General features: G+C 43.2%; 2 protein-coding genes and 3 long non-coding RNA genes across 8 annotated transcripts; 2 read left to right on the forward strand and 3 right to left on the reverse strand.

Moving 5' to 3' along the window:
- The first annotated feature begins 3,743 nt into the window (after window positions 1–3,743).
- LOC128352294 (putative threonine dehydratase) lies at window positions 3,744–59,505 on the forward strand. Of its 4 annotated transcripts, none has more exons than XM_053312744.1 (12): window positions 3,744–3,975; window positions 8,794–8,820; window positions 10,104–10,434; window positions 24,537–24,653; window positions 26,142–26,383; window positions 29,746–29,911; window positions 33,058–33,154; window positions 35,033–35,108; window positions 39,847–39,972; window positions 42,269–42,436; window positions 52,761–52,818; window positions 58,137–59,505. In XM_053312744.1, the coding sequence occupies exons 1-12, from the start codon at window positions 3,875–3,877 to the stop codon at window positions 58,233–58,235; spliced, it is 1,608 nt and encodes a 535-aa protein (XP_053168719.1). In that variant the 5' UTR covers window positions 3,744–3,874; the 3' UTR covers window positions 58,236–59,505. The 4 variants fall into 4 exon arrangements, with proteins under 4 accessions (XP_053168719.1, XP_053168720.1, XP_053168717.1 ...); XM_053312742.1 differs by having other exon boundaries at window positions 3,854–4,169; XM_053312745.1 differs by lacking the exon at window positions 8,794–8,820.
- Window positions 59,506–63,680: 4,175 nt separating this feature from the next.
- LOC128352247 (uncharacterized) lies at window positions 63,681–71,842 on the reverse strand. The gene is made up of 2 exons (XR_008320285.1): window positions 66,373–71,842; window positions 63,681–65,655 (listed from the first exon to the last, which is right to left on the reverse strand). It is a non-coding gene; the product is annotated as an uncharacterized LOC128352247 (long non-coding RNA).
- Window positions 71,843–81,527: 9,685 nt separating this feature from the next.
- Window positions 81,528–90,046, reverse strand: TMEM254 (transmembrane protein 254). Its single transcript, XM_053309735.1, has 4 exons — window positions 89,768–90,046; window positions 86,175–86,278; window positions 84,773–84,832; window positions 81,528–83,659 (listed from the first exon to the last, which is right to left on the reverse strand). The coding sequence occupies exons 1-4, from the start codon at window positions 89,867–89,869 to the stop codon at window positions 83,545–83,547; spliced, it is 381 nt and encodes a 126-aa protein (XP_053165710.1). The 5' UTR covers window positions 89,870–90,046; the 3' UTR covers window positions 81,528–83,544.
- An 8-nt stretch (window positions 90,047–90,054) lies between these two features.
- Window positions 90,055–109,636, forward strand: LOC128350888 (uncharacterized). Its single transcript, XR_008319495.1, has 5 exons — window positions 90,055–90,402; window positions 99,324–99,430; window positions 104,505–104,579; window positions 107,453–107,625; window positions 108,664–109,636. It is a non-coding gene; the product is annotated as an uncharacterized LOC128350888 (long non-coding RNA).
- Window positions 109,637–112,291: 2,655 nt separating this feature from the next.
- LOC128350889 (uncharacterized) lies at window positions 112,292–114,952 on the reverse strand. The gene is made up of 2 exons (XR_008319496.1): window positions 114,907–114,952; window positions 112,292–114,801 (listed from the first exon to the last, which is right to left on the reverse strand). It is a non-coding gene; the product is annotated as an uncharacterized LOC128350889 (long non-coding RNA).
- Window positions 114,953–144,179: the final 29,227 nt, after the last annotated feature.

Consider the following 144,179-nt stretch of genomic DNA (forward strand, 5'->3'; position numbering starts at 1 on the left):
GGTGGCCCGAATGAGGCAACATCATGAGAAGTGCTGTGATGAAGATGACCAAAGAAACACATTTGAACAGGCAGGATCTTCAGGTTGGTAAACATTTTTATTGAATCATATAATATTTCTAAAGACTGCCTTGAACTGTCATGTTTGAGCAAAATTATATTTCTTATTATTACTGCATGTTACTGTCATTTGGTACAGTTATGAAGAAAAGCAAATATTCCTTTTGGGGCAGTGCTGTGTACAATAAGCAGAAATTGTATAAACAATAAAATAACAGCATTGACTTTTTTGTTTAGGGGAATTCATGGATTCTGGAAACTATCCACCTTCAAGATCACCATCCTCCTGTTCTACAGTTTCAGAGTTATCCATCCAGGATAGTGCTTCATTAGCATCATCATCAGACACCCACAGCCACATATCACTATCACCTAAAAGAAAGAAACAATCCTTCCCTCCTGGAACCACCATAGATAAGCTTGTGATAAAAACTAGCAGATTAGAAAAAGAGTTAATTGATGAAAAAATTGCCCAGTTTGTTTATGCAATGAACTCTTCTTTCCGTCTGACTGAGAACCCACATTTCATTAATATGGTTCAGTCACTGAGACCAGGATACAGTCCACCCAGCAGAGCAGATGTTGCAGGGAAACTGCAGGATAAAGTGTATGACAGAGAAATGGAGCAATGTGCAACAGCTCTGGAGGGTAGAATTGTTAACCTAAGTATTGATGGGTGGAGTAATGTCCACAATGATCCTATTGTATGTGCTTGTATAACAACAGAAGAAGGGAAAGTCTTCCTTGCACAAACAATTGATACGTCAGGAAATGCACACACAGCAGAATACTTACAAGAAGTGGCAGTAAAAGCTATAATAACATGTGAACAAAAATTCAAATGTCTAGTACACAGTTTGGTCACAGACAATGCTGCAAATGTATCCAAGATGAGAAGAAATTTAGAAGAGCAGGAAGGGAATACAAAGCTAATAACATATGGTTGCAGTGCTCATTTGCTGCACCTCTTAGCCAAAGACTTAAGTGTTCCAGAAATAAAGACTAATGTTGTTGAAATTGCTAAATACTTCCGTAACAATCACTTTGCTGCAGCAGCTCTGAAAAGGTTGGGTGGAACCAAGCTAACGCTCCCACAAGATGTTAGATGGAACTCTGTGGTGGACTGTTTTGAGCAGTATATCAAGAACTGGCCTATTCTGATGAGAGTTTGTGAACAAAATCGAGATAAAATAGATGGCACTGTCATGGCCAAAATCCTCAACATTGGGCTTAAGAGAAATGTTGAACATATGTTGAGCATCCTGAAACCCATCTCTGAATCTTTAAACAAAATACAGAAAAATGGCTGTTTTATTGCTGATGCTGTTGAAATTTGGAAGGAACTGAGTGAACACTTAAAAACAGAACTACACATGGACAGAATTAAATTACAAGCATTAAAAAAACGAATGGGACAAGTACTGTCTCCAGCTCATTTTTTGGCAAATATTGTCAATATCCAGTACCAGGGTCAAAACTTAAGGGCTGAGGAAGAGGAGTTAGCTATGACATGGGTATCCAGCAATCATCCATCTGTAATGCCAACTATAATAAACTTCAAAGCTAAGGGGGAACCATTCAAGAAATATGTTTGCTGAAGATATTTTAAAGAAAGTCACACCAGTGAACTGGTGGAAGTCACTTAAGCACTTGGATTTAGAGACTGTTCAAGTAATGATTTCACTTTTAACAGCAGTAGCTTCTTCTGCAGGCGCTGAAAGAATATTCTCTTCCTTTGGACTCATTCATTCTAAATTGAGAAATCGTTTGGGACCCGATAAAGCAGGAAAGCTTGTTTTTCTTTTCCAGATTATGAACAAAGAAGAAGATGAAGATGACGAGTGAGCTACAGAGGACAGTATTTAAGTTTTTCATGTGTAGGCTGGGCTGACAGTCTAAGTTTCTTAAAATATATATATTTTGTTTAGCCAAATTAGTTAACAAACATGGATGTTTGTTTAAGCAAATAACATATGCTGTAATGTTATTGTTTCAGTTGAATAAATCTATTTAAATTGTTATTATTAAGGTAATGATTATTTTTCTCCTTCCTAAGTACAACAGAAAAGTTGTCCAAATATGAATGATTAACCTATTAAACTGGGGATAAAAAAACCAATATGAAAAGTTGTTATTCTAAAAATCTTCATCTACTTGCATATTAAAGTTATACCAGCAAGAATTAGTCTTTATGTAGAAAACTATGATTTAAATCAAGCCTTACTGACTAGTGATTTAAATCGTGATTTAAATCGTGAATTAAATCAGTTTGATTTAAATCAAATCCACCCTGCCTGAAACCTTGGAGAACTGCTGCCAGTCAGTGTAGATAGTACTGAGCTGAATAGACCAATGGTCTGATTTGTTATAAGGTAGCTTCCTATATTCCTGTATGCTGTCTGTTGCAGGCTCCACCCACATTGCAAGCCAAAAGCACTGGGTCACACAAAGTGAGCATGGCTTGTTCTGAAAGAGGATATTTGCATCTCAGTTGTTCTATCCCTCATTTTTTAATAAAACACATTTCATGGTCTGTGTGGTTGGTTGTGGTAAAAGAAAGTGGTGGTCAAAAGCTAAAGCAGGAAAGAAGTTACTCATTCAAGGACTTTTCAATGAAAATCATGGGATGAGATCTGTATTCATTAAAAACAAATTCTAAAAGGCTTCCAAATGTTAAAATCTGAAATACTGAAGATTGGAGGATGCAAAAACAAACACACAACCCATTCTATTTCTAGTTACAGCAATTTGTCATGTGTAAAAAAAGCCCATGGCTCTGTCTAGGGATGTGCATCCCCATTCACATCCAAAGAGACATCCAGCCAGTTGAATGGAGCCCAGATGAGCCTCATTATGTAAGCTGGAGTATGCAACCAATTGCACATCAATTTTGATTACAGCCATGAAAGATGTATGAGTCTGTCTCACTCAAATGTATATGTATGTATACATTCCATTGTCCCAAGAGATTTTCAAGTTTTGCTAAGTTTAGTGTAGCAATGCATGCTCTACCATTAAGCTGCAGCATCTCCCCTTCCACTCTGCTGACAGAGACCTTAGCAAGTCAGTGCTTCTAACTCATTTCTGTACTATTGCCTAAATGGGCCCAGATCCCAAATCAACATATATCTTCTCGCCATTTAAGACTGCCTGACATCCTGATCAAATCGACTCAAGGAAATCCATTGAAATTAAAAAGACGTTAGGAGTCAAATATTCCTCTGATGCCCCCTGGTGCTGGCAATTTCAACCCTTGCCAGCCCCTTCCCCAGGCCTGGCAGCGCACACAACAGACAAGGACCATAGTTGGGTTGCCCCCGGGGCAGAACTCTTTCCTCCAACTCCCATTTCGGTGCAGTACTGTGAAAAGGCATCACACAGACATCATCTTAAATTTGATTCCTAAAGTAACAGTCAGCAGAACAATTTCTGCTTGAACCATTATTTCTGTCCATTTTTGCTTGTCTAGAAACAGATCCTAAGCAAGCTTTACAACAAATGGGGATAGTGTTTCTGGAGCTCAGCAGTAAGCGCCTAAAGCTTTAAACATTAGGCTAACTGAACACCAACTAAGTATAATCCAGGCCCTGACTCAAATTGACAGGGACAGGTTGGTCTATGTGAAATAATCTCTTTAAATAGCAGCAGCCAATCCTCAAAGTCATTTCTTTGTCCCATCTTGAGTGAGAGGACAGCTTCCAGCAGCCTGTCCACCAAGCAGACTTCCTTGCTGCCCTTCCTGGAAGCTTTTGGAAAGGCAAGTTTTGCCCATTGCCTGGGAATCTCGCAGTTTCAGTAACAACCAAGGAATAGCTATGAATTTTGCTGCACAATTTCTCTGCTCCAGGGCTTTTAAGAATCGAACTCCCAGGGAACGCTTCAGAGAAGAGGAAGAATATGATCCTTTCTGGCAAAGGTTGGAGAATATTGCCATGTGACGTAGACCTAGAGTGTTGGTTTCTCCCCCTTAGGAATTATGGACAGTTCTAGGATTGTACCTGGGCCCAGGCCACTTGCTGTCACCTCCCCTGGATCCTTCCTGCCTCCTTATGGTGCAGTAGTTGGAGTATTGCTTCACTTCTTTGTGTATTTCGTTGCTGTGCTTTATAGGTAATAAGAATGTGTTCTACTCTTTCTGCTCCTCATTCCCTTTAAATTACAATGAACATGTTTATGTTCAGAGAGTGGACAAAATTCATTCCTTCTTGAATAAATCTGATAGAATTCATGGCACTTTCTCAGAAGTGAATTTATTCTTAAAAGGAAAAACCATCTGTGCTATAGATTAGATTGTATGGATTTGCTTTAAATGTCTGCAATTTGGATCTTCTTACCTATCACTCTAATGGTTTTGCTGGAGACAAGCGAAATGTGGTCAGCAAACAGAAAATGGCAGCCATTTCATGGTTTGACTTCATTTTTACATGCATTCCTTGAATTTGTTATCACAAACATATAGTCTGACTGGTGATTATGGAATGTGCTTAAAGCTAATTGTATTACAGCAGTGTTCAGAGTCATCAGTGGAGATTAAAGGTCTGTTGCAGAAGGTTCAAGACCCTTCCTTGCCTCTCAGATCTCAAGTTCAAACTTTGAACTTCAAAGGTCTGATCCTGCAAATGATTAGAATAACATGTAAGTATTTGCAGGATTGGAGCCCTGAATCTCAGACTTCCTAGTAATGTGAATGTAGCTGGAAGCTGTGCAGTTGAGGATGCTCTCATGTAAACTCTTCAAAATAACATTATATATAATATCATTAGACTAGAGCCAAGACAACCACTTGGTAGTCTGCAGGCCAGATCCAGTAATATTACCTGACCCCGACATACAACCAATTTTTAGTGAATGTGTAATTAAAAAGAAATGTGCTCACAGTTCCACTCATAAGGAGATGCTCTCACAAATATAGATATTCTGTCCTTTAGTGTTAGTTCTCTTTCTTGGATTTTGCACGTGATGCCTCACAATGCCTGAGTGAATGTATGTCATAATTGTGGAGCCATGGCAGCTAGATGGCATCAACATTATTATACAGCTTGACCTCCTGTGAAGGGGGCAGTTTGTGCATCAGATGCACTCATGGCCTGTCAGGAGAACAAAAGGGTCCTTGAGAATACAGAGATTGGCTAACCCTGTATTAAAAGAATGTCAATCATACAAGTGTATGATACAGTCTTCAGAATCCTCTTTACACCTATGAGGCAGATATTTTGTTGCAGGGTGGTTTATGCAAAGACACAGGGACTGTTGCTCCAATGTCACTAGAGTCAGGCCTGAAAGGGGATAGCTGTGTACAACAGTAACACTGGCATATGCAAGCAGCTGGTCTTGTGGTAGCAAGCACGATTTGTCCCCTTAGCTAAGCAGGTCCACCCTGGTTGCATTTGAATGGGAGACTAGATGTGTGAGTATTGTAAGATATCCCCCTTAGGGGATAGATCCGCTCTGGGAAGAGCATCTCGGTTCCAAGTTCCCTCCCTGGCATCTCAAAGATAGGGCTGAGAGAGATTCCTGTCTGCAACTTTGGAGAAGCCACTGCCAGTTTGTGTAGACAATACTGAGCTAGATGGACCTATGGTCTGACTCAGTATATGGCAGCTTCCTATGTTCCTGTGTTCACATCACCTTGATTGCCTGGGCATTGACATCTAAAGGATACTTGCCCACCCAGAAATGAGGAGGGCCTCAGAGCCAATACCCCTTTTTAAGCATTCTTCTGTGTATAATGGACTTACATCAGAAGAGAGGGGTGGCATCACAGTGGCAGCAGCTTCTGCCTCTGACCTACATGAATTAATTAGAATACACAGAGGGTGCTCCGTGCAGGCATTCTGATAAACATGCATGACGGGGGTGGAGATGGAGCCTGCTGCCCTCCGCCCCCAAATATGCATTCAATGAACACAGATGGGGTTCATTTTAGCCATGCTTTGCATGTTAGGGACCTCCAGTGCCAACGTCCCATAAGCATTGTAATGCCTGGGCTTGGAGGTCTCCAGTCAAGCTCTTAAAAACTCTTTAATATTAATCATTGCCAGCAGACTAAGAAGTTCCAACCACTCCATAAAGATCAGGATAGTTACAGAAAATATGTGATTCCATGCTCTCCTTGTATAATTAACAAAGTTAATTTTATCAAAATATTGTAGTTAAATCTACTGCATGTGTTAAGAAGACTTTGAAGTCCATTTGTATCATATATAATGAATCAACTCCATATCAGTGTTGCTCGTAAAATATTGATTTAAATATTTTTAAAACAATGGAATGTATTTATATCCATTTATGATATCAAGGAGATTACTATTGCTGTAATCTATATAAACAAGTATGAAAATACTCAGTCTATATTTCCAACACATTAAAAGTAAAAGAAAGAAACTATTTTAAGTATAATTGAGTACACAAGCAGCAGTGATCCAGTAGCCAGTATATACCCAAACTTTCAGAGAAGAGTTAAGCAACGTCTTCATTAAACGTAGCATGAGATGATTACTCTAATGGACCAACAATTACTTAAAAAAGGAAGTAGAAAGTAGGAGCAAACAGCTTCCACAGTGGAAGTAAGTCATTGCTCCCCCCTGCCCCTGCAAAAATCTGTATTGGGCCTGGAGTTGTTTATATAATTCATACATTATCTGGTGTCAGGGTGGATGCCAAATGGCCAAACTTATTCAGGACATCAGTCCCAAGCAGGCTGTTGGATGTGTGTGAAACAGAGTGGGTAACGAAATGACAAGAGATACAAAAACAGGGACAAAACATCCTTATATATGAACTTATGGGGTCCAAACTAGTTATAACCACCCAGGAGAGAGTTCTTGTGCACCACTAAGTCTTTAAAAATAATAATAAGAAGAAGAGTATATTCTGACTCACTAGGTCCATTGTCGTATATTTTTGGTATATTTTTCATTGCAATCTTCCCAGAGGTTGCTGCTGTTAAAATATTGACAAGATCTAGTACTGTCTCAAGATTTTGGATTTACAGTGTTAAAACTTAGTGACTGACACTGAGACGAAAGAAATCACCAGTGCAGGTGCTGAAGGCGGTAAGCACTAGCCTCTGTCACCATGGCTGCCACCCCATGGGCCTCCCTGCCTCCCACTTCCAACCCCCTTCCTCATCCCCATGGAACATGCTGTCCATTTCCCCCTCCTTACACCATGGGAGCATTCCTTTCCTTCCCCCTCCCCCATATGAGCTAGGAATGCCCCTGACTTGGTGGCACAGTCCGAGCACAGCTGTATGCCACAGCCTCTGCCTGACCAGCATGACCTAAGAATGCTAGGAACCACCGCAGATGTAGAGTGGGGCATTATATTGTCCTTTGCCTTAGACACCCCTGAAACAAAGTGTAAAACTAGCACACTGGTGGGCCACTGTGCGAAACAGGATGCTGGACTAGATAGGCCTGGGGCCTGATCCAGCAGGGCTATTCTTATGTTCTAGCAACTCTGTTTGCTAGGTTTTTCCATTGTAGCACAATGCAGATGGCTTTAGATATATTCAGTTGTAAAACCTAAGGATTTTTGTTTGGGTTTTTTTGTAATAAAAATGAACCATGTCACCTAGAAATGAGTGAAATATCACATTCAGAGTTGCATTTTATGGTAGTATGACTGGTTTGGGGACAACCCCCCCCCCCACCAAACAAACAGTATGACTGAGCTAAGTGAAACAGTTCGATTACACACAGTTCTTTTACTCAAAACTAGCTAGAAGAGCATCCCTAGGTTTTGCCATTGCATGGGAGAGAAACCTTGGGATCATAGTGGAAATAAACTAAATGAGTATTCAATGGTATTTTCAATATCCACTCAGTGTGCTTTAGCAGTGAAAAAGGCAAATTTGGTGTTAAAAATGATCAGAAATTATTATTAAAAATACAGCTGAAAATATAAAGAAAAATAATAATCCTGTTATAGTAATCTATGGCAGATCCACACTTGGATACATTTTGGCTACCGTGCTTGGGACTGTCCACTTAGGACTGCCGTACGTAAAAGAGCACCGGTCTCCTGTACCTTTAATAGACGTAAAGGAGAGCAAATGCACAAAAGAGAGATGTGTAGTTTTTCTTTCCCCTGCATGACATGCTGCAATGAACTCCTCTGTGCTTTTATTAAAGGTCCAGGAGACCTGTCCTGTTCCTAAATCCATGAGAATCTAGCTCTCTTAAAATATGGTGACACCTTGGACCTCATTAGATGGCCTAGCACTTCTGAATTCTCATTCCATAGCTGAAGATAGGTAATAGGTTTGGGTCCCCCCACCACCCTGTAAGTTAAAAGTGGTATGAAACGGGCATCATTGACTGTTCTTCTGTATATACTAGAACTGTGCACATCAGGAAAAGTGGATTTCCAATGTAGGAAACTCATTTCCCCACCACCAGGAGGCATCAGAGCCTTGAGGAGTACACTGGTAGTGGGGGCCCTTCAACTGCCCACCCAGCACTGGCATGTGGTGTGTGTGTGTGTGTGTGTGTGTGTGTGTGTGTGTGTGTGTGTGACTGGGCAGTGCAGTGATATTCGGGAGCTTGTGGGGAGGGGCAGGGAGTGATGCAAGGCAGCCTGGGAAGCCTGCGTGGCTGATGTGAAGATGCTCTCAGAACCTGGAGAATTTGGGGAGAGGAAACATGTTAGTTTTCCATGAGTTTTAAAAAACATTTTACTCTTTTGTTACCTTTAGAATATATCCACATGACTTTTATGTTTTCCTCCCCAGCTGTGCAAAGAAGTTATTCACAGACAAGTAGGTTTTTAAATCACATTGCATGATTTACTAATCCACTGAAGCTGAAGAGGAAAAAAATATAGGCATCTGTTTAAGCCACAGTTAGATATTACATGTGTCTGAATTCTTATGCAGTTCTTGAAACCCTGAGGCATATTTTTTCTTAAAACCCGCATATGCAGAAAGCACGACCGAGTCCTTATTTTAGCGTATGAAATTACTATTAAATAAACTGAATATGTTAATAAAGGTGACCAGAACTTCTATGATGATGCAGGTAAATGCATCCACTCTGTTTTTCTATTGTGACAGTAAAATACAATACCTTCAGTTCATTTATTTCTTATCTTTGAACACAACCTGTGTCTGCAAGCAAGGCCTCAGGCAATAGCCTCACAGGGCTGTTGCTGTGCTTTTGTCAGCTTTCTCCAAAGGTGGGAGAGGGTAATTTAGTGGGGAGACTTTTCCAGGTAGAACTTTGCCCAGAAGATAGAAAACTCCTGCAGTACAATCTCTGGCTGTAGGGGCCCACATCTCTCCTTTTCTAATTCATTTGTGTTCCACTTAGAACTGTGATGACATGCCTACTGCTGCCTCTGGAATTGTCTTGCCTTTTAGTCCTGCTGTGTAAAACTGGGGTGATTTCACCACTCTGTGTGTGTGTGTGTGTGTGTCTGTCTGTCTGTCTGTATATACTATTGCTATTTTTGCTGCTACAGGCTAACTTGGCTACCCTTCTGGAATCCAATATGCTGCTTTGTTTGTTTGTTTGTGCAATGTGAACACAACAATCCCTCCTCCAGGAGCAGAGGCAATGCTGGGCTAGGGCCAAACTCCAGTACCAGAGGAGAAGTGCTTCGCTAGCTGCTCAGGGCCTCCTTTCTGTCACGCCAACTTAGGAGGAGGTGGAGGCAAGTTCAGGCACTTGTCTTGGTGCTGCTCTAAGTAATGCTCTTTGCTTGTGCTTTTAACTTGCCTGTTATAATGATTATGATGGTTGGCATCTCCACCACCATTTCACCCTGTGTGCCATTTTGAACTTGAGGACAAAGTTCATCCTTTTTTCTTTTTTTGGCTGCATAGCATTGATTCCTTAATTTGCTCCTGAGCTCAGCTGCCTTTTGCAAGCAAATGGACTCTGACTTCCTGATTGCATGTGTGTCTTGTGTTTTGTCACTGAGAGCACAGCTCAATGCAAGTGAAATATGGGCATGGGGTGAATGTCCCACTCAAAGCTTAGAGGCAAAGAGTTCGCTCAGTTGAGGTTTCGTAACACAGCCCTTTCTCTCTTTTCTCCTTAGGGACGAAAGTAAAGTGAGAAAACGGGATGCCCCCACACACTGTGAACTTCATTGCTGTAAGGATGGGCCAGTAAGAAATGGCCATATTGGGCAGCAGTCACCCTCCATCAATCCTGAGAGACTGAAAGATTTTGGAGAGGAAGACTACCTAAATGGGGGAGTGAAAACTTGGGAAATGAAGATAATTAGCCATAATGAGGAACTATTAAGAGACTCGGTCATCCACCCCGGTCGGAATAGCCCACCAGCTTTCAATAAATTTATTAGATTTGAAGATATCAGTGCAGCAGCTTTCAAAATCCAGTGTGGAGTCCAGAAAACACCCTGTATGGTATGTTATTTATTTTACAATGCTCATTAAGGCTGCAAAGGCATCACGGAAATCGCTTACTTATGAGACGCTTATTGCAGTAGAGAAACTCTTGTCTTCACAGTTGTGAGGCTTGTAGCTTTGTTCTGAGCTTCTGTACACAAGGAAAGGATTATCTAAGATAAAGTTAATTCAGACAAGGTTAATAGTTATCCCAGATGAAGCATCTGCCTTAGCTTTGTTTATTCAGGCTGGGTATTTTTTAGCCATGTGCCTTAATATCTTAGATTAGTTTCTGATCAGTGTGTGCTAGATGTGATCTATTAACTCTGCCTATCTACAGTGTTATCTACAATACCATATAATTGTTTATACATGAGGTAGGAAACTTTAGTCCTTTTCCGGTCAAATCTGAACCTACTTCTGGTTTATTCCTTTCATCTCCCTTCCCCCCACCTGCTCCTGTTATAGTGTTGCCAACCATTCATAGCTTGTATGGATATCATGACCAGGGATCCAGGACATCCCCCAATTGGGGAACAAAGCAGACAGTTCAGAGGATGAGACGGGGTGAGAAGACCCTACAAATCAGACCCAGGCAACTGCACATTGCCAGACACCCCACACCAGGAGAACCAAGGGTGGGTTCACACAACCCACCGAAAATCAGTAAGAAGCCCACAGGAGAGCGAAATGGAGGTTCCCTTGCACTTGTGCTCCTGTGCAGCATTTTGTTTGAACCCTGCCCAAGTCCAGTTGACAATCGGCCAACCTGACTTGTTACAGATGTTGTCAAGACAACTCCAGCCCTTGGTTACAAATCTTAGACGGAAGTCAGTAAGATGTTGGGTTAGCTCATTGCCAACTGGACTTGGGCAAATTTGGATGGTATGCCACATGGGAGCATGCACACCACAGGAAACTTCCATTCCCTCTCCCAGACTTCTTACCAACTTTCAGCAGATTATGTGAGCCTGTTATAGTAAGAACCAGAGCCAGCACCCCACCACAACTCAAGGACACAGCCCTGCTTTCATCCTCTGACTTCTACCAGCCCAAGCAGAAGTACCCCAGGGCCATCAGATGCAGAGCTTAACAAGTTGTTCTAGTAAGAACTAATCTGCCTACTTTCACTACTACTGGAATAAATTTGGTTCAAATCGAGGCCCATAAGTTAGATCTCTTGTGCCTCAAATATTCATGCATCTGCCATCTTGGATCTGGGTAGATGACATTATTACAAACTATACCATTGAAGGTGTCCCTGTGTGTCACTCACTACAACTGTACCAAATTTGGTTCAAATTGGTTAGACAGTCCTCAAGTTAGTGCACATGTGCCTCAAAAGTTCACATATCTGCCATCTTGGATTGGGGTGGATGACATCATCACAAACTACACCATTGGGGCATCCCTGTGTGTCTATACAGCTGTAGCAAATTTGGTTCAAATCGGTTAGGCAGTTCACAAGTTAGCCCACTTTCACCTCAAAGATTTATGTGTCCACCATCTTGAAATGGGCTGGATGACATTGTCACAAACTACGCCATTGAGGTGTCCCTGTGTGTCACTCACTACAACTGTATACCAAATTTGGTTCAAATCGGTTAGACAGTCCACAAGTTAGTCAATCATTTGACTAACTTGTCATCTATTATGGTACTTGACCAGATTTCAGTATTATAATACAAAGTTGACATTCAGTGCAGTTGGTACAGTCTGTCAGATATCACACTTGCATTTAGGTAGAGGAAGTTTACCCAGTCAGGGACATCCTTACCTAACTAATAGAGGGGGCCTTCGCCATTGCTTGACGGATCTTGTATACAAGGGCACAAAATCTAGTGACACAAGAAGTAGCAAATACAGTCTTATTTGCAAGAAGATTGATTGATTGATTGATTGATTGATTAAGTGCCTTCAAGATGGTGTCTAGTCTTAGCAACCACATAGAGAGATTCTCTCCCAGGTGATCTTTCTTCAGCTTGGCCTTTAAGGACTCTCAGTGGTGCATTCATTGCTGTCGTAATCAAGTCCATCCACCTTGCTGCTGGTCGTTCTCTTCTTCCCTTCTGCAAGAGGAATAGGTTCCCTGTCTGCAAGAAGACAGGTTGCATAAAAGTCCATTGGTCTTCCCTGAAGGTTCTCTAAAAGAGGAAAAATCAATTTGCTATGTGGAATGCTGTAAAATTTACAACCAAGTAAAATATGAGCCAAATTCTCAACTTCGTCTGATCCACAGGAACACTTGCCTAGGTGATAGGGTATCTTTTTATATCTCCCTATCCACAAGTTAGTGCACTTGCACCTCAAATGTTTACAGTCCGCCATCTTGAATTGGGGTGGATGACATCATCACAAACTATGCCATTGAGCTTTCCCCATGTACCCCGTGTGTGTTCACACACCGGTCAAACGTATTCCCAAAGTCCATTTGAGATCCTTGGAAGCACTCACACACAAATCGGGCTTTGTTTTCCGAATTCTAGCTTATCTTGATGTATTTCCAGGTTTTTAAAATGCTGGTTTCAAGAGAGTTTTTCTGAAAATGCCGATTCAAATAGGGAGAGGCACTGACATAGAATCATTAACATGATAAGAGGGAAACACTCTTTAGGAATGCAGATATAGCTCTTTAGAAATGCAAATTGAGCTGGCTTGCCTAGCTGCAGGAAGCAAACTCTTTAAGTTCTAGTTACAAAAGTAAAACCTCTGTGTTTGCTCAAGTTGACGGGGGGGGGGGTTTGACAGGTTTTTTTTTAACCATATTAGTCTGCTTGCTTAAGGTTTTCACTGGTTAAGACACCATGCATGCGTTGGAAAAAAGGGAAGAAATTTGTTCACATATACAAATGCTCCCAGTCTAGGACACAAGGTTTTGAAGGCAATGTTGTGTTCCTATCCAAGGGGTGCTCTCGCTCTCTCCCCTTCCCCATTGGCAAGAAGGAAAACAGGGAGGCATGCAATGTGAACCTGCACCAAAAGAAAACCCAAGAGCAGAGGGGAGGGGCTGCTTCCCTCATGCTGCAAATGTTGTTCGAAGAGCTACATTTGGGCTTTGCTCAACATTTACCCCAGAGCCAGGGGTGTAGCTATAATTGAGCAGTTGGGTTCAAAGCACCCAGGCCCCAAGCTCCTGAGGCCCCCCCCCCGCTCCACCACTCCTTATTTTCTTCATTATAACCTTCACTCCAAGGGGCCACCAGGGAGAGGGGCAAACACAGGCCCCTTCTCCCTCCAGCTACGCCTCTGCCCGGAGCTTTACCTGCTGTGTGCTCAAGCCCCTGGAGGATTATTTTTGTCACTTCCTGTTGAAGCTAATTTGGGTGTTCACAAGAGAGAAGAAAGAATATTAAATTATAACATGGAAAGGGAATATTACATTTTAGCATAAATTGGAATGTGGGTGGGATGATAATGTTGGTGAGAGGGAGTAGTCATATGTAGATGTGCTATGTCTTTTGTGCAGAAAGTGTAATCATACACCTATGTGTCAGAGAACACATGTATATTCAGTATGACTTGCTGGCCAACATAGCTTTGACAACATGGTCCCCAGAGCAAAATGGCTGCTATGGGTTTTGCTGCTTTTAATTTTCTTTAGTGGGAGCTGCACTTCCCAGCAGCAATGCGGTGGCAAGCCCTTTTAAGTAGCCCTCTACTTAACCCAGGCTTTGGGCACGAGTGTGCCCCAAAACTGGGTTAAGTGATTGTGTGTCTGCCGCTGCTGCTTACCACCCTGTTTCGGACACATACGGGGGGACGTGGAGCTCCCAGTAATGCACCATGCACTTGTTTGGTGCATTATTGGGGCTCCGGGGGGCGGGGCACCACACAGCGGCGCTTCCCTACACATGATTCCCAGAGCTGCCGGGCAAGCTGCAGGCACCCCACTGGAGAGCCACTGCTCATCTTTTTGGGCGATCCGCCCGGTCAGGGAACCGCTTCTTACCTGGGGAAGGTAAGTAAAACCCTCCTTCCCCACATATAGCCTGCTAGCTCTTCACATGGATCATGTGAAGAGCTTCATTATGGTAATGTTACATTAAGCCTACCATGAAGAGACTCACTTAAATAGGAAATATCTGCTTTTCACAAAAAGCTGATTGTGGTGGTGGGGAGTACAGATTAGACTATGAAGTGTGATGTGGGAGTGAACATTGCCCTGCTGCAAACCACACTGCACAGCATCTAGACCTTCCATGACAGAAGCTTCACTGACAGAAGCTCCTTTCATGAGCAGAAGGAGACTTGCTTTCCTGCAAGGAGCCCTTGTAGAAGCACATTTCTCCTTCTACTCTCATCTACCACCTATCTGAATTTCACCCTCAAGTTGCATTGTTGCTGCAGGAGTCAGTGTACACCTTCATGTACACCCTGCTCCCAATCCACCTCCACCCCCACTTCCAATGGCTGTGTTTTGGAAAAAAAGAAGAAGACATGTCCTGTTTAAAGCCCATATCTTAATATCAGGCTTAACATGTAGTTTGGCACAAGGCTACCTACAAGACAGGTTCTTTTATCACTACCAATTCTCCCTGAAATGTGCAGCCACAAGAACGCATTTTAATGTGCTTTAGGGCAGCATTTCCCAACCAGTGTGCCGTGGTATACTAGCAGGCCACGGGACACTGGCCAGTGTGCAATTGCAGATGGAACTCCCCGGATGATCTCAATAGGTGGCGGGGCTCATAATGAAGAAGGTGTTCTCTTAAATACCCTGGACCTAAGCTTTATAGGTTATAACCAGCACTTAATATTTTGCCTGGAAACATAATGGCAGCCAGTGCAGTTCTTTTAATATATGAGCAATATAGTCTCTTCGAGATGACCTGGGAGCTTTAAACACATGGCTTTGAGTTTGAATCTCCTCCAGAATGGAGTATGCCAGTCCACATATTAGCTGCATTTATCCTGAAGTTGCTGCGGGCTATCAGAGACCAGTACAGACACGACTCTGTTTTCCTCCAAATCATGGCTGCACATTCTGACTTAGCCTGAATGATGTGTGGCTTTAAAAAAATCCTCTATTTTCAGCGGCTTTAAAAAATAAAAACCCGAGCCTTCTGTTATGCCCCAAAGTTTCTCTGTGATGTGTGGAGGAGCCATTGCCGATAATCTGGATTCTTTTCAAACTTGCCCTTTCTTTCTTTCTTTCTTTCTTTCTTTCTTTCTTGTTTGCAACGTGGATTTTCGTAACACAGGTGTCAGCAAAGGATAGTTTGACAGCTCGGTCTGGTGTGCTCTTTGATTGTGATTTGCAATTGCAAGCACTGGGGGAGGGAGGGAGGGGTTGTGGCAGATTGATGCAATTCTGTGGAGGGAGTCCCGAAGGGAAGGGGGAGGGAGAAATTCCCAAGTTAAACGCAAGAACATGCAAAATGTGGGTTTTCCTATGCTTTCAAGTTTGGCTTCATCTTATTGAAGCCTGGTCACCACAGGAACACAGCTTTACATATGCAGTTGTTGTAGAAGCTTAACAATGGAGACTGCAGGTTAGATGTAACCTGAGCCCTTTGTGTCTGAGTTGATTTTTCTTCATCACGGAGAGAAAGCAATGATTTCACAAAGGCAAGTTCATTATAAAAACCAGCAAAGATTTGGGTCAGATTTGGCAGGTTGGGGTTAAGCATTCTGTTGTTTTGACTTGTCACTTTTGCAGAAATCTGGCTGGCTGTCAAACTAAAAAAAATTAATAATGAAGGGAGGCATCTCACGCCTCCTCCTGGGATGTGATTGGTGGGAGAAAAAACCTGGAGCAAGCAGTGGGAACACACACAGGAGAAAGATTGCAGGGAATACGGGGAGGAGCTGACGGCTATGTGGATGGTCCTTCTAATCCCCTGAATTAAACTGCCTTGAATCTGCTCTGGACACCCCACAGCATAAAGCCATGTGTGAATAACTCCCTGGAGACCAACCTGGCTGCCACATTTTGCACCAGTGGCAGTTTCCTTACTACATACAGAGACAGCTTACTGGGTGGTGATGGGCAGTAGGTGATGATGAGTAGATGCTTCTCCTTTGGCAATGCCATTTTAGTTTTCCATTGCACTGTTCCCCAATGTATGTTGGGGTGCCTGGGCATCTGAGAAACCTGAAATGATGCTGTCGCTCTGGCTTCAGGTGGTGCTGCTGAAGCATCCACTGTCTGGTACATTTTCTTGGGTGACAGGCACCATCACACATCATCTGGGATGTTAGAGTAGGACCCTTTGTGTGCCATTGAGGGGTAAAGCAGAGCCTATTGCACAACATTGGGGGAAAGATTGGGGCCCAATGTGCCATCTGGGGAAATGCATGGAGAAAGGAGAAAGGAGCCTAGAATAGACTTTGACCCAGGGCCCACTGTATCCTGGTTCCGGCCCTGTTCAGACTGCAGGGGTGCATTTGTGTATTATTTCTCATTGCTCTCTGTATGTTGTAAATTAGCACACACAAAGGGAGATCCTTTCTCCCTGGTACCCTAGGGTGGTGGTAGTTGTTGTTGGGTTTTTTAAATAGTAACCTAGGTTTTTTTTAGGGAGACTTTGAAGCTTTTCACACAATTGCTCAAAACCGGGCTGGGCTCCCTTAGCCCAGTTTCAAGCAATCGTGAGAACTCCTGGGCTTGTGGGTGAGCCCGGTGGTTCTCTGGCGGCTAGCCCACCTAACTACCCCTAAATGAGGTTCATGGAGCAAGCGCTCCATTAACCTTGTTTATTTGATTGTATGTCAGCCGTGGCTGCTTGTAGCTGTGGCTGACACACTGGGGTGGGGTGGGGAGGAGAGGGGAGGGGGGACCCCAGGAAGACACAGCACACTTGCACAGTGCCTTCCTGGGGTTCGGGGCACTGCATGGCAACACTCCCCTTTCCCCGATCCCTGGAGCTCCTAATGGAGCTGCAGCCGGGCACGGGAGTGCCCAACTGGAGCAGCCACTTGTCTGGGTGGCCGATCTGGCCGCCCAGCAACAAGCAACTGCTTGTGTGCAGGGAGAGTGGGCTAAGCCAGCTCTCCCCGCACAAACCTCATTCGGCGCTTCATACCAATCATGTGAAGTGCCTCATTTTGTTTTGAAAGTGAGGAAGTATGAAAAAATAACATCCTCCCACCTGCAGCCTGCAGTGGTACAGTCCAGAATGCTATCTGAGCCCCTCTTCTCATTACCTTCAGTGCACGATTGCTGCTACAGTGCAGCCTACCCTCCTCCATTACACAGTTGATGTGAAAACCCAGGGTCATGCGAGAGGAGCCTGATTTGACAGCTGGACCAGGCACCAGGAAAAAAGCGGGGTTGGGGTCATTTTTTCTCAGGCCACTTGGCAGATCTGTACCCTTTTGACACTGCTTTGCAACTCAGTGCAAACTAGAGTTGAAGGGATAATATGTTGGTCCCATCTTTAGGCACATGGACTGGCCCAACCATTTTGAGACAAACTATGCTGCTGCCTTAGATGCCAGAATTGCCTGCTTCTGCAAAGTGAACACCTTGGAGAAGGCGTGGTTGCCTGCATTTCTAGAGGGAAAGCACAGAGGCAGCTTAGGGGCAATATCGGCTAAATCCTGTCTCCTGCATTCCAGGAATACAGAGAGTTTTCTGATTAGTCCCAGAAGCTTGGGATGCATATGCACTGTTGTAAAGGGGAGGAAATAAATAAGTGAGAGAGATTAAAAATCAAGGAGGGGAAATCATGGTCAACCAAGAGCTGTAATCAGCTTAATCAAGAGTTGTGATCAAAGGGATCGGCATCATGCATTTGTTTATGCTGCTCAATGTCTAATAAGACATGGAAAGGTAAAATATTAATTTGCCTAGGTCAGTCAAAAAGGCATGGGCAAGCTCTGTTAGGCACTGCACTACAGTATGATGTCTGGTATGAACAGACTTCAGGCTTGTGGAATCTGCTTTGAGTTTTACTAGTCCAGAACCCAAACCAGGTCCAGGAGCAAAATAGCAGTTCAGATGGCAGACATGCTGAGAGTCAAACAACACAGTCATGATGTTAAACCCGTCATTAGAAAATGGCCTTAGCCTGGAAGTGAACCAGAAATGGTTCCTTACTCTTTAAAAAGAAGACACAGGGAAGCCCAGTAAGGACTGGGACTGTGGCACACATGGGAGCAGGGGCAACCATCTCTGTGCCATTTTGGCACTGGAAATCTCCCCCTCCTCCAAAGTGACTCTCGGAACCCAATTTGTGTTGGAATATGCACAATGGCCATCTTGTCTTCCTGCCACCCAGTGTACTAAGAGGTCTCTGCCATGCTGATAAGAGGCTGCTAATGTGCAGCATTTCTGTTGAGAAGAAGATTATCCTTGCACAATAATCTAACCATGCATCAGGGGTGCAGTTACAATTGAACAAGGGGGAGACAAATGTCCTTGGCTATGTGACAGCTTACTCTTTGTTCTCCCCTTTGTGCCACTCCGAAGAAGGTGGGGTGTGTGTGCATGTGTGTTCTTCACTTTTTGACCCAGGACCCATTCCAACCTTTCCACACCTCTGCCATGCACACTACTTGTGGAAATATCTGGGTAGTTAATGGTATGTGGAAAGTGCATCTAAAGTTGTCCCTAGCTTTAAACCTGGGGATAAAAGATTAACATGTTGCCCTTTATATATAAGACGAGGAACTTACTTGTTGTATTGTTTTATGCCTGTTTTTATATGTTTTTTATATTTTTTAGCTTGATGTTTTTATTGCCTTTTTATTGTATGTTTTAACTTTTGTAAACCGCCTTGGGGTTGTCTTTTAACGAAAGGCGGTATATAAATATAAAAATAAATAAATAGATAGATAGATAGATAGATAGATAGATAGATAGATAAAAATATATATAATATATGGCCCCAAAGAAGGCTTATTTCAATAAACAAATTAATGAATTAATTAAATGGTGAAATACTGAGAGTTCTAAATTATATGTACTGTGCATGATAAACCTCATGATTCCAGATACAGAGGCTGTTCTCATGAGCAGCCAAGACCAGGCTAAGGCAGCTAAGCCCAGGCTTGGTTGCCTGTGGGAACTGCTGGGAGCGGATCAGCTACCGGCGGCACCTCGGTGGCAAACCCATGTAGGGAGTCCACCTCTTAAACGAGGTCAAGGGAGTGAGCACTCCCTTAACCCCATTGAGCTGATCGTCTGTCAGCGCTGACTTTTTTCAGCCTGCTTTGAAACACTGACAGGCACCCATCATCCATCCCTGGGGGGATCCCCACAATGCACTGCACACATGCATTGTGGGATTTCCAGGGGCTGAGATGACAATCCCACACCTCTGCGCTTGCCTTTGGCAGCTATGGACTATCTGGGCACATGATCCACATGCCCAGCAACTCCCTGTTGCTTGTCTGTGTGGAAGGTGAGTGTCTGCTGCCTTCCCTGCCACCTGCTCTCAAGCCTTCTCACTCAATCGTGAGAATGGGCTCAGAGTGTTGTATGTCAGCCGCTGTTGTTTATGGCTGCAATTACTTGGCTTAGGAAAAGTAAACGAGACATAATGAATCTTTCCAGTACAAATTGTAATAATGGAGGTGTCTGAACTGATAATGCATCTTTTCGATGTTTCATTATGTTCAAGAGCTTGGATGATTTATTAACAGCTGGAGTACCTAATCGGGCAATGATGAAACAATGATGAATACAAGTCACACTTACTTCGTTTTTGGAAAGTAGACATTATTTTCTATTATTCCTATTTGGTTGTATCTGGGATATCTTTCAAACACATACTAAATTGCTGGATATTCAGTGCATTCTGAAAAGATCTGGCACCACATCAGGGTTCTGACACAAACAGTTGTATCATACGTCTAGTTTTAATAGAAGCCGAAATGCATTTCAGTAGAGAAATGAGAGCATCTTAGGAAACTGTAGACAAACTTATATCAAAATGTGCTATTAAATGGAAAGTGTTGCCACAATTTCAATGCAGAGTTAGACAAGTTTAAGCCTGTGCACTTAAACATGCTCAACTTTGTGTTAAATTATGGCCTGTGACTTTAACAGAGAATATTATTATAAATCTGATTAGTTGAACTCTCAGCAACATTGGTAAAAGTAAACTCGGTCTACTTGCTTTTTAAATCCACCCAGTGACTTGGCCAGTTCACAAATGACAATTTGCACCCAGGGAATGACTCTTGGAAGGATGGGTCATCTGAGCAACTTATCCAAAGATGATTTCCTAGGACCTGAGATGGGATTCCTGGATAGGTAATATTTATAGTATAATCAGTGGCAAATGGAATGCATATGCCATTTGGGTGAAACATCTACACATATATACACCTATGGAAATCATTCTAGGACTCATCCTGTGGATTCAAAATGTTGTCTCGCATCTTGCCTGTTTTATATCATCTGCTACTAGCCAACCTGCATTTTTAAAAATTCTACTATTAAACCAGCCTCTTTTTTCATCTCGGACTGTGTCCATCTTGTAGATGTAACAGTACTCCTTTTGGAATTGGGATGATATCACTGTTGCTGCTGGTACTCCGTATCAGACAGTAGTAGTAAAATTAGTCATGATTGTATGTATTCTGCACAAGCAGAGACAACAGTTTGGTATTGGCCATAGAATTCAGCATTCTGAGAATCTCAACTGAGAATCTTAACTTTTAAAAGCAAGTTCTAGCCCTTATAGTTTCTAAAATTAATATGAAAGCTTGTGGGCAGTATTTGGTAAAATGTAGGAAGCCAGAGAAGGACTCACTTGGATGTCTAGTGGACATTTGTGCCTAGTGTAGTTGCATGCTTCTCTGCATGACTAGTGGAAGCAGAGTATATCAGGCAAACAGTTCACATCCATTGATGGCCAATATGAGTGGACTGGTGGGGGCGGTAAATGAGCCGTGGATAAGGCTCCTTCTCAGTCCTCTTGCCTTGTCTCAGCTGCCATGCGCTCTCTCTCTCTCTCCACGCCCAGCCACGGCATTAACCCTTTGTGTGCAGGCTGTTCCTTTGCTGAGTTTCCCAACCTGGCAAATGACCAGCCTATGTGTAAGGGGTTGCTGCGGGTCAAGCATAGCGAGGAAGAGCAAGGCACCAGAACTGGGTGAAAGGAGAGAGCAGGCCTCACCTGAGTCTTGTTTACCGCTCCGCCCCCACAATCTACCTGTACTGGCCACCACAGTTAGCAACCATAACTGAAAGTGGCTTACATGTTGTTAGTGTTGTGTGCACTGATATTTGGGACTTTTGTGTAGGGTTGCCTACCCTGGGTGGGGCTTTTACTTTAGGTGGGGCACGGAGCTGATATTGGTGGATCAGGAGATAAAAGCTGTAAACATTAGATGAAAAAGTGCTGTTCATCTAAGGTATATAGTTATTGTATGTGCTAATGAGCCAGTGTGGTGTAGTGGTTAGAGTGCTGGACTAGGACCGGGGAGACCCAAGTTCAAATCCCCATTCAGCCATGATACTAGCTGGGCGACTCTGGGCCAGTCACTTCTCTCTCAGCCTAACCTACTTCACAGGGTTGTTGTGAAAGAGAAACTTAAGTATGTAGTACACCGCTCTGGGCTCCTTGGAGGAAGAGCGGGATATAAATGTAAAAATAAAATAATAATAATAATAATGAGTTACCTGCCACCTAGCAATACCATCCACACATTATCTTGCACCCACACACATTAACATGATCCAGACTACAATTGTGTCATAATAAGAAAACAAGAATTAAATAACCTGCATGCAGAGCAGATACCGCAAGAAACTGAACCAAGCCACACACTACAGAATAGGGCACTCATATATGTACTCTGACCAAGGAATTAAACATATAGTAAAGAGAGGCACAGAAGCACTTTCTCTCATTCAGTTCATATACAGAATGCCACATACAAGATCCAGGCTGAGACACAGATCCACCCCGCCCCCGCCCCCCCCCCCTGTCTCTCTCTCTCTCTCTCTCTCTCTCTCTCTCTCTCTCTCTCACACACACACACACACACACACACACACACACCAACCACCAAGCCTGACTAGACTTGTGGCTGCACCTACGTTGCACTGGCCAACTGCAGCATATTCCTTTACTGCTATGCCACCTTTCACACCTTTCCCCTTTGTGGGCCTGCCCTGTGTGAAGCAGGCAAGCAAAACAACAGTGGACCGTGGGCTGGCAGCGATGGTGAAGCAGGCTCAAGAGAGCAGTTTGTCTCTTCTTCACCTCCCCTTCTCCTCTGTTCCTTCACTGGCATGCCATCATCCTGCACCACTACCACCAGAGCAGGCAACCCCACTAATCAGTCCACCAGGGCCTATAGCTCAATGGCAAAGCATGCACTTTCCTGTTCCATCTCCAGCACTTCCATTTAAAAGGCTGTCAAGTAGCAGGGCTGGGAAAGGGAAAGTCTGTGCCTCTGACCCCGGAAAACTGCTGTCAGTCAGAACAGACAATGTGTATAACTAAAAACCTTGAACTGTGGCCACACTCCCGGCTCTTCTGATTGCAGAGGCGTAACTAGGGAAAACGGCACCCAGGGCAAGCACTGAAATTGCGCCCCCCCCCCGCCGTGCCCTCCCCCCGCCCGCCGCTCCCCCAACATACATCTGACTGACACACGTTTCAGAAAACTTTTATTTTAAAAATTTTAAAAATTACAAAAATTACAAAAAATTTCAAAATGCACTACATACTTAGGTTTTTCCTCACAACAACCCTGTGAAGTTGGCTTGTATCTCAAACATCAGAATTATGATGCAATGATGATTATTATGATTATGATGCCCCTCCCTCACACCCTGGTTCTGTTCCTGACTTTCCCTTGTGAGTGACTGTATTTTAACAAAATGAAAACCAAGGACTCCAAAGTAATTCGAGGGACTAGGGTGATACTGCTAAAGACTCCTTATTCTCCCGCTGTTAAAGAAAGACTCCCCTTTTCCAAAACCGTGCACTATTTACACCAGAAAAGGTTTCAAATGGAGGGGGAAGCATTTATGCATTTATGCTTTGTTTTATGTTACGATTTCAAAGTTAGAAAAACTATAAAAGGGCCATTTTAGAGAAGATATGCACTGCCTTAGTTGCAAATCCTGCTTTTTTGAGATTCCCTGCAATTGAATAAAGCGATAATATACACCTTTGCTATTTAAATTGGTTGGAGGGTATTTATGACAATAAAAAATGAAATGGCATTTCAGATGCAACATTGGTTGCCTAAGACCACTCAGATTTAACTAATCTTCATCACATTGACAAAAAGAGCAATTAAAATTAATGGGGGGGGCGCGCGCCGGGACCGGGGGAGGGGGACTGCTCTGCAAAAAAATAAAATAAAGAAATTTTCCCCCGGCAAATCGGCAGGGGCACTTTTTGGCGCCCCCTGCCAAGTGGAACCCGGGGCACGTGCCCCCCGTGCCCCCCTATAGTTGCGCCTATGTCTGATTGCATATAAGTATGCCATATTTTGCAAGTGGCTGACCTACAACTGAAAACAGTGAACTGTTTAGGACAAGCATGACTGAATGCAGCATGTTGGGAGAAATGACCTTGCGTGTAGGTACCTCGGTACCTATTCACACATAACTTCATGCTGTGGTGTAAATGTTGAGCGAAGGCACTTCGAATTACACTTGAGGCATCTGAGGGAAGCAGCCCCTCCCCTCTGCTCTTGGGTTTCTTTTGGAAACAGGTTCGCATTGCATACTTCCGTGTATTCCTCCTAGCCAATGAGGAGAGAGTGAGCGAGAGAGTGCTCCTTGAGTAGGAACACAATTATTCTATGTCAGTGCCTCTCCCTATCTGCTCCAGCGCTTTCAGAAAAATTATCTTGAAACCAGCATTTTAAAAACCCGGAAATACATCGAGATAAACTAGAATTCGGAAGACAAAGCTTGATTTGTGTGTGGAGTGCTTCCAAGGATCTTGAATTGACTTTGGGGTAAGCTTGGCTGGTGTGTGAATGCCCACACTCTCTTCCAGAGGAGATTCGGTTGAACAGCTCTGTCTGTAAAAACTCCTGGTCACTTAGGGCAAGTAAGAAACACAACAAGGTGATCAGAGCAAGTAGCTTTTGTGAATGAGAAAACACTTGGGTTCCCCCACCTCTTTCATGCTCTAATATAATGTAGATATGTGTGGTCTACTGCCCAAAGTAACTTAAGAATATTTCATTGCTTTTAGTATTCTAGACTTTCAAAACAGTATGGAATGGACATATATCTAAAGAAAGAGTTTCTTCAGTACACAGGATCTGTGAAGGAGCGGGGTGTGCTGCACCTTCTGATGTCTTTAAAACAGGTAATGGATCAAAATGTGAACATCAGACTTAAATGGCTTTTCCTTACATTTATTTAGTTATGGCTCTTGTATCCCACCCTTACTGTCAGGAATGCAGAGTGACAGTTTAGCCTCACAACAACCCTTTAGAGAGTGAGTATGTTACTTTTCAATATTTGCCAACTTTCCACAAAATTGCACAAGATGAGAGGTAACATTAATAAGCTTCACAGAAGTGGAGATTTGAGTTAGGGCTTCCACAGTTAAGCCCCACAATCTGCTACTGCACTGCCTTACAGGCCCAGACATATTTGACCAAGGCTCTTCAGTTCCCTGGCTCCACTTGACCTTCCTGTCTCCAGCCTTCTGCTATGCTAGCCCTGCTCCTGTGCCTTTAACAAAAGAGTGACTGCCAGAAGATAAGTGGATGATGAAGAAGCTTCACCTGCTAAATTTCTGTGAGTCTGGGCTGCTATTAAAGACATAGGAGCAGGAGGACCAGAAACAAAGTAGCAGCCCCTATTCCCATTGCCCTTCCTTTTCTGTGCTCTCTCCCTTTTCTGGTGGCACAGGGTAAAACATCTGAAAGAAGCCCAAGAAGAGGTATCTGTTGACCTACTGTTTTTGACACAATTGGGATGTTCTAATGGTACCGACCTGTTTGGATAAAATAGATTCCAAGGACACAAACAGAAGAGGGTTGGAGAACTCTCTGAGGTGCTTCACACAAGAAGTGTGTGCTGAAAGGGGGTCTGCAGGGAGAGCAGGTTTGACCCACTCTCCCCGCAGATGATCGCTTACCCTTCCTCGAGTGGGCAGATCGCCCACCCAGGTGAGCGGTGGCTTCCCTGCGGTGCTACTTCCCTTGCACAGGATCTCTGGGGGTCAGGTGGTGCATTGCTTGGAGCCCCCTCCCCCCAAGTGTATTTGATCACGCTCAAAACCTGGGTTAAGCGGTGGGTTACTTAAAAGGGCTCGCCGCCGGGAGCCATGCAGCTTCCGGCGGTTCTCACGAACAGTGAAAACCGGGCTGGGCTTCCCTACTACTACTACTACTACTACTTATATACTGCTTTTCAACAAAGTTTCCAAAAGCGGTTTACAAAGAAAAATAAAGAATAAATAAATAAGATGGTTTCCTGTCCCCAAAGGGCTCACAATCTAAAAAAGAAATCTAAGGTAAACACCAACTACAGCGACTGGAGGGGTGTTGTACTGGTGTTGGATAGAGCCAGTTGCTCTCCCCCTGCTAAATATAAGAGACTTAGCACTTTGAAAGGTGCTTCTTTGCTCAGTTTGCAGGGGTCAGTTAGATGCCAAATCTCACTGCTGGTCATGTTCCCATGCCTATCATTAAGCATCATGCACAAAAGTTAGTTATAAACAAGAAAGGTTGGGCAGGCTGCCTGATAACACCATCTTATTCTTAAAATGGCCTTCCAGTGAAACTAGTTGGTGACCATTGATGAATATCCCATGTAATATCACATATAATCCATTTTTCTGCAGGATCAGCAAAGGAAAGGTGTGATTGTTGCCTCGGACAGTAACTTCTCCATGGCAGTAGCATATCATGCCTCAGAGCACCGCATTCCTGTGTTTGTCATCATGTCCACCAGCACCTTACCTGCTAAAGTTAAAATGTGCCGGGAGTATGGTGCCATGGTCATCTCCTATGGCTCTACAGCCAGAGATTCTCAGTTGCATGCCAAGAGGCTGGCACAAGAAAATGGCTACTTGTATCTTGAAGAGTAAGTGTGTATTTTACAGATAATAGCGAAAGCCTCCCAACCATAAATTGGGCCTACCCATAAGTGTGTGACTTCACGTGAGTTTTGCTTTCCTTATGTTTTGATTCATGCAGTTTATTTGTGCTTACTCCAAACTAGTCAAAAGTAGTTCATTTCTGCACTTTTGCCTAAGTTTGGTTTTTTGATTCAGTGTATTCAAAGCAATTCTCCTTTTTGTTATGTTTTATCACATTTCTTTCTATTATGTTGAAGGAGTTGATAGACAATCCACATATTGGATTGACAGCAGTTGTCAAATCACCATATTTAGCCAGCTTAATTAAGGGAATAGCCCATTAAATGATGAAGAGAAATGTGACAAAGGTTTGTTCCTACGTTTTATCTCTGTTGCCATTTTTTGGATTGTCTTGGCAACTATTATTCAGAACCAGAGCTAGTGATCTAGTTAGATCCATAATATGCACATCATGGGGGAGGATGAGTGTTCAGCATGGTGTCCACCAGAAGGTGGCTGTGCTGAAGAGCTTCAGTGCTATAAGCAGTGGCACCAAAATTCTTATTTAAAAAGGGGGAAGAGACCAAATGAAATGAAAACAAAAATACAAGTAGATTCTGAACCAAGTGCTAGTAAAACTGAATGAATAATGTGGTTAATGAGTTTAAAAACGAAAATGATTGGGTTCCCATAATGCAGTTGTTTTCCTTGCATACCCCTAAAGACCGTATAGAGCTTGGATCATGTTTTTCCGTGTTCGATCTCTGATATGGTTTAGTAGGAGACCACAGATGTCTGACTCAGGGCAGATTTGGTTATCTGTGTGTCCATTATTTCCTATTATAAAAGGGGAAAGGTAATGTGTTTCTGTGATTCTCTGAATGGAAAATCTAACACATGTATTGGCCACAATAAGAGTCACAGTATCTACTGAGATGCTTTGGGATTAGGATAATATTTTCCTTCCTGCTAATCATGAACATAAAGTGAAGTGTCCTGGATCCTTGTTTGGTTTATCCATTTGATGGAGTAAATGGAATACACAGTTCTGAAACAGTATTTTGTTAAACATTTCCATTTCATCATCCTGCAGGTTAATAAACCCAGGAAAATTGCTTTTATAAATTATTCTCCTCAAAGTTTCCAGCTCTGGTAATAGCTATCCTCAATTTAAAGCTTGTTTCCTTGTGTTTATTTATAATCTCTTCACAAAAACAGTTTTACCAATTGAAATTAGATTGCCATAGATCCTCTTTGTAGCTTTCAGGGAGGTCCTCCAAGTTAGAAATTTAGATTTTGGCTCTGGATCACGGAAAGACTTATGTAGTCTTGGTCTGCTCGGCATTTGCACAACAGGCTAAATTGGAAGCTGTAATTTTCTGTAAATTCCTTACTATCCTGAATGCTAAGTTGACTATATCCTCATAATGGGGTAAAGGGTTGGTCTGAAACTGTTTCTGCTGCTTGCATTTGAGAGAAAGCAGGAAAGAGAGCCAAGAACAATAGCAACAGAACCCAGAGCTCCCTGCTAAAGTCACATCTGAAGTGACTTTGCTGGCCATATGCACATGGAGTTAACTTTATGAAAAACAACTTCCAAACTATCTAGACAATTTCCTGAGAGGAAAAATGTAGACAATGGGCTTATCTACACCATAAAATTAAATTTGTTTAATAGTGATTCCTTCTCCCCAGGGAACCCTGGGAATTTCAGTTCTACAAGGGGGCAAGGGATCGCCAACAAAAAATTCTCATCACCTTCATCAAACTACAATTCCCAGGATTCTTTGGGAAAAGCCGTGACAGCTAAAGCTAAACCGAATCTGAGAATGGAGATACAGCCTCCATCACTCTTTCTTTCAGCCCTGTCTGCCTCCTGGATGGGAATGGTGATGCCTTCCCGGTCAGATATTTCCATCTAGTGTGTCTATACCAGCACTCTTGTCAAGTTTTGTTTTGTCTTGTCTTCACAATGCCAGAACCAGTGGGGAAAACAAGTGAGTATCCATGAAGTACTGGAGTTACCTTAAGTGTCACAGTGGGGAAATGTTTGACTAACAAACAGAAGGAGGCCGGTTCAAATCCCTGCTGGCACTATATTGGGCAGCAGCTATATAAGAAGATGCTGAAAGTCATCATATCATACTGCATGGAAGGAGGCAATGGTAAACCCCTCTTGTAGTGGGTGCCAGGAGTCGAAATCGACTTGATGGCACACTTTACCTTTACTGGTACAAGGCTAAGCAGTAGAACAGAAGTACTACTATAAACTTTTTTTTTTAAATGGAATTTTCTCAGGATGTTATGAACTGAGGTTAATTTTTAAAGAAAGATGGCAGGCATCAACCCTAAGTAAGAGCTTTTCACTTGTCTACCCTAGAATGAAGACCTCTACCTAAATCTGTGTGTTGCTCATTGGTGAGGGAAAGATACTCTGTACATGTTCAGAGGTAATTTCATGTGCTCCCTCAAGGACATCTTCCTGGCAGCCAAACAGAACTCTTGCAGAGAGAGGAAAGCAACGGAAATCGCTTCCCTCTTCTCCTTCGTGCACATTTTGCTGTTCGGCAGTGCTCCGGGCTAAGCTCTGATACAGCTTCTTGTGAGGATTGTTGCACCCTACTAATGCTGGAGAACATGTCAGCCAATTTTCCATCTTTTTTGAGAGATGTCAACAGAGTGGTAAAAGGGAGAGGCTCAGCAGCCTAATATGCCCCCAGCACATATCTACTGCCCTGTGGAAGCAGTGATGCAATTCCACTTGCAACTCAGTGGCACTATAAGGAATCATCTACATAGGTAATGCACAGTGTGAGTAGGGGGAGAAAAGACAAACGGCTCTATTAAACCAACAGATCCATCTGTGCATCAGCACTGTGACCTAACACAGGGAAGGGCTGTGCCCTTAAAAACTATATTGGTTAAAGTGCAACAATAATTTTTGTTACATGGAAAGAAAGAAGAAAATCAAGTGTATGTATGATATAATAGCCCTGTTCAGGCATTCACAGACCACCCACTGAACACACGTACAGGGCTTGAAAGGGGTCAGTAGTCCCGCCCACTGCTTGTCACACTTACTGCAGCAATGGTCTGAAGAGACAAATGCTGGAAAGTGTTTGTGCACCTTCCCTTGATCAAGAGACAAAATATTTAAAAATAGAAAAAATACAAATATCTAGCACTAGAAGTATTAACTATTTACACTTACAAAATTTGTAAATTCACAAGTGATTAGCACTTTAATAGAATTTGCAACTGTTTTAACAACTTGTGAAGGTGAACATTTAATTATTTTCAAGTAGCAAATAATCAGAGAATTATTCCTGTTGATGAGCAGATATTTTATTTCTGTTTCCTTTTACAGAGAAGACAGTGCTGTCTATCTATCGGGGCTGGGGACCATGGGACTGGAAATCTATGAACAGGTGCCAAAACTGGACGCAGTGATCTTTCCAGCAGGGGCCCACTGTGGATTGTTGGCGGGCTCAGCTGCTGCATTGAAACATCTGAACCCACATATTTCTGTGATTGTAAGCATCTGTTGAACTTTAGATTGTGTGTGTGTGCATTTCAGAAGCTGTAATTTTGTTTTTGTGTGTGTCTCTTGTAGAATTAAAAGAATAAATTGAACAAAATAAACAAATAGAAAGGCACAGGACTTTAACAGTTTCTATAGAAAGGCAAATCAAAGTGGCTTTTGGTAAACACCAAGAGCCTCCACCTATTCCCCATGCAATTCAAATCATATTCTCTTACTCTAGTCACAATTTTAAAAATAAAATAAGATTATACACTATTCATTGTGCCAGAATGTAGATGCAGATGTGCATTCAAATATACATCTTAATGAAAGCCATGTAGTGAGAACAGGCAGTGCCTACAGTTGGATGTGGTTTTTAGGTTTCTATGCCTGTGGTCCTGACCCCACAAATGATATTTCCGGTGGGTGTCAGTTTTTTAAACTGTAATTGGTTTTAGTGCTTTAATCTGTGTGATTGTTAGCTGTGTTGGAAAAGAAAAGCAGGATAAATTTTTGTATGCACACACACACGCACACGTGTGAACACTTGTCTTGTGGTAGCAAGCATGACTTGTCCTCTTAAGCTAAGCAGGATCCACCCTGGTTGCATACGAAAGGCAGACTAGAAGTGTGAGCGCTGTAAGATATTCCCCTTCGGGGATGGAGCCGCTCTGGGAAGAGCATCTAGGCTCCAAGTTCCTTCCTTGGCATCTCCAAGATAGGGCTGAGAGAGATTCCTGCCTGCAACCTTGGAGAAGTTGCTGCCAGTCTGTGTAGACAATATTGAGCGAGATGGACCTATGGTCTGACTCAGTGTATGGCAGCTTCCTATGTTCCTGTTACCTTCTTCTGTGCTTGGATCTACTTAGCTAGATTGGTGAGAAACAATTTTTATCCTTTTAAAGAAAACGCTGAGGAAACTTCTGCTGTGAAGAACTTGCCTTTTTTGTGTGTTTTGAAAATATATTGTTTATGTTTGTATAAAAGGTTGAAGATTGCCTGGGAATAGGCCTAATGGATACAGTGTATTTATATAGACTTGGCAGCTGTTTTTAGCCTTTTTGGGAATGTTTACTGATGTTGCTAGGCAGCCATTTCTGTTTCTAAGGAAGCAAAGAAAGGCTGAGAGGCTTGAGCTTGCTGGTAGGGGTTTTGAAATCCCCAGAAGAGGATTGGTCAGCTGTCCAATGTTGTGGTCATTACCATTGGTCCGTAGTGTGGAGCCAATGGAATTTGGACAGCCACAGTCCTCTCAGGGATTGGATAGAAATCCTGTCCATGCTGTAGGAAGGGCTTTATAAAAAGCTGTAAGATGGCATGGTGGCAGATAATGTGAAAAACTTGGTGAGAGATTATGGCCTTACAAAGGAGACTGAAGCAGAGGTGCACCTTGGTAATTTTGGAGCCTGGACCAAAAGGCCTTTGGAGGCCTGTCCCCCTCCTCTGCGAATTAAGCATCACCGTGCTTGGCTGGGCAACCACACCACTAGGGACAGACTAAGGAGGATTTGGGGGTCCCCAAGGGGTGTAGAGAGGCCCTGGATGTTGGCCTGGAAGTCTAGGGCAAGAGTGACTGGGCTGAAGACCAAGCACAAGCTGAAGGAGGCAGGGTAGGTAGAAACTCCTGGTCACTGAGGAGACTGCAGTGGCTGTGGATTAATAGCACTTGGGGTTATCCTGGTAGTTGAGTCACCTGTGTCCTTCAGGAAGGCTACACAACTTGGAGGAAGAATCTTTTTCTGGCAGGGGTCCTGAAGCTTTAAAGAGGACCTGAGAAGGAATTTCTGGCACCCTTCAGTAGAAGAAACCAAGACTGAGCAGAATCTTCTAAGCCCTGAAATTCTCTTCCAAGAAACAAATTTGGCTTACAGCAGTAGATAAATCTGGAGGTCTTAAAGGGGCAGTGTACCTGTATTGTGGCAAGTGTGAGTTCCACTGGGGTGGAGCCAGGGAAATTGATGATAGCTTTGAATAGGGAATCTAACTAGTTGAGCTATTCTTCATTGTCACCTTAGTAAGCCAAGCTCCTCCCTAAATAAGCAACAAAGTGATCTTTATTGTATAACCTTTTATTTATGTGAGAAGTAATTACAACATGATATTTTATATTCTAATAAATCATAACTCTATTTCTGTTGACCTTTTACTGTGTCTCTGAATTTTGGTTCTACCATGCTTAAAGGATATAGCTGTTGTAAAAGGGATAAGGCATTGGAACAGAGACTGGTGGCAATGGGGCATGTTAGAAGTGATAACATTTAAGATATTCTCCTGATGTGGGAGTGAGGTCAGGCTCTTTGTAATTTTCTACACCCACATTCAGAGCTTCACTCACTCTCCATCAGGGCTAAACCAGGCAGTTGGGTCCATTGAAAATAAAGGGCATGACCAGTCAAAGTTCAACATTTTTTAAAGCCCCATTGATTTCAGTGGGAGAGATCTGAGTAGTACTTTCATCTCTCTAGTTATTTGCTCATTATATCCCTGTTAAAGGATTGCTTTCCCAAAGCAATTTACAGTTTAAACAACAATACATCCAGCTTTAAATCATGTCAGATAAAACTAGTCCAAAAATCACAACTGGATCAACAGGAAAGTGCTTAGCTTGCTGGATTGTGTCCCACATTTGTGAAGATGCAGAATTTGGGGTTTGAAATTATTTGGTGAAAATGTGTACTAGACTAGTTATGGTTAGAGTAAGAGTTGGAGTTGTCATCCAATCTAGGGAAAGAAAGTGGGAATAAGGACATATAGTTCCCTCCATCATATTCCCTTTGTATTACTTGCCTGTTTGAAGCCATGCCTCCGCATTGACTGCCTAGTGCAGATGAAAGACAATGGTAGTATGATCACCAGGCAACTATATCTCTGTGGCAATGATGATGTGGCTTAGATGGCTTTACAAGGGAATTAGACAAATTCCTGGTCTATCAGTGGCTGTTAACCATGATAGCATTATGGAACCTCCATGTCTGGAGGTGGTATATCTCTGAATGCAAGTTGCTAGGGAACAAGCAATGAGGAAAAACTATTACCTTCATGCCCTGCTTTTAGGCTTCCCAGAAGCACCTGGCTGGCCACTGTTGGAAACAGGGTGTTGGACTAGACCTTTGGTCTGATCCAGTCAGGCTCTTCTTATGTTTTACTCTTTCTCAGGGTGTGGAATCTGAGAGTTTCCCTGTATTGCAACAATCGTTAAAGATTGGACACCCTGTTGAAGATCAGACCCACAGCAACCATCAGTTTTACAGAGGTAAGAGACTTTGGCTGCTTTTGTACATTACACTACCTCATGGCAAAAGAAAGGCTTAAATCATTGCATTAGTGTTACCTCATTAATTATTATTATTATTATACATATTTTATAGCACCCAAAATGCACGTCTCTGGGTGGTAAGACATGATAGCTGTCACAGTTCCGTTTAATTTGGAGATGATATTTTGGGCGTTTGCCACTGGCAGATATTTTGCTTGTGTGACTCTTAAAGAGGAAGTAAAGTACAAATGGGATTGAAAACAGTACTTAGAATAAGTGATTCTAATGCCCTTTCAGGGAAATACCCCCCACCCCAAACAAATATGACAATGGGAGAGTAGACTAAAACATCACGGAAAAACTAACCCACTTATTGTAGGATAATGCATGGAATATGAAGAGTTAGGGGTTAGCGGGGAAAACTTTACATTTTTATATCCCCTTGGGAGTATGTTACAGCCCCAGATGCATAAGGGAGGATTTAAAAACTGTACTAACTCATAGAGATGATATTGCCCATGCTGGTAGCTTGAGAGTTTAAGCTAATTATAATAAAAATATTTAAAATACCTCCAGGGTTGCAGCCATTGGCATATATCTCCTGAAGCTTTCTCTCTCAACAGTAAAAACTGTGCTTGGGTATATGGTTAATGGCAGCTTTTGAGACAATGCAGCACTGAACTGCTGTATGGTACAAATCTGCATACCTGTCTCAAAGCTCATTTGAGCCCAGACTGGTTTTCTTTGCAGCAGATCTAAGGTTCAAACTATACATTATGTAGAATTCCATGTCTCTTTCTTAAGCCTTCCTTATCTCTGTCGCTTCTAGCCATCTGCACCTTGCTTCTCTGCACCAGGGCGCTTTCCAGACAAGACCCTACAACAGGGTCAGGGTGTAATTTGGAAATGTGCTTCCACACTTCCTGCGTCGTGACACTGTAGTCCCTACATGGACAGCAGGGTGCTGTTCACATTTCCAATGCCTTGTTTTGAATGTAATCGCTGCAATATAGAGCTAGGAAGCCGTATATCCGGCGTGAAAAAGTTCCTGGTTTGGGGGGGGTTGTTAGTTGCTGCGAGACTGCTCCCCCTGCTGTTTACGTTTCAAATGTAAGTTGTCCGAACAGAGGCATTTTGCTGCTGATGAGCAGCCAGTCTGGAAAGTGCCCTGGAAACTGATTCACTCTCCCAGTTTTCCTTCTCTTTCTCTCAAACTCTTCTCTGCTACCTACTTACTCCTGTCCTAGAACCACCCCCCTCCCCACTTTCGCTGGCCAGCTGACTTCTCAGGCCTCTGTCTTAAGCCTCTTCTGCTTGCCTTGTACCCCATTTTCGGTCCTTCTCCAGGATCTGCCGGTCAGTCAACAGTTGGAGATTCTTCCTTGCCTGCCTGACACGCTGTGTTAGTATGGCAGTTTATCCAATCATTCTGCTAGACTAGGATTCATGATCACCCTAAAAACTCTCTGCTTCATTACAAAATAGACTTTAAAATGGCAAAAATATTAATAATAATAATAATAATAATAATTTGATTTCTATACCGCCCTTCCAAAAATGGCTCAGGGGGGTTTACAAAGAGAAATAACAAATAAGATGGCTCCCTGTCCCCAAAGGGCTCACATTCTAAAAAGAAACATAAGACACACACCAGCAACAGTCACTGGAGGTACTGTGCTGGGGGTGGATAGGGCCAGTTACTCTCCCCCTGCTAAATAAAGAGAATCACCACGGTAAAAGGTGCCTCTTTGCCCAGTTAGCAGGGGCAAAAATATTGCATTATTTTATCTCCATTATTGCATTATTTTATATTTACCAGCAGGAAAAATAAATCGCTACTTATGCCTTACTTTTTTGTATCTCTTTAACCCATAGATGTGAGTGGACCTTGTTTTGGCACCAATTCTTTGCAGTTGACTGGGAAATTTGTTGATAAGGTTGTGACAGTGAGGTAGGTATGCATAATCCGATGAACTACTCAGTTCCGTGAGAAAAATTATATTGTGTGGTTACTTCTTTAGTCCCTTCCAGGTGCTTCTAAACCTTTTAAAACTTCAGCACAAAAAGCATCTGAGTTTAAAGTGCAAAATGCACACAGGCCACATTAATTGTGAATGGTGTGTGTTAGGCCCAAAGTAAAAAATATTGTGGTAGTAGGGAGGGGCTTAGGATTCACCTGAGGACCAGATCAGTCAATGTGGAGCAGCAATTTAGGGAAGGGGTCTGTCTAGTCTCCTTTTTGTAGCTATGACCCTATCCATACTTTTCAATGGCCAGATTTCCTCACAGTAGATGTAGAGATGGCACTCCTATCCTTTCTTAATTGCCACTCTCATATTTTTAGACCATGAGCCCTTTTGGACATTTCCTTTTTCTGTGTGTACCACTTTGTGAACTTTTGTGTTGAAAAGTGGTGTCTAAATATTCTTAATAGCAACAGGGACGTAGGGAGCTTGCTCGCAGCTGCAGGACAAGCTTGGCTGGCAGCCCCTTGCCCATGTGGTAATGTGTGTGTGTGTGCATTGGCCACAACCCCTGTCTATGATGTCATACACAAGGGGATGTGGTCACCTGCAGAAAGACAGGAGAGGTGCCCATCTGTCTGCTGCACTCGGCGCCTCCTTCATGCACCATTGCAATTGGAGTGGATGTGCTCTTTTTCTGTCGGACCAAATTCCAAAGGTGCATGAATTAAACCCAGGGCGACGCACCCAGTGTGGGGGACGGACGGGCAAAGAAGGATGAGTGGCTACAGCAGCCCTCTGAAGGTGTGGATGGAATGCCTTTGGTGGCCCCCAGAAGTGCTCAGGGCTGCGGTGGCCAGGGGATGCTTGTCCTTCCATTCTCAGTGGTGGCTTTCATAGTAAATGTTACGTATTTGGGCTGGTGGTGGCAACACACCCAAATAGGTAATGTTTACTATGGGGAAAGATGGCCAATTAAACATGTGAATGCCGTTCAGAATTTAAGGCATCAGTTGTGTATTTTGGCCTTTAATTTGAGTACTTTTTGTACTTGAGTTTAAAAAGTGATGTGTGCACCAGTGCTTATTGCAGTAGCTGGAAGCCCTTTTTCAGTGCTTCTGATCACTGCAAATCAGGCTTATAGGGCATGTCAGTTCATGCTAGTCCCTGTCAGGCCAGAGGAATGGCTTCCTGCTGTGAGCATTAGAGGTGTAGGTGTGTGAGTGTGTGTGTGTGTGTGTGTGTTAGTGTGTTATATAAAGATACTTGTATTTTTTTGAGACACATTGCATGCTTCCAGTTGGGTTTCAGTGCATTCTGGATGCACTCTTGGGGTACTTCTCACATATCTGTCAGGAAAGCATGGTCAGAAAAGCATATTCATGAGAAAAGAGATCCTTTTGGATCTTTTGGCAGCTTTTGATACTATCAACCATAGCATCCTTCTGGTCGTCTGAGGGGGTGGGAGTGGGAGGCACTGCTTTGCAGTGGTTCTGCTCTTGGGCAGATTCCAGATGGTGTCCCTCAGGGACTGTTGTTATTCAAAAAGTGAAATTTTATAAGGCGCCCCCCAGGCTCCATACTATATCTAATGCTTTTAAATATCTACATGGAACCACTGGGAGAGTTCATCAGGAGATTTGGTCCAGGGTGTTATCAGTATACTGATGACATCCTAATCTATTTTTCCATGTCAATATCATGAGGAGAAGGCATAACCTCCCTAAATGCCTGCCTGGAGGCAGTGATGGGCTGCATGAGAGCTAACAAACAGAGTCTGAATCCAAATAAGATGGTGGTACTTATTGTGTGGGGTCAGAACTCAGGAGTCAGTTTTGATTTGCCAGTTCTGGATGGGGTCACCTTCCCCAGGTGGAACAGTTATGCAGTCTGGGAGTGCTTTTGGACCTACACCTCTCCCTGGTGTCTCAGGTTGAGGCATTGGCCAGAGGTGCTTTCTATCAGCTTCGGCTGATACGCCAGCCAGCTGCATCCATTTCTTGAGATTAAACGACCTCAGAACAGTAGTACTTATACTGGTAACCTCCAGACTTGACTACTGCAACACACTCTATGTGGGGTTGCCTTTGTATGTAGTCCAGAAAATTCTGTTGGTCCAGAATGTGGCAGCCAGGTTGGTGTCTGGGTCATCTCAGAGACCATAACACTCCTATATTAAGAGCTACACAGGCTACCAAGTTTCTGGGCAAAATACAAGGTGTTGGTTATAACCTATAAAGCCCTATAAAAGCTTAGGCCCTAGCTATTGAAGAGAATGCCTTTTTCACCATGAGCCTCATCGCCCATTGAGATTATCCACAGAGGTTCATCTGTAGTTGCCACCAGCTCGTCTGGTGGCTACACAGGGATGGGCCTTATCTGTTAGCACCCCAAGACTCAGGAATGCGTTCTCTGCAGAAATAAGAGCCTCTCCATCACTGGCAACTTTTAAAAAGTCTTTAAAGACACATTTATTCCCCCAAGCTTTTTAACTAGACTTGTAGTTCTAAATTGTTTTAAGGTTTTAATTTCTGTTTTGATTTCCACCACTTCAATGGTGATATCCACCACTTCAATGTCTTCATTGTAAATTCTGAGGCCGGTTGCTGTCCCATATTTTCACTGTGCTCCTTGACTTTCATTATTAGAGCTTGCAAATCATCCGCATTCGCAGCTATCAGAGTGGTGTCTTCAGTGTAGCGCAGTTTATTGATGTTTCTTCTTCCAACTTTAAAACCATGCTCATCTTCTTCCAATCCAGCTTCTCTCAGTATACGTTCAGCATATAATTGAATAAAGAGGAAGAAAGTATACAGCTTGTCTTACTCCTTTGCTGATCTGGAGCCAGTCTGTTTCACCATGTTCTGTCTGGACTGTGGCTTCCTGTCCTGTGTGTAGGTTTCTCATGAGAACAATGAGATCTTCTGGGATGTCCATTTTCCTAAGGATATTCCACAACTTGGCATGGTTGATGCAATCAAAGGCTTTTCTGTAGTCAATAAAGCACATATAGACTTCTTTCTGGTATTCTTTGGCTTTCTCAATTATCCAGTGTGCATCAGCAATGATGTCTCTTGTTCCTCAGCCTTTTCTGAAACCAGCTTGAACATCCAGCATTTCCCTTTCTACGTAGGGCTCTAATCTGTGTTGGATTATCCTGAACATTATTTTGCTAGCATGTGAAATTAAGGATATTGTGTGATGGTTTGCGCAACCTGTTAAGTCTCCTTTCTTTGGTATGGGTATGTAGATTGACCTCTTCCAGTCTGTTGGCCACTGTGTCGTTCTTCAAATTTGCTGGCAGAGTTTGGTTAGAGCCTTGACTGTTTCTTCTTCTGTTTCCTGCCATATTTATGTAGCTATTTCATCAATTCCTGTAGCCTTCCAACTTGGTATGATGAGTGCTGATCTAACTTCATCTTCCCATACTAGAGGTTCTTGCAAATAGGTAATATCTTCTAGAGTATGTTGGATGTTGACATCCTTGCTGTACAGATTTTCAGTATACTCCTTTCATCTGCTTGATCTTCTCTGAATCAGTTACTGTCTGTCCTTTGGCATCCCTTAACATACCAATTCAAGGCTGGAACCGCCCTCTGAGTTCAGAGAACCTCCTAATATAAAGAAAGTACTGCCCTTCTTTTTCCTTGATAATTGCATCAAGTTAAAGGGATTTTAAAATTAAATTTCTCCTTACAGGTTTTTAAATTCTAACTTCTGATTCAACTGTGGGCTAGTTTGCATGTTCATATGAATCGCTTGATAAACTGTAGCATTAAATAGTGAGTAGTATGTGTGAATGGCCTACCATAGAACTAGCACAGCTGATTGAACTTTTATAGCACTGAGCTATAATCTTCTCCACTTGCAATAACTGCTTTGAAGGGAGCATATTTGTTGCAATAAAATAGATCGCTGGAAAATACTTTGCTGAACATTTGTGCTAATTGGATACTACTTGGCATCATTTTGCTGATGGCTGCTAACTGGGTGTCAATTTCCTTCTCCTCTTGCACTTATAATCCTCCATTTGCTCAAATTGTCATTGAATTTGATTGTGGCCTAACCTGAGTGATGTCACATAGGAAGATGCCATATACTGAGTCAGACCATTGGTCTATCTAGCTCAGTATTGTCTTCACAGACTGGCAGCAGCTTCTCCAAGGTTGCAGGCAGGAATCTCTCTCAGCCCTATCTTGGAGAAGCCAGGGAGGGAACTTGAAACATTCTGCCCTTCCCAGAGCAGCTCCATCCCCTGAGGGGAATATCTTACAGTGCTCACATGTGGTTTCCCATTCATATGCAACCAGGGTGGACTCTACTTAGCTAAGGGGACAAGTCATGCTTGCTACCACAAGACCAGCTCTCCTCTTCTTACAGGGACCCATGATGTCATACCAGATGTGTCCCAATATCATCAAAATAATCATATGTTTTACTGCAGCCAGTAGGTTCCCACCCTTCCTGTAAGGAGCTCAGGGCAGCATACAAGATTTGATCCATTCACATTTTATCCTCACAGCAACCCAGTGAGGCAGGTTGTGTGGAGATATAGTCCCAAGGTCATTCACAGGGTAGGAATTTGAAACTGGGTCACCCCAGTCCTAGTCCAGCACACTCTCAAAGCACTTCACCACACTGGCTTTCATATCAAATGAAGAGATGAAATGATGTATATGTATGTGTGCACCAGCCCTCTGCTTCCCAGTTCCTTTTATTTTTCAGAGAAGAGGATATTCTAATTTCCATGCTGAGGTTGCTGGAGTATGAGCGTGCCACTGTTGATGCAGAAGGCGCCATTGGAGTTGCTGCTTTGGTCGCTGGAAAATTGCCTGAATTAAAGGGCAAAAGGTACAAAAAATATGAAGCAGCTAGCAAAGTGAAAAGAGGGCTCTTAGACAAAAAAATAGGCTGCTATTCTCTCTCATTCAGTGTCTCAGATTATCCACTATTTTGGGGTGGAACTCATCCAGAACCAAGGGAATGTTTATTTCCAAGCTAATAAAAGCATATCCAAGGGTTCCTTCCATTATTGATTCTTCTCTTTAGAGTCAGTGGCACAATAGTAGCTGAAAGCAGGAGTTGATCTTGCTAGATGAACTTTTGGTTCAATGAAATAAAGTACATGAAGTGGCTAAAAACATCTGGGCATATGTCATTGGGGCTACTCATTGTGTTGTCAAGGGAGCTATGTATCAAAATGATTGTTTCTCCTTGGATCAGTGATCATCCACAGTTGGAAGACCATATGATAATTTGTCTTGGGTCCACTGTCCAAGCTGCCTTTTTGAGGGATGTTTGTGTGCTCTCAGGAGGTCCCCCCCCCAAGTTAACAATATGTTTTTAACTTCTCCCCCCCAGCCCAGGAGTTACATTCTCCAATTATCCCAGTGGTTAACTACTTTGCTTTAGTTAATTTCTTTGGCACTTCACTATCACTTAGCAGCATTCCTTACTTAGAGCGTGCAGACTAAATTGTCACTCCTGGGCTCCACCCGCTCGCAACCTGCTATGGACCGTGACCAGGCAAGAACAGACATCAAACAGAAGATAATAGACACTGAGCGCCAGGCTAACCTAGGCAGGGTTCCAACCTTCCTGTCCTCCAAGTCACAGATACTCTGCCTCCCCCACTGCGTACCTGTCACAACTAGAAATCTCAAGCCACAGAAGGGCCTTTATCCTCACCAGTTGTCATGCCCTTCCCTCTGCTGGAAGGCAAATACATAAAGATCTCAATTGTGGAGCAACTTTGTCCCTGTGACACTGGGGAGGTAGAAACCAAAAAGCATGTACTCCACTTCTGCCCCCTTTACAGAGACATTTGGGCCAAGTTTATATTTCACTACTTCACAAGTACCTTGGCTGCCCAAACCATGTCTATCCCTGGTTGCTGCTTTCGGATGAGGACGCAGCCTTCACATATAACACTGCCAAGTTCTGGGTGGCAGTGTCAGTGTGTAGGACCCGTCAGGCCGTGACTGCCAGGCCATACCCTTGCATCAGCTCTGCACAGCTTTAAACTGCTGACTACTTTATCTTTTTTAGTGTTCCCATTTAGATGTTTTATTTTACATACTCCATTTTAGCCACTGCTTTTTGCATTTTATCTGTCTCACATTTTATATGTTTATAATTTTTTTTAATAGAGCTGATTAATAATCTCACAGCTACCCCCTTTGCTAAGGTTAGCAGCTTTATAGTATTATAGCATTATAGTATTAGGGTAGTAATTTTATAGTAATATAGTTTTATGGTTCCATAATTTGTTTTTAGTATTATGAATCATGCTCTACTGTTCTGTCTTATGCTGGTCTTGGACCGTAATAAAGATGATTGATTGATATTTAGAGTGTGTTCCTGCCACTCACTCATTTTCTAAGAGAAGAAGACACAAATTCTTCTCATTCTGGAACATTCAGTTCAGATTTTTGCAAGTGTGCAGCTAACCCCATGATGACCACCACATGAATAACTTGTAAGCAAGCACCTCAGCTTGTCTTTGAAGCAGCAGGCTGTTGGGGAGAGTTCGAGCCTGTCATTAGAAACAGCTGACTGGAGCTCTTCCCAGCCAGTAAGGCCATTATCTGTTGCTGGAACCTTCCATGTTCAGAGAATTGTAGCATGATGGAGCTCTCCCTACCAGCAACAGGCCAGTAGGAAAAATCAGCTCTAAAAGCAATGGATTAGGAGTACCTGACCATCCTCTGTGCAAAAAAAAAAAAAGACGGGGGGGGGAAGGAAGGGAAGGCACCACACCCCAGGGATTTTACTCTCTTATGTGTTCTAAATTGTAGCCTAATTACCTTATCCTGTAGAACTTGCTAATAGTTATAGAAAAGAGAGCCTGCCCCATCCACAAAGTTTTGCCTCTTTATTTGCATAGCTCAACTCCAAGAGATGGATACCAGAAGCTGGCTTAGATAGATATGGAAGCAAATATCATCTGGATGTGCTTTCTGTTTCTAGTTTTTTTTAATTAAAAAAAAGTTCTAGCAAATGGCAAAAGGAGGTCCCCTACAGGGTATTTTAATAGTTTCTGAGGTAGATATATTATGCTAGTATTAAAAAAAAAACATGTTTGCTGAGCCACTTACTTTTGTGTGTGAAAATATATCTGGTATTCTGTTCATTTCTCCCCTTTCAGAGTGGCTGTTGCAGTGTGTAGTGGTAATCTGGAACTCCCCTTGATGCGGCAGTGCATGAATCGTGCCCTCACCCTTGACAACAGAGTGTGCAAATTTGCCATCCTGATCTCTGACTGTCCAGCAGATATTTCAAAGCTACTGGAGATCTTGGCTCGGGAGGAAGCAAGGTAGCCCAGAATGATAATCATGTAGCTGGAAACAGATAATGTTCTGAAAGTAAACTATTGGACCAGTAATGTCCTTAATCACTTCTCTGGCACCCTAGAATTCATGTTGGGGTGAATAGCATTTGAGGGTTTGTTTGTTTGTCTGTTTGTTTTGCCATGCCTCTGAGGGCAATGGTGGCTTCAGCAAGACTTGAAGCACTGGTAATTGGTAACAGTGGCTTGTTCGCTCTGGCACTATTTTTCAAAGAAACTCTCTGGAATTCACTTTCCTGGTGCGTACTAGATTTAAAAAATAATAGTTGTGGCCCACAGGAGTCGACTACTAGAAATGTAGTTTTCATTTCATCTCAAACATCACTGAAGCTGCTGCCACCTGCAGAGATGCAGCGAGAAAAAGAAAAAGAGAGAAAAAATAAATTATTAGCTTCGCTCAGTGTCCCCAAAACAGAGAGTACAAAAATCTGTGGACAAGTACATTATTGGGTGTTTATTATAAGGCTGCATTGGACTGATGAATATTATTTTAAATTTCATGCTTCTAGAGAATGTCACATCCAAAACTGCAAAACATGTTTTTGTTTTTTGTATTTCTCTGTCACCTTTCCTAAAAAGCTCAAGGTGACTTACACAAGTAGTGAATTATTCAGAACAATTAGTCAATTGTTTAAATCTTATACCCAGAGACATAAGTTTTGGGTGGTGTAAAAATATGATAGATAGATAGATAAACAAACCCCAGCACAGTACTTCCAGTGACTGTTGCTAGTGTCTATCTTATGTTGCTTTTTAGATTGTGAGCCCTTTGGGCACAGGGGTCCATCTTATTTATTTATTATTTCTCTGTGTAAACCGCCCTGAGCTATTTTTGGAAGGGTGGTATAGAAATCAAATTATTTCTTGTTTACACAGTCAGACAGGTGTTATTGACTAGTTTGTCTTATCCAGACATTGAGTCCTTCCCAAGGACCTGGGATGGCTGAATTTTATTGTCAATGTTGTTTTTGTTGTTATAGATATCGTCGCAGAATATAGGCTGTTCCCAGTAAAGCTGCTTTTTGTAATTGGCTGATGGTGATTTCTGTGGCCCCTATGGTGTTGAGGTGCTCTTCAAGGTCTTTTGGAACTGACTCAGGGCGCGAATTACCACTGGGATTATTTTGGTCTTTTTCTGCCACAGCCTTTCAATTTCAATTTGTAGATCTTTGTATTTTGTGATTTTTTTCTATTTCTTTTTCTTCTATTCTGCTATCCCCTGGTATTGCTATGTCGATTATTTTAACTTGTTCTTCTTTCTTCTCAACTACAGTTATATCTGGTGTATTGTGTGGCAGATGTTTGTCTGTTTGTAGTCAGAAGTCCCATAATATTTTTACATCTTCATTTTCTTCAACTTTTTCAATTTTATGTTCCCACCAATTTTTGGCTACAGGTGGCTTATATTTTTTGCAGATGTTCCAGTGTATCATCCCTGCTACCTTGACATGCCTTTGTTTGTAGTCAGTCTGTGCGATCTTTTGACAACAGCTGATTAGGTGGTCCACTGTTTCATCTGCTTCTTTACAAAGGCGGCACTTGCTGTTTGTTGTTGACTTTTCGACTTTTGCTCCTATTGCATTTGTTCTTAGTGCCTGTTCTTGTGCAGCCAGTATTAAACCCTCTCTTTCTTCAAGTTGCCATTCTTAAGCCATTGCCAGGTCTTGGTGATGTCTGATTTTCCACTTATATTGTGCAAATATTGACCATGCAGGGGCTTCTTTTTCCATTTTTCTGCTCAGTTTTTGACTTGTTCTTTCTTGTAGGCCTGCTTTGTTTGATTGGTGTTGAATAGTTTCTCATTATTGACCATTTTAAGTGCATCTTCTTCACTGTCCTTGATATATTCTTCAAGGCCTCTTTTCTCCTCCTCTACTGTTTGATGGACTTGCAGCATTCCTCTTCCACCTGAGCTGCGAGGGAGGTATAGCCTATCGACATCACTGCGGGGGTGCAGAGCATGATTGATGGTCATGATTTTCCTGGTCTTACGATCTAGCGTCTCTAGCTCTGCCTGGGTCCAGTCTATTATTCCTGCAGTGTATCTGATAACAGGTATAGCCCAGGTGTTTATGGCTTGTATGGTGTTTCCGTCATTGAGTTTGGACTTGAGGATTTTTCTAACTCTCCTGATGTATTCACTTCCAATTTTTCTTTAACTTCAGTGTGTGCAATGTTATCAGCCGGGAGAATGCCCAAGTATTTGTAATGTTCTCTTCCAGGTTCTTGATCTTGCTTCCATTGGGTAGTTCTATTCCTTCTGTTTTTGTTATTTTTTCTCTTTTCATTATTAATGCAGCACACTTGTCTAGTCCAAACTCCATTGCTATATTGCTACTGAATATACAGACAGTGTTTAGCAGTGATTCAATTTTTGACTGGGACTTTCCATACAACTTCAGATTGTCCATGTACAGCAGATGGTTTATTTTACTTGATGTTTCAGATGTTTGGTATCCGAGGCCTGTTTTGTTGAGTATTTGTGAAAGTGGGGTCATGGCGATTACAAACAACAGAGGGAATAGTGAGTCCCCTTGGAAAATGCCTCTTCTAATGCTAACCTGTCCAAGTGTCTCGCCATTGATTGTTAACTGTATACTCTACATGCTCATTGCTTTTTTAATATAAATATCTGAATGTTTTTGCTGACACCAGTTGTTTCTAAACATTTTAGTATCCATGTATGATGCAGTGAATCAAAGGCTTTCTTGTAGTCAATCCATGCAACACTTAGATTTGTTTTTCTTCTCTTGCAATTTTCTAAAATCATTTTGTCTATCAGCAGCTGGTCTTTTATGCCTCTGGTGTTCGGGCAATTTCCTTTCTGTTCAATTGGAAGCTGTTTGTTAGTTAATAAGTGTTGCATCACTTCATCTGCTATTATTCCAGTTAATAATTTGAACATGGTTGGCAGGCAGGTTATCGGTCTATAATTACTTGGGATTGCACCTTTTGCTGGGTCTTTCATGATGAGATGAGTTTTCCCAGTTGTTAGCCATTGTTCAATATCACCTCCTTGCAAAATTTGATTGAACTGTTTTGATGGTTGTTTATGAAGGCTTGTTAGGTGTTTAAGCCAAAAGCCATGCAGTTCATCGTGGCCTGGCGCAGTCCAATTTTTAATTTTCTTTGCTCTTTCACTTATTAATACTGGTGTTATTATTAGATCTTGCATTTGTTGGTTACATTTTTTGACCTCTTTCATCCAGCCTGCTTTTTTATTATAATCTATTGGATTGTCCCATAATTTCTCCCAGAATTGCACTGTTTCTTCTTTATTTAGTGGTTCTACGTTTCTTGCAGTTTCTCCTTCTATGCTTTGGTAGAAATGTCTCTGATTCGACTGGAATTGGAGATTCTGCCTGTGTTGTGTAGTTCTGGCTTCGTATCTGCTAATCTTCTTTGACACTGCTGTTATTTGCTTCTTGATTATTTCCAGGACTTCTCTAATTTTCCTTGAATCTAGGTGGTATTTTTGGATCAGATACTGTTTGGTGTTTTCATTCTTCAGCTTCTTGTCTTTCATATCTTTCAATTTGTTAGCATCTGATCTGAGCCTGGAGATTTTATTTTCTAATCTAATCTTCCATTTAGGTGATGTACTGCTTTCTTTTTTTACAGGTCCACTGATCTTATATCCGAGCTCTTGTGTTGTTGTTATTGTTGCTGCACTGTACATTAGTTGGTTTGTTTCTTGCAAATTATTGGTTGTTATTTCTGCAAGTGCAGCCTTGACATCTTTTAATACCTGAACAAGTTGTTTTTTTGGCAACTGTTTTTAGAGCTGTAAGTCGAACCCTGGTGGTTGTTTGGTTCATGTGCTCAGTTATTTTTTGCTTTAGTTCTTGTTGCTTTTCTGTTAAATGGCATTTGGATTTTTGAGGTGAAGGCAAAGTGGAGGTTGCCTAATTTTGATTTTGAGACAGTTCAGCAACAGTGGCATCCTCTATTTCCAACACCTCCACCTCCTGCGCCTAAGCAACTGCTTCAGTTGGTGGTAATTCTTCTTCCATATCTTGAGCCTGTGTTGCTCTTTGCAGTTCTTCCAGCTCAGCTCCTGTGAATACTTTATTTCTTATTATGAATCTTCTCTGGTCTGCTAGCCTTTGTTCTGTTATTTCTGTATCTGGATGCTTCTCTTTCCAAATTTGGTACATTCTTTTAAAATAACCTCTTCTAGTTGGACTAGACTTGTAATAGCAGATCATTATTTCCTTGTTGGCATTTTTTGTATATTTTTTCCGGTCAAGCGACGTTTCTTCCAGTAACCTTGCAGTCTCCAGCCCTGGTTGCTCAACTGAAGATCCTGAGTCCTGTTGCCCACTTGCCACCAGATGTCCAGGAACTCCAGCACCTGGCGCAGTCCTTGTTGACCCGGGTGACGACCGATCCGGTATAGATTTATTAAAGTTATGTCTCACCATATTGTTGATGGGAGAGGCACTCTTTGTCTGGCTCCTCTGGTGAGACTTATCCAGTATGGTTGGACCTCTGGCATAGCTCTCACCTTCCTCAGAGCACGCAAGCCCCACAACCACGCCAAGGTAGTGCCTCACTAGCTGCCCGTTACCACAGCAGAAGTTGCTGACCTAATACACCAACTGAAGTCTGGCAAGGCCCCAGGCGCTGACCTGGTTCTACCGGAGTTGGTTTTGTCCAATGTGGACTGGTGGGCGCCGGTGCTCGCATCGTTGTTTACTGCCATTGATAGCTCAGGGTGCATACCGAAAGATTGGGGCCTGTCTATCATTGTACCTATCTATAAGAAGGGGTGCAGAAGTTAGCCAGGCAACTATAGGCCGATCAGCCTTCTGAGTACAGTTAGCAAACTTTATGCTAAACACCTCTATGGGAAGCTGAGGGATTGGATGGATCAGGATAACATTCTTGCAGAAGAGCAAGCGGGGTTCAGAGAAGGGAGGTCTACTGTTGACCATTGTTTTGTTCTGCACCATTTAGCACAGAAATATGCTCAGTCCTTGCATGTTGCCTTTGTAGATCTTAGGTTTGCCTTTGACTCAATCCCACGGGATAGGCTCTGGGATAAATTGAGAGCTTCCTCCATTGATCGGCGACTCTTAGCTCTAATTAGAGGCTTACACATATCGCCAACCATGAGGGTTAGGTCCAGTCCAAAGGGAGGATTAACCAGAGCTATTCCAATTGGAAAAGGGGTCCGTCAAGGATGTGTGCTGGCACCCTTGCTGTTTAACTTTTTTGTTAATGATATGGTGACCCATCTAGATAGATGCAATTTCCATCCCCCCAAGCTAGCTGGAAGAAGTATCTCGGTGTTGCTGTATGCGGACGACGCGGCCATTCTGGCCAGAACCCCAGTCGGTCTAAGGAGGGCCTTGGGGGCACTGGCTGTTTATTGTAAGAGAGAACGGCTGAGTATTAACTACCAGAAAACAAAGGTGCTCTCCTTTGCTAGGAGACCCAAGAGACGGGTATGGAAAATTGATGGACAAAGGATAAAGCAGGTCCAAAATTTTGTATACTTCGGGGTAGCTGTTCACTCATCGGGATCAAGATGGGCCCACGCCTCTCATGTGGCCCAGGCTGCCCAAAACAGCGCCTGAGCTATTTTGCGGTTCTATAGAACCAGGGGAGGGTTTTTTTATCCCCGCAGCCTTAAAAAATTTTCAGGCGAAATCATTGGCACAGTTATTGTATGGTGCCCAATTGGGTCCTTACCCAGATCTGTCCCCCTTAGAAGTGGTGCAGTCTAAGTTCTTGAGAGCAGTATTTCAGACACCCAAGTGTACCTCTAATGCGAGGCTCAGATTGGAGGCGGGCCTCATCAAAGTTGAGGCCAGATGTTGGCAAATGGCGCTGTTTTACTTGAGAGTTTTTTCCTCAGACACAGGGCTGAGCCACTTAGTATTAGAGGATTCTTATCAGATGCCCTGGAAGCGCAATCTGAACCAAAAGATGACCACTTTAGGCCTCGATCAGTCTGCCCTGCTTACGCAAAGTTTGGAGACAGCTAGCAAGCTCATCAAACAGAGAATTGAGGATATCGAGAGACAAACAGATATAGCAAGGGTACCTGACTTTCAGAGCCAGGAATCAGTCAGATATAGCTTGGCCCCAGCATCCTACCTCACTGTCTTGGAGGTGCCCCCTCTTAGAAGAGTTCTTACCCTGGCAAGATGCAATGCCCTGCCTTCAGCCCTCTTAGAGGGCCAATATAGAGGGATTCCCTATGGGGAGAGGCTCTGTCCATGTGGTGAGGGTCAAGTGGAAACAGTCACCCATGTGCTATTGGAATGTTTGTTCTATAGAGACCTGCGCCGGGATCTTATTTACCCTTTGATAGCTAAATGCCCAGGTCTTGATTCTCCTCAGATGACTGACAGGCTGTTGGAAGGAAGCAATTCCTGCGCTACCAGACAGGTAGCTAAATTTTGCAGTGCAGCCCTTCACTTGCGGAAGAACTTAGTAATGGGAAAATAGGCGATGGATCTAAGGCCAGAGCAACTTGTAGCCATAATGTGGCTAGCTGCAGGTGGCCATGAAGGTACTGGTTTCACCTGTATATCAGCTGTAAATTTAATAACAATATTTCTCAGAGCTCCTGTATTGTTTAACCCCCCTCAGATTTAGGAGTTGAGAAGGCAACTGGCTGAGTTTTGATTTTGTGTAATAGCCTCATAAGTAGGAAATACTGCTGCCTCTTTTATTCCCAATTATTTTAGTAGTATTTTTAGTATGCTGAGGAGGACTTTTTAAAATTTATCTGGTGTTATTGTTTGCAACAGAAGTTTGATTGTCCTCTCTTTTACATTTGTTTTAATTTCATGCTGGTCATTGACCGAAATAAAGAGATTGATTGAATAATATTTATTTATTATTTCTGTGTAAACCACCCTGAGCCATTTTTGGAAGGGTGGTATAGAAATCAAATTATTAGTGGTATAGAAATCTAATAATAATAATAATAATTATTATTATTATTATTATTATTATTATTATTATTATTTTATTATCAACAACAACTTGAAATACAAAGATCTACAAATTGAAATTGAAAGGCCGTGGCAGGAGAAGACCAAAATAATCCCAGTGGTAATTGGCGCCCTGGGTGCAGTTCCAAAAGACCTTGAAGAGCACCTCAACACCATAGGGGCCACAGAAATCACCATCAGTCAATTACAAAAAGCAACTTTACCGAGAACAGCCTATATTCTATGACGATATCTATAATAATAACAATATTGACAATAAAATTCAGCCATCCCAGGTCCTTGGGAAGGACTCGATGTCTGGATAAAACAAACCAGTCAATAACACCTATCTGACTGTGTAAACCAGAAATAACAATACAGTTTTTTTTAAAAATCAAACACAACAAACATTTTAAAACATACACAATTGATAAAAATCACCAAAACCATGATTAAGCTTAGAATGCCTAATGAGAAAACAACCCCTTCTCCCTTGGACTGCTCTCACGAGAGTGTCAGGCCATTGGGGCTCTATATCGAGCCAGGTTGCTCTATGAAGAAAAGCCATGGGGACGGGTACCTTGGTGACTGCTCTCCCTGCCATGGTGACTGCTGCCAAGTAGCTGTCAAAGTGGGCCCCTGCCAGCCCATCTGCCATGTGAGCATGTGTATCCTTGCTTGTGCCCCGAAATGGCAACCCTGCTCTCCTGGAGTCAATGGAAATCAGGGCTCCCTACTGTGATTCCCGGCACTGGCAGATCTGCATAGGACTGAACCGGGGACTATTGAATTGGTTTAAAGTTCTGTCCATGCTGGTGTTCCCCCAACTGTGCACGCGGGCAGGGTATGACACATGGCTCCTTTAGGTGTATGCAAAGCTTCACGGGGAAGGGGGAGTTGTAGCACTTCTGTTCTATTTTTTCCATGGAGAGTTGAGGGCCCCACATAAGCAGGGCCCCCTCTGTTGGATTAGCTCAACTCATGAGTGTGCAGTCTAATGGGAGACCTAGGGCTTACAACCCCATGGTCCTCCCCAGTAAACCGGCCCTCCTACAGGAGGGATAACCCACCAGCAGCAAGCTGCCAGTGCAGCAGGAGTATAGTTTGATTTGCATGGACTGTTTTGATGGGGTGATCCCTCACAACACCATCCCAGGACATGCCATGTACTAGGTCAGTACAGACCCCCACCCCACACCCCCAGTGTACTTTGTCCTTCCTCAGTTAAAGGCCAGGATCAATTAAAGCCATTATCATTATTGCACTTGAAACACTTTTACAACTAGACAAGTATTTATTCTCCAGCAGAACTGAGATTCATGATCACAACTAGTTTGACCCTCATCCGTGTGTGTGTGTGTGTGTGTGTGTGTGTATGCACGCATGTGCGCGCATACACACACACAACAAAAAGATGACTGAAAACAGAGTTAGAGGAAACCAAATTTTCAGTTTACGTCTACATTTTTTTTAAACAGATGGTAAGTAAGTTCATTGTTGTAACCACAGATCATATTAAAGCATAATAAAACATAAAATATAATTGCTAATACATCATGCTTAAAGAAAAACAGATGACATAATACGACAGTAACAACCTAATAATAAAACCTAAGGTTTTAGGCCACAGTATAGCACTGAAACGGCATTGGTTGTCCTGTTGGATGACCTGTATCATAACCTTGATGTGGGAAACGCACCTCTTTTGGTCCTTCTTGATTTCTCAGTGGCCTTTGATACCATCGACCATGCTATCCTTCTGGAGTGCTTAAGTGGGCTGGGCCTTGGGGGCACTGTTCTTCAGTGGTTCCGATCCTCTCTCACTGGGAGATTCCAGTAGGTGTCGATTGGTGGTGAGTGTTCTGTGCCGTGGCTCCATTCTTGTGGGGTTCCACAGGGCTTGGTCCTTGCTCCCATTTTCTTTAACATCTACATGAAGCTGCTGGGCCTGGTCATCCTTTGGTTTGGGGTAAGTTTTTTGATCAATATGCTGATAATACTCAGCTTTATATCTCTACTGGCCAAACAGGTGATGCCTTCCATGTGCTGGCTCAGTGCCTAGAGGCTGTCAGGACCTGGATGGGCCAAAACAAGTTTAGGCTCAATCCCTCCAAGACCAAGTTGCTCTTGTTCAGTTTGCAATCTGGCCAATTGCTGTGAGTGAGTTTATCTCTTGACAGGGTTGTGCTTTCCTTGAGAGAGATGGTTCGTGATAACGGGGGGAGGGGGGTCCTTCTGGATTCGCAGCTCCTGCTTGAACAGCAGGTGGAGGCCATGGCCAGGGGTGCCTTTGCCCAGCTTCGGCTGGTTCACCAGTTACGGCCTTTTCTCAACTTGCAGGCCCTGGCAACAGTGACTTATGTCTTCGTTACCTCTTGTTTGGGTTACTGTAATGTGCTCTACTTAGGGTTGCCTTTGAAAATGATTTGGAAGCTTCAACTAGTCTAGAATGCAGTGGCCCATCTCCTTATGGGTGGCTGTAGATTAGATAGTGTAACACCTCTTTTATGGTCGCTGCACTGGTTGCCAGTTCGCTTCCGGGTCCAATTCAAAGGGCTGGTTTTCACCTCCAAACCCTTATGGGCTTAGCACCTGTATATCTCTGGGATCGCCTCTCTTGGCCAGTTGTATCCCGGCCTGTGAGGTCTTCTCAGCTGGCCCTCCTTAGTATCCCAGGCCCTGGTGTAGTGCGCGGTGCTTGAGCCCATAGGAGGACCTTCTCTGTGGCCGCCCCTCTTTTTTGGAACACTCTCCCCCACCCTTGGATTCATTCAGTCCCCTCCCTGGCTGCTTTTAAGGCCCTTCTTAAGACCCACCTGTTTCGTCAGGCATTTGCCCTTTAATAATTTATCATCATCATCTCATCATCATTAATTGTTATTGGTATTGTTGTTGTTCACCACCTAGAGTCTTTGCAGGAGGCGGTATATAAGTAAATTTAAATAAATAAATAACTAGACATCATACATGAAAATAAAAAGAGATATAATCCTAAATACCTAGCTCTAGTTACAACTCTGTGGGATACAACTGGAACCACAAATGCACCATCTTAACAAAGAGATTGGAACAACCTGTGGCAAGATGTCACATTTCAAGATTGGAGTCAGCCCTCAGGTCTCCAGTTGGCCATCCCTGAGACAGATAAAACAACCAGCAACAATTAGACTCTGATGCACACTTATCCCTAACCAAGCCCCTGATTTTTACCCTCCCTTCTTCTAACTGGCAGATGCTGGCTTATATAGGGACTGCCAAAAAAGCCATTACCGTCCACCAAAAGCAGATAGTGTGCAACTGACTGGATCTGTGTGATTTCACATAAATCTCCTTTGTTCCAGAGTATTGGACATCAAACAAGAACACATGTACAGGACATCTGATCTGTTCACCAGTGAGGTAAGGAGAAGCCATTCACATGCAAACTTAGCAGTGACTGCATGTTCCTTAGCAGTGATCCTCTAACCCAACACTGTCTGCTTTCACTGCCATTGGTCCCCGAAGACTTGGGCAGAGGTTTTCCCCCTCAATCCTGCAGGGACTGAACTTGAATTATAGGGTCACAGTTAAAGGTGAGACAGATAGTATTTTGCCATTATAAGCAGAAATTGGGGGATTATAATCAGGGGGTGCAGGAGGTACCACACCTATAATTAGAAAACAGCTCAGTGAATTGATTTTGAAACTTGGCAATATAACAGCCACAACTTCCTGGCATTTTAGCACTTAAGTGAACCTGGAAGGATCTTTACACAACATGTTAAACCAAAAGGTTTTTTTGTTAATAGAATCTAACCCTTATTAATGAATGATGTGGAGAAAGTGGATCATAACACTAAAACTTGGGGTCACCCAATGAAATTGATTGGCAGTAGATTTAGAACAGACAATTCCCTGCCAACTGAACAAAGAGGTGGCTTAAAGTGGTGATTCTCTTATATTTAGCAGGAGGAGGTTGGCCCAATTCAACCCAGGGGGCATCCTTCCAGTGGCTATTGCTGCTGCCCACTTCATGTTTCTTTTTTAGATGGTGAGCCTTTTGGGGACAGGGAACCAACATATTTATTTTTCTATGTAAACTGCTTTCAGACTTGAGTCTCAGATTATCCACTACTTTGAGGTGGAACTGATCCAGAACCAAGGGAATGTTTATTTCCAAGCCATTAGAGGCAAATCCAACTGTTCCATTGTTGATTCTTCTCTTGGAGTCAGTGGTGCAATACTGGCAAAAAGCAGGGGTTGATTTTGCTAGATGAACTTCTGGTTCAATATAATGAAGTAGCTTAAAACATCTGGGTGTATGTCCTTGAGGCTGCCCATTGTATCGTCAAGGATGATAGTGATGTCCCTGCGTTAGACAGCTTTCAATGGGGATTAGAGACATTCATGGAAAACAGGTCACTCAGTGGAACCTCCATGTTCAGAGTCAGTGTAACTAAATGACTGGTGCTGGAGAATCACAGTGTAGGAGGACTATTCCCTTCATGTCCACCATTGTGGGCTTCATGGAAATCATTTACCTCACCATATAGAAGTTTGTGGTTTAACATCTTTACCAGCCTTTAAAAAAATAAAAATAAAAATCACCCTTAACATACATTTTAGGCAAAATCTTCTGCATCCGTGTCCCATCTACCCACTCCAGCTTGTGGGTGGCTGTCACACGACTGCATCTGTCCCGTGTGCTGGATGCAATCTTTGGAGTCCTCTAATTGCTCCACCCACCCCAAGTAATGGGGCAATTGTAAAAAATGGAGGGCTCTCTTAGCATTAGCAGTTCCTGTTTGTCAAGCACCAGCAAATCCACGGTCCCTTATATGGACCTCTGTTGATTTTATTATTATTATTTTGAAGATTTTTCTAAGTTTGTTAGATGGAGACAAGGAGTTTATTTCTCAGTGCCACTGATTGGGGGGGGGGGGTTTCATCTATGATGACAGTAGGAAACTGGTAATATGGTACTGGATCAATAATTACCACCTTTAGATTGTGAGTCCTCCTTGGGACAGGAAACAAGGGTCTTCTCATTACTTTACTATGTAATAAAATCCTTTTGAGAACTTTTCTTTTTGTTGAAAACCAGTATGTAAGTATTCTAAATAAATTCCACATTTTTTTAGCCAGGCTTTTGGTGATCTTTGGATGTGTTAAGTAGTTTTTAACCATTTTGTTTTTGTTGTGTTTGTTTTTGTGAACCGCCTAGAGCCTTTGGAGTCAGGCAGTATATAAATAAAATAAATAATTAAGCTATTCACACGATTGATCAAAACTGGGCTACCGGATGCCAGCCCAGTTTTGATCAATCGTGGGAACCACTTGGTTCGCGGGCAAGTTTGGTGGTTTCCTGGTGGCTAGCCCACCTAACAATCTCTCCTTGTAGCCATGGCTGGCACACTCGGGTGAGTGGGAGAGGGGCTGGGTGACCCCCACTTGCGTGGTGCCGTTGGGGGGGAGTCGGGGCACTGCATGGCAGTGCTCCCCTTCCCCCAATCCCCAGAGCTCCTAATGGAGCTGTGGCCGGGCGTGGGAGCACCCGACTGGAGCAGCTGCTCATCTGGGTGGCTAATCCAGCTGCCCAGCAATGAGCGACTGCTCATGTGTGGGGAGAGTGGGCTAAAACTGGATAGTTTGGATAGTTGTCCAAAAATGCTTTCATTCACTGTGTTCAACTAAGAGCTGTTCCATGCTTTACACAGCAATTACATGTATAAAGTATGTCTACAGTGACATTTCTTGTAGTAAACCTGTTGTGTGAAAGGCAGACACATATTGCAGAATACACAGCTGAGATGTGTGGGGGAGCTGTGGTTACTGAGGGTACCATGGATCAAGTCCCTGTGTATTTAGGAAACTGTGGCTGTCTATCATACTTTACCAAGTGTAGCCATGACAAACGTGGTTGCTGCGTAAAGCGTGCCATGTTGAGACTAAGGCTACCATTCACCAAGCACTGTTATGGCTCCAGACTGCTGTGCAGTGATTGAAATGCATGAAGGTTAAGCATCAGCAGTGCTTGGTGGCTGATATTGGCTCCAAGTCTTTCTGGCTGTGCTGTAGAGTCTGAATTTGTAAGCCAACTGTTGCTTGAATATTACACATTCAGCCATGGGGATCTGTGTGTTTCCTGGCTCGTGTGGGTGGTTGGTGTAATACCTATGGGGTGGTTTTGTTTTCTTTTTACCTGGCATTTATTCAGGAGGCATTAAGTTGTTAAAAATTCTTCAGAGCTGGCCAGAATAATCCCCATAGGCCCAATTTCATTTTATTGGTTAAAATGCCATTCTGGAATATTTATAGTTGAAGTCCCCAATTGGTTCCAGACTTTTGGAGTGCACATAACTAGCAGGGATATATACAATACATTAAAACATACTTTGGAAATTTAACTTGGTTTGCTAAAGAATAGATGATCTTTGCAGGAAAGTACTCTGGGGTTCAAGGAAAATGGATGCTGTCGTGTGCTTTCTTTTTGCAGTGTATAACTTTGTGGGGGGAAAGGGAAATGCATGTTAAATTGAAATAAACAGATTATTGAAATAAAATTGTTTTCAGTAAATTATAAACCAGGATTTTGTGCACTTTGCTCCCAGTGAACCAAATTCACCAAGGGGGAAGAATAAAGGCAGAATCCTGTACAGTACCTTATATAGATTATTCACGTGGATTTCATGTTCAGCAGAAGGTAGAATTACACAATACCTTGGTGTACATGTGTTTCTCAAACACATTTCTACAGTAATGTGGGGGCATTTGCAGGGGAAGGTCAGTGGGTGGGAGTGGTGTTAACCCTTCTCCTGCCTGCCAGTCCTCTCCATAGGCCTTTTTCTCCCCCAGCCAGGCTGGCTTCCAGCCTCAGAGCTAGAAGAGAAAATGGGGAAAGAGGAGTTGCAGGGGACAGGGCACCTCATCCTTTTAATGTGTGGTTCTCTCCCAAGACTTCCTGGAATTATGTATGTGAGCTGTGCACATCAAGAGATCTTGCATTGTTTTGAATGTCTGGAGAGTTGAACTGTAAGTCTGAATAATGCAAATAGCAAATTGGGCTCTCAGGCAACAGAGAACAGATGAGTCCCACATGGATGGATGCGATGGCTCTTGCCAAATGGCTGGGAGCTCTAAAACGCCCTGCACGAAATGTTTTCCAGCCTTAATTTTTTTTTAATGGGTGGATTGTTGTTGCCTACACCATTGTTCAGCCTGACATTTCATAGTGCAAGTTGTGACAACTTTTTATATATATCCCCCACCCCCAATCCTTTCAGCTAGCCTGGCTTTTGAATTTAAGAATAACCTCAAATGTAACTAAAGTGTGTTCATCTCTGGTGATAGTGGTTGGCTCTTTTTACCCCTAAAAACCAACTATCTAGGCACATAGTGGGGCTTATAGTGGCAGGGTTAACCAGAACCTAGCCCCAGCCTCTGTGCCAAGGAACAGTTATGGTGATAATAAAGAACAGAGTACTTTCCCCTCACCACCAAGGAACAGAGACCTCATCCATCTTGACTAAAAGGGAAGAACATCCACCTCATTAAAGAGTATGTCTTTCTCAGCAGTCTTGTGCCCAAGTACCTCTGTTTCTAGAAATGCAACCGTGGCCACCAGGGGTGTGCATGAATTCTGCTATTCTATTTAAGGTCAAATCGTATCACAGAACCATCAAATTGATTCGTTGAGATGAGCTGGCTTGGCTAGCAGTTCTAGACTAACCACCCTTGAATCACCCAAATTGATTCAGATGATTTGAGCACCATTTTGAGGCCTGTTTTGCTTGGAAAAATTGGCTCAATGGCGCTTTTTTCTAGGGAGAGCTGGTATACTGGTTGGGATCAGTGGGTAGTCCAGCCCCGCACTTCTGATTTGATGCATCTGGTTGCCTTGGAGGACTGGTTTGGAGAAGTAGAAGTAGACCACCCACCAGCATCCCAAGATCAGCAGTGAGCCTGTGACAAGAGATATGTAACAATTTCACTAGCTGATGTAAGATCTGTCTGGTATCTTTGCTCATGATTGACCAGTTCACCTCACTCACGTTCAGTCCAGGTGGGTCGACAACAACAGAATGAAATAAAAGCCTCATGTCTAGTTACAGGAATGAGACCAACTGTGTAAGACATACATGCATGACATGAGAGCTTGTCCTCTGCTTATCTGTGGTGACAAGCCTCTACTCCTGACAGCTGGCCTAGAATGTAGCTGGTCTGACTCTTCCCACAAGAACTGGAGGAAGATATCTAGCTCTAGATATCTAGTAAAGTTGCATTTGCACACATTGTTACACAAAAGTAAACCCATTATTTCCAATGGGCCTACTCATGTAATTTGTGCAAATTAAACATTACTAGGCTGATGTACTCTTAATGCAGTATGTTTGTTTGCCCTTGAGTTTTAGAAGCAATACTGTTCCTGGAAGTTACTTACAGTTTTATTGAAGAATAGACAAGTTGTGCCAGTTTTAGTGAACCATGTTTTGTCATCATAGGGCTGCTCTACATTTTGATGAGAGAGGAGAAGGATTTATTATTCCATATGGGTATCCCTCGGGGTGCCAGCACTGCCCCACAGTAGATTGGATAGCACCTCAATAATAATAATAATTGGATAGCACCTCAATAGCACCTCAATAAAAAATAAAGTGGTGGCATAAGCTTTTGTAGACTAGAGCCCCGGAAATGTTGTAGCCAGTTTAAATTGAGTTTTTGTTTTTATTTTCCCCCAGGTCACTTGTATTGTAGAAACCAGAGACAAAATCCACACAGCTCAGCTAAGAAATGCCCTCATAGACCGCTACCCAATGATGACATGGATGGAACGGTGATGAGCACAGCGACTGAAAAGAATCAATATTTTCTTTTTTATCTTGAAGGTCTACAGGGAACTAAATCTATGGTATTGATAGATTTTTAATCTTGTAGAATTAAAGAGTTAGGAATTACCTGTAGAAGTTCTCTATCTTAATCTAGCAAAAAAGGACAAACACTTGTCCTTTACAGTGCAGATAAATACACTTATTAAATTAGTTCAAGGGTGCTTTCAGAATCTGCATGTTTTCGACTGTAATCCCTCTGCTTTGTATTAGCTTTGCAATCCCCGCCACTGCATGACCCTGCCCCACTATTGCCTTCAGCATTATATAATTGAGTCTTCCTGATGCATAGAACCCTATGATGTATAGGAAGTAAATTCTAGGAAGGAACCTTTTCAGTTCAAGTAAAAATCTCTCTTCTGCTGCATGCCCAGAACTATTGTAGATAATGGATCCTGTTCCTGAAAATTAGTTACAATTGCTTTGCTTCAAGCCAAAAACATTACATCCAGCCTTGCAATAAGTTACTAGTCATTATTGGCCCACCTGTCCTGTTAGTTGTTTGTGGCACTACTTGAAAAGAAAAAGAACCTATGCTCTTGAGCCTTTTTGTTGTTGCAAGTATTAAACTGGGAGTCAGACACCCATGCTGATTTACTGTAAATCAACAAGAGAGCTATCCCAATCTTCATTATGCCCATTTGTGATCTAGGTTATGATTCACTTCGGTAGTATGTCCAATGGTTTATAGTCTCTCCCTCACCAGCATTGCAGCCTCAAGTGGTAGAGCAGTATTTTCATTTTGTTGAGAATCGAGAATTGAGGCTGAGGGACAGGGACAGGGACTCCCCACAGGTTCCCCCACTGAATCTATGGATGTCAATTTGTACTATGGTGTCTCAGGGCCATCTTTAATTCTCTGTCCATGGACCAGACATAATCATGTAATCCCGCTGTTAAAATGTTTTACCTTGCTAATTGAGCAAACCCACATATTTAAAATGGTGATTTTCATTATTGAGCAGGGGGAAAGCAACTGGCCCTGTCCAACCCCAGCACAGCATCCCTCCATTGGCTCTTGCTGGTGTCTCTCATGTTTCTTTTTAGATTGTGAGCCCTTTGGGGACAGGGATCCATCTTTATTTTTTATTTCTCTATGTAAACAGCTTTGGGAACTTTTGTTGAAAAGTGGTTTATAAATATTCACAGTAGTAGTAGCAGCATAGTTTTTTGTTTTTTTTAAAAAAACTTTCAATAATAAAATGGTGTATTTTGGCTAGAACATTCATTCATCTCTGTACCTGTGTTCCATAATGTTTTATGGGTTCTATCTTCCCTCATCTATGGCCAAAAAAGCAATAAAACAAAAGCTAGTCCAAACTTTTCAGTGATTTCTCTCCTCAGGGCGGGGGTGTAGCTATAATTGAGGGGCTGGGTTCAAAGAACTCAGGCCCCTCAGCTCCTGAGAGCCCCCAGCTGAGGGGTGAACACTCATTTACAGTAATGAGCATTTCCTTACATGCCATCCAAGCTGGGATGGGGCTGCAAAAGCAGAGGTGATGCTGCAGGAGGGCTGACACATGCTGGGGACTTCTGTGTGTTTGCTGGGGTCATGGCTGGCAGGAGGATAGAAGCCAAGGCTGATGGCTAACAGGGAGTCTGATTCCCCAAACCAATTAAGCAGAAGTGTGTGTGTGTGTGGACTTCAACAGAGTCAGATCACAGCGGGTGCTGTAATTACTAACTCCTTGGGGGGGAAGGGAGATGTGATATCCCACCTCCTCTAGGAAGCCATTGGCCACAAGGAAAACACAGAAGCGAGCTGTGTGTGAACCTACACAAAAGAAAACTCACAGTAGAGAGGCTGCTTCCCTAATGCTGCATTCGAAGTGGCTTCCCTCATCAGATACTTCGAGAGTGGGAAAACGCTTGGATTTGGAGAAACAGAATATGACAGCCCTAGTCCTGCTGAACTCCTTCCATGTCTCATACTTGCCTCTAAATTCTATCACTCACTCAGCTGCTGGTGAGATCCTTTGCCAGATCCTCGCAGAAGCAATTATTTTTGTTTTATCCTCATCACCACCTCACCTTTTGTTTCTCTTGACTTGGTAAAGAATGCTCTGGAGGGGGTGAGGAGGCCTTCCTCTTCTTGCTGCAGCAAAAATGTCATCTTCAAAGTGCTGCCCTCGAAAACCACTCTAACCCTAGCTGGCTACAAAATGATGAACCAATTGGCTTTGAGGGGAAAGGAAGAGGAGATGAAACAACCCCAAACAAAGCTGGCAAACTGGGGAGGGAGATTGCCAACCAAGCTGCTGCGATGGGGTGGCAGTGGAGAAAGGAGGAGGGAGTGGCTTTTCCTCCCCTCCTTTTTTGTTTTTAAGTCTGTTAGTTTGCAGAAGAAAGGCTCTGAAAAAGGCATCCACCTTGGAATTGAGGACTGCCCCTTCCTCCGCTGCCCCTTTGGCAGGGTTCATGTCTGGGCTCGGGCAGAAGGAGGAAGCTCGACAGTGGCAGCAGCTGGATAGTATCCAGAGAGTGTTGAGGAGGAGGTGGAGGAAGAGCAAGAGTGGGGACACACACACACCACAAGGAGGGAGAGAGTGTGTCCTGTGGGGAAGCTGAGAGGCAGAGATCAGGAAAAATGAAGGAAGCCTGCAAAGAAACAGCTAGTATTTTCTCACGGACATACAACATTGTAAGCCTGAAACATCAAGATAAGATCGGATTCAAACGGCTGTTGGTGTGCAAATGTTCCCATACTGAAGACAGTGATAAAACCCAGATTGTATGAACGCACATGAAGCCTATAGGCTGGGAAGTAATTTTAAGCTGCCATCTAGAAAGCACCCTGCACTACCAGCCCATAGTTCAATGGTAAACAGGTAAAGCACATGCTTTGTCTGCAGAAAGCCACAGGTTCAGTCTCTGGCATCTCCAGTTAAAGAGTCTCTGTTCTAAGTGCTGGGAAAGACCCCCTGCTTGTGACCCTGGAGCTGCTGCCAGTCAGTATCCAGGGGTGGGGAACCTTGGCACTCCAGCTGTTGTTGAACTACAACTCCCATCATCCCCAGCCACATTTATTGTGGCTGGAGATGGTGGGAGTTGTAGTTCAACAACAGCTGGAGTGCCAAGGTTCCCCACCCCTGGTATAGACCATTCTTGGTTAGATGGTCAGTATAAAGTGGCTTCATGTGCATTAAAGATGCGGCTTCATTGCAGGTCTCTCCTCAACCTGGCTAAACCTACTTTTGCTTAGTGTCTAATCAATGTGATATATTAAGGGCAATGAGAAGACAAATATAAATACAGACACTGCTAAATATCAGCCAGTGGTACCGCCAGGAAGAGAGGAAGCAAGTCTTAAGCAAATGCAGTTAAGTAGTATCACATTGCCATTAAGCAGGATCACAATGAGGACATTCAGATCAAAGATGCTGATTAATAGGGACTCAGTTATATAATCAAGTTACACCTTTGAGGAAAAGTTTAGCTGGGGAACTCATTACAGAATTTGTGGGTTAAATTATATATTGAGGGCCTTTTGATTGAAAGCCTGAGTACAAATCTAATAACTACATTTCACCAGTTCAGTTAGATACACACTTGGATCAGATGTAAGGAAGCATCAGCTCTAAAAACTGGATGCTTTGCAAGTTCATTCCGATTCAAGGTTTTAGTCCCACGTCTTGATGCTCAGATTAGTAGTATAACTGTAAACAAACTAGCCTAGGAAACAAAACCAAAAAAAAAGGACATATTGACCTAACAGTCTCATATATTATTTGAATGGCATCGCATCAAAATTAAAAGGGGCAAAGGAAGAACAGGTCCCTTAAGTATACTTCCTGTTACCACAAATGAAGGATTTCCTTAAGGATCCCACCTTCTCTGCTGCCACCAATACATCTCTGTCCAAAAGTTTTTTTTAAAAAACAACCCCTATACCTTCTTTCCCTCCCAGTAGGCAGTGTACACATTGGATGTGGGAGAACTAAAGTAGAGATTCTAAAGCTCATATATATGTTTGTCAGCATTTAAAATCATATATTTATCAACATTTTAAAACTTGTTTGAATTTGAAGAAAAGATTTAGAATGGTAGGTGTTACTTAAGTGAGTATCCTGCTTGTATCCCTAACCAATCTATTAGCCAGTTCCCCTATACCTCCTCCTCAGTAACAACTCACGCAGGCAGATAGTTCATTGCATTAGGAGACAAAAGCCTCTGCTGCTATGGACTAAGCCTGTCTCTTGGCAGTTGCTTCTTGGCAGAATCTTCAAGCACATGTGTTCTGATCAGGCCCACTGCTGTAACCTGAAGGCTTTGCTTGTAGACTTGATGTTCTCCTTTTCTGGTGAGCCTTTCTCCTGGCTACCACACTCCAGCCAATGAGGACTCTTCCTTGCTTGTGAGTTTTATCTGAAGTTGGCACAGACACTTCAGCTTCTGGGAAAACTTGTGCCCAGTCACTCGTCACTGCTATGGGTAAATGCTACAGCCATGGGAGTAAAACCAATAGAGGATCTATCTATCTAATCTATCTGTTTAATAGATATGCCACCCTTCCTAAAGTGGCTCAGGGCGGTTTACATTAAAATCAAACATTTAAACCAGATTTAAAAACAAAACAAAACACTATATATCCTTAAAAGCCGGGCTAAAAAGATGGGTCTTTTAAGGCTCTCCTGAAGGCCTCCAAGGAATATAATCCTCTCATATCCATGGAGAACGCGTTCCACAACCTAGGGGTGACAACTAAGAAGGCCTGATTCCAGGTTGCCACCAGATGAACCACTAACACCTGAAGATGGATCCCTCCTGATGATCTTAATGAACAGTGGGGATCTTGTAGAGAAAGGCGCTCTCTCAAGCAACTCAGACCTAAACCATTCAGGGCAGGTAATAACCAGCACTTTGTACTTTGCCTGGAAACATATTGGCAGCCAGTGCAACTGTTTAAGAACAGGCATAATGTGTCCTCTCTGGAATACCCCAGAGACCAATCTAGGTGAGATATTTTGAACTAACTGAAGTTTCTGAACTACTTACAAAGGTAGCCCTACCTAGAACACATTGCAGTAATCCAACCTGGAGGTTATCAGCAGGTGTACCATTGTTTCCAGGCCATTCCCTTCAAGAATGGGTGGAGTTGTTGAATCAATCACAGCTGGTAAAAAGCGCTCCTATCCACAGCATGAGGCACCAGGATGAGACCCAGGTCCAAGAGCACTGCTATGAACCTGTTCTTTCTGGGGGAGTGTAACCTAATACAGAGTGTAACCTTATACAAGCAGTTCTATCCCGTCTTGCAGATTACAACCTGCAACAATGAGCACCTCCGCCTTGCTTGGATTCAGCTTCAGTTTATTATCCCTCATCCAGCCCATTACTGTCTGTAGGCAGGCATTTAAGGGGCTTATTCAATTTCCTGATATGGATGACAAGGAGAAATAGATTTGTGTCATTTATTGTTTGATCTGTATACCGCTTTTCATTAAAATAATCCCCAAATGGTTTGCAATATAATTAAAACAATGCATAATTAAAATACAAAAAGTACAGATATTAAATATAAATATAACATATCTCTACTTAAAAGTTTAAAACCTATATAAAACAGTAACATACAAAACACAAAGAAGCAGCAGTAAAAACTGTTATAAAAGCCCAGGTGAAGAAACATGTTTTAACTTGTTTTCTAAAAACTGTGATGGAAGCTGAGGTGCAGATGCCAGCTGCCAGCAGAGCATTCCAAAGACTGGGGGCAATGACCGAGAAGGTCATCAGCATATTGATAACACCCAGCACCAAATCTCCTGATGACCTCACCCAGAGGTTTCATTTAGATGTTAAAAATCACTGGTGACAGAATGGAGCCCTGAGGGACTCCATATAGTAGCTCCCATTTTGAAAAGCAACAGTCACCAAACGCGACCATCTGAAATCTACCCAAGACATAGAAGCAGAACCACTGTAAAACAGTGCCTCCTATCCCCAAATCCCTCAGACGATCCAGGAGGATACCATGGTTGATGGTATTGAAAGCTGCTGAGAGACCCAAAAGAACCAGCGAGTCTCATTCCCTCTGTCAATTCCCTGGCAAAGGTCATATATCAGGCCAACCAAGGCCCTCAGCCGGATAGCCCACCTAAAGCCAGTGTGAAATTGGTCTAGATAATCCTTTCCCTCCAAGACTGTTTGGAGGTGGTCAGCTACCACCTGCTCAATTATCCTACCCAACCATGGGAGGTTGGAGGCTGGCCTATAATTATCCATCACCAGGAAATCCAGAATGGGCTTCTTACAAAGGGGTCTAACCACTGCCTCCTTCAAACAAGGTGGCATCCTGCCCTCCCTTAGTAAGGTATTAATGATATCAATTAGGCCAACTCCAACAACCTCCCTGCAAGATGAAATCAGCCATGTTGGACAAGGATCCAAAGAACAGGTGGTAGGCCATACTGTTCCAAGCAGCTTGTCCACATCCTCAGGAACCATAAACTGAAAGTGATACAGTCTGCGCTCTACCTGGGGTTGCCTTTGAAGATGACTCGGAAGCTTCAGCTGGCCCAAAGTGCAGTGGCCCAGCTGCTTACGGGCTGCAGAAAATATGATCATGTTTCACCTTTGCTGAAGTCGCTGCATTGGCTACCAGTTCGCTTCCGGGTCCTATTCAAGGTGCTGGTTATCACCTATAAAACGCTTCAGGGTTTGGCCCCTGTGTACCTTCAGGACTGCCTCTCCCATCCAACTTCGACCCGTCCTGTGAGGTCATCTCAGGTGGGCCTTCACAGAGTTCCAGGCCCAGGGGAGGTATGTGGGGCCCGAGCTCATGGGAGGGCCTTCTCTGTTGCAGCCCACTCCTTATGGAACACTCTGCCTCCTGAAAATCGTAATGTCCCCTCTCTTCTGTCCTTTTAAGAAGCTCCTGAAAACCTGTCTATTTTGCAAGGCGTTTAGTTTTTAACGTGTGTGTGTGGGGGGGGGGTTCTTTTTCTTTTTTCCATTTATTTCTCCCCCACCTCTTCTTTTGTCTTTTTTGTTGTTTTAATTTATATAAACCACCTCAAGTCTAAGGAAGTCAGGCAGTCAATACATTTGCTAAATGAATGAATGAATGAATGAATGAATGAATGAAATCTAATATTGCAAGAGGGATTGCTGGACATCTTCCTAACTGGCCCTGCAGAAATACTGGAGAGTCTTAATCAGCCCAAATGCAAGACATTTTATCTGGAAAGAATGCATCACAGTGAGACATTGTATTCAATTAGATGCTGAGCAGTATTATTATTTCTCCAAAAGGTGACCCTTTTAAATTAATACTGAGATTTAAAAAATAAACTGTTTACAGGATTTCTTCAGCCTCTGATAATACTGGACCTTGGCAGCTCTGGCACATAGGGGTTTGATCCTGGAAGCATTTCTGAAAGTGAAGATAAATCTACTTCACACTTTTTGTAATTGTAATTGTAATTTTATTTACAGTCATTGACCAAACAGAAAGTAAAAACTAATAGACATTAAAATGTGTGTGTGTGTGTGTGTGTGTATACAGTTTAGAATTAGGATGATATCCCATTATACCTCTTAAAAGCAATATAACTAAACTTAGCTACAGAAATAGAGATTGAAGCATCTTTATCTGAGAGCAGATGTTTTACAAGATTATCATCAGATTGATCTGCCAGTTTACATATTAGAGGAGCAATAAGGCGTTCCCTAGGATATAAATGGAATTTACAATGGAGAAGAATGTGTGCAACAGTTTCTGTATCTCCTGACCCACAACTACAATGTCGTTCTTCTAAAGGCACACCCTGAAACCTCCCAGCTAGAAGTGCAGATGGAAAGGAGTTAACCCTTACTCTCGTAAATATCCATCGAAACTTAGAGAAAGTGATTGTCGACAGATATTTTGCGGGGGAAAGGTCCATCTTAGTTCTGGAAGTACAGCCCAGTTTTCTTGGATCTCAATATCAACAAGGCGTTGTCTCACTACTCTTTTCGCATTCGCTAGACCCAGTTCCAGCAATTGAGCTGGATCTAAGCCTAGAAAGGGTTCGTACTTTTTCTTCCTAGCCTTCCTTCCATCACCTCCTTTCCTTAACTCTCCAACCCACCATTCCTTCTTCTGCCTTACCCTTTCTTTTTCCTTTTTAACCAGCTATTTTCTTGGCCTGTCCTTCCACATCTAGTTTCCAACTGATCTGTTCCATGATCTTCTCCAGTGTCAGTTAAATCTCAACTGAATGCTCACCTACTGCTGCCCAGGTTCTGAAGCCCATGGAGCTCATGTTATCAATCAAAGCCAGCCACGCCCCCTAGAGACCATAACTAGGGTCCAGTTACCTGGCAACAGTTGCCATGCTCACCTTCCCACTAAACCCCCAGACCAAGCAACAAATAGAAACAAATGATGTTTAACTAAAACCTTTTTACTAGGAGTAAATTCTTCATAGCCTAAAGCCAAAGTATCAGGGAAAGTGGAAAGGACAGCTAAGTGTAGCAGCAGTAGCCCCGCCGCCCCTGTCCCCCTGTTCTTACTCAACACTGATCTACCGCCTTCTCCTCCTCTGCTCCCCTATTGTGTTCCCCCCATAACAGCATTTGTGCCATACCACCATCCCCGAGAAATCAAATATGTGGAAGTGCAAGAATTTTAATTTAAAAAATAAAAAGGGAAAAAATTGTAATCTCAGCAGGAGAACAGATGCATGTTTATTCAGAAGTAAGTCCCACTAAGTTCAACGGAACTTGCTTCTAAGAAAGTGTGCAAAGGGTTGCAGTCAGGTCATTTCTGAGAATTGGGCAGCAGGAGAGGGTTTAATTAGTTGTATATTGTGAACCACCCAGGGACGTTTTTGTATGGGGCAGTATATAAATGTACTAAATGATAAGTATGTAAATTTATTACAGTCCTTAGACCATACATTTATAATTTACAAAATATTCAAATTGCTAATACAAGCTCTACAAAGTTTGGATGCAACAAAACAAAACTTGGCCACATTTATAGAAGTAACAGATTTAAAATCTGACAGCAAAAAATCCAAGTAAAATTGATCCGTATGGCCAGGATGATTCTTTAACAGAGGAGCAATAAACTTAATACGAGCATCCCTATAAAATTGACAATACTTGAATAACATGGTCAACTGACTCTATATTGCCTGAGCCACAAGGGCAACAACACAATGCGTATGGAACTCGTTTATATTTCCCGTCTAGGAGTGCAGAGGGAAGGGCATTCAAACGAGCAAGGGTCGATGCTCTCCTAAACTTAGCTAAAAACATATGATCTAAATATTCAGCCGATTTGTGGCTGAAGTTTTGAGAGCCTATATAGATTCCCCTTGGTAGTCGAGCACACTCCTCCTGCAGATCCATGTCCAATAGTCGTTGCTTAACAAAACATATTGCCTGATCTAAACCCCTCCCTATAAGGTTTTCTTAGGACGTGCCCCGTTGATGCAATTTCGTTTTCAGAGCTATTTCCCATTTAGCTGTCAGTTAATACTAAAGGTGCTAAACCGACTGGGAAGAAAACCAAATGCAGCCAAAATTTGATTATACAAAACCAGATTTTCATTTTCAAGGTGGTAACCCCAACCTCTCTACGAAGAGCCATGTTAGCTGTGCCTCTGGGGCCTTGAAGGATGGCCCTTAAGAATTTAGTTTTACTAGCCAACCTCACACAGAGCATCTGTGTGCGATTTGGGGCCAGCGGCCTCTTTTGGGGCCTCTTCCCCGCCACCTTCTGCCCCAGTCTCCACTTCCAGGCCCAGCCTCCACTCCTCCCCACCACCACTTCTGCCTCCCTTTCTCCCCACCCCCGGGCCTTGCCTCCGTGGCTGGACTGGGCCTGCTGCTGCCTCTGACCTCTGTGGACAGGCCTCCTGGGTGTGCCTCAGCCAATCAGGCCCATCCGCCGCCCAGCCAATCAGCTGGGCGCTGGGACGCACATTCCAAGGCACACCCAGGAGAATTTTATATATATATTATTTATTATTATTATTATTATTATTATTATTATTACATTTATCTCTCGCTCTTCCTCCAAGGAGCCCAGAGCGGTGTACTACATACTAGAGTTTCTCTTTCACAATAACCCTGTGAAGTAGGTTAGGCTGAGAGCGAATCGACTGGCCCAGAGTCACCCAGCTAGTTTCATGGCTGAATGGGGATTTGAACTCGGGTCTCCCTGGTCCTAGTCCAACACTCTAACCACTACACCACGCTGGCTCTCTCTAATGAACTGCTTGAACTGCTTCTAATATTGTAAAATTATCAAAAGGCCCAGTTTGCGCCATAAAGAATTTGAGGGTATATTTTAGCCTTCAATAATTTGACAGCCACTAGAACAAAAGGAGCACCTCTCGAGAAGTAAAAAGATTTAATCACATTTGCCATCTGTTGGGCACTGTGAGAAACAAAGCTAAGATGAGCTTTCCGGGACCCAATGGAATAAAATACAACCCCTAAATACTTGAAAACCTTGACTTGCTCAATATTATGTCCATTAATGGCCTATTTATGGGTTTGGGGGCGTTTTGCAAAAACCATCATCTTAGTCTTGGTATAGTTTACCTCCAAGGCCTCCTTCACAGTAGAGACACTCAGGGAAGTTAAGGCACAGCTTAACCTTATCTTGGTTTGAGATAACAGGACAATATCGTCAGCATAAAGCAGTAACGAAACATGCCTATTCGCAAGAGCAAGGTCATTCAGATGAGAAACGATTGGATTTATATAAAAATTAAATAAAAGAGGGGCAAGAACACAACCTTGCCGCACTCCTCTGTAAGTAGGTATCTCAGCCGAGAGATGCCCTTTCCTACTACACCGCACTCTGAGGCGGGTGTTCTGATGGAGAGTGTAGATTAATAAAAGTAAATGTGGATCTATAGATGATTCCTTTAACTTCGTCCAAAGACTATCTCTGGAAATAGAATCGAAAGCTGCTTTAAAGTCTATAAACGCAGCATACAGGGAGGACTTAGGCGAGGAGGAATATTTCTCAGCTAAGTATTGTAAAATAAATACTTGCTGTGTTGTAGAATATCCTTCTCGAAATCCCGCTTGCTCGGCAGATAAGATATCCCGAGTATCCAGCCATTCCTGTAATTCCCCCAGGAGATGTCTAGCACAGAGTTTACTAATAATGCTAAGGAGACTAATCGGGTGATAGTTATTAGGATCCTCCCTTGATCCTTGTAAATTGGGACTATTACCGAGACACCCCAATCCTCGGGCATTTTTGCAGTAGTATCTATGAAGGTAAATAAGGAAGCAAGAAGAAGAGCCTACCAATCAAGGTTGTTGCAAATAATTTCAATTGTATAATACAGTTGATTCCAGAAGCCTTACCCGTCTTACATTTTTTAAATAAAGCTTCCGCATCCGAGACAGTGACTGGGCTCCAGCTTGGAAGTTGGTCTGGCTTATAATCAATTATAGCTGTATGGGAGCCCTCTTTTTGATATGAGAAACGATGTTCCCATATCCCAGCTGGAATTGCCAAATTAGAAATAGAAGGGGCCCTCCCTAAAGGACATGAAATTAGCCACCAGAATCTAGTCCGATTTTTAAGTTTAGAAGCAGCAGTGAAGTGAGCCCATTCCTCTTTTTTGGCATGGAGTTTCTTATCTCTTAGAAGGTTCTTGTATTGCTTCTTAAGGGTTGCCAAAGTTTGTGGGGCAACATTAGAGGTGCCTTTGCCATACAATTTAAAGTGATAAATGATAAATGAATGATAAAATAACAACATTTTGATAAAATAAAACAACAACTAGAGTGGTTTCAGGAAGTGATTTGCTAAGAGAACACTTCAAACATGGTTTCTTTCATTCCAAGCACCACAGGAGTCTTTGTGGAAGTAGAAGAGAGGAGTCAATGCAGCCGAAGCTAGGTAAGCCCAAACTGTTTTAAACCGGAAGCATACAACAAAATTTACATTTTTGAAGAAAAACAAACTTCAGTGGGAGTGACAGGGAATGCCCAACTCCCAACATTTCTCAGAGCACCTCCACTGATGTGGACAGGCACCCAGCTAGTAGTTCTTCGTGCAAGCCCCCAGGGAAGCTCACACAAAAAGATCTTTACACCCTAAGCTCTTATTTAAAAAAAAAAAAAAGCTGCTGGGGAAAATGTATTTTAATTGGTTTTACATTGTGTTAAAATTGTGTTTATATTGTTTTAAGTAGTGTGTTTTAAATGATGTTTGTTTTTATGTTTTTTAAACTAGTTGTACACCGCCCATAACCTCTGGATGGGGCAGTTTATAAATGTAATAAATAAATAAATAATATGACTTGTGTTTTCAACTAGGCATGTATTTTATTTAGGTCACAGCCAGTAAACACTGGATATACTTTCTGGTGATGAAATACAAAAAGGATGTTTACTGTACAATTTGGCTTTTTAAAAAGCTCTCTGTTTGTTAGGCAAATCAATGTATGTACACAAACAGAAGAAGGAAAAGCAGGATGAAAAAAGCAAGCTTTCTATAATGCTCCAAAGCTGCAATGAGCTGCTGCCAGCAATGCCCTTGGTCCTCCAGTTAAGATTTTATATGCACTACTGCACATAAAAACAGCACCACGATATTTCGGAGCATTTATAGCCAGGGTTAGCTTTGCAATGATTTCAGCAGGGGTGAAGGAAAAGCAGGCATGCAGTCACCCCTGGAGACAAACATTAAGTCTGGGAATTGGCACATGGATTGCTGTTCTGGTTGTCCAGTGTTCTTGCACAACACTGCCAGGGCTGGCATCAGCCCCAGCACGTTCAAAACACCGGTCAAAACACCGGTATTGCCTTGCGCAACATATTGGTCATCATGTATACATATTCATCAAATTGTAAATTGTGCAGTTAAATGGCCAGGAATACGAGAAGTCTAGCCTCTGACTTGACTGACTATCTATGGGTTAGGTTGTATGTGGCAAGCCCCGCCCACACAGTGCTTTACCAATCAGAGGCCCAATCAGCGGGCACAGAGCTTAACTGATTGGAGGCCCAATCTGCAATGCTGTGGAGGAGAAAATGCAGATAGGAAGCGGCCATGGCGGGTGGGGATGGCAGCAGAGAGGGGAGACTGAGGCGGGGATGGCGGCAGAGGTGGTGACAGCTCCTTCCGTGGGGCCGCCTGCCACCCAAATGACAGGTTGGGCCATTTCGGAGAACTCTGTGTATGTGCAGAGAGAGCCCCAAAATGGGCCCCAAATTGCCTGACCTTTCATTTGGGTGGCAGGAGGACCCAAGGAAGAAGCTTTTGCCGCCTCTGCCACCATGCCGGACTGCAGGGGGAACTAGCACACAGATTCTCCGCACCAGCCCAGCTAGCTCTATGTAATGCTTAAAGTATATAAAAGACAGGGGTTCATAACCTGTGGTATTCCAGATGTTGCTGAACTACAACTCCCATCATTCCCAGCCACAATAAATTATACCTGGGGGTGATGAAAGCTGTAGTTCAGCAACATCTGGAGTATAGTTCAACACCACCGGTGTTTCCAATGTGCTGGGGCTGCTGCGCACATGAATTTGCCAGCCCTGGCAGTGTTGTGCAAGAACACACTTGTGCAACGACTGAAAACAACATACAGGCCCTTGCGCTGTTTCCAATGGAAGTAGTGCTGCCCGTGCACTGTTTTAAGGCATTGTACATGTGAGCTGTTGTGCAACACTGCGGGTCTGACTTTCACATGCACAGCAGCCCCAGCAGGCCAGAAATGCCAATGTTGTCTTGAGCCACACGTTGACTACTCTATACATACACCTGTCTACTGAGGATAACTCTTTGTGCATCTGATTACATGGACTCTAATCCACAAAAACGTATGCTACAATAAATTTGTCAAAACACTTCCAGACATGATCCTTGTTAGTGCCAGTCATTGCCTTTCTGCTTGCAGTCACATGTGGAATTGCAATTTCCTCTCAAAGCACAGTAGATATAGCATGTTGGGGGGGGGGGCATGGCATGGCAGACTGCCCCTCTCCTGCTTTATCCCTCCTGTTTGTTGACATGCACCTCTCAGAAAAGGCAGAACAGTACCAGCCAGGTAGTCCTTGCATTGCTGTACTGCTGTGCTCACAAAAGTTGGGCTTCCTGTATTATTAAATGCAATTATTTCAATGTGGGGAAGATACAGATGAACATTGAATAGATGATGTGTTGTGAGCCCCCACCCCCATTCATTCAGAGTGAATGAATACAAAGTACAAGCTGCAACTCAACTTTTTTTGGCTTTAATTTGTGGGTTTAAAGGGATGCCTTTAGTTGCTTATATTGGCATGACTAAGTTAGAGCTCCCTCTACTGCCCTTTTTGTTCCTATGATCACAATGAGAGGACTTCAATTAAAGGAAGCGCCTGAACCAACGTGCTTCTGATCAAGTGGTCCAGATGGATGCCTCTCCACTTATCTCTACAGATGGTGTTGGGCAGGTACCACTGTTACCTCTAAGGCATGCTCACAAGTTTTCTCTGATGTCTGCTCAGTTAATTTTAGATCCCACTCAGTTTGAATTAGGAAGGCTCCACTCTGAATGCATGTGCACACATTGCCTTGATACTGCCACCAAGAACAAAACTCATTCCGCACAGAGATGAACAAAATTAGAGGGACCACTGGCAGGTACACCCTGCTTCTGCACAGTACAGCAGGCTAAAAGGAAGTGTGTACATATATATTGTTGAAGCTAGATAAACTTGAGGGGTCAGATGTAGAATGACTTATCTTCTTGTGGATACAATTCCACGTGTCAGCTTTTAAATTGCTGTGCTTTCTTTTAAACTCCAGAAGAAATTTATATGTTCTAAAATGTAGCATTGGTTTTAGCTCAACTTAATTGATGTAACTTCTTGGTATGTTGCATTTCTTCTTTTATGTTATGCTATGTTGTGACCTGTGGTCACAACAATAAACTTCTTACTATATTTTGTGACCAAATAAGAATATAAAAGAAGATGCAACATCAGTCTTGCAACCAACTACAGAATAATTCCTTTAACAATCTTATAGTATTTATCAGTTATAGGATTTCATAGTGGGGTGGTGGTGGTGTTTTTTGGTCAGGTAAGAGGCTTCCTCTATAATAAAAGGCTAAAGTGTAATCCCGTGTCTGCCCGTGTCTTTCTCGGCCGCAGAGACATGGCAGCCATGTTGGGGCCGGGAGGAGAGTGGGGCCGGGAGAAGAGTGCAGGCGTGGCTGCGGCGGGGTGACTGGCCCTGATGGCGGCCGCCGCCGCGGGAGTGCAGGCGAGGCGGCAGCGGAGCCGCGGCCTCGGCCAGAGGTGGCTGTGGCGGGCCGACTGGCCCCGATGGCGGCGGCATTGGGCGGGTGAAGGAAGATCGGATCCCTCCTCTCAGCAACAGGTCAGAGGGAAGAGGAAGCATCGCTCCTCCTGAGCGAACTCCCCCAAGTCTCTCCCTCCCAGTCCCTGCCCCAGCCTGCTCAGAATTGGGAATGTGGACCTTGCTGCCCCAAGCGAGCTAGAAATCCCCGGCTCGAGACCGACAGCGCTCCGCCCCCGCTGAAAGCTCCCATACTGCAACAGGAAGAAGGAGCGCTGGCTGGCCGCATGATCGGAGACGGGAAGGGCACCAGCAGGGTTGGGCAACACAGCCAGGCTGTGGGAGAAAGGCCGCTTTCCCTTCCCTCTGTGCAGAGCACGCATGAAGGCCGGAGGAGGACTGAGCCCTGAAGCCAGCAGCATCCCGCGCTTCTTGGGGGGCCCTCGCATGCCTCTGGGGAGCAGTCCCAACGCAGGAGGGAGTGAGAGCGGCGCACGCCCTCTGCGCTCCCATAATGGCTCCCCTGAGACTGGCAGGAGGATGCAGAGGCATATCCATCCCGCCCTGGAGGAGCCTGGTGCACCGCCCGCCGCCGCCTCCCTCAAGTCCCATTTGCCCCAGTGGCAGCAGGTAGGAACCTAGCAATTCCGCTCCCCACGTCGTCACCTTCAAGTAAACGGTGCCAGGTCAAATGAGCGACAGAGCTGCCACCTTTTGCCCTGCCCTGCCCTGCGGTCCAAACTACTCTGTGAGGAGCCGGTGTCACTAGGAGTTATGGAGGAGGAGGAGGAGGAGTGTGGCCCCAAAGCTCTACTAGCGCCCGTTAATTTAACGGGCTTAAAGATACTAGTTGTAAATAATATTACAATTTTTTGGGACCAATAGCTTTCTCCAATGCTAATTCAACTACCTGATTATTACTGTAGCTTCAAGTACATGATTATTATGTATGATCCCCATCGCTCGTTGAGGTCATCTGGAGAGGTCCGTCTCTGGTTGCCACTGGTACGTCTGGTGGTGACTCGGAACCGGGCCTTTTCTGTAGCTGATCCTGGTCTATGGAATGCACTCCCAGCAGATATCTGTAGTTTAGGCTCGCCGTCGGCCTTTAAGAGAGCCCTAAAAACCTATTTATTTGGCCTGGCCTTTCAAGGCTTGTAAAGTGTTGTTTTTAAATGTATTTTAATTGGTTTTAAATAGTTTTAATCATTTTTGAATTGTTTTTAGCATTGTTTTAATTGTGGGGTTTATGACTTTTAAAAGTTGTTGTACACCGCCCAGAGCCTCCAGATGGGGCGGTTTATAAATGTAATAAATAAATATTACTGTACCTATATTCCCCCTTACTCTTGTCTGTAGATTCATGTCACGCTGAAGTTCACTTAAGCTGGGATGGCCCAGGCACACACAAAGGGAGACTGCTGGGTTTTCCTCTTCTTGCAGCAGCCCCTCCTAGAATTTTGCTCAAGAAAATATCCTCCAACTTACTGGGGTGTCATTGGGGGCGGGGTGGCACTGGGCAGGGGAGGTTAAAAAGTCCCTGTGAGTGCCCACTCTTTTGGATCTTGGCCTTACTGTGCAACAACTGTATAGATATGGTAGGAAATGTTGCTTCTCTCTCTTGCTATGACAAGCAGCTCTTCAAGTGTGCCACACAGCAGGTGACGGAGGGGTTAGAAGACAGGACAGGGGTGCAAATCGATGGAAGCAGCTGCAGCTGACCCATTGTGCCTCTGTCCAAGATAAGTGTGGCAACCTTACTGGTAAGACACATTTAGAGGACTGGTCATGTGTAACACATTGGGGAGCAGCAAGAGTCCATGCTTCGAGACTGCATTTTCTCGCTTCAGGGAGAACACACAGAGACAGGGGTTCTCTTTGATCAATCAGCGGTTCTCTTTGATCAATCAGCGGTTTTCAGTACCGTTGAATATGGTATCCTTTTGGACAGACTGGACAAGCTGGGTGTGGGAGGTACTGCTTGGAGGTGGTTCAACTCCTATCTGGAGGCCCATTCCCAAAAAGTGATGCTGGGGGGTTACTGCTCAACCCTTTGGCAGTGATGCTTTGGGATTCCACAGGGTTCCATTCTTTCCCCTGTGCTGTTTAACATTTACATGAAACTGTTGGGAGAAGTCATCCAGAGATTTGGCCTAAGGTGTCATCAGTACACAGATGACACTCAGTTGTATCTCTTTTTCATCAGACGCAGGGGAGGTGGTGACTGTCCTGAATTGGTGCTTAGATGCAGTAATGGACTGGATGAGAGTGAATAAGCTGAGACTCAATACAAGCAAGACAGAAGTACTGTTGGACAGTGGTTCCTCTGCTCGGGTGAATGCACTCCCCTTGAAAGACCAGGCTCATTAGGGGTGCTCATTGATCCTGCACTGTTGCTAGAGGCTCAAATGGCCTCTTTGGCTCGGTGTGTGTTTTATCAGCTTTGGCTGATACGCCAACTGCAACCTTACCTGGATAGAGATAGCATGGCCACAGTTATCATGCTCTGGTGACCTCTCGCTTAGATTACTGCAATGCATTGAATGTGGGGCTGCCTTTGAAAGTGGTCCAGAAACTGCAGCTGGTGCAAAATAGGGGTGCAAGATTAACAACTGGGATTGGATATTTTGATCATATTACATCAGTGCATCACCAGCTGCACTGGCTCCCAGTCCACTTCCAGGCCCAGTTCAAAGTGCTGGTTTTAACCTTTAATGCCCTAAATGGCTTGGGACCAGGTGACCTGAGGAAGCACCTTGCCCATATGTCCCAACCCCATCCTTAAGATTTTCTTTGGAGGCCCATTTCTGGGTGCTCCTACCAAATGAGGTGAGGTGGGTGTAGGGTTGACATGTCCCCTGGAATTTAGGGTAGTCTCTGGATTTTGGCTCCTCCACTCGGATTTCAAATGTGCTGCCTGGATTTTACTCTGGATCCAATAACATGGGAGGGCAGAAAAGGAGGGGAAGTATACAAATCTGCCAAATAAATAAAATGTGAATTAGTTGCCACATGATTTGCATATATGCCAATTAGTCTACCCAGATTTGGGAAGCTTGAATATGGCAACCCTAGGCGGGTGAATACTAGGGAGAGGGCCTTTCTGGTGGTTGCACCCCATTTATAGAATAGGCTCCCTAGTAAGGTCCGCCTGGCTTCATCTCTTCGTTCTTCAGATGCTAGATAAAGACCTTTTCGTTCATGCAGACTTTTTATAATTTGATTTTTGAAACTAATTTTTTTTTACATTTTAAATGATTTTGTATCCCACCCCCAGTGTGTTTTGATTGTGTGTTATGCATTTTTATTTGATATTTTAATGCTGTGTTGTAAGCCACAAATAATGTTTATTATTAATTTTTACATTTATTATTTTTATTATAATATTATTATTATTATTATTATTATTATTATTCCCATTATCCACACTTCCATCTTCATCCTTTCCCTGACCTGTCTCTCTCTCAACTTTAGACACTAAGCTCTCAGGGTCCATTTTAAATCTTTAAAATTCACCTCTCATTCTGGCATGCTCAAATGGATGTTCCTTGATTTCCTTCTATCCCCTTTCCCTTGTGCATCCGGACCAAGAGCAGGGGCTGTGCTTTCGTTTTTATGTACAGCATCTAGCTTATTGACACAATCTAGAAAATCAAAACAAAGAAGGCTGGACACAGATCTGCTCCCTGCAACTCACCCACACTGGTCCACCTGCACTGTGCCTATGATCTCTTACAATCTGTGTTTGTTCTGAATCAAAACCCCAGGCCAGCTTTCCAGTTAGGAAGGAAAAACATTTCATTTGTCAGCATATTCACATGTTCCACCACATCAAAATATAAGGGCATTATTTCCAAACTTTCTAATCTCTTCAGTATATCTGGTATGTAGGAAAATCACATTTCCAAAGATGAGCTCATTCTGTGTGGCAACATGAAATGCCGTAAGATCAAACAGTTCTCATGAAGTCACACCTCCATATTAATGACTGCTGATGCAATTTCTTTGCAGTTACATACAAAGATATCTCAGCAGCTTACACTTTCTTCCTCATTGTGAAAGTCCTTGATCCCTGCAGTATTTCATTAACATAGAGACATTGTCAGGTTTCGGTACCACCCAAAATCCTTCACAATTTCTCTTCCATGCCCAGCAAAATCTTTTGGGATCATTACTAAATGTGATGCCAGTATCACAAGGATACAAGGGATAAGTGTATCAAGGATACAAGGGATAAGTGTAATTTGCATTACTGAAATTAATGGACTTTTGCACGATATTCTAATTTTCCGAGTTTCACCTGTAGCTCAATAAAGGAAGTTGAAATGCCTACCAGTGCAAACTATGTATGGGTTAATTTATCATCATCCTCTCTCCTGGTAACTATGGCCTGTGAATGAATTTGAAGAATTAATCTGTTATGGGTTATTTAACCCCATATGCTTGGTAAATTGTGAAAGGAATGGGAATAGGCAATTTATATTTCCTACTCTGGATCTGGTGTATATAAAATGCTTCAGGTCTGATTCCCCCAGCACATCCTAAAAAAAGAAACTTAAGTAGCAAAGCCGAGAAAAGACCTTTCCCAGCATCCCTAAAGAGCTGGGGTCAAGACCCTCTGTCAGTTGATTGGTGGCAGCACTGACCTAGATAGACGCATTACATGCAAAGCGAGATAAGTCAAGCCTTAATTTGATATAATTGTGATGATCATGGCGTACATCTCATGAAAACCCCAAATCCACAATCTCAGAAAATTAGAATATTACATGGAACCAAGAAGACAAGGATTGAAGAATAGAACAATATCGGACCTCTGAAAAGTATAAGCATGCATATGTATTCAGTACTTGGTTTGGGCCCCTTTTGCAGCAATTACTGCCTCAATGCGGCGTGGCATGGATGCTATCAGCCTGTGGCACTGATGAGGTATTATGGAAGACCACGATGCTTCATTAGCGGCCTTCAGCAATTCTGCATTGTTTGGTCTCATGTCTCTCATCCTTCTCTTGGCAATGCCCCATAGATTCTCTATGGGGTCAGGTCAGGCGAGTTTGCTGGCCAATCAAGCACAGTACACGGTATACTTTTCAGAGGTCCGATATTGTTCTATTCTTCAATCCTTGTCTTCTTGGTTCCATGTAATATTCTAATTTTCTGAGATTGTGTATTTGGGGTTTTCATGAGCTGTACGCCATGATCATCACAATTATAACAAATTAAGGCTTGACTTATCTCACTTTGCATGTAATGCGTCTGTCTCATATATCAGTTTCACCTTTTAATTTGCATTACTGAAATTAATGGACTTTTGCACGATATTCTAATTTTTCGAGTTTCACCTGTAATTGACAAAGATTTCATATTCAATGTAGCTGGTGAGACATTCAGAGGTCTACCTTGTTGGCTGCGGAGATCACCCTTTTGGGGTCTCTGCCACTTGATTCTGAAAAAGGTCCCTCAGAAATGGAACCTTTCAGCATGTTGCATAAGTGGGAGGCCTGCCTGCTTGTGGTCAATAGAGCCAGTTTCCAAGAAAAAAGATAAAACACAAATTTTTACCTCAGCAAGTAGTAAATTAAAAATTACTTTAGTGAATTCCAATTAGAACAATGAAGGAAATAACTAGCCTGAAAACAGCAAGTAGAACAAGAGCTCAAACCAAGAACTGTCTCACAGAGCAAGACAGGATAGTAATTGGGGATTGAGCAACAGCTACCTAGCCTAGCTACTAGCCTGCCTGAAATTTGATTGGTCCTGTTTTGGAGCATGCAGAGGCTGATCTCCCTTACCATGGAAAGAAACTCCTTTAAGAAATGAAAAAACCTTCAAGATTATTTAACACAGCATGGCAAATAAAGTTTACAAGGAATACATGAACACTGGAGTGATGAATCCATAATGCATTTGGGTTTTGTAATTGCAAAGCTATTATAAAAATTGCATCAGCAGTCATTAATGTGTGCTGGACTAATTAATAGAGTGCTGGATTAGGACCAGGGAGACCCGAGTTCAAATCCCCATCCAGCCATGATACTAGCTGGGCGACTCTGGGCCAGTCACTTCTATCTCAGCCTAACCTACTTCACAGGGTTGTTGTGAAAGAGAAACTCAAGTATGTAGTACACCGCTCTGGGCTCCTTGGAAGAAGAGCAGGATATAAATGTAATAATAATAATAATAAATTCCTCAGCAATAAATTATCAAGCTCTACCTTTATATACCTTTATGTTTTATAAGCTCTACTCTATACATTTTATTTCATTCCTCCTCACACTCCTTTAAGCATAAGCATAGATACCTGGGAATCCAGCAAAGTAGTTCATTAATATCCAGGGCTATGGTTACTAGTCTGTCTGGAAAGGAGTCTTGGAGCCAAGAAAAATGAGAACACTGATTGGGAAAGACACAGATGTCCTAAAAAGAAAGCAAGACATGAAGAGAAGTGGCAGCTAGTTGAGAAAAGGGAGTGGGAAGAAAATGAATAGAGATGCTTTGCCAAGAAGACATTCCCAAGAATCCAGCTGGGGCACCTTTTCCTCTCCTCTTTCCCTGACCAGGAAAAATAAAGGGAAACCTCCCCAAATTTCCATTCTCTTTTGTTCTAGAGGGCAATGGTACCATCAAACTCCTTCAAGTTCAATTTGCTCGCAAACCAAGTACATCTGCCAAGAGCCTGGTCCTCAGATTGTAACAGTTTAGCATCTTTGATCAGTTTCTCAACATTATTATGACTTGGCTGGATACATCTTTGGAAGAAGACTCTCTCTTAGCACCAAAGTCCACAAAAATCTTGCTATGCTGCTTCAGCTTCTTGGTGTTCATCCTTTGCTTTAGCTCAAAGTTAAGACTTAGATGGAGCCGGTCTGCTTTTCAACAGTGGCAGTCTTTAAAAGTCAAACAGGTTCATAAGAGCCAGGCTCCAATTCATTATGACTGTACTTTGGTTTATCTGGCCTGCAACTTTCTCAGGGGTAGCAGAAGTCAAACAGAGATTAAATAGGGACCTCCAACTATCCTATTCAGCTGGTTTTACAGGTGTGCTGTTGTGTTTGTGTAGGTGACTGTACATGCATTCATTTAAAGAATGAACCTCGGTAAAGATCCTCTCATATGCAGGGAACAGAAAAGAAATATACTGCTGTACCTGCATTAAACTAAATATGACTATTTCTACTGGCATACAGCTTATAATAAATCCTTGGCATTTTGTCTTGCATCGTTTGAAAATCCTTATCCTGTCTTAGAAATACAGTTCTTTTGCAGCAAAGACACAGAAGCCTCTCATAGTCCTGCCTGTGAGCCACCCAAAAGTGCTGGAAGGCTGTGCCCCCCCCACTGCAAAAAAGGACACCCCAAAATTTTCTGGTGGCACCCAAAGACAAAAATCTTGCACAATCCCATTCAGACCTTGTTATGCTACTGGTTTAGGCTGTGATGGTAATTTTTTTTTTAACCTTAAAAATGCTCGTCCAGGTGGCAGGGTGTGCACGCGCCTCCCCCTCCCCCCGCTGGCCTTCAAAATGCCCTCCTTGGGCCTTTTATGCCAATTTTTTGGCCTGTTCAGGCCTTGCTAAAACACTGCGGCGGCCAAGACAGCGGCCGCCGCTCATGTGCAAATGGCCTCTGAGAGGCCTGGCATGGCCCACTGTCTTGCAAAGGCCATTTGCGCATGCACAGCAGCCTTTTTTTAAAAAAAACTTTTTTAAATGGCTGCCAACCACCACCACCCCCGGGACCGAACCAAACAGGAGGAGGGGGTCCAAGGGGTGCCGGACCAAACTGGCCCGGTTGGGTTCAAAGCTGGTTTTGTGCACATCCCTAAAATATTATGGTTCAACGTCATCCGAGGAGCCAAAATTGGGAACGCCTGCTCTAATGTGCCAGCCTCGCATTCCAAATCTTCTGTTGTATGGTTTATTTTGTAAAATTTTTATTCTCAGTCAAGACTGACAATGAGACAAGTCCCAGAAATTACTACAATTACCAAGCAGGCTAGTCACCATATTTTAATAACCCCACGATATACCACCTTCAAAAGCTGTCCATGTTGCTTTTCAAGACAGAGAAGAGCAAAAGTTATCTTTAAATATCCAGACAACATACAAACAATGTATTAAACAAACACAGAAATATTAAAGTAAGGATAAAGAGATGGATCTGAATGCACAATATAACATGCTTTGCCCTGAGAAGTTAAAATGATTTAAAATATAGAGGTATATTCAGTGTTAAGAGATGCCCAGAAATAAGTCCAAATGGCTTTATAATGTTATGCAGACTGCACTTCAGAAACAGGGCATATTTTATTACATAATTCAATGAAAATTTAACCACCCAAAAGACAAAGCACTATAGTACAATGTGGCAGAGTGCATCTGGACATCTTCTAACTTGTGCATAGCACTAGAATGTGTGCATCTGCCCCAAGCTTGCACAAAAGCTCCAGTGTCAATCCACAGGCCCTGCACCCTGCAACAGCATGGTCAACAGTGCCACACACAAGGGCAAAGTGGCTGGAAAGTACAGGAAGTTACCCAACCTCCATGCTAGATCCCTCCTCCTCCTTTACAATCCTCACCATTCCCCTGCTCTAGTGGAAGGCATTTCCAGAGCTTCCGAGTCTGGTGAAACTCTTCCCCATACCACACAGTGCCGTGTATTGGCAGGGAAAACCTGCACACCTCATCTTTTTTCAAAACCAAGCTGATGGCATTGCATAGCAAACAGTCATGGATGGTGGCTGTCACATGGCCAAGGTACCCATGTGGTTTCAGACCACAAGTATACTCCTGTGAGGTGCAGGTCTGCTGCTGTTAGGAAGCTGGCCAGCGTGGAAGTAATCTACTAAAAGCTGTCCATCCTACTGGCAACTGCTGTCATCATACGATGTATATACAGGAGGCAGTTCCTCTTACACATACTTGTTACGCAACCTGACACCTATACACACACACCCTTAGACACAAATTAATCACCACCTACATGAAGCTAATCTGATGTGCGAGAGTGAGAAGCTTGGAAAAGATACAATTATTCTATCCTTCTCCCAAATAAAAGTCCTGATTTTCCAGGGATTTGGAGGCAAACAACAAGGAAATGGCTGGCAAGCCATGAAGATCGGGGTTTGCTGTACAAGAAGAGCAAAGTGTGCATGTGGAATAGTAGTAATGGGGAAGGGGAAAGACGCTTTCCTGGCACTCTATTTCCTCCAGGGCCAGCAAACTTGCTGCTTCTAAACTTCACCATAGGCTGCTTTATTAATATACCACTGGGGACTGCAAGCCCAACTGAAACTTTATAAAAGGAAAATGGGTGCCTCCAAATCCATAGCAATACATGTTCCCTGAAACTGTTTTGAGAGAGTACCCCCACTACCCCCAGAGATTTTAAGACACAGAATGCAAAGCTTGCATCTACTTACACTGTAGATGCTATGCTCCAGAGTGGGTGCCCAGGAGCTGTGTCACTTCCCTACATTTTCATTCTACACAGCTCAGCTTGGGAATGCGGCTGTTCTTAAATGCTAAACGTAGCTACATATTATTCATTCTGTTAATGAGGCCCATTTTAAGTTCGTTGCTGTTTTAACAGGCCTTATGCAGCAATCTGGTCTCAACTATTCAGATAGCATTTGGTCTCAAGTATGGAAAACGTGGATTTATATTCCTGACCAGGTGCTTTTCCCTGGGTAGAATATCCAGACTAGTCAGTGACGACTAAGAACCACTGAAACCAAAGAAACGTTAAACATGACTAAATTAAGTACCATTAGTTTCAATGGGACAACTAAGTTAGTCGGGCTGCTGCTCCCATTATCAACTTCCAAGATTAATTTCATAAGCTAGTCTGCTCACTTCAACCATAATTAAGATAATCTCTGTCCAAGTAAGAATGGATGTTATACCATTTGAAACTGAAAAACATTCACAGACACCTCCATTCTCAGGCTGGAAACTAAACCAAATGGCTGAACTAGGTCTGCACTTTTTCTTCTGGTTGATTCCTTTATTAACGTTTCTTCTGTGGATTGTAGGTCAACAATAAGGAAAGCGAAGCTATTCCAAAGAGAAATGTTTGAACAAACCACTGAAGCACAGTTGAACTGTCTGTGATGCCTTTGGCCCTGTAAAGAAGAAGCCAAGCCGTCAACTTGATATTTCTATTCCTATTACTGAAACCTAGGTTAAGAAAGCCACATGTACATTTGCCTTCTCCAGATCATGCTGGACATGAAAATCATGTTGGTCAAGTACACCTTGACCAATGAATACACTAGTCTCCAAGTGGAGAATACGCATTCTGACCAAGACATGTGTCAAATGCCTTCTTGATGGCCTGCATATTTATATTTATTCAGGTACCATATACTCCCAAAACAGCTTACAGTTATAATCCATCAAAAGATACAATTTAAGTATACAAATGTATGTATATGTATGTTAAGGAGAAAAGGAGGGGTGATATTTGTATCTTTCTATTCCAGCTTGGTGTTCTTGCTTCTTGGGTTGCCAGTCCACTTGGCTCATTTATGCCTTCTAGGCATTTTGAATGAAAACCAATTGCCCCTCAAAAGTCACAATCAGCATTCTAATGATTGCAGAGAGAAGTGCAGCTCTGCTATTGTTAAATGATGAGAGAAACATCATTATCTACTGCAGCATCTGTTAGGGCTGCTGCGAAATTGAGGTGGTCGCTCACAGTTACTGGAAATGGTGCTGAGAATCTGAATTCACCACTTTCACTCATCCTCCAACTATGGCTACTGGCAGCAGCTGTGACCCAGGGGGTCCTTGCCCAATGACATGTTCCCCTTACAAAAGTGCATCCAAACTAGAAACAAACCAAGGGGGATTCTGCCTTCATTGCTGGAAGAGCCACGAGCAAGGAGAAAGGGGCACAAGTTGGTTGCAAGAACCTCAGAGGAGTCCAGCTATACCTCTTGACAAGTGGGTCAGTGATCATGTGATAATCCCTGGAATTATTTATGGGCAATTTCTTGTCATACATATATTGGCATTTTTCTTTTTAGACAGGATTTGGGATTTATGCTATTCTTTAACTCTGTTTTTAAAAACAGCAAGCCCAAAGACAGCTCCAAAATATATTCTGGTCAGAACCTTTTAGGTTCATCACAAGGTGATGAATTCCTGTACTGCTTTACACCACAGGATGCCTATTCCACCACCAGAATCCAATCAGAGACCAAAGAGAAATACAGTACATTAACACAGCTTACTTGCAGAGCTTGAGAGCGTAAAGTGCTTCACCTAGATGAATTAGCCAAGCCAACCAGTACCTGCAAGTGAGGAAAAAGAAAATCATTATTCTTGACTGGGGTGAATTAAGTAATGTTAGCTCAGGCCAGGCTGAGAACATTTTGGTGCCAGAGGGAAAAATCCAAATATGACCCACAGTCCACAACTGTGACACAGCCACCAGGAAGTTCTTCTATGCAAATCCCACTGAAATGAACCAGATATGCTCTTGTGTAAGAGCTGCTGCTCATTTCAGTGGGTTTTTGTGCAGGAGAATCCTACAGTAGACTGCACCCCAAAGGTCAGATCTGCCTGCTTCTCACTCTGCTCCTTGAGATCTCTCACATCAACTTACTTAGTAACAGGGCTGCCTCTGAGTTTGTTGCATTTTGTATACAGATTTGACTTAAATGCCAGAACTGGAACAGCAGCCAAGTCTTTTGTCCTGCTCTCCATCTTAATACATTTTAATCTTAACAGAAGTTGTATCTACCCTGAGCAGGACAAGATTAACTGCAAGAAGTATTTTAGTTCCATTCATCACTATTTAAGGGCACTCATGAGGCCTACCATTTCTTCAACCAGAGCATGCCCAGTCTAGACAATACATACAAGTTCTCTTATTTTACACTGTGTACCATTTTCTTAATTATTTAAAACAAATCAATCACAACTGGCTACCCATTTGAGTGGAGTAAGCATGGCTGGAAAGAGGCTAATTAACCTGAGTGGAAAAGCAGCTTAGAAGAGACTGTTTTGAGGGGAAAACAACTGGAAAGGATTATACAGCCTCTCCTCACCTGTCTTTTCACTGCTCAAACTGGAGTCCTAACAAGGCTGCCTCTGCTTTTCACTTAAATTTGCCCCACCAGTGATAGCCAAGGCTGTGCGCTCCATGCACACACACAAAATTGCCCAAAGACAATACAGACTATGTACCACACAATGCAATCCAAACCAGTACCACAGTCCATGCTTTTTCTCTTCTTCCAAAGAATCATAACATACATGCAGCCCTGGAAATAGCCACACTTTGGTGCTGTACAATGAATTTTTATACACTTTGAATGAAGCCACATGATGATTGCTGAGTGAAGTACTGGAAAGACACAAATGGTTTCTACTGCACCCTTAGTACCACACCTGGCCTAGTATACTGTATAACATCTGTTTGCTGAAGGCCTCATTATAGCCAGTTTTTATGCCACCAAGATATTTTTTTAAACTTCTGAGATGTCATCCAGGTTGGTATCCAAGAATATGTTATTTTATTTAAACAAGATGTTCCTATTTTACTAAACTGCACCTACAACCCCATCTTCAATGTTAATTAAGCAGATAAAAAGCAACGGAAAACATCACTGGTGTCTGAATCAAACTTACCCTCCTCGAAAATAAGCGTTATGATTCTCCACCACATATTTAGTGGCGGTGCCTACTGGTCCCAGGAGGTCATAGGGGAATGATGAAGGTGAAATGACTGCCCACTGAGAGAGAAGACATACATTTTAATAAGCATCTGGTAGACATCTCAACATAATCTATCACCTTTCAAGCTCAGAGTTGTCTTTACCTGTCCCCCACCTCAGGTTCCAAATCTCTTATATTTGGACAGCACAATCCTATGCATGGTTACTCAGATGTTTAGCCTCTCTGTATACAATGGGGTTTATTCTCAGTTAAGTCTGCATAGCATTCCAGCCTGAGTGCATTCACGAAGGAGACCAAAGGGGGAAAGATGTGGTTTACACAGCATGTCCCTGTTCTGACAAGTTACACCACTTTTAGCCAGATTCTAGAAATACATTGTACAGAAAAGTACATATACTACTGGCACCAGTCACAACGTTTTTGGGCTTTCTAGTTAGTAAAAGTAAGAGTGTGTGTGTGTGTGTGTGTGTGTGTGTGTTTTATCACAGACCTCTAGGTCTGATCACATATTAATATATGAGATGATCCATCATACAATAAGAGACATACTCAGAGATATACTCAGCCTACATGAATAGGAGATTAATAAACCAAGGAATTAATCAGTGGGAGCAATGTCATTTACTGTGAAACCAGTACTGTAAATCAAAATAGTTTTCTTGATGCTTTTAATTTGTGGAGGCTTGAAAAATCAAATTATGAAGATGCAGTTCCTTGGTTCATTTAATCAAATCTGCTGGACATCCTAGTTGTTAAGTAACTGACTAAAACAAACAGTTTACAAACTTTGTGAAGTTAACCCTGTATGCTTTGGAACCTTCATCTATGTATGGATCTAAGTTTCACTCTCCAAATGCAATTTTCAGAATGCATTCTTGCATACACACACGTTCACCTTCCAGACTCATTCAGCAGCCCAGTCATAGGAATATAGGAAGCTGCCATATACTGAGACAAACCATTGGTCTATCTAGCTAACTGTCTACACAGACTGACAGAGGCTTCTCCAAGGTTGTAGGCAGGAATCTCTCTCAGCCCTATCTTGGAGAAGCCAGGGAAGAAACTTGGAACCACCTGCTCTTCCAAAAGCAGCTCCATCCCTTAAGGGGAATATCTTCCAGTGCTCACACTTCTAGTCTCCCATTCATATGCAACCAGGGTGGACCCTGCTTAGCTAAGGGGACAAGTCATGCCTGCCAACAAGCTACCAAGTCAAGATCCAGTTTACAACTGCTGTATTAAAATGAAAGATCTGCTATGAAGAACTTCAAACTCAGGTGAGAACAGGAATGAGCACATCTCTGGCATGTTGCAAGGCTCCCTGGGGTTGCAGTGCATTTCTGTGTCCATGAGCTACAATGGATCCCCTATGGAATCTCTTTCAGTGAGAGAGCAGAGCTATCCAGCATCAAGATGGAAGGACAGTTTTTGCTTTCACCATGAACAGCGCACAGCTGTAATACTTCATATTTCCACACAGGAGTGGATAGCAACCACTCACTTTTATGGGAAAAACTAGAATGGTACACACAGAGGCGTATCTAGGGGAAATAGTGCCTAGGGCAAGCACTGAAATTGCGCCCCCTGTCCAAACATCTGACACCCATCTGATTCTCTGTACATAGTGCCCAACTGAATATGTGTGCAGTGACTCATATTATATTATTTTTTAAAAAAAAAAATTTAAAAAAATAATTTTTAAAAAAATTTTTTAAAAATTAATTTTAAAAAGATTACCTGTAGCCCCTTCGGGGGGCTTCCTAAAGGCTGTGGGGGGGTGGGGTCTGCAAAGGTTTCCCCTCCCCTCTCTGGCCTCTAGGGCCTCGCAGGGACCATTTCAGCATGTGCGGTGGCCATTTTTTTTAAAAAAATATTTTTTTAATGGCCACTGAAAACAAAATGGTGACTGTGCATGCTCAAATTGCCTCTGCGAGGCCTGGCATGGCCTAGGGCCTCACAGAGGCCATTTGAGCATGCACGGTGGCCATTTTGTTTTCGGCAGCCATTTTAATTTTTTTAAAAAAAAATTTAGAAAAATTGTGCCCCCCTTCAAGCGGCGCCCGGGGCACGTGCCCTGCCTGCCCTACCCCTAGATACGCCCCTGGGTACACAAGGGCACCACTGGGTTAGGTGATAAACCTACTTCCAGTCCCTGGAGACTATTCTCTCAGGTGAAGGGATCCTCCTCAACTGTATTCCAGATTAACTTTGTCCCACAATGGAAACCAATCAGAATCAAGTCTGTGCACACATCTTAAACGTGTGTCTTTATCCCATTCGCTGTTTCTTGGGCTTGCTAATGTGTGAAGTAATTCTAGGACATGACTTTAACATATGCATGTGGAGATCTGTGCAGGCATAGTACGTTCTCTCTGATCACCCCGCCCTCACTTTCACAAACCCCCCAGGTCAAATTAGTCACAAACACTCATGCTCAATAGGCTGAGAAGCAATATACCTCAGCTCTTCACACTCCCACTTCCTCACTGCAGAATTCCCTTGTCTTATAGTTGCCAATTCTGCCTCTGGCAGAACACTACTTTATAATAAACTCAGGCTATGTAACATCCATGCTGCTGAAGCATCACAACAATGAGCTGTATAAAATCATCCACAATTTTTCAACTGTGCCCACCAAATAGTTTAGGATCATTTTCCAGATAAGATTACTGTGGTGCCAGTGCCAAAAGGTTATGAGGTCTGGCTGTAGTTGTACTGCACCCACCAGCTAGGTTAGTGCTGCTAAATCCAACTGGCAGAGAATTCTCAGAGATCCCAGCTTCCCAGGGTCTCTGGGAGAAGTCTTTCCCAGCTCCATTACCTGAGATTCCTTAACTGGACGTGTTGCAGGATCACTGTTTTACAATTTAAAAGTATGCAGCCTAGAAGCAGCAACTCCTTTCTACTATCTGAATCATTAGCACTTTGGCAACAGAGAAGAGCTGGTCCTGTGGTCAAGCATAAGTTGTCCCATTTTCTAAGCAGGGTCCACCCTGGTTGCATATGAATGAGAGACTACATGTGTGAGAACTGCACAACAGGGCTGAGAGAGATTCCTGCCTGCAAACTTGGAGAAGCCGCTGCCAGTCTGGGTAGACAATACTGAACTAGATGGACCAAAGGTGTGACTTGGTATATGGCAGCTTCCTACTACAAATAATAATTTCATATATATATATATATATATATATATATACACACACACACACCCCATAACTAATATGTTACTATCTTTCATTCTCCCCAACGTCAGTCCTGCAAAGCAAACATCTCTTCTTCTCTAAGCCTTGGAGAACCTTGCTTCTCCCTTCCCTACTCTCCTTCCATTATTTTCCTCACATGCAAACTATAGGCCCTTCAAGGCAACCCGCCCCCACCCCAACGTTTCTGCTATGCACTCTATAAATTGGTACTCTATATAAACCGCGGTAATAATTTCTTCAAGACACCCAGTGAGCAGAGCACAAATGTCCCCCACTTCCTCTTCCAGAGCGCACAGCACCGTACACTTTCCTTTCCCTACCGCTCCCCCAGGTCACGCTTACAGTGTACAAGCCCATGCCGGCCGCTATCAGCACCATCCAGAAAGAGCTAGAGCGTCGGAAATAAGTGCTGCGGCTCTGCGACACCGCCGAAGCCGCTGCCATTCTCGCGCCTGGGAACTACCGCCGAGTCTTCTATTTCAATACTTAGGAGTTGCACGCACCGATACCAATGAACTCCACACACCCGAGCTCACCCGCTTGGCGTCAGCCGAGCTTCACGCCCCTCGCCCCGCCCATTGGGGGAGCGCCCTGTACAGAACCCAGCGCTGTTGTCGTGGCAAAGAGGCGAAGCGGAAGGCCAAGGCACGCCCTCGATTGTGCTTCGCCCCGCCTCCGGGGCGTGGCCACACGTATCCGCACGGGCAGGCTCTCAGGCGGCTGGTCTGCGTCACAAGAATGGGGCGGGGTCTTTCTTATACCAACCGAAAACATAGAGAATCTTCATGCCGCTTTAGTTCAGTGTTTATGCAAATAATGCATTTCTTATCATTGCACTCACTTCGCAACACCTACCGTAATAAGTGACAGACTAATGAATACAACTGTTCAGTTATTTCATAGTTTGTTTCCAGCGAGAAGAAGTTTCTTGTTCTCTTCCCCCGACCCCATTTTCTCCTCACAACAGCGTTGTAAAGGTGAGTTAGGCTGTAAAGGAGTAAGGGCTCCTGGGTTGGTTCTCGTCTAACGCTGGTGTTTTTGCACGGCATACATTATTTTTCTCGTCTTCAGTTGGAGCTTTGCAGTTTGCCCAGAGGTACTGGGTGTTTTGATCTTTCTCATTACAACCAGCCTTGGCTCTGTTCAGTCGAATGGTCTTCTGCTTGTAATGTTCCCTGAGAAAGGCTGCCTTTAAATTCTTTTTTTTAAAATAACACTGCTAACTGAAGGTGGCAACTGGGGACTGTTTCAATATAGGCCTTGGAAATGGGGAGCTCTGTTTGGAGGGCAGTAGCCGTCCCCAAGTTAAAACTTGCCAAAGGTTGAAATCCTGTCCCAGTCATAGCAAACTGCCCCCTCACGGATAAAGAGGGAATCATCTGGGACTGTTGCTATACCTTATTTACCTGAATAGAGAATGTGTCTGAATTTATGGGGACCCTCTTAAAAATACAGGTTCAACACAGGTTATACCAGTATTTTCCTGAAAGGAAGAGGATTCGAAATTTAGGATTACCCCCTGATTTCTAACATTAAGGAACTTGGAAAAACACTAGTTTTGGATTCAGGTAAATACAGTATTTTTGCTGATATTTTGTCTCTGAAAGATCCACTTAGGCCAGATTTCTCATTGATACTAAGGGGAGTTGGAACCTCAGAGTTGGAACCTCTTTCACCATAAAGACTCTAGTGGAAAACCTCATTTTGGGTGCACTAGAAAAGGACAGGAGCCACCTACTGGCACAGTGGGGAAGTAACTAGTCTAGGGAGCAAGAGGTTGCTGTTTCAGATCCTCGCTGGTATGTTTCCCAGACTATGAGAAACACCTAAATAGGGCAGCAGCGACGTAGGAAGATGCTGAAAGGCATAATCTCATACTGCACAGGAGATGGCAATGGCAAACCTCTCCTGTATTCTACCAAAGAAAAGCACATGGCTCTGTGGTCGACTCGATAGCAGAACAACAGAAAAAGGACAAGGGTTACATTTAGAGAGGTTGTATGAAATTGATAAGAGGTGGGAAATGGGCAGATAACATTATGAAAGAAATCATTGCTCAAGGATTGAAGAGGGAGGAATCTCCCCTGTCCCCTCTCTCTTTTTTTGGAGAAATATATAAGCAGTTATAACTTTAAAAAGCTTACAGACTGGCCTGGATGAATAATACACTTTAGTTGTACTTTAAAAACAAAACAACAACAACAGTTTTAAATGTTTAAATAAATAATTTAAGGAACAATGTTTAAACAATGATTATAAAATAATGATGCATACAGAATAGTGGTACCAGGATAACAACTTCATATGTATTCACTTTCCCTGACCCAGTCCTATTGAGGCAAACTTTAAAATCAAACATACAAACCAAGTATTATAGAGATACTTTACAATAATTATCAGTGTTAAATTTAGCATATGTTACTAAAAACAAATTCAAAAATTAAGAACAATGAGACATAATTGAAGATTCTTTTGATTAAGAAGAAAGATCCCACCTCTATCTTTACCAAAATAATTCAGATTAATAAATATATTCAGTTCTTGCCTTCCAGAATAATAAGCACACATGACATAGTATGTGTACAGAATGAGCGTTTAACATAGTGTCAGGGCTGACACTGCCCATCAAATAGTCCCTTTGAGTCCCTGGTGGAAAAAGATGGTGGCTGCGAAGAAGCACTCCAAGTTGCAGCTGCTACTACCACCTGGTAAGCCTCATCAAAATTCTTGTGGGGGCTTTATTAAGCAGTCCTGACAATGGCTCATAGTGCTTTTCAGCAGCTGTACTTTTCTTTACCTGTAACACAATGCCCCTGCCATTACATCCAGCGCATTATAGGGGTTGAGGGAAGGCAACTGCTGCTATGGGGGTGCAAAAAGGCCAAAGTACAAACTTGGCCAAGGGCATCCATAAACCCATCAGAGCATTTCCAACATGCTGTGGGCAGTGTTCCCTCGTAACACAGATTCCCAGATGTTGTTGACTACAACTCCCAGAATCCCCAGCTGCCATGGCTTTTGCTTGGGGAGTACTGGAGTTGTAGTCCACAACATCTGGGAATCTCTGTTAGAGGAAACACTGGTTGTGGGTTATTTGGTTTTCCATTTGCTAGTTTGAGGCAAACAAGCTCTGCAGGTGGTTTTAAATTGTATCTTACATAAAGTGTTGTTTGCTCAACATTTAGTGATTAATCATTTAATCAGGCTCTGTATGCCAGGCCTTCTCTAAAAGGCACCACCCAATAAAATGGAACGGGGTTAAAAAGTTATGTAGTCATCTGTAAGAGTACTGTTGCTGACAGAATCTTTTAAATTTATTATTTATTTATTTATATTTTATTTTTTACATTTTATATCCCGCTCTTCCTCCAAGGAGCCCAGAGCGGTGTACTACATACTTAGGTTTCTCCTCACAACAACCCTGTGAAGTAGGTGAGGCTGAGAGAGAAGTGACTGGCCCAGAGTCACCCAGCTAGTATCATGGCTGGATGGGGATTTGAACTCGGGTCTCCCCGGTCCTAGTCCAGCACTCTAACCACTACACCAAACATTCCTTTTAGTAGATTTCTAATGTTAGTAATACTGTATATTAATATCCTGTTAATAATATTGTTTTCCCCAGAACAATAATACTTATCTTGCAATTCTTCAAAGCTAGCTAGAATGGGGCTTCTTTCTAAAACTTACTGGCAGAGTGGATAATCCTTTTAGTGGTGACAAACTGTTGCTCTAATTAAACCCAGTTTGATAGAGGAACATTCTTCTTCCCTCCCACTTAGTCCCTTGTGCCAGAACAAATGATCTCTGTAGCCATGCAAATTATGCAACATCGTTCCATCTTTCTTCACTGATACTATAATTTGATGTAAGCTATGTATTGTTAATGGAACTGTTCTGGTACACACTGTCAGAACGTCCTGAGACTATTTTTGGGCTTGAGTGGGAAATTAATGCGAATGGAGTGAACAGTCCATTACAGTATCAATTTGTGCAAAGCTTTGAGATTGGGATATGGTACAATCAGACTTATTTAAGGGGTTATTAGGGTACAGGAAATGAAAAAGTTAGGCAATTGATAAAAGGCAATGAAACTTTAACTAGCAATGTAAATCAGAGACTCATGAAGAGGCGCTTTATCTTAAAGGTCCAAACTGCAATTAGATCAGCTTAAGTCTTGCCAAATAGAGATGACTTGGAATGCAGAGTCCAGATTTAGGAGGAAGAGGAGAGAGGGGGGGAGAGATTATTAGTAATTAGTGTGTCACTCGCAAGCCAGGGAACCAGGAAAGCAGCTGGTTCTAGGGAAAATCCAGGGGAAGTCAGTTCCCTGAGGCAGCCAAGCGTGGTGCATGGTTTGGATCAAGAGAGAGGTCCAAACCAGGAGCTGGAACAATGGTTGTGGTAGAGGGAATTGCCAGAGCTTGAGCACACAATTGAGTGGGGCTTGAAACAGGCGAACACATGCCTTTGGGCCAAACACAAGCCACATCTCTTTGTTGCCAGGTATGATATCCATGGTTAACAAAAGAATACATGCTGAATGATTTAGTCAAGCGTGTGTGCAGTCTTGAAGAACAATAGAGTGAAATGGTTTGAAAAACCTGTATGGGGACGGGTAAATGGGCGAGCTCAAAACCTATCTCGTGAGTCAGGAAGACCTTCCAAGTGTGGGGATCAGAATGCCTTTCACACTGAGCTTCTTCCCTGGTCCGGTCAGACCATTGCTCCAATAATGAGGTGGGAGTGATACAGCCTTATTAACTGAGTTCCATTTGAGGAGAATAGTAAGACTCATTCTTTGTGCCAACAACAAGAGGATTATTGCTATTCTCTTGAGAAATAGTTCTTCTCCTTAACTCATGTCTTACTCAGCCAGCATCCTTCTCTGCATAATAGAGAGACGTACCTTTCAATCACATTTCATACCTGACCTGGGGTAAAGTTGCCCCATCCTGTTTGTGCTAAGTGACTGAGAGTTTGCCAAATATGGGCATGTGAAGGGCTCACGGTCCCTTGGTCCAGGTAGCCAAGACAGAGGCTGCAAGCCTGCGGTTCCAAACCATATAGAGTGGGGCTGCTTGTAGCCCCTGAACAGGCTGTTCTCGTAACAGTATATTATTGTTCTCTCTCTTCTTTGTATCTGTGATGGACAGGGGGTTACTCTGTGCTTTCCTTGGATCTACCCTCAGTAGAAAGATTGCCCAGATTCCAATTTAGAAGCATGATGCTCATTCGAGGTAGGCTGCCACCAGTTGAAGGCTGATCTAAAGCCACTGACCAGGCTCAAACATGGCTTCAACAAGCTAGAACTGTCTCGGTTGGGACTACAGGGACTTTACAGTCAGAGTCCACACAACCCAGCTCTAGACAGGCAGTATATTAATCTAAAAACAATTCATCAGTAGTGCATAAGAGTGTTCCCTCTAACAGAGATTCCCAGATGTTGTGGACTGCAACTCCCATAATCCCCAAGCAAAAGCCATAGCAGCTGGGGATTCTGGGAGTTGTAGTCAACAAAATCTGGGAATCCCTGTTAGAGGGAATACTAGTGCATGACCTTATGAGACACATGTGGAAGAGTTTTGCAAGTAAATCTCCAGAACCTTTTAAACCAGACTGAATCCACATCTAAGTATATGGAATTAATTAAGAAAAGAGTTGCACACAGAATAAGGAATTGGGGAAACTGGGAGCAAAGCAAGGCACACAGGAATTCAAAAGAACATACAAAAACATTAACTAACTAGCTCTGAGTTTTACCTTAGTCTAGCAGCAGGCAGCAGTGTTCCCTCTAACAGAGATTCCCAAACGTTGTAGACTACAACTCCCATACTCTCCAAGCAAAGCCATGGCAGCTGGGGATTCTGGGAGCTGTAGTCAACAACATCTGGAAATCCCTGTTAGAGGGAACACTGGTAGGCAGGTCCTTTGCTGAGAGAGCATTAATCTCTACAGCATCTCCCTTGGGACACTAATAGCAGCTGGTGACATGGCCCCTGGTTGCTAGCAACTCATGACTGTACTTGTGACAAAATGGTGGGGTTCTTTGCCCCTATTTTATAGTGATTAAAGAGGGAGAGGGCTTTCCTGCTCTTCCAGAAATGGACAGCTCTGGGATTCAATGAAAAGAATCAGCACATATCTGCTGTAACACTGGTCTTAGGCCAATCCAGGGTTGCAGTTTTACCTCCCAACTGTAGGTTACTCCTGCTTAATGGGTCTGAACATACATATCTAAAGATAGGTTCGGTTTTAGCGGGTTAACCTATTGTGAAAAAGGGGTTAGGAGTATAGCTTGATGGCTCTGTTCCTCCAGTAACAACAACAACAACAACAGGATTAACCTCATTCAGTAACCAAAGAGAGGCATGTCCCCCATTCAGAGCACTCAGGATTGAGTGGAAGTGTTAGACTTTCTTGAGCTAAGATGGAGATCTTTGTTTCGTCAAAGTATCATAATAGCCCAAGTTTCTAGGTCCTGTCTAATAGCACATCTGGGGTTCTAATTCAAGATTCAGCAAGTTCTAGTAAGAACTAATCTGTCTACTTTCCTTTCACTATACCTACAACTGGACTAAATTTGGTCCACATCGGTTAGGCAGTTCACAAGTTAGCCCACTTGTGCCTCAAATGTTCATGCACTCACCATCTTGAATTGGTGTGCATGACATCAAAAACTATGTGTTTGAGGTGTCCCTCTGTGTCCCTACAACTGTACCAAATTTGGTTTAAATTGGTTCCCACTTGCACCTCAAACCTTCACGAGTCCACCATTTTGAATCAGGGTGGATGACATCATTACAATCTACACCCTTGAGGGACACCCTGTGTGTCCCTACGTGGTAGCAAATATAGCAATAGCAATAGCACTTACATTTATATACCGCTCTATAGCCGAAGCTCTCTAAGCAGTTTACAATGATTTAGCATATTGCCCCCAACATTCTGGGTACTCATTTTACCGACCTCGGAAGGATGGAAGGCTGAGTCAACCTTGAGCCCCTGGTCAGGATCGAACTTGTAACCTTCTGGTTACAGGGCGGCAGTTTTACCACTGCACCACCAGGGGCTCTTTATGGTTCAAATTGGTTAGGTGGTTCACAAGTTAGCCCTCTTATCCTGAAACACCCACATGTCCACCATCTTGGATTGGGGTGGATGACATTACAAACTACATCACTGAGTTGTCCCTATGTGTCACGCACTACAACTGTACCAAGTTTAGTTCAAATCTACAAGTTAACCCTCTTGCACCTGAAAACCTAATGCATCTACCATCTTGAATTAGGGTGGATGGCATCACTAATCATGCCATTGAGGTGTCCCTATGTGTCCCTACAACTGTACCCAGTTTGGTTCATATTGGTCCAGGTATTGCAAAGTTGATAGTGTGGGGGACACATATGGATGGACAGAAACACCGACACACACACGTAATGCCAGGTGATCTCATAAGCCTAACTGGAAAGTAGGCTAAAAAAATGGAGACAGAAGACAATCCTGTCTGGTACCTTTATAATGACTTGACTAGCAAGCCAGAGGTTGCCGGTTCGAATCCCCGCTGGTATGTTTCACAGAGTATGGGAATCCCATGCCATCCCATGGCAGAGGATTCTATAGATTAATTATGTACTGTGTGAAATAATACTTCCTTTTGTTGGACCTAAATTACCTGGCCTTCAGTTTCATGGATGGGATGACCTCTAGTTCTAGTGTTGTGAGAGGGGGAGAAAAATTTGTCTGTCCACTCTCTAATCCATGCATAATTTTATACATCTCTATCATGTCTCCCCATAGTTGCCTCTTTCCAAATGAAAAAGCCCCAGATGCTGTAGCTTAGCCTCATAAGGAAGGTGCCCCAGGCCCCTGATCATCTTGGTTGCCCTCTTCTGCATTTCCCCCCATTCTTTTATTTCCTTCTTTAGATATGGTGACCAGATCTGTACACAGTAGTCTAAATGTGGCTGCACCACAGATTTGTAAAAAGGCATTATAATATTAGCACTTTTAGCCTGCTTTCCAGTAGGCTTATCTGTGTGTGTGTTCATCCATGTGTCAGACCCCCGCCCCATCAACTTCGCAACGCCTGGACCAATATGAATCAAATAGGGAACAGTTGCAGAGTCACATAGGGACACCTTAACGATATAGTTTGTAATGATATCATCCACCCCAATTCAAGATGGTGGACACGTAACCATTTGAGGAACAAGTGGGCTAACTTGCGAAATGCCTAACCTATTTGGACTAAATTTAATCCAGTTGTGGGGATAGTGACAGAAAAGTAGGCAGATTAGTTCTCACTTGAACTTGTTATTTTCAGTTCCCTTCCTAAAGCTCCCACCATTTGCCCCTTTCCCTGGCAAGACCTTATACAGTTGCAGGCATCAAAAGTAGCTTTCCTTAGCATTGTGATGTAGGGTGAGGAAATTGTTTGTCTGGCAAGTTCTTGTCTGTTGCTCAGCTGTTAGTCATAGAAACACATTAGGAGGAAAGCAGTTGGCAATTTCATTACCAGAGTGGGCAGGAAAGACTCATTCTCCAGTGAGGTTCTGTGAAGGAATGGAGAAATCTCACACCACCTAGGAGATACCCCGAGGTATGAACATTTTGAATACAGTGTTAAGCTGATTTCTTCAGTCAAGTTCTCATTAAGCAGCTCTGTGAAAAATCTTGCCAGGTCTCAGGAACTATGTGCTGATTATTATTTTCTGAAGAAGAATTGGTTTCTTGCTTCCCCATACCTTTGAAGATATGGAACAGAGTGAAGGTACTTAAGTGCATTTGCTTAGGTTCTGTCTTTTTTGCATGAAAACCTTTGCAAAGCACACTGTACGCAAATGATACTTCTAAGTAATGAATAAATGCTCTAGACACACTTACTTGGGCTTAAGTTCTAATGTTCCATTGAACTCAGTGGGACTGAGTTGTTGACTAAACTTATACAGGAATGGATTAGGGTACATGTTTCTGTGTGCATCTGAATTTCTGTTGCAGTATGAACTAATATAACATGTTGCATATACAGGAATGACTCTTGTGCATGGAAATCAACCAGGCTGACACCTTAACCTGGCGCCAATGTAGTGGCAATCCAAAATAGGGCAAAGAGCACTGAAATCAATACAGTGTTGGATTGCAGCTGATGGAAGAGGAAGGCAGTCTTGGCTGTCCAGCTGTTGAACTACAACACCCATAATCTCTAGCCATAATAAATTGTGGTACAAGTGGTCTACCTTGTCTAGCTGTAGTATCTGGAAAAACGTTTCTCTCTCTCTTTTTGTTCTTTGGATTTTACCTACCTGAGTGGATTTTTAACTCAGGAAAAAGGGGTTTTACTCTGGTGCAAACATGCCTCAATGTTAATTGTTCAGCAACCTACCATGTTTTCCCACCACATGGAAACTGCATGTGGAGCAGTTTTTGTACTTTTCCATTGGTAAATGGAGAGTTGCCTTGGAATTTCACCCACACCGGGGGTGGGGTGGGCAGAATCTGTTAAAAGTGGGCGTGGTGGCAGCAATTACCAAAGGAACAGTTAAGTTTTAAAGGAACTGCCTTTGTTGAGCAAACATGGAGGGAATGATGCAGCATTTTTCTTTCCCCCACATAGGCTTGCTTTGAGACAAGGGCTGGGCTTAAATCCGCTATTTGCTACAGAGGCACTGTTTGGAAGTGGTTCCGCTCCTACCTTGAGGAGTGTTTCTAAAAGGTGGTACTAGGGGATTACTGCTCAACCCCTTGGCAGTTATGTTATGGGGTTCTGCAGGGTTCTATTCTTTCCTCTATGCTGCTTATCATCTACATGAAACTACTGGAATAGGTCATCCAGAGATTTGGCCTGAGATATCATCAATATGCAGATGACACTTAATTGTATCTTTTTTTTTTACATCAGATGCAGGGGAGGCTGTCCTGAATCAGTGCTTGGATGCAGTGTGAATAAGCTGAGACTCAATCCAGACAAGACAGAAAGTACTGCTGGTTGGTGGTTCCTCTGCCCAGGTGAATTATGTTCAGCCTGTTCTAGATGGGGATGCACTCCCCCTGAAGGACCAGGTTCACAGTTTAGGAGTGCTCATTGATCCAGCGCTGACACTAGAGGCTCAAGTGGCCCCTGTGGCTCGGAGTGCCTCTTATCAGCTTCGGCTGATATGCCAACTGCAACCTTACCTGAACAGAGATCACTTGACCAGTTCCTAGTGCTCTGGTAACCTCTCACTTGGATTGCTGCAATGCATCAAATGTGGGGCTGCCTTAGAAAATGGTCCAGAAACTGCAGCTGGTACAAAATAGGGCTGCAAGATTATTGACCGGATGTTTTGAGCATATTATGCTAGGGCTTCATCAGCTGCACTGGCTCCCAATAGGGGTGTGCACAAAACCAGTTTGTTTGGTTCAAGTCCAAACCCAACTCGAACAGCACCAGGTATGTTTGGTTTCATGGGAGAAGACCTGGTCTTGTGGCAGCAAGCATGACTTGTCCCCATAGTTAAGCAGGGTCTGCCCTGGTTGCATATGAATGGGAGACTTGATGTGTGGGCACTGTAAGTTATTTCCAGAGCCACTCTGGGAAGAACATCTAGGTTCCAAGTTCCCTCCCTGGCATCTCCAAGATAGGGCTGAGAGAGACTCTTGCCTGCAGCCTTGGAGAAGCCACTGCCAGTCTGGGTAGACAAGACTGAACTAAATGGACCGGTGGTCTGACACAGTATATGGAGGCTTCCTATGTGTTCACCCTGGTCATGCATTGTACATGTGCTGTGGCCTCCAAGATGGCCACGGCCAGAACACAGAGGCCCAGAATGGGTTGATAACTGCAAGAACTGGGCCATTGGGAGGGGAAATCACCAGAGACCTCCTCCCATGGTAGCATCCCCCTTATTTTTATTTTAAAAATTCAAGCGCAGCCAGGGTGTGTGTGTGTGTGTGTGTGTTTCCAGCTCAACCTCGAGTTGAATTGGGGCCGGTCCTGCTTGAAGACAAGCCCTCGAGCTGGAACATTCGATGTTGAGCCAGTTTGCACATCTCTAGCTCCCAGTCCCTTTTCTGGGCCCAATTCAATGTACTGGTTTTAACCTTTAAAGCCCTAAATGGCTTTGGACTAGGTTACCTGAGTGAGCATCTTGCCCTATGTCCCAACCTGGACCTTAAGATCTTATTCCGAAGCCATCCTCTGGATGCCCCTGCCAAACGAGTTAGTGAGCATGGAGAGCAAAACTTCCTTTTCTATTTTAACCAAACCACCATGATTTTGAAAATAGTGTATTAACATTGTGTATTGCATAAGAGCACAACTATGACAGACTGGGGGTTACTCTCTTTTCCTGGTATCTACCTTCAATAGAGAGAGTGCTCTTATCCCAGTTTAGGAGCATGTCACTCCTTTGAGGTAGATGAGTCTTCAGTGAGTGGCAGTTTAAGTTCACTGACCAGGCTTAGACACAGCTTCAGCAGTCTAGAATTGTCTGGCTTTGGACTTATAGCCAGAGTCCACACAGCAACATATTATTCTAAATACAAATCAACAGTAACACATGATTTTACAGTGTGTATGGGGAAGAGTTTTGCAAGTAATTCTCCAGAACCATTAAAGCCAGACTGAAATCGCTTCTATGGAATTTATTAAGAAATAAGGTTTGCACACAGAATAAAGAATTGGGGGTACTCATTCAACAAGAGAGGAATGTCCCCTATTCAGAGCACTCAGGGTGGAGTGGAAGTGTCCGACGTTTTTGAGATAAGGTAGAGTTGTGTGTTCCATAACAAAGTACATTGATAAGAATGTTTGTGGGGCTGTAAGGAAAAGCAGCAACAGAAAGCATAGCTAGATGCTGTAAGAGAAACATTCAGGGAGAAGTCTGTTTGTGCGTTTAGACCATTTCAGTGTTAGTACAAAAATGTTTTTTTTACCTTCCAATATTGTTTTTATGCATCCTTCAATTTCATTTTTCTCCCTCCTGTTTTTGAATAAAGGAAGCAACTATGCAGAGAAGTGGGAGAGCAGACAGTGGCTGGTCATTATCCCCTACTCTTTTTGTCTTTAGCCCTGGAAACAGCTGGAAAGGGCTTCTGTCAGGCCTGGGGGCTTTACAGTTGCAACTGAAGAGACAAGAGTCCCACGGTGCTGAAAACTTATTTGAGCCCAACATGTTTCGGCTGAAGCCTTCAAGGGTAGACTAGGACACAACATGAAAAGTGTTAAAGTATATAAAAAAACTCTTAACACAATAATATTGAGATGACCTATTGTGAAAACTGTAGTCCTTGTGCACTTGCATCTTTATCCAATGTAATCCTGTTAAAAAACTCTCTCTTCAAAAACAGGAAGCAATCTCGGAAATTTAAAATAGAAGCTCAGTTTTGCAAACACAGTACTTGACCAAAAACAATGAAAAACATGCCACTACTTAGATCTTGGACTACCAAAGCTGGAGCACATTTGCTGCTATCTTAATGTGAGCTTGTCACATTTCTTCATTTTCCTGCAAATTTATACCCTTAGATAATGTCCCAGCTGTACTACATTGCCTGACCAATTCCTGAAATCATGCTACTTAAAGGAGAATAGTCTTCACTTGAACATAGCCCCAAGATCTAACTCATTTAAAACACCTGGAATCAAGGTTTTTAATTCCAGAATCCACCAAGCCTCCCTCCTGAGTAAGATTCTATCATGGCCAAAATTAATCTTTTCAACAGCCCAAAAAAGTAAATCTTTGTAAGAGTGCTTGTGTCCACCAAGCACCAAATAAGTGGGCACCAAAGGAGCAACCATCTTGGCACATTTAATATTACTGAGATGCTCTCCAATCTGCTTCTTTAAAGGTCTCAAAGTTGTTCTAATATAAAACTTACACTGGATAAGATGCAAGTGCACAACGATTACAGGTTTCACAGCAGGTCGTTTTAATATTATTGTGTTAAGAGTTTTATGATATACAAAACCGTGGGACTTTTGTCTCAACTGTATTTGGTGCTTCTCATTTTTCTTCACCTACTGGGGGCTTTACAGACAGGTCTTCTACTCCGAAGGGAGTGTGTGCATTCACACACCAGCCAAACCAGATCTTTGGACCCACTCCACACACAAATCAGGCTTTGTCTTGCAAATTTTAGCTTATCTTATTATTAAATTCTAGTTATTTCTGGCTTTTTAAAATGCTGGTTTTAAGCTACTTTTTCTGGAAACACCTGAGTAAATAGGGAAAGGCACTGATGTAGAATCATGAGCATGATAAGAAATGCAGATGTAGCTCTTTAGTAACCTCTCCCCCTCACCATTGGCTAGAAGGAAAACATGGAGGCATGCCCTGTGAACTTGCATCAAAACAAAACCTAAGAGCAGAGGGAAGGAGCTGCTTCCCTCAGTGTTGCGAGTGTGATTTGAAGTGGCTTTGCTCAACATTTACCCCACAGCACGAAGCCATGCGCAAATAACTCCCAGGTGAAATCTGCCCTCTACTCCAGGGAAGGGGAAATGTCTTAAAGGTAAAGGGCAACTGTGAGGAACCCACCCCGATACCTCTCAAGTTCAGGGATGTGATTTGTTTCATATAAATTTATATCAGTTGTGTCACCACATTCATGGAATAGGTTATTACTTTCTTTTGCTGCCACCATGTGATTATTACCCTGCTCTCAGTAAATAACTTCTGGGCCACATAGCCTTGTGAGTGAAGGATAGAGATATATGTTCAGTGCATAAAAGGAGACAAAGAATAAGGTATAACACAAATAATAACAAGTTTATTATTTACTTAAGATGGAAATGAGGTTCTCAGCAAAGCAGGGCTCATAGACTTCATTCCAATGTTGCTAAATCAATCAGCTGTTAGACACTAGGGATGTGCACGGAACCATGCCGGGTGGCTCAATGGCGGGGGTGGGGAGTCGCACTTTAAGGGTGGGGGAGGGTGCACTTACCCTCTCTCCGCTTTTCCCCTGCTGGCACCTAGTATTTCCCAAGTCCGATGGGGTGGCGGTATACTTCCCTGCTGCCCCATTTGCTCTTTGGCTGGAAGTAGCTGGCACACGTGCACCCAGCAAGCACATGCACATTGCAAGTGCCCACAGGCATTCGCGTGCTCGCGCCTGCCAGAACGAGCACACACGCTCCAGCTACTTCCAGCCAAATAGCAAACGGGGTGGCAGGGAAGTATGCTGCCTCCCCCTCAGACTTGGGAAATACCGGGTGCCGGTGGGGCAGAAGCAGAGGGAGGGGTAAGTGCACCCTCCCACACCCTTAAAGTGCAACTCCCCCCACCCCGCCTTTGAATTTCAAACCACCCAGTTCCTGAACTTGTTCAGAGACATGTAAAAGGGCTTCCAAACAGATTTGTGCTCATCCCTATTAGACCCCACACAGAGTGTTTTGACCTTCTTTGAGTACGATACTTCTTGTCTGTTTAAGCAGCAATTTTGCATCTGGGCAGCTTTCTCTCTCTCAGGATTCCCATTCAGGCTTTCTACACCAAACCCCAAAGTACTGTTCTAGTGCTCTATTGGCTTATTACAGTCTCTGAACATCCATTAACCAGGAATTCACACAGAATTTGAAGCAATTTCCCTTCGTTAGTCACCCACACAGAAACTCTGGCTCAGAGCTCCGTTCTTCTGTCTCACTACCATCATTTAACCAACTAACTGTCACCAACTGTGTCTACTCAAATCCTCTCAAATTTCCATGCATGGTTACTATGGCATATCTTTGTACATTTCTTCACACAATTGTTAAAAGTCCTGAGCGCTTAACGGTTGCTGTGACAGGCAGACATCTAGCACATGAAGATGGAAGCAGCACTTAATATTCTGCCTGTACATCAGCTGCATGACAGTGTGAACTTCAACAGGTAAAGTTCCAATCTCCAAATGCAGGTAGAAACTCCACTCACTGAAAACAGGAACAGTCTACATGACCCAGCATGGGTCCATGGGATCTTTCAGGGAACACTAACCAATGAAACAAGATGTCTGAAGGGGAACATCTAGCAGGCTGCTGGTGTTAGGCAGCACAGTTGCTCATGGCACAGTGGCTTGCATTGAGAAATCTGGCTAACTGCCTTTATTGTTTCTACAGATAAGGCTTGCTCTGGAATATGATGTTAGAGACCACACACACCCGCTTTCAAAAGCTTTACTCTACTACTAAAAGGTATATCAGAGTAATTCATTTTATAAGTAATACATAGTAAAAGCAAAAGGCAATTTGCATCATTCTTTTGAATGGGCAATACATAGACAATCTGTCTCAACATATTTAGAAGCTTGGCTATATCTAACTATCTATCTATCTCATAAAGATAACATCTATTTAAATCTGTTTTAAAGCTACTATGCTATTAACTGCATATAAAATATGAGGCAATATCTATTTACTTCAAAGTTGTTAAAGGTCCAAAAGATGGCGTAATGCTACTGTTATAACCAGCTAGTGATAAGTCTAAGTCTGGCAGAAAAGAGGGAGGGGGAGACAGGTGGGGAGTCAAGAAGGTGAGGAGGAGGAGGAGGAAAAGGAGCGAGGAGCACAGAGGCATATGTCTGTTGCGGAGTTCAGTAACCGGGAAGATGATAGACCCTCATGGATTATCAGATTGGGTGGCTGTAACCAACAACCAAGCACTTTGAGTATGTAGTCTTTCAGCTCCCAGGGCTCAATCTAGCTCAGCTACACACTTAGCTGAACAGAAGTGGCAAAATCCCAGGATAGGTGCCCATCTGAGATCTGACAGCTCCAGGGCATCCAAGACAAGTCTGGCCATGTGCCTTCTCTTGGTCTCACAGTGCCTTGAGGTCCCAAGAGAGTACAGCTGAACGAGCCCCTCTGGGTCTCATCAGAGCTGAGACAGAGATCATCCCTTTGATCAGCCCATCTTCCTTTGATGTCCATCAGGTTGTCAGCCACACAAATCATTATTTCATCTCTAATGATGAGCATTTTCCAAAGTGTGCTAATTTCTATACTATTCTTATCTTATTTGTCCAGGTGTGTTAGTTAATCTGCAGACTCTTGCCTTCTCCTTACTCTCCATATATGTTAATTGTCACATGCTCCATGAGAGGAAAGTGGGGGAGGGGGGATGGAGACACGGACATCTGAGACTCTAGCCCACTTCAGCTACATGGCAGGTCATAAATTTATCCTAACAAGCCTACTGCCACAGGTGGCCATACAGATAAAGGGGGGAAAGCTGGAAGCATTCCAAGGCAAGAAGGTTCATACAAAGTTGAGTAGTTCAGCAGCAAGCAACTTCCCAGTAGGGATGTGCACAGAACCAGCTGACCCAGTTCGGTTCGAGTCTGGACCGGACTCAAACCTGACTGGACCAATTCAATCGGACACCCCCTCGAACCCCCCCCCAGTTTGGTTCAGGGGGGTTCATGAACTTACATTAAACAATTTTTTTACCTTCTCCCCTTCGGGGAAGGTCCTTAAGGTGGCAGGGGGTCCACAGAGGTTCGCCAGCCTCCGTTGTATCCCCCTCCGGCCCATTTGGGCCTGAATAGTTTGGCACAGTGGCCATTTTGGATGTCGCTGCGCATGCGCAAATGGGTCACACCAGGCCTTGCAGAGGCCATTTGTGCATGCACAGCAGCATCCAAAATGGCCACCACGCCAAACTATGGAGGCCCAAATGGGCTGAAGAACCAGCCGGAGGGGGTGACAATGGAGGCTGACGGGGGGAGGGGGAACCTCCGCAGACACTCACCCCCCGCCACCTCAAAGACCTTCCCTGAAGGGGAGAAGGTAACAAACAATTTTTTAATGTTAAAAAAAATGTTTGTGAACCCCTCTGAACAGTCAGCGGGCGTGGGGGTGGGGGTTTGGTCCAGGGCCAGACCGAACAGAAGGTGGTTCGGTTTGACCCCAGACTGCCGAACCAAACCGGCTCAACGCCGAACCCATATGACATCGAGCCAGATTGCACATCCCTGCTTCCCAGAACCCCTCTGAAGTCTTGCCCATTGACCAAAGTCCTGCTCACTGTTCCTTCATCCTGCCTAGATGCAGTGTGGATCGGCCTTTGAGCCTGACACTGGCACTAAATAAATTTGGAGCAGTAGTAGAAATCGAATTATAAGAAGCAACATTAAGATTTTTAGCCCACTTTCTTTAAAGACAGTAAGCCTGTGAGATCACCTGGCATATTTTGTGTGTATGTATATACATATATAAAATGGAAAGATGTGAAAGCCTGGTGGGCAGCTAGGATGCAGAGGTTCAAGAGGGTGCAGTTCAAGGAATGCAGCACTGCATGGTGAGGACAGTTTTCTCCCCATGGTACCAATGGTGCTGTGGAGAGTATTCAGCTTTGGCTAAAGCTTCACACAGGCCCAATTAAGAATTAGTCTGGGAGCCACACGCAAGGTGGCTTTCCCCCCACCCCAGAATTCCTTACATTTTGAAGTAGTACCAGAAGGATTTAAAAACAAAACAAAAAACCACCATGCAATTCCTGCTAACTTGGCAAAGAAGCACTCTTTAAAGTGATGGCTTTTTAAAAAAAATTTAAAGGGGAGAGCAACTGTCCATATTCAGCCCAACATAGCTCCCAGGAGCAAGTCACTTAGAAGCATCAGAATGGATGGGTGGGGGTGGATAGTCACTAGAACAAGTAATCCTATCTTGGCTTAACACCTCCCCTTCCTCCCCACCACCACCATGGAAGTTGACCTAGGATGAGATAATTTAGGGACGGGGACTCAACTGGGGCAGCAGCTTGTCTTCACTTATCTCTGTGTTTCAAAAACAGCTATCAGCTCCCACTTGCAGCTAGAGGGATGACATCTACAAGTAGAGGCAAGCCCTTTTTGGATTAATGTAGTTCCTTTTGATTGCTCTCAACCCTCTTGATTACCGAGGAAGGGCTGTTTCAGGTCAATGGGATGGCCTCCCTGCCACCCTTGCCATCACCCTGCATGTGGGCCCTTGGGAGGGAGCAGGAAGCCCCACTGGAACTGGAGCAGTGACAAGAAAACAACCACTTTCCCCTAACAAACACTTTGCCTCTTTTCTTCTTGCACAAGGATGCAGCCAAGGTCCCAAGAGGGGAGACGGAGGAGAGTGCAGGAAGTGGTCCAGCTACACCAAAGACCAACTGGCCATCCTGATCAGAGCCTTTGAGGAGGATCCCTATCCAGGGTTCTCCCACATGGTGGAGTTGTCCTGCCTTATTGGCATCCTGGAGACTTGCATCCTAGTAAGCCAAGAGGCAGCAGGATTTCTCTCCCACCAATGCCACATGACTTAAGCTGTGGGCTTCCCAAGATCGGGGGGCAAACATGCCCATGGTGACATTTTATTTCCAGCAAGAACCAGTGCCAGAGCCAAGGCATGGCTGGTTGCTTCCCAGCAGCAGCCCAAACTTCTTCAGCTCCTCTTCTATACACTGACTCCCCTACAATTAAGGCTAGGATGGTGGATAGGCTACAGTGCTCTGTAGTGGAGCTGTCACAAGTTAACATGAGCAAAGCAGCCCAAGTCTCAGCGTTCATTACTTGGCAGGAAGTTGTTGCAGTAGCAAGGGGTGGGGGTGGGTGTTAGGGGAAGGGAGTCTCTTCCTCTGGGAAAAGGCCCTCTTCCAACCCCATGGTCCTGATCTTCCACTAGTGACTGTTTGGGTTTAGCTTGGATATTATATTTTGAGTGTCTGAAGGTTCTTCCCTTTTTGTTTGGTCTAATATGTATTGACATCTCTACATCTTGGTTCTACTGCTCTAGATTAATTGCTGTGTGATAATTCTGACTTAAGACACTATTCTAGTCTTGCCAATACTTATTACATTTCATTAACTTTTAAAAGGTTAGTAGTCTTAATTAATTATTACTGACTGTCCAATTTTTCCCTTTGTACAGTGACTTCATTAATTGAATCTAGAAAAGATTGTGCAGCTTTGCATTTTTTCTGCCCAAAATCTTGGAAATTTTTTACGGAGGCCAAATGAGAATGTCAGAGTTGATTAAGTGTTGATAATTACAAGTCACTTTTTAGTAATTGCATATATAATGCTCATATTAATCTGGAACTAGAGTTGGCAGAGAAGGGAATACAAGAGCATGATGTATCAAATATTATCACAAGGACTTGCAATAGCAACATGGAGCAAACTGCTCCAGCATACTATAGAGTCCCCTGTGCATGAATGCTCAAATGATGAACTTTGATAGCCACATACTAAAAAAAAGCCATACAGATCAATTTCAGGATAATGGATATGTGGTTCTCTCTCCTCCCCAGCCCAGATCTAGTTCCAAAACAGATGGTCCAAAAAGCCAGAACACCTTCATAAGGCCACAAAGAAGCTTGGAAGCAGGGAAAGGCTCCCTCAGCATAACTTCTGCTCTTGGGACCAGCCAAGTAATGCAACTGCTCCAGCACAAAGTGTTGCCAACATGCTGGGCTTTCCAGGAACAAACTGGAATCTAGTGGAAGACAGGAGGCAGTATTGGGATAACATCCCCTATCAGAACAGCAGCTCCTTTGTAAGGACAATCTCCTTTCCAAACATCAATCTATAGATTTGCTGGTGGGGCTACAGGCACCAGAGGATCTGCTTTGGGAGCTGCTGGGAGTCTTCCCATGACAGGCCAACCAGTCCAGCAAGGTGGAGATATTTCAGACAATTTATCAGATTTTCAGGGAGATTCAGATCTACTGTGGACTCCACAACAAAGATGGCAGACCTATACACCAAACTCCCAATACTCAACTTGACTAAGAATTCTGTGGTGGATACTAGACATTTTGAAGTACTTGCATTCTAATCAAGGTGCAGGTACCGAGGGAATGGCTTAAATACCAGCATTTCAGGCCAGTGATCGCACAATGCAATTTGGGCATAACATATCTGTGGGATCCAGTAGTACTATTACATCCCCTTCTCCCACAGCACAATGGCAAGAAGTTCAAGAGCAGATTCTGCCAGTTCCTTTCCTTCATCATCCCTTGCAAGAAACCACCTATAGGTCTGGCATGGAAAACTGACTCATAAGAAACCCTTTAGAACGGGTGTCTGGAAATGACCAGAACAGACAGCACTCTTCACCTTCACTTGGCCCCTTTCCCTCTACAACTCCACATTCAAACCCTTACTCGAATATAGAATATGCTTAATATATTCATGTTAAAGTGTACTGTATTCATATTTATCAGTGTAATAGGTATTTATCATATTAAGTGTTTAACATGCATAAAAATGTTTTGTTGACAACTTGATAGCGTGTGTGTGATTTTGTTGTGGTGCAGAAATTCTGGCATCCCACACAGATACTTAGTGAGTTTGCGTGCAAACTCCAGGTTCCAAAACATTGTGGCTTGCCCAAGACTATGTAAGGAGACCCTGGAACACAACTCCATGATATAGGTCTCCCATTATCCTTCATCCACTTAATTCACAAATGAATGCCAGCAATAGCGTGTAAGCTGATTATTATAAACCGGAAGGAAAATTTTCAACTATTTGGATGTTATCTTGACTTATGCATTAAAAAAGAAAAAAGATGCAAGACTTTTCTTATATTAGGTTGCCAGATAGTGGTTGGTTGAATTCCTTTTATGCCTTGTTTATATGGTACTTGCAATTCTCAAACTTAAAGATAGTAGAACATAAGTCAAACTCAATTTAATGTGATAGAATTTAACCCCAAGTTAGAAGCCATCCTTAAAGTTGGTTTTCAGACCTCCATTTCTAAGCAAACCACAAAGGTGGAGCATGTCCTTACAATGTTGTAGTCACTCTTGATTTACAAGTGAGGAAACTAGACTATTAAAATAGACCAGTCTGCCATTTTGTGATGTTGGCTAATCTGTTAACAAATATGATGAAATTTGAGTAATAAACCCATTACAAGAGTTGCCTTTTAAGCAAGTAGTAGACCAACAGGTTTATAAGTGAAAATTGTTACAGCTATAAATGCTAGTTTGATATTTGCTTAAGGCTGAAATCCTAAATACAATGAAGATTAAATCCCATTAATCTATCTTTTTTCTTACTTCTGGGAAAACATGCTTAGAATCCAGCGTAATGCTGCCTGACCAGATTGCCCCCTACTCATATTCTTTAAATATCTGTTTGTATTTTGAGACCAGAGTGAGTTTGGGGGAGAGGGGAATAGTGTGCAGAGTTCATTCCTACTCTATGAAAAAGCAATATGGCGTGTCCCAAGAATCAATTGGTTCTTTCAGTTGCAAAAGTGTGTGGAGGAGGGAAATGGGCTGTGGGTGGTCACAGGTATCCCTAACAAAGCCATGAGTAGTTTGTAGAAAGGTATCTGCATAGAAATTTTGGAAATTTTTTCTGTGGAAGTGGAAATTACTGCTTAGAACTTGGCTTTTAACTTCTATCCATTACTTTAGTTTACAAACTAATATTTAAAACTGGGCTATTAATCAGGAAGCTCTTTGTCAGAAGGCTGCCCGTCACTAAGTGATGGCTGAGTGGCCTTCAGCTAGCCGTGCTTCTAGGCCCCATCCTCAATATTGTATGCAATGTGTGGACCGAAATAGCAACCAGCTGCTTTCATAAAAAACTTGCAGCATTACTGAAGGGACGAGGGCAGTGGCAGCTGATGGGTTGTGGGATGGAGGAGCAGTAGACAGAGTAGGGTAGACAGATTTCTTAGCAATAGCCTTTAGAACTGCAAGGCTGCAAGTAATGCCAAGCCGCATTCCAGTAACAGACAATCCTGTCCTTTAGAGTGTTGGCCAGCTCCTAATCACCCCTTTCTCCCCTCTTGGTCTCTTATATAGCCTGTCCCCAGCCATGGCTTAACATTACAATGCATGCAAAAAACAAACTTAAATACTCAACTCTGCCATTTATCCCCAAAGCAAGGGGGCTGAGACGGAGGAGATGGAGGCTTCAGAACTGCCTGAGTGCTTGCCTGATGGGGCTATTTCTCCAACCTCCTCCTACTTCATCGTGACACAAACTCAGGTATTCCCACCCTTAATGCAGGGACAGCTTTGTCTCCTTGCCTTAGCCTGTCCCCATAGTGTTTGATTTTACGTGAAGGAGGATTGTGACTCTGAAATGAAGGCCATTTGAGAGAGGTTCTCCTAAAACCTAGTCAGAATATTACCAAATGGGGCTCAGTTAAATGGAGACATTATTTTTTGGGGCTGTTTAATTTACCAGTTACTATAAATACACTGAGAGGCAGCAAGTGTGCTTTTTAAAAGACCCCCCCCCCTTTAAAGAGAGCACTTTAAATATTTTGTATTGAAAGAAAAAACAAAGTGAGATTATTGGGGAAAGGCAGCTACCTAAAATGTGTCACACAAGATGGTTTGTACATTTCCATGGGAAAATGTGGTATTTGTGGGAAGTGTATATGTAGAGGGCAGTCACAGAGAGTATTGGGCTGCAAATATAAATAAGTGTGCTTTTCATGGGATCTGCTGCTGGTCGCCCTGAGAAGCAGTGGTCAGCAGCTGAGAGGGTCGGCATGGTCAGCAGCAGCTGGTGCTGGCAGGGGAATGTGTGCTAGTACTGCCTCAGGGCTCCAAAGCATGGGCGATTGGGAGCACCCCCTCCCCTTCTCCATCCGTGTCCCATTTACTGCACCATACCACTCCAGTGCTCCACACAAATATGAAATCGAATTCCCCCCATTTTGGCTTCCTTGAGGGGGTGGGGGGAGTTCAATCCAAGGTTGGGTCTTTTCCCCCCTCCTCACATGCAGAACTCCACTCAGGAGTCCTGCAAAGCACTGTCTGCTACACTACCCACTTCAGCCCAACAACTTGCAAAACAAACATATACACCAGCTTCCCTGTGCTCCAGTTGGCTAGAATCTAGTTCACTGTTTTACTATGCCTGTGCCTAGCCCCAATTTTTAGGGTCAGTCTGAAAAAATGCCACATCTCAGAAAGAAAAAGGATTATAATTGACCAGAATATTCATTATTGATGCTTCAGGTAATTGGCCCTTTTAGAAAGGGGAATACTGCTGCCCCAGGAGCCCTGAAAATGAAAAAAGAAAAAGGGCAGAGCGGAGGAACATAAATTGGCATCAGGGAGAAAAGGTAAAATGGTGGCTGCAGTAATTCAAGGGGGGCTGTGCTCACCCTGCCTCCATATAATATCCACTCCTGGATGAGGGTCAGGGCAAATCTCTGCATGCTAGTCTGTTTGTTTGCCCTTAAATGATCCAGGGGTATTGGAAAAGGGGAAAGTTTTTACTCTAATGATTATGTTTCATTAGAATCTCTGTCCCAGGACCAAAAGAGTAGGCAGCTCCAGGCAGCACTTGGTATTTTCTGTGAGAGGGGTGGGCAGTAGAGGGGACTTTTCAGTGGAATCCGATAGTGCGAACAGGATGCCAGAAAGGTGAGAATGGGATGCTGGGAAGCAGTTCTCTTTCCCCACACAGCATCTGGAAGTGGGTCAGACTACAATGATGCTACTATGTCAATCAGATGCAACACATGATTTTATAGCTCTTTCTGTTTGGGAAACTATCCCCATTCACCAGTAAGAATCTCTGTCTCTCTTTCCTCAATTCCTTGATGAGTACCATGTGCCACCCCATATAAAGGCCAACTGTAATTTTGGAATATATTTGGAATATGTTCTGCATACCTGGAGACAAGACCCAAGAAAGAACAGTCTATCACATGGAGGTGCTGATAAAATGGCTGACACGCTGAGGACTGGGCTTCAGTCACTCTACTGAAATGATACATCCCAGGAAAGAAAGTTCCATTTGCCTCAATCTACATTTATCCAAACTGAGCTCCAAACCTGCTACATTAGTACAGGCCAATGATGACCAATAATGATTTCCATGTTCTTTACGTGTGTTCCCCAAAAGACAATCATCCAAACATTGCACTCCTTTCCAGTTTTTCTGAACTACTGACATCATTCTTTGGAAAGGCACTTGGTGCTGATGCAAGCTCATAGGGAACACATTTCAAGCACAATAGTCCATGTGTTATTCATATTGCTGTGAGGTCTTCATCTTCACGCAGTGTAACGATGGTATGCACTCTGCAGGTCAGGGGTTGAGACCATCCTTGCATCCCCTGCCAAAGTTCTGTAAAATCTTCCTATATGTTTTGAAGTGGATGACCATCAACCACAATAGCTTTTATCTGGCTCTCTCAAATCCACAAGATGATGATTGCCACCATTTTTTTCCTGGGGTCACTGCTGTAGGTGAAACTCAGATGACTTGATCTCTTCAATGACATCCTTTCCTATCAAGTCTTGCATTTCTTCAATTATAGACTAAGTGTGAATGGTAAGTGCCATAGCTTTTGTATAGGTACCACATTCTGCTTCATTTTAAGTTCATCAACAAACCCCTGGCCACAACCCAATTCGCTTTTGTACTGATCCTCCTCTACCACCACAACTGGTGTCTATCTGTTCCATAGCAGTCTGACTGGGAACAGACTGCATATCCATCAATTATCCCAAAATTCAAATGCATCAAATATATCTCCATCAAGAATACTGAATTTTCCAGATGAACATGACCCAAGAGCTTTTATAGGCAAACATCCCCTTCTCAGTCTTTTTTTCAATAAGACACCAGCTGTAGTTTCATTTTAGTAAATGGTACATTCCCAAAATAATGAAAAACTGATTCTGGTAATATAGAAACTGCTGACCCAGTATCAATCTGATGTCCTTTGATATCCTCACAAGGAGTAATGCACATCTTCACAAGTATAGGGCTCTAATTCACAATCAAAACAGTAATATTTAGTACTTTAACTATAGATATTTGCTGCCTAGATTGAGGACTACAACATACTTCCATGTTTTAGAGTTTATACCGAGCCATTTTAGCAGGACATGTTCCAATACTTGCTATAGTGACCCACAACAGAGGCACATCACTTCTGGTACTCTTGAATTTGCTGAGGCAGTTTTTGACCACTTGCTTCTTCACAGCCCTCAAGTTGTTTTCTAACAGAACTTTTATGTATAGAGTCCACTACTTGCACTTCACTCCCTTTGTTCAAGCTCATTCTCTTGGTTTCTGCCAAGGGCATCTCCATTTGTGTTCCAGTCATTATAGTATTTTCCAGTGTCAAGTCCATTTCCAGAAACAGTCTCAAAAACAAGGCATAGATATATTCTCAGTCAGCTAGACTCCAACCAGCTCTCCAGAAATACACAGGCCCATCAAATCCCTCCAGCAGTAATAGGCTATAATTCCCACTGGCAGGATTTGTAGCAGTCATAGCTACCACATTCAGCCTTGGCACAAAAGATGTATAGCTACAAGCAGCCTCAGGTTTATCAGCAGAAGAAATAGTATAAAGCTTCAGTACCCAGACAGGTGATAAGTCCTTCAGCAAAAAGTAGTTTTCAAACATTCAAACTCCAACAGGGGAATGCAACCAACAGCTCACCTGGACTCTGAAGAAAGGGAGCAAGTAGATTCATGGATCAGAAAGCAATCATCATCATCATCACCAATATGTTGTGTCCAGAAGAAGCAGAAGTAAAATACAAACACTTTACTGAGAGTGGCCTTCAACAAAACCACAGCAGCTCAACTAACACCAGAACTCACCCACTGCTACTTCTTATTTGCCTTTTATACACTGCCTTCCTTCAGCTGGCTATACTCCAAATGAATTTAAAGAGAACAGTGTCTTAAAAATACAAACCTCCATGCTGAGAAGCAGAATGCTACTGAATACCAGTTGAGAGAACAAACAAAAGGGATGGGTTGCTACCAGTTGACATGGTATACCTGGACTTCCAAAAAGCTTTCAACAAAGTTCCTCATCAAAGGCTCCTGAGAAAACTTAGCAGTCATGGGATAAGGGGACAAGTACATGTGTGGATTGCTAACTGGTTGAAAGACAGGAAACAGAGGGTAGGTATAAATGAAGAGTTTTCACAATGGAGGGAAGTAAGAAGTGGGGTCCCCCAGGGATCTGCACTGGGACCGGTGCTTTTTAATTTATTCATAAATGATCTAGAAGTTGGAGTAAGCAGCGAGGTGGCCAAAATTGCAGATGATACCAAACTTTTTCAGGTAGTGAAATCCAAAACAGATTGTGAGGCGATCCAAAAGGATCTCTCCAAACTGGGGGAGTGGGCGACAAAATGGCAAATGTGGTTCAATGTTGCCAAGTGTAAGGTGATGCACATTGGGACGAAAAACCCCAGCTTCAAGTATTTGCTGATGGGATCTGAGTTGTCGTTGGTGACTGAACAGGAGAGGGATCTTGGGGTTGTGCTGGACAGCTTGTTGAAAGTATCAACTCAATGTGTGGCAGCTGTGAAAAAGGCAAATTCAATGCTAAGGATCATTAGGAAGGGAATTGAAAATAAAACAGCTAATATTATAATGCCCTTATACAAAACTATGGTGTGGCCACACCTAGAGTACTGCCTACAATTCTGGTCACCACATCTAAAAAAGGACATTGTAGAACTGGAAAAGGTGCAGAAGAGGGCAACCAAGGTGATCAGGCGCTTAGAGCACCTTATGAGGCAAGGCTACAACACCTGGGGCTTTTTAGTTTAGAAAAAAGATGACTGTGGGGAGACATGATAGAGGTCTATAAAATGATGCATGGAGTGGAGAAAGTGGATAGAGAGAAATTCTTCTCCCTCTCACATAACACCAGGACCAGGGGTCATCCCATGAAATTGATTGCCAGGAAATTTAGGACCAACGGAAGTACTTTTTCACACAATGCATAATCAGCTTGTGGAATTCTCTGCCACAAGATGTGGTGACAGCCAACAACCTGGATGGCTTTAAGAGGGGCTTGGATAACTTCATGGAGGAGAGGTCTATCAACGGCTATTAGTCGGAGGGCTATAGGCCACCTCGAGCCTCAATGGCAGAATGCCTCTGAGTACCAGTTGCAGGGGAGCAACAGCAGGAGAGAGGGCATGCCCTCAACTCCTGCCTGTGGCTTCCAGAGGCATCTGGTGGGCCACTGTGAGAAACAGGATGCTGGACTAGATGGGCCTTGGGCCTGATCCAGCAGGACTGTTCTTGTGTTCTTATGTTGGCTAGTGGGCTTTCTTGTGGGCAAAGTTTGTGAATGTATGTTGCTCTCCCCATCCAGATTTGGGTCAAGAACTATTCTGAGGTTGGTGGGCAACTTCAGACATATCCAGACACTTCAGACGCATGTGATGTGTGCGGCGTGCGCATGCTGCGACAGGCGCATGTGTGCTGGTACTTTACTCTACTTCCAGGCAACGACGGGGGCAGGGGCAGCAGGGAGGAACACTGCCGCCCCCAAAACCTCACTTTTAACTGCAGTGCCGGAGGGGGAAGAGCGGCGGGAGGGGTAAGTACTACCCCCTGCCCTTAAAGTTAGACCCCCTCCCCAGTGCTGGACCGCCGGACCAGCCAGGTTCCGAACTGGTTCGGAAGCCTCTAACATGGCCTCCGGACAGGTTCGTGCACAACACTACCCGATGGCACTCAATCAATCAATTAATTGGTCAGTCAGTCAGTCAGTCAATCAAATTCATAGATTAATTGAAGAGATGAACAGCATCTCAAACAGGGCCAGAAGTCCTACCCCAGCCCCCTCACTTACCCCTTCAGCCTGCTGCTTATGATTACAGCAGCATATGAAGAGGCAAATGCCACTTTGGCTGATGGTGCCTGCTTCCATGATCAATTACCGTCTGAATAGGGCCACAGTGCCTTCTGCTGGCTATCTGTGGGAAATCCGTGATGAAAATGACATCTTTTGAGACTATTTTTAAAGTAGTTTAATTTTCAGTACAGATTTCCCACAAATCCTGATGGCCCAAGTAGGCAAGGTGTGGCTAATAATGTGAGTTTGGGGCAGTATAAAAATATGTTAAATAAACAAACAAACAAACAAATGGCACAAGGGTTTCCTAATGTGTTGCACCTCAGTGGGAATCGTGGAAAAAAACAAGTAACAAGTGAGAGGTTTTATTGGAAGGTAAGAATACCCAGCTGAGCAATGGAATCTTTAAAATATTGCTTTCCTCTTTTCAAATAGTGATATTGCAAGATTACTATTTTTGTTTACACAGTCAGACAGGTGCCATTGACTGGTTTGTTTTATCCAGACATCGAGTGCTTCCCAAGGACCTGGGATGGCTGAATTTTATTATCATTGTTGCTGTTATTATTATAGATATTGTTGCAGAATATAGGCTGTTCCCAGTAAAGTTGCTTTTTGTAATTGGCTGGTGGTGATTTCTGTGGTCTCTATGGTGTTGAGATGTTCTTCAAGGTCTTTTGGAATTGCACCAAAATTACTACTGGGATTATTTTGGTCTTCTTCTGCCCCAGCCTTTCAACTTCAATTTGTAGATCTTTGTATTTTGTGATTTTTTGTATTTCTTTTTCTTCTATTCTGCTATCACTTGGTATTGCTATGTTGATTATTTTAACTAGTTTTTCTTTCTTCTTCACAGTTATATCTGGTGTATTGTGTGGTAGATTTTTGTCTGGTTGTAGTTTATTATTATTATTATTATTATTATTATTATTTTATTAAAAAGTTAAGAGGGAATGGGGAGATCAGACTGGAGCAGCTACAACTTTTAGAGAGGCCATGGTACTGGAATAGGTGTTAACTGTTTCCCATTGAAACACATCCTTTGAAGCTGTTATTTGCCCTATGCGGTGGTGTGTGTGTGTGTGATATATATAGGTACCATTTGTGTTTCCGCCCACAGTTTGGCCTTCAGCATACAGAGGCACTGTAGAAAGTAAGTTTAGTGTTGGAAATTATTAGAATGTGGGTTGAAGATAAAACAGCTGCCTTATACTGAATCAGGTCCTGATCCATCTAGCTCAGCAGTCTTGTCTCTATCAGGGGTTCCCAGCATGTGGTTCTCTAGATGTTGCTGAACTACAGCTCCCACCATCTGGTCTACAATGTGTGGCAGCCACTCTCCAGGGTTCCAGGCAGGAGTCTTAGTACCCAGCCATACCTGGAGAGGCCAAGGACTGAACTTGAGGCCTTCGTTCTGCATGTAAAGCATGTTCTCTACCACAGAGCTGATACAAAGGCATTATCCCTCATGTTGCCTGTGTATAAATCAAAGATGTAGCCACATCTAGAATACTGGGCAGCACCCAAACTTGGTTAGTTATGAATCATTGAAATTAATGGGACTTTAAGTTAGGAAGTATAAGAAGTGAGAATTCTAAAGCAGCACTGCAGTACCTCCTGCTGGCCACTAGAGGTCTACCTTGTCAGCTAGGGTCAGTTGGAACTGCTCCGTTTTTGTTCAAGGCTAGTGCTTGTTTGGGTATGTTGTTCTATGTCTCCCTCTCAGTATGTGATCATTAGTTTCTTAATAAATCATTTTTACATGATAATAAATATGTTTTGATTCAGCTGGATTTATTGAGAAAATATGGGTTATATAGATTCAAAGTTTTTTTTAATGGGGAGGGTTTACATAATAGGGAACAGATTGAGCATCAGATAGGTTATCAGTTACCATGGTGGTTTAGGTTTCAAATTAAATATATTTTGAGTAATAAAGAGATAGTAAATTCAGTAACTCGATCACTTACATATTTAGAAAAATTAATTCTGTCTTATCAGGATCAGCCAAAAGGGATTGTTTCCAAAATGTATATACTACTGTTACAATTAGAAATAGGGGACCCCCCAAGAGTTTTGAAGGATATTTGGGAAGTCCTATAAGAGAGTAAATGGCAATCATTATGGAAGTCTGGGGGATTCCTGTCAGCTTCCATACAAGAACTACAAAGAAAGATTTTACGTTGGTGGCATTTAACTCCAGAAAAATCAGCATATATTTCTCATAATTATTCTGCTCACTGTTGGAGGGGGTGTAAGCAAAAGGGAACATCTTATCATATGTGGTGGTTTTATGAAAAGGTGATATGTTTTTGGCTAAGAATATTTGGAGAAATAAGAACTATAATAAGGAGACAAAAATGGAGTGTTCTACAGAATTAGGGTTATTAAATATATTTGTAGGAAATAATGTCAAGTTAAAAAATAAGGAACTTATAACTTTTTAAATCTTGGCAGTGAAAACAGTGATTGTTTGACAATGGAAATATTTGTTTGGATCAATTAACAATTGAGCAGTGGTATAATAAGATGTGGTCAATTGTGCTTTTAGGAAAGGTCACTGATAAGATTAGATTAATGCAGGCTGTGAGAGTAGAATCACAGTTCCAGGTATTCAGGCAGATTATTTTTATTATATGAACAGTACTTATCTCGTGATTAACTTAACATATCTTGTGAAAAAAAACTTACTAAGTAACAAGTGAGAGATTTTATTGGAAGGTAAGAAAACCCAGCTGAGCAATGGAATCTTTAAAATATTGCTTTCCTCTTTACAAATAGTGACATTGCAAGATTACTATTTTTGTTTACACAGCCAGACAGGTGCCATTGACTGGTTTGTTTTATCCAGACATCGAGTGCTTCCCAAGGACCTGGGATGGCTGAATTTTATTATCACTATTGTTGCTGTTATTATTATAGATATTGTTGCAGAATATAGGCTGTTCTGAGTAAAGTTGCTTTTCGTAATTGGCTGATGGTGATTTCTGTGGTCTCTATGGTGTTGAGATGTTCTTCAAGGTCTTTTGGAATTGCACCAATTACTACTGGGATTATTTTGGTCTTCTTCTGCCCCAGCCTTTCAACTTCAATTTGTAGATCTTTGTATTTTGTGATTTTTTCTATTTCGTTTTCTTCTATTCTGCTATCACTTGGTATTGCTATGTCGATTATTTTAACTTGTTTTTCTTTCTTCTCGACTACAGTTATATCTGATCTAATGTATCCAGATAATCCCTTGGCTGAACCTCTTTACCACCAGAGCATACTCTGCTGTGTGAGGACTGTAATTTTTCTCTTCACGCTCCTCAACAGGAGACTAACTTGTCTCATTTCTTTTAATGGTGCTTAGTCATGCCTAACTAGTCAGGATGCTGCCCACTATGTTCAGTTTTGGTCATCCCCTTTTGTGAAGGTTGTAATAGTATTGGGAAAGTTGCAGAAAAGAGCAACAAAAATGATCAAGAGGCTAGAACCATAAGAACAACCCTGCTGGATCAGGCCCAAGGCCCAACCAGTCCAGCATCCTGTTTCACATAGAGACCCACCAGATGCCTCTTTTTTGCTGTTGCTCCCCTGCAACTGGTATTCAGAGACATCTTGAGGTGGCCTATAGCCACCAGACTAGTAGCCACTGATAGACCTGTCTTCCATGATTCACCTGACACACAACAGCTGCCATCCAGACTAAGTTTCTCAGTAGTACTATTCAGGAATTACTCTAAAGGACTACTTAACTTCAATAGGACATCTGTTGAGTGATTTAGTCTGGATGTTAGCCCACAATAAGATTCCTGTTGTTTATTACTAGTGAAGGCATAACTATTACACTACACCATCCAGCAAAAGTTTCCAAACATGAATGCAGAGCAGTGACACAAGAGACCTTTGCATGGGAAAGGCTGGTGGAGGGAAGACATAGCTTTTTCTTGTCTGCTGATTTCCCCCTGCAAGTTTTCCCTTTCCAGGATTTCCCGGCCTCGATTTTCCCAGCCTCCAGTAACAACAATAACAACTTGAACATGCATTTGTAGAAGAGAATCAGCAAATGTGGGACATCTGAAGTAATTGGGAAGTCGGATTGCAAAACTTATGGTTTGCTTTGTAGCAACAATAGCATGTTGAGAAATCCAGAGTTTAACAAGTTGTTCTAGTAAGAACTATTCTGCCTACTTTCCTTTCACTTTTTCTACAACTGGATGAAATTTGGTTCAAATCAAGGTCCACAAGTTAGATCTCTTGCACCTCAAATGTTCACATGTCCACCATCTTGGATCAGGGTGGATGACATCATTACAAACTACACCAAAGAGGTATCCCTGTGAGCCAGCTAGTGCCTATTCCTTAAGAGATAGAAGGTGAGCTCTCAGGTAGGTGTGTGTGTGTGTGTGTGTGTGTGTGTATTATATCTAAAATGGATAGAAGTGGAAGCCTGGTGGGCAGCTAGAGTACTGTGTGGGAGAAGCAAAGGCAGTTTGTGAGGGGGTATGGAATGGATATGAAAATGCGTGTGCACACACCCCTTCTCCCTCCCCCATTTGTTCCTTCTCTCTCTCTCTCTCTCTCTCTCTCTCTCTCTCTCTCTCTCTCTGTTTTTAAATCCTGCTTTTCTTGCCGTGAAGGGGAGCCTCTTCTCAATCCCTTTCCCTCCATCTTCCACACACTCACACTTCTGAAAGTATCTTCTTCGCACAGTTGTCAGACCATTTTTCTTCCTTCATTCTCCTTCCCTCTGGTTCCCTTTCATGTTTTGGGTATATGTGTGTCCTGTTTCTCATGGTGTCTGTCTCCTTCCATGAAGAGGGAATTGACATTTTCCTCCTATAGGAGTGAGCTTTGTATTTTTCAAGTGGGGGCTACTTTCAAGTGTATTTTTCAAGTGGGAGGGCTGGCACGTTTGTGAGGGCTGGGATGGCCCTTTAAGACTTCTCTTAGGAGTGCTGTGGGGAAGAAACCCATTCCTCTTCTCTGGCTTACCCTTTTAAATCATAAATGTAGCCACCACTAAAGCAATGGTGATAGGCCTTTTGCTATTTCTTGTACAGGCCAGTTGTTGAGGGAATTTGTATATTTATTGGACTATGCCCCTTCTGGGGCTCCATTAAATTATTCCGGATCACATTTATACCATTTGCTTCCTCCAGGAAACTCAGGTTAGTGTGCATGATGGCTATTTATCTCCTCTTACCCTGACAACCAGTAGGTTAGACTGTGCCTAGTGTGAGTTCACAGCTTTGTGGAAACTTGTACCCATCTGGTCTCCCTGGCAAAAGTCTGGCACTATCCACTAAACTGCACAGGTCTTCTCTAGAGAAGATAAGCCGTCCCTGGTAAATCTAAGGTTGTCTTATCTTTACCTTGATACCGGAAGGACAAGCAACTCTTTCTCAATCTTCTTTAAAAATTGGCTGACATCCAGACTAAATTATGTTTGAGTAGTCCTGTTGAAATGGAGTAGTCCCCTGCTGTGTTCCCTCTAAGGCGTGGGTGCTCACACTTTTTTTGATGTCCGCTCAGTTAATTTTAGATCCTGCTCGGGTTTAATCAGGAAGGCGTCATTCTGAATGCATGTGTGCACACACTGCGTTGATACTGCTTCCCAGGACAAAACTCATTCTGCATACAGATGAAAAATGTTAGAGGGAACACTGGCCCCCTGCTGAGCAAAGAGGTTTTCTTTTTAAAGTGGCAATTCTCTTTATTTAGCAGGGAGAGAGCAACTGGCCCTATCCATCCCCAGCACAGCATCCCTTCAGTGGCTGGAGGGATGTTTTAGATTGTGAGCCATTTGGGGACAGACAGGGAGCCATTTTGTTTGTTTATATCTATGTAAACCGCTTTGGAAACTTTTGTTGAAAAGCAGTATATAAATATTGTATTCATTGCTTTTGTAATCCTTTATTGAATAATTCATTTTGTGTATTATCAGCCATTCTTTTGAGAAGTGCTTTGAAACCTGGGCTTTTGGTAAGTAAAGTGTGCCATTGGTGTCGACTCCTGGCAACCACAGAGCCCTGTGGTTGCCTTTGGTAAAATGCAGAAGACGTGGTAGCAAGCATGAATTGTCCCCTTTGCTAAGCAGTTTGCATTTGAATGGGAGACTACATGTGAGGACTGTAAGATATTTCCCTCTGGGGGAGGGGCCGCTCTGAGAAGAGTACCTGTATGCTTGCAAGCAGAAGGTTCCAGGTTCCCTTACTGGCATCTCCAAGATAGGGCTGAGAAATACTCCTGCCTGCAGCCAGGGGTGTAACTTGGGGAGAAGGGTCCTGTGTTCACCCCTCTCTCTGTCAGCCCCTCAGAGTGAGGGAGATAATGAAGAAAATAGGGAGGGGTGGAGCTGGGGGCCCCTCAGTTGCTTGGAGGCCTGGGTTCTTTGAACCCATCTGCTCAGTTATTATTATTATTTTACATTTACTCTTCCTCCAAGGAGCCCAGAGCGGTGTACTACATACTTAAGTTTTTTCCTCACAACAACCCTGTGAAGTAGGTTAGGCTGAGAGAGAAGTGACTGGCCCAGAGTTTAGGCTTCCAGGTACCATTTATTTTATTTTGCAGCCCATTAGTATGGCCTATCACACACCCTGAGAATTACAGACCGACACCCTTGCTGCACTGCATTGCTTAATATTAAGTTGTTGCTGCAAGGGAGAGAACTCTATCCCAGAACAGAAGGATGAGTAATTTGGGAGTGGAGGGGGTGGGAAAGGAAGGCCCCGGGACTTAATGAAGCCCCTCTGTAAGCCATTGAGTTACATTCTGACTTGGGGATGCTATAGGTTTGCTTTGCCAACATTGCTAAAGCTTCCAAACTTCTGAAGACTCTGACATGTATTAAATATCTACAGTTTGTAAAAAAATTAAAGTTGATGCAAAGAGCATCACCCCGCCTTCAACCTTGGAGAAGCTGCTGCCAGTCTGTGTAGACAATACTGAGCTAGATGGGCCAATGGTCTGACTCAGTAGAAGGCAGCTTCCTTTGTTCCAGTATTATGATAGTGTTGTTTGCTCACTTCTCAGGGGTGTAGCTGTAATTGAGTAGATGGGTTTAAAGAACCCGAACCCCCCAGCTCTTAAGGGGCCCCCAGCTCCACCCCTCCCTATTTTCTTCATTATCTCTCTCTCCCCGAGGGGCCACTGGGGAGAGGGGTGAACATGGGCCCCTTCTCCCCTAGCTATGCCCCTGCCACCTCTTGAACTGTTCTGTGATCTGACAGTAACTTATCCTGAATATAAATATTTTGCATGCTACCACCTATAATCCTGTGTGGATTAAAAGTTAATTAAAAGTGTTATTTTTTATTATCACTGAATGCTTATTGGAGGAATGGAGAGGTGGGTTTTTGTTTTTGTTTTTTTTGTCATCCTCTTAGGGTTTTGCAAGAGGCAGCACCTGTGAGGTATTCCTTATACTTCCTGCAGAAGCCGAGCAAAGGGACACATTCTTCTCCATTCATTGTGAGTTGCATCTTACATAACATATGCCAACTTTGAGAAGAGGAACTTTTTGCATGATCCTGCAGTCCATCTGGTCATACCACATTCATGAGGGCAGCAATGTGGAGGGGATCATAGCAGACCTTGCTTCCTTTTTCTCTCCCTCCCACCACCATGCCCTTCCTTAGGGCATTTCTACCTTGCAGCAGGTGGGCCTCTGAGCATAACCTCCTATTTGTCACCTAACATGTCTGAAGATTCCAGCTGTTAACTATGTCGTGAGGGGAAGGTTTGTATTAGAGCATTAACACTGTATTGTAAAATGTTAATTAAAACATATTTGATGTTCCTAGATGTTTTTTTACATGTCCCACAGGAAAAACAACATGTTCTATTAACGAAGAAACCCTTTGCTTTACGGGAATAGTTACTGGTGTGGCAGCTCTATCCGAGCTCCAGAAAATGAGGAAAATGAATGATGTTATATCATGAAGAAGGCATGAGATCTGATGTCCGGTCTGAGATATTATCATACTGGCCTACAAAATCATAACCATGCCAACTCCAATGCACTACCTGCATAGGCTGCTGCATAGGCAGCAAAAGTGATTCAGGTTGCAGCATAAGAAGAATTTGGTAATATGTGCCTCTGGGCATATGGTGAGTGCTGTTACACAAAGCTCTGGACATGGGAGCAGCAAGTAATGCTTCAGCTATAAAAATTTTTACCAGGCAACCCTCTGTGTGTGGCCCTCTGTTGAATAAGGAGTGAGCTGAATTACTTTTGGGCACTTGAGGATTGCTGTAGGAGACACTGAGGGGAAAGACAGAAGAAGAAAATATAAGATCCCTGATGCTTTCCCCCAGTGGCTCTGGATGATGGTAGTCGTAGTCCAACACCTCCAGGAGGGCCAAAGTTCTGCAGCTTTGTGGTTGGTTCTGTAGCCTTGTGGTTGAGTACTCCCAGTTTGCAGCAAGGCCTCCTGACTTCGACCCTACTGCAGGTGTCGGTCAAACTACCACTCCCATCATCCCCAGCTAACTGAAGGACATGGGATGGGAAGGAAGCCAACCAGAAAATAATTGTATTCATCACTGGTCCCTCTTTAATCATTGGCACACTCAACTATCTCTATGTGATGGATAGATGCACTATCTGTCTATGTGTATTTCTATTGTATGTATATATAATCTTTCCAGAGGCAAGGCTGTTCATCTCTTGCATTAAAAAAATGACAAAGAGATTAGTGGCATCACCAACCCCCCATCCCATTCTTAATGAACAATGGAAGGAAAAACCTAAACTTTCAATGTGGTTGAATGTGGTTTAAAAATGGTCTTTGAGAGTTTCCTGGGGGGTGGGGAATACATTACAGGCCTTCTCGGCTGCTGCCCGGAGATTGTGAAATGCGCTCCCTGCTGAGTTATGATCCTCCCCATCTCTGGCTATTTTTAAAAAACCTTTTAAAAAAATACCCTTTTTTAAACCCAAGCCTTCTCAGGTTTTTAATTAATTAAAAAATACTGTTTGTTAATTTAATGGTTTTTAAATTATTGTATTGTTGTAACTTTTATATGTGTTATATGTTTAACTGTTTTAACTTTTTATGTGTTTTAATTGTTGTTAGCCGCCCAGAGACATAAGTTTGGGCAGGGTATAAATAAAATAAATAAATAAATAAATAAATAATGGTGGGGTGGGATCTGAAATAGTAGGAGGCAGAGATGGAGAGGCAGATATGCATCTCCAGAATCACATCCACTTTGTGCTCCCCAAATCCTTTCCTGTTTCTTATGGTATTTCCACCTAATATATTGTTTTATAGCTGCTTCCTTTCATACACACATGTAGAATGTAGGTTTAACTAAAGGTTTATTCAGCCTCAACTCTCATTTTTTTCCTTCTCCTCCCTCACTGCTTCTTTGTCGCATCAACCCATTTATATCCCTCCCACCCACTGAGCCCAGAGAGATGCACATGGTTACTCTTACCCTCCCAACAACCCTGTGAGGCAGGTTAGGTCATAGAGAATGCCCTGCTTGACAAAGGAGAGCACACACACCATAGGGCTGGCTGAGTCAGATGGCAGCTGCAATGATGGGCCAAGTCCAATCCCAGTGCTGTAGCCAGTGACAAAGCTCTCAGCACCAGCCTTATAGGGTTAGCAATTGCACGTGACAGAGCCTAACTAAAATTAGGCAAGAAAGTCCCATGGAAATTATAAGGGCAAGGTAAGCATTGACGTTCACCAAACTGCAAGCCAATATATGTTGGCCCAAACCATTAAAGCAATTCTAGTTATAAAATGATAAATGAATTATAAGCCACCATCCAAGGCAGGCTGACCCACTGTCAGACCGCTCTAAGAATTCTGAACTTCATCGCAATGTCTAGGCTAAACCGGCTTCCCTTTAAATTTTAGCCCCAATTGTTTATATTTTACGTTCACAACAACCCTGTGAGGTAGGTTAACCTAGGAGAGAGGTAAGTGGCCCACAGTCACATTGCACATCTCAGGGCTGAAAAGGGGTTGTGAACTCAAGTCTCCGGATAACAAAACACAAGCGGCACCTAGAGAGCCCTTTCTCACAAGCACAGAGAAAGGGCTACAGGATTTGTGGGGAGGAAGCCCTAAAGATCTTATCTTCCCGCACATGAGTCGTTTGCTGTCCTTGGGATGGCGGATCTCCCGCCCAGACAAGCACCAGCTGCTGCCAGCAGTTCCGAGGGTTGGGATGCCGTGATGCATCTCCTCATGTCGCCCCATCCCCCAGAGCTCCAATAATGCACGACACGAGTGCACAGTGCATTATGGGGATTCCCCTCCCTGAGAGCACCGCAGTCTGTCAGCTGCAGCTGGAAGCAGCCATGGCTGGCAGATGATTAAAAAAACAAGGTTAGAAGAGCACTCGCTCTCCTAACCTTGTTTTAAAGGGAGGCTTCATAAGCGGGTTTGTGGCCGTGGTGCCGGCAGGATCGACCCAATCCCGGAGGTACACACGCATGTGCAAAACTGGTCTAGGCTTCCTTAGGCTGGTTTTGCAGGCATGTGTGAATAGCCTCAGGAGAGGAGAGCTGGTCTTGTGGTAGCAAGCATGATCTGTCCCCTTAGCTAAGCAGGGTCTGCTCTGGTTGCATATGAAAGGGAGACTAGAAGTGTGAGCCCTGTAAGATCTTCCCCTCAGGGGATGAAGCCACTCTGGGAAGAGCATCTAGGTTCTAAGTTCCCTCCCAGGCTTCTCCAAGATAGTGCTGAGAGAGATTCCTGCCTGCAACCTTGGAGAAGCCGCTGCCAGTCTGTGAACACAATACTGAGCTAGATAGACCAATGGTCTGACTCGGAATATGGCAGCTTCCTATGTTCCTAAGTTGTGTGAACATAAGAGCAGCCTTGCTGGATCAGGCCCAAGGCCTATCTAGTCCCGCATCCTGTTTCACATAGTGGTATACCAGATGCCTCTGGGAAGCTCACAGGCAAGAGCTGAGGGCATACTCGCTCCCCTGCAACTGATATTTAGAAGCATTTTGCCTCTGAGGCTGGAGGTGGCCTATAGCCTCAGACACTGTCAGGCAGCTGTCCACCATGACCCCAAGATCTCCCTCCTGGTCTGTCACTGACAGCTTGGACCCCATCAGTGCCTACGTGAAGTTGGGTGTTTTCTTTGCTCCATTATGCTTCACTTTGCAGTGCTTACATTGAACCACATTTGCTATTTTGTCGCCCACTCACCCAGTTTGAAGAGATCCTTTGGGACTTCCTCACATTTCACAGATTGTTTGGGATTTCACCACCCTAAATAGTTTAGTGTCATCTGCAAATTTGACCATTTAACTGGTTACCCCAATTTATAGATAATTTATGAACAAGTTTAATTGTTTATTGGTTTAATTGATTTTAATGTAAACCACCCAGAGCCATGAGTTTTGGGTGGTATATAAATAATGATAAGTTAAAGAGCACTTGACCCAGTACAGAACCTTGGGGGACCCCATTTCTTATTTCCCTCTATCGTGAAAACTGTCAATTTATTCCTACCCTCTGTTTCCTGTCTTTCAATCAGTTATCAATCCACAATTGAACCTGCCCCCTTATCCCATGACTGCTAAGTTTACTCAAGAGCCTTTGGTGGGAAACTTTTTCAAAAGCTTTTTGGACGTCCAAGTATATCATGTCAACCAGATCACCTTTATCCACATGACACTCTCAAAGAACTTGAAAAGGTTATTGAGGCAAGACTTGCCCTCGCAGAAGCCATGCTGGTTCTCCTTCAGCAAGGCCTGTTATTCTATATGTGTAACCATTTTGTCCTTCAGTATGCTTTCCATCAATTTATCCAGCACAGAAATTAAGCTAACCGGCCTGTAATTTCCTGGATCCCTGGTATTCCTCCTGGATCCCTTTTTGAAAATCAGAGTTTTGCGCCCTTATCATCTAAGGGTCCAACTGCCACCCTGGTAGGTTTTCTGCTTCTGATATATTTAAAGAAGTTTTTGTTATCCCCCTTGCTATTTCTAGCTATATGCTCCTCAAACTCTCTTTTTGCATCCCTTATTGTCTCCTTGCATTTCTTTTGCCAGAGTTTTATGTTCCTTTCTGTTCTCTTCATTTGGGCAAGCCTTCCATTTTCTGAAATAAGCCTTCTTCCCTTTTATAGCTTCTCTGACACTACTTGTTACCCACACTGGCATCCTCTTGTAGTTGATGGTCCCTTTCCTCCCTCTTGGTACTTTTCCTCCTTCTTGGACTGGAATAAAAGCAAAGTGTGCTGTCAAGTCCTTTTTGAGTAGATTACAGGAGGGGTTTACTATTGCCTCCTTCCCTATTCCAGTCAGCTGAGCAGTTTAGACATTCTGAAGATCTATAGATATGGATCAAGATAAAAGGATTTCCTCTTCTGGCTGTCCTATGCTAATCCTTTTACTGGGGAAGATACTTTGTTATGGAGATATACTTGACTGGGCAGAAGGGGGAATGGAGTTGCCTTCCTTGGGAAAGTCTAGTTAATCAGCATAACTGAATAAGGGATTGTGGTGATCCAGTTGTAAGCATCAATGTTTCTTCGATTTAGGTCTACTTCCTTGGAATGTGTTTGGAGCATTATGCTTGTTATAACAAGCAGTCCTTTATTTATTTCTGTTGTTCTGTTGCTTGTAAAATATCCTACTTAGTTTAATATATTTTTACAGATGAAGGCAGGTGTGTGTGTGTGTGTGTGTGTGTGTGTGTGTGTGTGTGTTAGTTTTCCATTTAAAAAAGCTTTGCAGTCTTGCCTCCCTGTTCATGTCAGCCTACAGACTTATAATATCCCCACTTTAATTTGAAATGACACATTTAAAAGAATAGTTTCTAATTTTTATTCATAATGGGCAGGATCTAGACTAAATTGGTGATGACTAATTTCCTTTGAAATTAAAGTGAATTGAGTTAGTTTGACCATGCTCAAACTATCATACTTCGGACACATTGTGCAAAGACCCAGCTCCCTTGAGAAGTCCATAATGCTGGGCAAAGTTGAAGGAAAACAAAGAGATGACCAGCAGCAAGGTGGATGGACTCGATTACAGCAGCAATGAATGCACCACTGAGAGACCTTAAAGGCCAAGTTGAAGACAGATCATCCTGGAGAGAACCTCTCTATATGGTTGCTAAGAGACACTGACTTGACGGCACTTAATCAATCAATCAAGTTAGTCATGACTAACTTGGCTTATTGATTTCCCTGATGCTTAGTAACGACTAACTTAGTCTGGATCCTGCTTAGTATGTTCAGAAACTCCAAAGATGTCAAAATATATTCAGATGGTAAATACAGTGTCAGATGTAGTGTTTTCTTAATTGCCAACACAGAACTCCAATCCTGGGTCAGTAGAATTGCACAAAGACCTAGTTGGCAAACAATTAATATTCATATTAATACTCAGGTGAGAAACACAGGTGCAGGAATAAGCAATTCATGCAAGACCAGTCACTCTCTCTCACACACACCTTGCAACAAAACCAGCCAAAAATGATGGACCTGTGTAGCCATGTTACTGTTTGTGCTGTTTGTTTTTAAGGGTGTTTTTTTTTAACCCTTCCTTCCTCCAAGGAGGTAAAGGTAGTGTACATGATTGCCCTACTTCACTCTCTCCCATCTTAACATATGCTTTGTAAGCAAAATAGATAGAGTTTGCTGAAAACACCCTTGAACTCATTACTTCTGAAGACCAGAACAGGATTGCACTGCAAATCTTCTGCTTTTCTTAATGAATTTTCAAGCAAGCATCACTGGTGAAATGTTGAGATCTTAGTCTATCGGGTGCTACAAAAAAGAGGCAAAAACCATTCAAGGAAGACTCACTTTATTTAATGCAGCGAGCTAGTACACGTGAGTGCTATCTCACAATAGCTGCTATCACTTCACCAAAGGACACTGGAGATTTTGATCCTATGGGCCTATTAAATATCACATGGGGTTCATATACCAGAAATTCAAAGAAACAGACCTTTCTCTGTCACACTGCAAAAAGAAAAGAGTCAACTTTTAAAATAATGCCATGTTGAAATAGAATCCAACCAGAAACTGAACATAATGTTGTGATTATTCTTTGAATATGGATTTTTCATTCATTGCAGATCTCTAAAGTGTCATTAACAACTACAGCTATAATCCTTACTACACGTTAATAACTACTCAGTTTAGTAATCCAACAGTAGTTTGAAAGTTGGACTGGGGAGACCTGTGTTCAAATCTCTAGCTAGACATGAAAATCATTGGATGACCTCTGGTCAGTCACCACTGATCAGCATAACCTACATCAAAGGGTTGTTGTGAGGATAAAGCTCAAACACACTGCTGGAGGTTGGAGATGGTGAAGAGAGGAAAGGAGAATAGATTCCGTCAGCTTCTCTGACCTCTCCTGATGAACAACAGCTGTCTTGCCCTGCCTGCACATTCCTGATCCAACCAAGGAGGTTTGCTTTTGCAGCCCTGGACCTTCTGAAGACAAGCTTGCTTGCTCTCCTGTTCCACCTGTGCCTTCTACATGAGTGCTTGACTGATTCCACCTGTCCTTGAGGACCAGAGGTCTCTCATGAGAGGTGAGATTTCTGGAGCCCCTGGGAGCATACATTGGAAGAAGGCATGCTAAGAGCATTTGGGAGGATGGAGATGGAGAGAGAAAGGGTAGATTTTGTCAGCGTCCCTAACCTTGCCTGTCCTGACAAACAACAGTCCTCTCGCCCTGCCTGCACATTCCTGATCTGGCTGAGGAAGTTTGTTTTTGTAGTCCTGGACCTTCTGAAGACAAGCCTGCTTGCAGGTTGATTGCTCTCCTGTTCCATCTGTACCTTCTACCTGAGTGCTTGACTGATTCCACCTGTCCCTCAGGTGAGGACCAGAGATCTCTCATGAGAGGGGAGATTTCTGGAGCCCTTGGGAGCATAAATTGGAAGAAGGCATGCTGGCAGTGTAGCCAAAAACTATATCACAAAACCCATGAACAAAGGCAATGATAACAGAGGCACAATGCAGGTAGTGACCCAATTAAACATGTAATAACAAATACCCACAGGCACCCATATTATGACAATAAATGAATACAGTGATAAGGGCTAAACAAGCCCCACACTGTAAAGAATGTTGAACTTGCAACAGTCACTGGAATGCTGGTCATAAACGATGATATAAATGGTGCTGCTGTGCCGAAAGACAGTCCTCAAAAATGCGAAGTGCTGCACTCTGCACAAAAACCTTCGCCTGAAAGGCTAGGCACAGAAATCTTGAAAGTAGAACTGGAATCTTGACAGACTTCCTAGTTTGTGGTCTGTTTCGTAAATATCTTCATCAGAAGTATGGTAATCTGTGCATCAATGATCATAATAATGAAACCCCAATCACACAAAATACATGTGGGGCTTCATTATTAGCATTGTGTTCAATGTGATGCTGGCAGTCTCAGCCTATATTGTGAGAATATAAATTATGACCGTTTTTCACATGCCACTTGAAGGGGGTCGTATATGCAATTAGATGTCCATGTTCATTGCTGTATATAGGGAAAATGAGTAGACCTATTAAAATCAGAATTATGGAACATAAAAGTTCCATTAGGAATAAAAGAATGCAGCCTCCTTTAGTTAAACATTTTATAGAACACAATTATACAGTAGATGTTATACAGTTCTGGTACATAGAGAAAGCCAGTAGTAAGTTGTTATTGAAGAAATAACTCTTTTGGATTTTTACACTTATGGTAAAAATATGAGTGCCCTTGGTCTTAATGAAAAAATAAACCAGATGGCAGGACAATAGAAGATAGAAATGTATCACAATCAAATATGCTATATAAGGTTGATGTGCCAAGCGATTGTCTATAATAATGGTTCCATAGAATTAGGCTTCTTTGGTCTGACTAGATAAATTTTCCATACAGCCAGTTGGGATAGTTAGCTATTTTACACAAATGTAAACAATGCATTGTAAACATTTACTAACTGCTATATAAATTTGAAAGGAACTCTTCTCCTATTGCCATTCCTTAAACATGAGGGGTGGGGGGAGGGTTAATTGTTGCAGTTTTGTGAAGCACAGGTTATCTTTAAGCAAAGTGGTCTGTCATTATTCCTGTAACATAGGAAAACCTAGGGGCTATGCCTGTTTCTGGTGAGAAAACCATGCTTAAATCAGTCTGCTGTATGTCAGTGGAACTTCAGTGCTTTAGCTGGATCATGCCCATCTTTGAATCTAGTGAGTTTTCTAAAAATCCATATTATTTATGGATTGCTCTGTTATCAATAGAGTTCCTTACATTTTGTAGTACCAGAAGGAATAGGAAGAGTAAAGTTGCTAAACAAAACCACCACGCAGTTCCTGCTAACTTAAGATGATGTCTGCCTTATTTAAAAGGGGGAGAGCAACTGTCTCTATTCAGCCCAACATAGCATCCCTTCCAGGAGCGAGCCTCTTAGAAGCATAAGAATCAGCAAAGCAGATAATTCATGCTTGCTACCTCAGGACCAGCTCTTTTCCAGCCTTTGGGAACAGTCTGCTTTTGTTAAAAGCAAGATGCAGAAGATGGTGACATTCACAAACTGAATTGAGGGAGGCCTTTACTCTTTAAAAGCAAGGACCCAATGCATTTAGAGTTGCTCGCCTGGGCTCGGTGTCTCTGAGATCAACCTTTTGATGGCCCTCAACCCACTTGATTTCTGAGTAAAGGCTGGTTCAGATCATCAGGATGCCTGCTGGTTCAGATCATAAGAATACCTGCCTTGCCATCCCCATCACCCTGCATGTGTGCCCCTGGGAGGGAGGAGGAAGCCCTGCTGGAACTGAAGGGGAGATGGGAAATTCACCACTTCCCCTAACAAGCGCTTTGCCTCTCTTCTTCCTGTCAAGGGAGGTGGCCAAGGTCCCATGAGGAGACAGTGGAAGAGGAGCGCCCAGGAAGTGGACCAGCTACACCAAAGGCCAACTGGAGATCCTGATCAAGACCTTTGAGGAGGATCCCTACTCAGGCTTCTACCACAGGGTGGAGTTGTCCCTCCTCCCAGGCATCCCAGAGACTCACATCCAAGTAAGCCAAGAGGCAGCCGGATTTGTCCCCAATGCTACATGACTCAAGCTGCAGGCTTCCCATCCCAAGATTAATGGGCAAATGCACAACATGCCACCCCATGGTAAGGTGATCTCTAGCAAGAACCAGAGCCAAGGCCAGGCCGGTTGCTTCCCAGCAGCAGCCCAGACCTCTTCAGCTTCCCTTTTAGCACTGCAGTTCTATTTGTGCATAATTGTCATTGGAGTTAATCTGGTGTCTTGAGTAAAGATGCAACTTTCTGGAGGACTAGTGAGGGAGCTGCTGCGACCACTATTTATATAAGAAAGGAAAGATTGTGTGTCAACTCCTGGCACCCACAGAGCCCTGCGGTTTTCTTGGTAGAATACAAGAAGGGTCTACCATTGCTGCTTCCCATGCAGTATGAGATAATGCTGTTCAGCACCATAGTCTGGGAAACATACCAGCGGGGAGTCAAACTGGCAGCCTCTTGCTCCCTGGGCAAGTTGCTTCCCCACTGTGCCATTAGGTGGCCTTCCGCCAGGGGCATGGCTAGGGGAGAGGGGCCCTCGGAGTGAGGGAGATAATGAAGAAAATAGGGAGGGGTGGAGCTGGGGGGACCTCTGGAGCTTAGGGGCCCCGGGTTCTTTGAACCCATCCGCTCAATTATAGCAATGCCCCTGCCTTCCACTATTGATATACCACTTCTCCATAAAAGTTGACATAGAATAATAAGAGGGCTCCCTGTCTGCAAAGGGCTTGCCATCTAAAAAGGAGCAAGGGAACCACCAGCCACAGTACTGGAGGGATGCTAGGCTGGTCTTGGATAGAGCCAGTTGCTCTGTTCGTGCTATGTGTGAGAGCATCCCCCACTTGAAACAGTGCCTCTGGGCTCTGTTAGCAGGGTTAAGGGAACAAGCTTGCCCTCTTGCCCGTGCCACCAGCCACTGGTCATGGGAGCCCAGGAAAGTAGGATCCTCTCCATGCTGATGCAGATGAGGGGGTAAAATCATCTGCAAAAAGCGGAGATGCTCCTGCTGAAGTCAAAAGCAGCTGCTCATTTTCTAACTTGCTGCAGTAGCAACATGGAGCAGGGGTGAGAGAGATCTTTCCTTTGGGAAAAGTACAACAATGCCTCTCTTAAGAACACAGGAAGCTGCCATATCAGACCATTGGTCTATCTAGCTCAAATTTACCTACACAGACTGGCAATGGCTTCTCCAAGGTTGCAGGCAGGAATTTCTCTCAGCCCTATCATGTACCAACAACCACTTTGTATATAATTGTGCTTTGGCAACGTACTGTGTGCTTTGGTAGTTTGTTGGTTCAATTTAAAAAAAATCTTGTCCTAAAAAAATCTTGTCCTATATTGGAGAAGCCAGAGAGGGAACTTGGAACCTTCTGCTCTTCCCAAAGTGACTCCACCCCCTGAGGGGAATACCTTACAGTGCCCACATGTGGTCTCCCATTCAAATGCAACCAGGGCAGACCCTGCTTAGCTAGGGGGACAAGTCATTCTTGCTGCCATAAGAAGACCAGCTCTCCTCTCCAGTGGAACCTCTCTCCTAGTGCTGGGGTCCCACTCTTCCCTCTAGCTGTGTTCTGGGAGGTAAAGGAAGAACACGGGAAAGTTGAGCACAGGGTTCAACTAAACACTGAGATTTTTACTTGGATTCCACCCTGCATCGAGTGCTGCAGAGAGGATTTCTTTCATGTAGTCAAATTGTACTTGGTCCTGACTTCCCCCTCAATTACAGCAAACAAGAGATGTATTTGGGGAGTGTACTACTATGAGCTTCTCTTTTGCTTTATTTTAGCAGAATATATTGCTTTTCTCTCTCTCTCCAGAAGATTAATACTGTATGGTAACAAATGGCAAAATCAGAATGATGGCATTAAAAGCAACAAAATCCTGCGATAGAGCTGAACTATCCAAAGTGCTCCTTGGAGTAATGGAGTCTAGACAGATTCTTGAGGATTAAGAAGTGTTTAGAAGTGACTTTAAAACTGCAGCCAGGCCTTCTGGTTATAAACGCTCTTGAGTGCTGAGCTTCGCTGTGAATTTTTCATTAGGATTAGAGGCTGTTGTTGACATCAGGTGTTCCTCCTTACTCGGGATGTGCCAATATTCTCTCTAGATAGGTTTGGCATGGCAGTGTGTTGGAGCTTCAGCGTATCCTTTTAATTCAGAGGGAGAGTAGGTAGGGTTTTTGCCACTCCAGTCTTCCTGTCCTGGGCCAAATGTGTATTCAACCAAGGGGTCTAACTCCCAAGCAGAGGTTGTGAAAAGATCTCTGCTAGATCTCTTTCTCTGCTAGCTCATTAAGTGCATCTGAGCTGCTTTGCTTTCAAGGCAAGGGCTTATTCCCCTCTTATTGAAAGAAGCGGGGAATGTCCCTCAGTTCAATTGCTAAGATGACCCAAAACACATTAGTGACTAAGGCTGCACGTTCAAATGGCACTATACGGGGCAGAATCAACTGGGGAGTCTGGGTATTGCTCCTGTTCATCTCAATGAGGCCTGTAGGATTGTGCTCCATCCCAAGTCTTCTTCAGTGTGATGGGAAAACTCTGAGCTATTGTTTTCCCTGACTGCAAAATGAGTAAAACTTCTTATCCCTTTAAATACTGTGGGGGCAGACAAGAAAAGAGAAGAAAAATATCTGCCTTCGATTCAGTGGCAGGCCTCAGACTTATCTCAGCCAGGGATTAATCAGTTACCTTGGATCATTTCCTGCATGGCTAGCTCTGTTGGCTATGTAAGAGTTTGGTGTAAAATCCCTTATTCTATAGAAGTTGAGATTATTATTATTTTTTTGGCAAGCTGCCATTTTGTGACTGGTTCTGCCTCCCCAAGCCAGCATATTGTACTGTGGCCAAACAAACTCTCCAGTCTTAAAATCTGTCCACTGTCCAGCCCTGGAAAGAGAAAATGGGTAAACTAGCCTTTTCAACTAAAATTGAACCTAAATAGGTGGGGAGAGGGCCACTGCAAGGGACATTCTTTTGCCACCCAGTTGTGTTGCTCTGCTAAAATCCTGGCGTTCTTCCCTGCTTAATAAAGGTAGCCTGCTTCAGGGGAGAGAGGAATTTTAAAAAGTCTAACCCACCCCACTCAAGTGAGGTAGGCTTTGTACTGAGGTGTTTGGCATAGGCAAGATATTGTTGATCTGGCTGGCTTTAATCACAGTTGAGTGAGCAATGCAAGAAGTTAGAACAGATTTGTGCAGATGGCCTTGGGTGCAGTTCTCATGGCTAGGAAAGGTATCTATTGTTAAACATTCTACCTGCATTTTGTTCTTAATATTTAATGAGTGAGAGGATGTCCTGTTAAAATGTATTTGGCTGCATATACATACTAAGGTTTCATCCAAAATGCTGGTTAAGCCTGTGAATAGAGGAAGATCAGTGTAAAAGTCTTCTCAAGCAGCATGGTTGAATCATTTGATGTGTTGGAATTTGCAAGATAGTTGGTGGAACAAGTTAGATTCTCAGTTTGTTTCAAAGAATATTTTCTGGTATTTTAGAAGAGAGAAGAGATCTGGCCATAAGTGTCTTTAATTTTATTCAAAATAAAGAGAGGCTGCATTTTACCGACATTATCATCAATAATATAAAAAACTAAACAATTTCTAAAACAATCATTATGATAAATATCTCCACATAGTCACAAAAGGAAAAGAAAATATCACCATATTTATGCCACCTGTAGCAGATTAAAGGCTTTGTCTCAGAGGAAGCTCACACGCGGGAAAGAAATGCTGAATCTTCCCTGCTGAGCTTCTTCTCCAACAAATAACTCCCCTCTTCCTGGCAACAGCTCTCTAGGTCCCACACACCTAGTGTGCTGATTGGCTGAGCCCTGGAGTTCACCAGCCTGTCAGTCAAGACAGGTTCATTTCCATGTTAACTCTTCAGAGGGAAGGGAGGCTGGTCATGATACCCCTCTCCTTAAATTAAGACTGGTGGCTGGAAATGGGAGTTGACAGCTTCTGTCTCAAAAGGGTTGGGTACACAAAACTTAATTTCATAACTATCTGTTCATACAAAAAAGTAATAAACAATAACCCCAGCCCAGGGGTTATTGTTTAATCCACCCCAGGCCAGGGAGGTTCAAGCTCTGTTGATAAGAGGGGTAGTGGTGGCAGCAGCATTTTGAACCTACCAATAACACAGAATAGTTTTAGGAGAAGCCTAGCTGGGCAGCTCAGCAGGGCAGGGATGATTCAGCATCCCCACCCCCAGACGTAAGCTTGCTCAGAGACACAAGTTTTAATCCGCTAAACCACCATATTATAATAAACTTTAACATCCATATTAAATATTGCCATCCCAAAGTGGACTCTGAACACAAAGCTGAACACAGAAAAATTGCCCTATCATAAATTCTGCTAACTGCATCGTTTGGACCACCTCCCAAAACTTTTCCCGCCATTTGCTATGCTAACAGAGAATTGGATTCCTTCCAATGTTTTATAATTATCATTCTAGCAGCAAGCAATAGACCCGAGGTAAGAGGTCTCGATTTGGAAACATTTTAAAAACATTTCAACAGAACTACTCTGAGCAATCAGTTTTAATTCTCTTTTTCTACGTCATCTAGTACCTCTTTCCAAAAATTCCGAGCCACAGGACAATAACATAGCATATGAGAATATCAGCATGTGTAAATCCCCACTCTTCCAACACCTCACAGAACTCCCATTATATAATCTTAAAATTGTTGTGTGGTGTGTCATGCTATTGATAAAACTTTGTGCAAGTTTACTTTAATCTTAATACACAAAGCATTCATAGCTTGGCAACTAAAAATGTTCTGCTTCTGTTCAGTTTCTGTCGCTAATAAAATTGCCCATCTGCTTTTGAAATATTCCTTATGCATTTCATTATCTAACTAGTGTTTTCAGGCCCGTTGTGATAACGGGCGCTAGTAGGGGAGAGTTCCCCCCCTCGCTCCACTTCCTATGGCCTTCCCCCCCCCCCCACGCCCTCCCAGCTGGCCGAGACTTCCTTACCCGAAGCAGCCCGCGACAGTCGGGTGATCTAAAATCCATTTTTTGCGAAAAAGAGAGGAGCTCCCGAACAGAGCTCCTCTCTGTGCTAAGCCAATGCCCAAACTGCTGCTATGGACGCAAAGGACGCCTATTGCGTCCTTTGCGTCCATAGCAGCAGTTTGGGCATTGGCTTAGCACAGAGAGGAGCTCTGTTCGGGAGCTCCTCTCTTTTTCGCAAAAAATGGATTTTAGATCGCCCGACTGTCGCGGGCTGCTTCGGGTAAGGAAGTCTCAGCCAGCTGGGAGGGCGGTTGGCGGCCATGGCGGCGGCCGCGGAGGCATTCTTCTGGGCCATTTTGGCCCTTAATCATTTGGGGGGGGAGTGGGGAAGGAGTATTTGGGCAGCTGGGAGGGCGGGAGAGTGGGCGGTGGCGGCGGCTGGGCGGACTCTGGGGGCGCCGCTGCCAGTCCGGTCCGCCCCGCCCCCGCCTCACATTCCCGGCCGGTCTCCCCGGCCGGGCAAGGGCCCCAAGGACTCGCAGCCGCCTGGCTGCGGCGGCGGCGCCAGGCCTCGGCGGCGGCTCCGCCAGCACCTCGGCCGGCTTCCCCCGCCGCCTCCTCTCCCCGCCCGGCTTCGGCGGCGCGGCTCCGCCGCCGCCTTAGCCGCGCCTCGGCCAGTCTCCCCCTTCCCCGCATTCCTGGCTTCTTCGGGGCGGCCGCTTCTGGCCACCCAAGATGGCCACCGGGTGCCAGCCGTCGTGTCTCCCTTGCCCTGTTCTGCGCATGCGCTCCGCACATGCGCAGAACAGGCCAGGGAGGCACAGACGGACACCAAGCATTTTATTAGAGAGGATAACATGATAGTCTAAAGGGCCAGTCACTTCTCTCTCAGCCTAATCTACTTTACAGGGTTGTTGTGAGGAGAAACTTAAGTATGTAATACACTGCTCTGGGCTCCTTGGAGGAAGAGCGGGACATACAATGTAAAAATAATAATAATTCAATAACGAGAAACTATTCAACACCAATGAAACAAAGCAGGCCTACAAGAAAGAACAAGTCAAGAACTGAGCAGAAAAATGGAGAGAAAAGCCCCTGCATGGTCAATATTTGCACAATATAAGTGGAAAATCAGACAGCACCAAGACCTGGCAATGGCTTAAGAATGGCAACTTGAAGAAAGAAACAGAGGGTTTAATACTGGCTGCACAAGAACAGGCACTAAGAACAAATGCAATAAGAGCAAAAGTCAAAAAATCAACAACAATCAGCAAGTGCCGCCTTTGTAAAGAAGCAGATGAAACAGTGGACCACCTAATCAGCTGTTGTAAAAAGATCGCACAGACTGACTACAAACAAAGGTATGACAAGGTAGCAGCAATGATACACCGGAACATCTGCAAAAAATACAAGCTACCTGTAGCCAAAAATTGGTGGGACCATAAAATTGAAAAAGTTGAAGAAAATGAAGACGTAAAAATATTATGGGACTTCCGACTACAAACAGACAAACATCTGCCACACAATACACCAGATATAACTGTAGTCGAGAAGAAAGAAAAACAGATTAAAATAATCGACATAGCAATACCAGGGGATAGCAGAATAGAAGAAAAAGAAATAGAAAAAATCACAAAATACAAAGATCTGCAAATTGAAATTGAAAGGCTGTGGCAGAAAAAGACCAAAATAATCCCAGTGGTAATTGGCGCCCTGGGTGCAGTTCCAAAAGACCTTGAAGAGCACCTCAACACCATAGGGGCCACAGAAATCACCATCAGCCAATTACAAAAAGCAGCTTTACTGGGAACAGCCTATATTCTGCGACGATATCTATAACAACAACAACAACATTGACAAAAAAATGCAGCCATCCCAGGTGCTTGGTAAGGACTCGAAGTCTGGATAAAACAAACCAGTCAATAACACCTGTCTGACTGTGTAAACAAGAAATAATAATAAATAATATAATAAAAAGAATGTTGACTAAGCTATGTGGAGTTTTAATAACAATATTTGATTACTGCCTTTCACTAATGTTAGTGTCTGTCTAAATCTGGTATACTGAAACCTGTCAACTGTCCGTCCGTTCATTCTTTGAGCCAGTTGGTTAATACTTATGCATTTTGACTTTGAAAATATATTCAAATGTAGTATGGAATTAAACTTCTTCCATTGTTTTTGGAGTAGACATTAAAGCTATAGCATACAAAGTCTAATTTATGCACATATACAATTAACTTAAATTGACTGAAGTTGAAAGATAAGGAATCTGCAGGATTTCACCACTGTACTAACAACTATTATGAGTTACTGGGGTCACTTTGATTTTATTATTATAGACGTGTTAAATTTTAGGTCCTAAAGTTCATTGGATAGAATTTTTTATCAGTAACTGTTTCTGGGGGTGGTTTTTTGTGTTTAATGGACTGTATTAACATCAGTCTTGGTTCTACGAGACATTTTAATTTTAAAATTGCTGTGTGTGAGTTAGAAATTATAAATTTGCTGTGTGTGAACTAATACCAGTATAATCACTTAAACAATGTTCTAGTCTCTTGTTAATACTCTTATCTCTAAGTATTAATCATTGTGCCTATATTAAGTGTTAATCATGCTAACATTCTTCAATTTCATTAATAATCGTAAATTTAATCAACTCTGATGTTATCTTTAGGCTTCTTAGCCAAGACTTTCAAAGAGGTTACCACACCGTTTCAACAGTCAGGCAGGTTTGGGGCAGAAATACAAAGTTCCTCTCTCTTTTTGCATTATGGTTTAATTGAGCACTGAAATAGAAAATTTTTCTGTTTCAGTGCTCAATTAAATCATAATGCAAAACGGTGTGGTAACCTCTTTAAAAGTCTTGGCTAAGAAGCCTAAAGATAACATCAGAGTTGATTAAATGGTGACAATTAGAAACCACTCTAAGCAATTGAGCAAGAAGCAAGCAACAGGAGCATAATTAGATGTCATCACAAGGACTTGGAATAGCAACATGGAGGAAACGGTGCTTGTGTTACAGAGGGTTGCCTGTGTACAAATGTGTATCAAATGCTAAACATTGTGATAGACACAACAAGGGAGAAAGTAACATGTTAAAGCAATACAGATAAACTTCCACGTAGTTCTCCTCTGCTATTTAGGTCTGGTTCCAAAACAGAGGGGCAAGGGAGTCAAAATCCTTCTCAGTAAGGCCACAAAGAAGCTGGGAAATGCTCCCTCAGCATCACCTCTGCTCCTGGGACCAAGCAAATAATGTGGCTGCTCCAGCTCAGACTGTTGCCAGCATGCCAGGCCTTCTGGGAATCAACTGGAATATCTTAGAAGGCAAGGAGAGGCAGCATTGGGATAATATCCCCCATCAGAACAGCAGCTCCTTGGCAAACCAAACCATCAGTGTAGCTTAGCTGGTAGAGCTACAGGCACATAATCAGCTGTAGGAGCTGCTGGGAGTTTTCCCATGACAGGCCAACCAGTCCAAGCAAGGTAGAGAATTTTCAAACAATTCACCAGAGTTGCATGGCAATACAAATCTGCTGTGGGCCCCACAATGACATGCCAGTACTCATTTTTGCCAAGCCATTTCTCTGGAATGCCTGACATGAATATTTATCAATATATACATTATCTAATATTTAATACTCATTTTCTCAGGCTTTTAACTGAAATTCATTTTAAATTGTTTTTATCTCATGAAGTTGTGTTAACACTTATTCTCGGAAATGGTTTTAACTGCTTTTACTCTGTTTTATACTGTGCATCTGTAAAGCAGTATACACATCAGGTGATATATAAATATGACAGAAATATGCTTAGTTAACTAAACTTGATAGTTTGGTATCATTGTGGGGCAGACATTCTGGGCTTGGGAAAGCAAGAGCCTTTGAACGGAGTTGTTGGTGGGTGAAATGGGATACTTAGGTTTTTATGTGTGTTGATTCAATAAACTTATGGACTCTAACATTTCCTCTTTGAAAGAGGCACAACAGGGACATGCACAAGGATTACCTTCCTGGAAGAGCTATTGACAGACTTCAAGACAAAATTACCATGTCTGTGCCAGGTTACTGGTTACATGAGCCTCAAGGGGTGATTTTTAGTGATTCCCCTCCTCCCTCTGCAGCCTCCTGTGCCTCCCAAAATTAAGTGCCTGGTAGCTGGTGGTGTGTGTGTGGCTGTTACTTCAGGGCTGAGTCATCCTAAGCCAATTGCATTGTTGGGCTACTGTCCCACACGAAGATGAAATCCTGTGTTTCAGTGGGTGCACTTGGATTAGCTGGCCCTCAGTACTAGATCATCTGCTTTTAGATCCCTGCCTGAAACCATGGAGACCCACTCCTGGTTATTGTAGACAATATCGAGCTAAATGGGCCAACCATCTGTCTTGGTATAAGGTAGTTTCCTATGTTCCTGTTTCTCATTTCCTCCACTTATTTATTTGCTGCATTTTTATACCGCCTTTCTGCCTTGACAAAGGCACCCAAAGTGGTTTGCAATATTAAAAGAAGCAAATCACAGAATGTTAATAAAACATGGTTTTTAGAATTGTGAGTAGCTGCGGCGCAGCTTCGCATCGTGCCTACTCACAAGTAGACCCCTGGCCAGGAGGCTTAAAAGCAGCCTCCCGGCTCGGGGGTCTCCCCAGTATGCTCTGCGTGCTCGCGTAGGGCATACTGGGGCTTGCGGGGGCCACCCAGCCCCCGAGCTCCCCAGCCCCCGCCGGCTCCGTCATGGAGCCAGCAATCGTGTGGGCAGCTGATCCAGCCGCCCAGGGCTCCCTCCCTGCTCACCCTGCAGAACAGGATCTCACGGATTGTGAGACCCGGCTCATTGTCTTAGGCTGTTGATCTTTTCAGGAGCTGAGGACAAGAGCTCTCTGGTCTGGGTGCCTCCTTTCTTGCCTTCCTCCCAGGGCACACTGGTCCCATTTTAATGCTTATGACTTGGTGCACAATTAGGGAAAACATTAACAGAAAATTGTGGTGGTCCCTCAACATCTCTTGTATGGAGAATTTGGCTTGCCAGCTGGTTGGCTTGGCTCCTTTAAAATAAGGCAAATTCTGCTGCAGCAAGGGTGTCTAACTCAAATATCCTTGATGCAGCAGAATCTGCCTCACCTCTTGGATTGTGAGCCCTTTTGGCACAAGGAATAATCTTATTCCTTTTGCCATAAACTGCTTTGAGAAGAGTTTTTGTTAAAGTGTTTTTTGTTCTTAAACCATACATTGAAAAAGTGGACAAGCC

The sequence above is a fragment of the Hemicordylus capensis genome, chromosome 3, assembly GCF_027244095.1.
Source record: "Hemicordylus capensis ecotype Gifberg chromosome 3, rHemCap1.1.pri, whole genome shotgun sequence".
Classification (NCBI taxonomy): domain Eukaryota; kingdom Metazoa; phylum Chordata; class Lepidosauria; order Squamata; family Cordylidae; genus Hemicordylus; species Hemicordylus capensis.

What these genes read in the sequence shown, in the direction of transcription:
- LOC128352294 (XM_053312742.1), top strand. Translation starts at nt 4,036, where the DNA reads ATGGACAGTTCTAGGATTGTACCTGGGCCCAGGCCACTTGCTGTCACC. An exon ending in TTCTGATGTCTTTAAAACAG is followed by an intron (nt 24,654 to 26,141) that starts GTAATGGATCAA and finishes ATTTTTCTGCAG; the next exon opens with GATCAGCAAAGGAAAGGTGT. An exon ending in TTGGCTCGGGAGGAAGCAAG is followed by an intron (nt 42,437 to 52,760) that starts GTAGCCCAGAAT and finishes CCTTTGTTCCAG; the next exon opens with AGTATTGGACATCAAACAAG.
- TMEM254 (XM_053309735.1), bottom strand. Translation starts at nt 89,869, where the DNA reads ATGGCAGCGGCTTCGGCGGTGTCGCAGAGCCGCAGCACTTATTTCCGA. An exon ending in CCGGCATGGGCTTGTACACT is followed by an intron (nt 86,279 to 89,767) that starts GTAAGCGTGACC and finishes CTTCTCTCTCAG; the next exon opens with TGGGCAGTCATTTCACCTTC. An exon ending in TACGCTCTCAAGCTCTGCAA is followed by an intron (nt 83,660 to 84,772) that starts GTAAGCTGTGTT and finishes TCTTCTTTACAG; the next exon opens with GGCCAAAGGCATCACAGACA.